The following is a 144,179-nucleotide window of genomic DNA, read 5'->3' as shown; positions in this document are numbered from 1 at the left end:
TCTGTTAACATGTCTCCGTGTGTCGAACTGATTGTGTTAACATGTCTCCGAGTGTCACACTGATTGTGTTAACATGTCTCCGAGTGTCACACTGATTGTGTTATCATGTCTCCGTGTGTCGGTCTGATTGTGTTAACATGTCTCCGAGTGTCACACTCATCCTGTTAACATGTCTTCGTATTGCGCACACCTTGTATTGCACTCAGTGTGTTAACATGTCTGTGCGTATCGCACGCATTCTGTTAACATGTCTCCGTGTGTCGGACTGATTGTGTTAACATGTCTCCGTGTGTCGTACTCATGGTGTTAACGTGTCTCCGTGTGTCACAGTCATTGTGTTAACATGTTTCCATGTGTCACACTCATTCTGTTTACGTGTTTGTATGTGTCGGACTCATTGTGTTAATGTTCACTGTCGCACACTGCGCATTTCCTCATAACACAATCTACTCCTGACAACCTTCTCCGTAACAACGTTTAACGATGACTCATTGTTCACCAATTGTGTGACCTTAAAATTTAATATGATGAAACACTTCACTAGAGAAATGTAAATTACATATAAATCCTTAATACAGTCATTCCGTTAATGTAAAATATCTATTCACAATTTAAAAATAAACTTTCTGAAAACAGGATCCGTTGTACAGTAGTCTGGTTGTGTACAGAGTGTGATTGTGGTTAAATGTAAGATTCGTATCATATTATATTGAAGTGTAAAACAAATACCTGTTGTTACGAAATAAGTATTTACCCAATACTGCTCGTCCTTATAATGTAAATAAGACCTTGTAAGTATTTTACAGTCATAGCAGCAAAGTACAATCACAACTGTTGCTATTCACTAAAACCATGTATTCAAGGTGTAACACTGCAGTTGTGTTGAGTTATGTCCCTTGTAAACACTTTTATGTACGCTTCATGAATTTATGTTTACTGTTCAGAACAGGAGGCTAAAGTTATTGCATTGTATTTGTACTTTTAGCTATTGTGTCCTACAACTGAATAAACATGCCTGTGTGTTTGTCTGTTTGTCTATCTGACTGTCTTTACGTCGTATGTACAAACAGGACATATTTCTTCTTGAGATTAGCACGTGAACAATCACATGGTGCGAGTATGACTTTGAGAGTAAACTTGCCCTTTGGTGTAGGTCACAGGTACGAGCGCGTGTTTATTATCAGTTAGCTCCCTCGACAAGCATGTGATACTTAGGGCATTTAGTTGAAGTAGAGATCATAGATATAAGTACTCCCTTAGGCCAAGAATTATTCGTCAGTCTTGCAAAGTGAGAAGTGAAAAAACGGAAGAATTGCAGTATTGAGAACTAAAAAATTCAAATGATATTTGGCAATATATTTTGATTAGAAAACGTGATGAAAATGCAGATTTTAAATTTTAGGAGCAAGAGAGAATGTACAGTCATCATTTGCATCACAATGGGGAGGAGACCCTGTTATCGTGGATTGCTGTGATGAACTAAACCATGTGTTGTTTTAATAAGGGCGACCACTTCTTACATCTAATATATGTGAATACAGTACAAGGAAAGTGCAGTGTTTAAGTATATGCTGCTACATACTTAGATCAGCAATGATAGGACTGTATTCCACATCAGGTAAGTTGAGATAACCTGGTGCTCTTTGCACCCGGGACATGGTAACACTGACTGTGTAATGATAACCCAATATGTGTATACATGTACTTGTACCTCACGCCAGCCAGTTAGTAGTAGAACACGTCGTGTCATACCCAGAGGTACACGCACACATCACGCTAACGGACAAGGACATCTCAGGGGATATTGTACATTCTGAGAATGGCCGAGTTGAAATGTCTTTCCTGGTTGCTGACATGTACCTACCTGATCTGTGTTTGTAACTGCCAGGACAGTATTGTGTCTGTCATACAAAAAATGGACCAGTTTGAGGAAGATCTGTTTCATAACAAGGAGGACATGATCCGTATGGAGAAAAGGATACGAAATATCATAGATGTCGCTGAGACATCATTGAGAGCTGAATTGAAGGAAAACATACGGGATCAGGTGAGAGAAGCAATGGCCGAAATTCTACGAGGAGAGTCTCTTCAGGACATGGTGAAAAGTCAGGTTGTCTCAGATTTGCGGCATCTGAAACAGGGCTACCATCAGATGAAGAGGCAGTTGCGTCATGTCTCTAGATCCCTCAAAGACTTTCAGGACGAGACGGATGAATTTCATGAATCTGTGCTGAAGAAAGCAGATGTGTGGAATCGAGAAAACTCAAGTGATACCTGTGTCAGAGATAAACACAGACTGGAAATAGAACTACGCATGAGTGATATTTTTGCTGCTGATCTCCAGAAAAATATTGAACGATTCATGGTATTGAACGAGACATGCCAGTCCCAAATATCAAAACTCAAAACAGCTCTTGCTGTGCCTGCTTCAACCACCGCCCCTGTAAATGTCACCTCAATCCCCAAATCACCAGTGTCAACCACGTCAGTGACGACACCCAGGCCGGAGGAACGAAAAGTAGGATCCTGATTGCTCCACTCTGGTCAGGCACCCAGCACCAGTTCCGTCAACTCAACATTCACAATAACTCACTTAGTGTCTATAAGTATCACACCATGAAGCTGGTGACATGTGTTGCATTCGTAGCAAAGGCAAAGAAACTTTTGATAGGACTAGCCAACCCTGATAAAATAGTGTCATCTACACTGGATACAAGTCACGTGACGGTGCTAAGAGAAGGTGTAGAGACATATGGCATGGCAGTGGATGAAGATCGGGACATTGTATTCATAGCCACATTTCAACCACGATACTCAATCAGCCGCATGTCTACACAGGGCAAGGACTTTACTGCCATCATTTACTTATCCAAGTACGGAAGCTATCCAAGGCAAATAACTCTTGACACAAGGAGAAAGAGGATATATGGGTGTTAACGGGAAACTTTTCACAGTGACATATGATGGTCAAGGTCTGACAACATTAGCCACAGGAAGGAGCATGTATGCTGTAACCCTAGACCAAGCAGCTGGTGTGTTGCATTATAGCATTGACAAGAAACTGATGAAGATGACAGTGTCCACTAATGTGAGTACAGAGGTGACCACACTGAGCGCCGTCCCCTGGAACATGAGACTGTATAGAGGCACCATCTACTTCAGTTGCTGGAGTTCTCCTATTGTAGGTGCAGTGGATGTGACATACAACACTGTTGCATACACTCTCCAGTCTATATCCATGAAGGGGACTGGTGCTTTACTTATGTGTTTGATTCCCTGAATTCTATGATGTATATTCTACTATGAATTTGGAAAATACTCAACTCAGTAGTTTCGAATCACAAAAAACAACTCTGATTTAAACAACCAATTTGGCGGCCACATCACCACGGAAACTGATATTTATAGAATAACCTTTTTTTTTAGTCATTGTTGGTAGACATTTTGAAATAATGCTATGTACAAATATACGTTACAATGTGCAGAGGTGCGGTCATTCAAAGCACGAGTGGAAATAGATATTCTGAAGGAAAACATGATGCAAACCGACTGAGTGAGAGTATTTCCAGTTTTGGGGACAACAGTGAGCTTGAAATTAGGCGCCTTTTTATATCCGACTGTGACGTCACATCATTTGCTTCACAATGAGCGATGTGACGTCATAATAATGATGCGCTGTGTTGATTAGAACACAGTACGTTTATCAAGCTCCTTCCCAGCGCGAGACACCTTCGTTACACACTCGGTTACATACCGATAGTTTAGAGAGCTCCTCGAATGGGCTATCGCTGTGAGGAGCATGTACGTTTATCACTTATTCTATTATGAACTTGGAAATTACTCGATTCTGATTGGTCAATCAGAGGTTGTCAAATCACAATAAACCCCCTCTGATTGAAACAGACGATTTGACGGCCGCATCACCGCGAGAGATAATATTAATAGAATAGTATTGTTTTATGTCATTGACGGTAGGCATATTTCGGTAGGCTGCACGTTCGGTTACAAATTCAATTTAGCGCGGTTAAATCTACAGGTAACCGAGCTCTACAGTTTTATTTATCTTCTACATTTTCCAACACACGAATATTTGGACTTCCATACTCGTATGTCCATTATATATCAGTAGATTATTGGACTCAAGTCGGCAAAATAGTTGATGTAACTGTACAGCATCGTGTTCCTGATATAGTGATTTGAGGATTATAGGATTGATATAAAATTCAGTTTAGGTTGTAAAGTCAGTGATATGTACTGTAAGATTTTATCAATAAATACATTTTCATAGTTCCATTTTTATTACTCCTTTTTCCAACTTACACAAAACAATGCAAGCTTCTGTACGAATTATCTCTGCTGACACTAAGGCACCCGCCGTCTTTATATTGGGGGGGGGGGAAGGGGGGGGAAGGGGGGGGGGGACTTGGGTTGTTTTATTTAGTTTTGTGGGTTAATTTGTTTCAGAAGACAATGGAAGTTATTAATTTGACCTCAGGTTTTCCCCAAAAGCCTATTGTCCGTGGAGCTTTCTGGGTTTCTTGAAAATATTCTAATGTGAAAAACCTTCATTCTTCGGCTCTCCATTTCACAGAAATACATTGCATGCTTTGAAGCAGAGGCTGAAGACATAGCCCCAGAAACTTAAAATGAGTGAGTGATGAAAATGCAGATTTTAAATTTTAGGGGCAAGAGAGAATGTGCAGTCATATTTTGATTCACAATGGGGAGGAGACGTCGATATCATAGATTGCTGTGATGAACTAAACCATGCGTTATTTTAATAAGGATAACCACTGTTTACATCTAATATATGTGAATACAGTCCATGTAAAGTGCAGTGTTTAAGTATATGCTGCTACATACTTAGATCACCAATGATAGGACTGTATGTCACATCAGGTAAGTTGAGATAACCTAGTGTTCTTTGCACCCGGGACATGGTGACACTGACTGCGTAACGATAACCCAATATGTGTATACATGTACTGGTACCTCACGCCAGCCAGTTAGTAGCAGAACACGTCGTGTCGTACCAAGAGGTACACGCACACATCACGCTAACGGACAAGGACATCTCAGGGGACATTGTATATTCTGAGAATGGCCGAGTTTAAATGTCTTTCCTGGTTGCTGACATGTACCTACCTGATCTGTGTTTGTAACTGCCAGGACAGTATTGTGTCTATCATACAGAGACTAGATCAGTTTCAAGAGGAACTGCTTGATAACAAGGTGGACATGATCCGTATGGAGAAAAGGATACTTAATATCATAGACGTCGCTAAGACATCATTGAGAGCTGAATTGAAGGAAAACATACGGGATCAGGTGAGAGAAGCCATGGCCGAGATTCTACAAGGGGAGTCTCTTCAAGACATGGTGAAAAGTCAGGTCGTTTCTGAAGTGCGGCATCTGAAACAGGGCTACCATCAGATGAAGAGGCAATTGCGTCATGTCTCTAGATCCCTTAAAGACTTTCAGGACAAGACGGGTGAATTTCACGAATCTGTGCTGAAGAAAGCAGATGTGTGGAATCGAGAAAACTCAAGTGATACCTGTGTCAGAGATAAAAACAGACTGGAAATGGAACTACGGAAGAGTGATATTTGTGCTGCTGATCTACAGAAAAATATGGAACGATTCATCGTATTGAACGAGACATGCCAGTCCCAAATATCACAACTTAAAACAGCTCTTGCTATGCCTACTTCAGCCCCCGCCCCTGTAAACGTCACCTCAATCCCCAAATCACCAGTGTCAACCACGTCAGTGACGACACCCAGGCCAGAGGGGGAGAAAAGTAGGATCCTGATTGCTCCAGGCTGGTCAGACACCCAGCACCAGTTCCGTCAACTCAACATTCACAGTAACTCACTTAGTGTCTATCAGTATCACACCATGAAGCTGGTGACATATGTTGCATACATAGCTAGGACAAAGAAACTTCTGATAGGATTACGGAGCCCTGATAAAATAGTGTCATCTACACTGGATACAAGTCACGTGACGGTGCTAAGAGAAGGTGTAGAGACATATGGCATGGCAGTGGATGAAGATCGGGACATTGTATTCATAGCCACATTTCAACCACGATACTCAATCAGCCGCATGTCTACACAGGGGAAAGACTTTTCTGCCATCATTGACTTATCCAAGTACGGAAGCAATCCAAGGCAAATAACACTTGACACAAGGAGAAAGAGGGTATATGGGTGTAATGGCGGGAAACTGTTCACAGTGACATATGATGGTCAAGGTCTGGCAACATTAGCCACAGGGAGGAACATGTTTGCTGTAACCCTAGATCAGACAGCTGGTGTGTTGTATTATAACAATGAGAAGAAACTGATGAATATGACAGTGTCCACTAATGTGAGTACAGAGGTGACCACACTGAGCGCCGTCCCAAGGAACATGAGACTGTATAGAGGCACCATCTACTTCAGTTGCTGGAATTCTCCTATTGTAGGTGCAGTGGATGTGACATACAACACTGTTGCATACACTCTCCAGTCAATATCCATGAAGGGGGCTGGTGCTTTACTTATGTGTTTGATTCCCTGAATTCTATGATGTATATTCTACTATGAATTTGGAAAATACTCAACTCTGTAGTTTCGAATCACAAAAAAACAACTCTGATTAAAACAGCTGATTTGGCGGCCACATCACCACGGAAACTGATATTTATAGAAGTACTTTTTTCTCAGTCATTGTTGGTAGACATTTTGAAATAATGATATGTACAAATATACGTTACAATGTGCACAGGTGCGGTCATTCAAAGCACGAGTGTCAATAGATATTCTGAAGGGAAACACGATGGGAACCGACTGAGTGAGTTTATTTCAAGTTTTGGGGACAACAGTGAGCTTGAAATTAGGCGCCTTTCTATATCCGACTGTGACGTCACATTATTTGCGTCACAATGAGCGATGTGACGTCATAATAGTGACAGTACGTTTATCAAGCTCCTTCCCAGCGCGAGACACCTTCGTTACACACTCGGTAACATCGCCATAGTTTAGAGAGCTGCTCGAATGGGCTATCGCTGTGAGGGGCATGTATACGTTTATCTCTTATTCTATTATGAATTTGGAAATTACTCGATTCTGATTGGTCAATCAGAGGTTGTCAAATCACAATAAACCCCCTCTGATTGAAACAGCCGATTTGACGGCCGCATCACCGCGGGAGATAATTTTAATAGAATAATACTGTTTTCTGTCATTGACGGTAGGCATATTTCGGTAGGCTGCACGTTCGGTTCCAAATTCAATTAAGCGCGGTTAAATCTACAGGTAACCCAGCTCTACAGTTTGTTTATCTTCTACATTTTCCAACACACGAATATTTGAACTTCCATACTCGTATGTCCATCATATATCAGTAGATTATTGGACTCAAGTCGGCAAAAGAGTTGACGTAACTGAACAGCATCGTGTTCCTGATATAGTGATTTGAGGATTATAGGTTTGATATAAAATTCAGTTTAGGTTGTTAACCAAGTGATATGTACTGTAAGATTTTATCAATAAATACATTTTCATGGTTTCATTGTTATTACTCCTTTTTCCAACTTACACAAAACAATGCAAGCTTCTGTACGAATTATCTCTGCTGACACTAAGGCACCCGCCGTCTTTATATTCTGGGACGGGGGGGGGGGGGGGGGGGGGGGGGGGGGGGGGGAGGACTTGGGTTGTTTTGTTTTGTTTTGTGGGTTAATTTGTTTCAGAAGAAAATGGAAGATATTAATTTGACCTCAGGTTTTCCCCAAAAGCCAATTGTCCGTGGAGCTTGCTGGGTTTCTTGAAAATACTTTAATGTAAAAAACCTTCATTGTTCGGCTCTTCGTTTCACAGAAATACATTGCATGGTTTGAAGTAGAGGCTGAAGACACAGCCCCAGAACATTATACAAATAATTACTCTTGACGAAGGGGTCGGGTCCTCGGGTACAATGACCTCGTCAAGAGTAATCATTCATTTCGGTATACCGAAATTCACTTTAAAGTGCAAATTTCTTTTGCATATCACACGTGACCAGAATTTTCCCTTGTTTGTGCACACTCAGGCGCAGTGGTGACTTAGCATAAACCACTGCCACATGCTAATTCGCATATCACGTGACCGGACTTTTCTCTTTCTTGCGAACAAAAACGCTTATTCTGAAGTCAGAACAGACTGGCCTATTGCAAGTATTTTGAGGCGCTTTTCATATTGTTTTCCATTATTATATTGACCCTACTACAACTGTGACCGTGAGGTGCATGACAATATATATGTATACATCAAAGTGACCGTATTTCTAGCTCTCCATATGGCTTCGATGACAGCACGTTGGGTCTTCAGCCAATGTGGAAAACTACGCAAATGGAAATAGTTTTTCACGTTTTAGGATATTTTCTTAATAAAAGTTAACCATTCTATGATATATGTTTATCTAGATGTGTACATTGACAATGAGTGTCACCCTCATTCTGTAAACATGTCTCCGTGTGTCACACTCCTGTGTGTTAACATGTCTATGTGGCCATACCCATTGTGTTAACACGACTGTGTTTCACACTCATTCTATTAACATGTATATGTTTGTCCCACTCATTCATTTAACGTGTATCCATTTGTCACACTTATTCCGTTAACATGTCTCTGTGTGCCCCACTCATTCCGTTAACGTGTATCCATGTGTCGCACTCAGTGTGATAACATGTCTCCATGTGTCGCACTCAGTGTGATAACATGTCACCGTATGTCACACTCATTGGCTTAATAACATGTCTCCATGTGTCGCAGTCAGAGTGTTAACATGTCTCCATGTGTTCCAGTCAGAGTGTTAACATGTCTCCGTGTGTCGCACTCAGAGTGTTAACATGTCACCGAATGTCATACTCATTGGCTTAATAACATGTCTCCATGTGTCGCAGTCAGAGCGTAAACATGTCTCCGTGTGTTGCCGTCAGAGTGTTAACATGTCACCATGTGTCGCAGTCAGAATGTTAACATGTCTCCGTGTGTTGCAGTCAGAGTGTTAACAAGTCTCCATGTGTTGCAGTCAGAGTGTTAACATGTCTCCATGTGTCGCATTCAGTGTGTTAACATGTCTCCATGTGTCGCATTCAGAGTGTTAACATGTCTCCATGTGTTGCAGTCAGTGTGTAACATGTCTCTGTGTGTCGCACTCAGAGTTTTAACATGTCTCCGTGTGTCGCAGTCAGAGTGTTAACATGTCTCCGTGTGTTGCAGTCAGAGTGTTAGCATGTCTCCGTGTGTTGCAGTCAGAGTGTTAACATGTCTCCGTGTGTTGCAGTCAGAGTGTTAGCATGTCTCCATGTGTAGCAGTCAGAGTGTGAACATGTCTCCGTGTGTCGCATTCAGTGTGTTAAGATGTCTCCGTGTGTCGCAAGCAGTGTGTTAACATGTTTCCGTATGTTGCAGTCAGAGTGTTAACATGTCTCCATGTGTAGCAGTCAGAGTGTGAACATGTCTCCGTGTGTCGCACTTCGTGTGTTAAGATGTCTCCGTGTGTCGCAAGCAGTGTGTTAACATGTTTCCGTATGTTGCAGTCAGAGTGTTAACATGTCTCCATGTGTCGCAGTCAGAGTGTTAAACACGCTCCGTTTGTCACAGTCGGAGTGTTAACATGTCTCCGTGTGTCGCGGTCAGAGTGTTAACATGTCTCCGTGTGTCGCAGTCAGATAGTTAGCATGTCTCCATGTGTTGCAGTCAGAGTGTGAAACACGCTCCGCGTATCACAGTCGGAGTGTTAACATGTCTCCAAGTGTCGCAGTCAGAGTGTGAACTTGTCTCTGTGTGTCGCAGTCAGAGTGCTAACATGTCTCTGTGTGTCGCAGTCAGAGTGTTACCATGTCTCTGTGTGTCGCAGTCAGAGTGCTAACATGTCTCCAAGTGTCGCAGTCAGAGTGTTACCATGTCTCCGTGTGTCGCAGTCAGAGTGCTAACATGTCTCTGTGTGTCGCAGTCAGAGTGTTACCATGTCTCTGTGTGTCGCACTCATAGTGATGAGCATGTCCCTGTATGTCACACTTATTGGCTTAATAACATGTCTCTGTGTGTGTCACACTCATTGTGTTAACGTTTCTTCGTGTTTGGCACTCAGTGTGACAACATCTTTCCTTGTGTCTGATTCATTTTGTCAACATGTCTCCGAGTGTCACACCCATTCTGTTTATATGTCTCCGTATTGCGCACACCGTGTGTTGCACTCAGTGTGTTAACATGTCTCCGTGTGTCGGACTGATTGTGTTAACGTGTCTCCGTGTGGCACACTCATTGTGTTAACATGTCTCCATGTGTCACACTCATTGTGTTAATACGGTCATTCCGTAAATGTAAAATATCTTTGAACAATTCAAAAATAAACTTTCTGACAAAATGATCCATTGAACAGGAGTCTCGTGTGTACAGAATGTGAATGAGTGTGGCACATATAGACATGTTAACACAATGAGTGTGACACAGAGTCATGTTAACAGAATGAGTGTGGCACACGCACACATGTTAACACAATGAGTGTGACATACGGGCTCAAGTTAACACGATTGGTGTGACACACATATACATGTTAACACAATGTGGATGGCACACATAGACATGTTAATACAATGAGTGTAACACATCGTCAATTTCACACAGGAGTGTGGCACACAGACATGCTAACACAATGAGTGTGACAAACATTCTGTCAATATCACATCCATGTGTCGCACTCATTGTGTTAACATGTCCCCGTGTGTCACACTCATTGTGTTAACATGTGTCTGTGTGTCACACTCATTCTGTTAACGTGTGTCCGTGTCACACACTCATTGTGTTAACATGTGTCTGTGTGTCACACTCAGTATGTTAACATGTCTATGTGTGCCATACCCATTGTGTTAACACGACTGTGTTTCACACTCATTCTATTAACATGTATATGTGTGTCCCACTCATTCATTTAATGTGTATCCATTTGTCACACTTATTCCGTTAACATGTCTATGTGTGTCCCACTCATTCCGTTAACGTGTATCCATGTGTCGCATTTCGTGTGTTAAGATGTATCAATGTGTCGCACTCAGAGTGTCAGCATGTCTCAATGTGTCGCATTCAGTGTGTTAACATGTCACCGTATGTCACACTCATTGGCTTAATAACATGTCTCCATGTGTCGCATTCAGTGTGTTAACATGTCTCCATGTGTCGCATTCATAGTGTTAACATGTCTCCATGTGTCGCAGTCAGTATGTTAACATGTCTCCGTGTGTTGCAGTCAGAGTGTTAACATGTCTCCGTGTGTCGCAGTCAGAGTGTTAACATGTCTCCATGTGTCGCATTCAGAGTGTTAACATGTCTCCATGTGTTCCACTCAGAGTGCTAACATGTCTCCGTGTGTTGCAGTCAGAGTGTTAACATGTCTCCGTGTGTTGCAGTCAGAGTGTTAACATGTCTCTGTGTGTCGCACTCAGAGTGTTAGCACGTCTCCATGTGTCGCACTCAGAGTGTTAACATGTCTCCATGTGTTGCAGTCAGAGTGTTAACATGTCTCTGTGTGTCGCACTCAGAGAGTTAGCATTACTCCATGTGTTGCAGTCAGAGTGTTAACATGTCTCAATGTGTTGCACTCAGAGTGTTGACATGTCTCTGTGTGTCGCACTCAGAGTGTTAGCATGTCTCCATGTGTTGCAGTCAGAGTGTTAACATGTCTCAATGTGTTGCAGTCAGAGTGTTAGCATGTCTCCATGTGTTCCACTCAGAGTGTTAACATGTCTCTGTGTGTCGCACTCAGAGTGTTAGCATGTCTCCGTGTGTTGCAGTCAGAGTGTTAACATGTCTCCATGTGTTGCAGTCGGAGTGTTAACATGCCTCTGTGTGTCGCACTCAGAGTGTTAACATGTCTCTGTGTGTCGCACTCAGTGTGTAACATGTCTCCGTGTGTTGCACTCAGAGTGTTAACATGTCTCTGTGTGTCGCACTCAGTGTGTAACATGTCTCTGTGTGTTGCAGTCAGAGTGTAAACATCTCTCCATGTGTTGCAGTCAGAGTGTTAGCATGTCTCCGTGTGTTGCAGTCAGAGTTTTTAACATGTCTCTGTGTGTCGCACTCAGTGTGTTAGCATGTCTCCATGTGTTGCAGTCAGAGTGTAAACATCTCTCCATGTGTTGCAGTCAGAGTGTTAACATGTCTCAGTGTGTCGCACTCAGAGTGTTAACATGTCTCTGTGTGTCGCACTCAGTGTGTAACATGTATCTGTTTTGCACTCAGAGTGTTAACATGTCTCCATGTGTGTCGCACTCAGTGTGTAACATGTCTCTGTGTGTTGCACTCAGAGTGTTAACATGTCTCTGTGTGTCGCATTCAGAGTGTTAACATGTCTCAATGTGTTGCAGTCAGAGTGATAGCATGTCTCCATGTGTCGCACTAAGAGTGTTAACATGTCTCTGTGTGTCGCACTCAGAGTGTTAAGATGTCTCCGTGTGTTGCAGTCAGATTGTTAACATGTCTCCATGTGTGTCGCACTCAGAGTGTTAACATGTCTCCATGTGTTGCAGTCAGAGTGTTAACATGTCTCCATGTGTTGCAGTCAGAGTGTTAACATGTCTCTGTTTGTCGCACTCAGAGTGTTAGCATGTCTCTGTGTGTCGCAGTCAGTGTGTAACATGTCTCCGTGTGTCGCACTCTGTGTGTGACATGTCTCTGTGTGTCGCACTCTGTGTGTAACATGTCTCTGTGTGTCGCACTCAGTGTGTAACATGTCTCTGTGTGTCGCACTCAGTGTATAACATGTCTCTGTGTGTCGCAGACAGAGTGTTAACATGTCACCGTATGTCACGCTCATTGGCTTAAAAACATGTCTCTGTGTGTGTCACACTCATTGTGTTAACGTTTCTTCGTTTCTTTACTCGGTGTATTAACATGTTTCCGTGTGTCTGATTCATTTTGTTAACGTGTCTCCGAGTGTTACACTCATTCTGTTAACATGTCTTCGTATTGTGCACACTGTGTGTTGCACTCAGTGTGTTAACATGTCTCTTCGTATCGACTGATTGTGTTAACATGTCTCCGAGTGTCGGACTGATTGTGTTAACATGTCTCCGAGTGTCCCACTCTTTCTGTTAACATGTCTCCCTGTGTCGGACTGATTGTGTTAACATGTCTCTGAGTGTCACACTCATTCTGTTTACATGTCTCCGTGTGTCCGACTGATTGTGAAAACATGTCTCCGTGTGTCGGACTGATTGTGTTAACATGTCTCCGAGTGTCACACTCTTTCTGTTAACATGTCTCTGTGCGTCGGACTGATTGTGTTAACATGTCTCCGAGTGTCACTCTCATTCTGTTGACATTTCTCCGTGTGTCGGACTGATTGTGTTAACATGTCTCCGAGTGTCACAATCATTGTGTTAACATGTCTCCGTGTGTCGGACTGATTGTGTTAACATGTCTCCGAGTGTCACACTCATTCTGTTAACATGTCTTCGTATTGCGCACACCTTGTATTGCACTCATTGTGTTAACATGTCTGTGCGTATCGACTGATTGTGTTAACATGTCTCCGTGTGGCACACTCTTTGTTTTCGTGTCTCAGTGTTAATGTTCACAGTCGCACACAGAACATTTCCTCAAAACACAATCTACTCCTGACAACCGTCTCCGGAACAACGATGACTCATTGTTCACCAATTGTGTGACCTTAAAATTTAATATGATGAAACACTTCATTAGAGAAACGAAATTACATATAAATCCTTAATACGGTCATTCCGTAAATGTAAAATATCTATTCACAATTTAAAAATAAACTTTCTGAAAACAGGATCCGTTGTACAGGAGTCTGATTGTGTACAGATTGTGATTGTGGTTAAATGTAAGACGTTTATCATATTATATTTAAGTGTAAAACAAATACCTGTTGTTACGAAATAAGTATTTACCAAATACTGTTCGTCCTCATTATGTAAATAAGTCATAGCAGCAAAGTACAATCACAGCTGTTGCTATTTACTAAAACCATGTATTCAAGGTGTGACACTGCAGTTGTATTGAGTTATGTCCCTTGTAAACACTTTTATGTACGCTTCATGAATTTATGTTTACTGTTCAGAACAGGAGGCTAAAGTTATTGCATTGTATTTGTACTTTTAGCTCTTGTGTCCTACATACGAATAAACTTGCCTGTATCTTTATCTGTTTGTCTATCTGACTGTCTTTACGACGTATGTACAAACAGGAAACAATTCTTCTTGAGATAAGCACGTGAACAATCACTTGGTGCGAGTATGACTTTGAGAGTAAACTTGCCCTTTGGTGTAGGTCACAGGTACAAGCGCGTGTTTATTATCAGTTAGCTCCCTCGACAAGCATGTGATACATCGGGCATTTAGTTCAAGGTGAGATCATAGATCAAAGTACTCCCTTAGGCCAAGAATTATTCGTCAGTCTTGCAAAGTGAGAAGTGAGGAAACGGAAGAATTGCAGAAATGAGAACTACAAAATTCAAATGATATTTGGCAATATATTCTGATTAGAAAAGGTGATGAAAATGCAGATTTTAAATTTTAGGGGCAAGAGAGAATGTGCAGTCATCTTTTGCGTCACAATGGGGAGGAGACGTCGATATCATGGATTGCTGTGATGAACTAAACCATGCGTTATTTTAATAAGGATAACCACTGTTTACATCTAATATATGTGAATACAGTACATGTAAAGTGCAATGTTTAAGTATATGCTGCTACATACTTAGATCACCAATGATAGGACTGTATTCCACATCAGGTAAGTTGAGATAACCTAGTGTTCTTTGCACCCGGGACACGGTGACACGGATTGCATAACGATAACCCAATATGTGTATACATGTACTGGTACCTCACGCCAGCCAGTCAGTAGTAGAACACGTCGTGTCGTACCCAGAGGTACACGCACACATCACGCTAACAGACAAGGACATCTCAGGGGATATTGTACATTCTGAGAATGGCCGAGTTTAAATATCTTTTCTGGCTGCTGACATGTACCTACCTGATCTGTGTTTGTAACTGCCAGGACAGTATTGTGTCTGTCATACAAAAAATGGACCAGTTTGAGGAAGATCTGTTTCATAACAAGGAGGACATGATCCGTATGGAGAAAAGGATACGAAATATCATAGATGTCGCTGAGACATCATTGAGAGCTGAATTGAAGGAAAACATACGAGATCAGGTGAGAGAAGCCATGGCCGAGATTCTACAAGGGGAGTCTCTTCAAGACATGGTGAAAAGTCAGGTCGTCTCTGAAGTGCGGCATCTGAAACAGGGCTACCATCAGATGAAGAGACAATTGCGCCATGTTTCTAGATCACTCAAAGACTTTCAGGACGAGACGGGTGAATTTCATGAATCTGTGCTGAAGAAAGCAGATGTGTGGAATCGAGAAAACTCAAGTGATACCTGTGTCAGAGATAAACACAGACTGGAAATAGAACTACGCATGAGTGATATTTTTGCTGCTGATCTCCAGAAAAATATTGAACGATTCATGATTTTGAACGAGACATGCCAGTCCCAAATATCACAACTTAAAACAGCTCTTGCTGTGCCTGCTTCAACCCCCGCCCCTGTAAATGTCACCTCAATCCCCAAATCTCCAGTGTCAACCACGTCAGTGATGACTCCCAGACCAGAAGAGGAGAAAAGTAGGATCCTGATTGCTCCAGGCTGGTCAGACACCCAGCACCAGTTCCGTCAAATCAACATTCACAGTAACTCACTTAGTGTCTATCAGTATCACACCATGAAGCTGGTGACATATCTTGCATACATAGCTAGGACAAAGAAACTTCTGATAGGATTACAGAACCCTAATAAAATAGTGTCATCTACACTGGATACAAGTCACGTGACGGTGCTAAGAGAAGGTGTAGTGACACATGACATGGCAGTGGATGAAGATCGGGACATTGTATTCATAGCCACAGATCAACCACGATACTCAATCAGCCGCATGTCTACACAGGGGAAAGACTTTACTGCCATCATTGACTTATCCAAGTACGGAAGCTATCCAAGGCAAATAACTCTTGACACAAGGAGAAAGAGGATATATGGGTGTAATGGCGGGAAACTTTTCACAGTGACCTATGATGGTCAAGGTCTGGCAACATTAGCCACAGGAAGTAGGATGTATGCTGTAACCCTAGATCAGACAGCTGGTGTGTTGTATTATAACATAGAGAAGAAACTGATGAAGATGACAGTGTCCACTAATGTGAGTACAGAGGTGACCACACTGAGCGCCGTCCCCTGGAACATGAGACTGTATAGAGGCACCATCTACTTCAGTGGCTGGGGTTCTCCTATTGTAGGTGCAGTGGATGTGACATACAACACTGTTGCATACACTCTCCAGTCTATATCCATGAAGGGGTTTTCTGTTTTACTTATGTGTTTGATTACCTGAATTCTACAATGGATATTCTACTATGAATTTCGAAAATACTCAACTCTGTAGTTTCGAATCACAAAAACCAACTCTAATTAAAACAGCTGATTTGGCAGCGACATCACGACGGAAACTGATATTAATAGAAGTACAGACTTTTTTCTCAGTCATTGTTGGTAGACATTTTGAAATAATTAAAAAGTACAGTACAAATATACATTACAATGTGCAGAGGTGCGGTCATCCAATAGTTATTGGAAGGAAAACACGATGGAAAGCGACTGAGTGAGTGTATTTCAAGTTTTGGGGACAACAGTGAGCTTGAAATTAGGCGCCTTTCTTTATCCGACTGTGACGTCACATCATTTGCTTCACAATGAGCGATGTGACGTCATAATAGTGACGTGCTGTGTAGATTAACATACAGTACGTTTATCAAGCTCCTTCCCAGCGTGTGACACCTTCGTTACACACTCGGTAACATCGCGATAGTTTAGAGAGCTCCTCGAATGGGCTATCGCTGTGAGGAGCATGTACGTTTATCTCTTATTCGATTATGAATTTGGAAATTACTCGATTCTGATTGGTCAATCAGAGGTTGTCAAATCACAATAAACCCCCTCTGATTGAAACAGCCGATTTGAGATGGAGATAATATTAATAGAATAGTATTGTTTTCTGTCATTGACGGTAGGCATATTTCGGTAGGCTGCTTGTTCGGTTCTAAATTCAATTTAGCGCGGTTAAATCTACAGGTAACCTAGCTCTACAGTTTTGTTTATCTTCTACATTTTCCAACACACGAATATTTGAACTTCCATATATGTCCATCATATATCAGTAGATTATTGGACTCATTTCGTTTATTTGAAGTCGGCAAAAGAGTTGATATAACTGTACAGCATCGTGTTCCTGATAAAGTGATTTTGTGATTATAGGTTTGATATAAATAAGTTTAGGTTGTAAAGTCAGTGATATGTACTGTAAGATTTTATCAATAAATACAGTTTCATAGTTCCATTGCTGTTATCCGTTTTTCCAACTTACACAAAAGCTTCTGTACGAATTATCTCTGCTGACACTAAGGCACCCACCGTCTTTATATTCTGTGTGTGTGTGTGTGTGTGTGACCTCAGGTTTTCCCCAAAAGCCTATTGTCCGTGGAGCTTGCTGGGTTTCTTGAAAATACTCTAATGTAAAAAACCTTCATTGTTCGGCTCTTCGTTTCACAGAAATACATTGCGTGGTTTGAAGTAGAGGCTGGAGACATAGCCCCAGAATATCATACAAATAATTACTCTTGACGAAGGGGTCGGGTCCTCGGGTACAATGACCTCGTCAAGAGTAATCATTCATTTCGGTATACCGACATTCACTTTAAAGTGCAAATTTCTTTTGCATATCACACGTGACCAGAATTTTACCTTGTTTGTGCACACTCAGGCGCAGTGGTGCCTTAGCATAAATCACTGCCACAGGCTAATTCGCATATCACGTGACTGTACTTTTCTCTTTCTTGTGAACAAAAACGCTTATTCTGAAATCAGAACAGACTGGCCTATTGCAAGTATTTTGAGGCGCTTTTCATATTGTTTTCCATTATTATATAGATACGCTACTACTACTGCGACAGTGAGGTGCATGACAATATATATATATGCATCAAAGTGACCGTATTTCTAGCTCTCCATATGGCTTCGATGACAGCACGTGGGGTCTTCAGCCAATGTGGAAAACTACGCAAATGGAAATAGTTTTTCACGTTTTAGGATATTTTCTTAATAAAAGTTAACCATTCTTTGATATATGTGTATCTAGATGTGTACATTGACAATGAGTGTCACCCTCATTCTGTAAACAGTAAACATGTCTCCGTGTGTCACACTCCTGTGTGTTAACATGTCTATGTGTACACTACCCATTGTGTTAACACGATTGTGTTTTATACTCATTCTATTAACATGTATATGTTTGTCCCACTCATTCATTTAACGTGTATCCATTTGTCACACTCATTCCGTTAACATGTCTCTGTGTGTCGCACTCATTTCGTTAACGTGTATTTATGTGTCGCACTCAGTGTGATAACATGTCTCCATGTGTCGCAGTCAGAGCGTTAACATGTCTCCATGTGTCGTCAGTGTGTTAACATGTCTCCATGTGTCGCACTCAGTGTGTTAGCATGTCTCCATGTGTCGCACTCAGTGTGTTAACATGTCTCCATGTGTCGCACTCAGTGTGTTAACATGTCTCCATGTGTTGCAGTCAGAGTGTTAGCATGTCTCCATGTTTCGCATTCAGTGTGTTTACATGTCTCCATGTGTCGCATTCAGTGTGTTAACATGTCTCCATGTGTCGCACTCAGTGTGTTAGCATGTCTCCATGTGTCGCACTCAGTGTGTTAACATGTCTCCATGTGTCGCACTCAGTGTGTTAACATGTCTCCATGTGTTGCAGTCAGAGTGTTAGCATGTCTCCGTGTGTCGCATTCAGTGTGTTATCATGTCTCCATGTGTCGCATTCAGAGTGTTAACATGTCTCCATGTGTTGCAGTAAGAGTGTTAACATGTCTCCATGTGTTGCACTCAGAGCGTTAACATGTCTCCATGTATCGCAGTAAGAGTGTTAACATATCTCAATGTGTTGCACTCAGGGTGTTAACATGTCTCGATGTGTCGCATTCAGAGTGTTAACATGTCTCCATGTGTCGCGCTCAGAGTGTTAACATGTCTCCATGTGTTGCAGTAAGAGTGTTAACATGTCTCCATGTGTTGTAGTAAGAGTGTTAACATATCTCAATGTGTTGCACTCAGGGTGTTAACATGTCTCCATGTGTCGCATTCAGAGTGTTAACATGTCTCCATGAGTTGCAGTCAGAGTGTTAACATGTCTCTCTGTGTCGCACTCTCCATGTGTTGCAGTCAGAGTGTTAACATGTCTCCATGTGTAGCAGTCAGAATGTTAACATGTCTCTGTGTGTTGCACTCAGAGTGATAACATGTCTCTGTGTGTCGCAGTCAGAGTGTTAACATGTCTCCATGTGTCGCAGTCAGAGTGTAAACATGTCTCCATGTGTCGCAGTCAGAGTGTTAACATGTCTCCATGTGTCGCACTCAGAGTGTTAACATGTCTCCATGTGTCGCACTCAGAGTGTTAAGATGTCTTTGTGTGTCGCACTCAGAGTGTTAACATGTCTCCATGTGTCGCAGTCAGAGTGTTAACATGTCTCCATGTGTCGCAGTCAGAGTGTTAACATGTCTCCATGTGTTGCAGTAAGAGTGTTAACATGTCTCCATGTGTCGCAGTCAGAGTGTTAACATGTCTCCATGTGTCGCAGTCAGATTGTTAACATGTCTCTGTGTGTCGCACTCAGAGTGTTAGCATGTCTCCATGTGTCGCAGTCAGAGTGTTAACATGTCTCCGTGAGTCGCAGTCAGTTTGTTTACCTGTCTCCATGTGTTGCAGTCTGAGTGTTAACATGTCTCCGTGTGTCGCACTCAGAGTGTTAACATGTCTCCATGTGTTGCACTCAGGGTGTTAACATGTCTCCATGTGTCGCATTCAGAGTGTTAACATGTCTCCATGTGTCGCGCTCAGAGTGTTAACATGTCTCCATGTGTTGCAGTAAGAGTGTTAACATGTCTCCATGTGTTGTAGTAAGAGTGTTAACATATCTCAATGTGTTGCACTCAGGGTGTTTACATGTCTCCATGTGTCGCATTCAGAGTGTTAACATGTCTCCATGAGTTGCAGTCAGAGTGTTAACATGTCTCTCTGTGTCGCACTCTCCATGTGTTGCAGTCAGAGTGTTAACATGTCTCCATGTGTAGCAGTCAGAGTGTTAACATGTCTCTGTGTGTTGCACTCAGAGTGATAACATGTCTCTGTGTGTCGCAGTTAGAGTGTTAACATGTCTCCATGTGTCGCAGTCAGAGTGTAAACATGTCTCCATGTGTCGCAGTCAGAGTGTTAACATGTCTCCATGTGTCGCACTCAGAGTGTTAACATGTCTCCATGTGTCGCACTCAGAGTGTTAAGATGTCTTTGTGTGTCGCACTCAGAGTGTTAACATGTCTCCATGTGTCGCAGTCAGAGTGTTAACATGTCTCCATGTGTCGCAGTCAGAGTGTTAACATGTCTCCATGTGTTGCAGTAAGAGTGTTAACATGTCTCCATGTGTCGCAGTCAGAGTGTTAACATGTCTCCATGTGTCGCAGTCAGATTGTTAACATGTCTCTGTGTGTCGCACTCAGAGTGTTAGCATGTCTCCATGTGTCGCAGTCAGAGTGTTAGCAGGTCTCCATGTGTCGCATTCAGTGTGTTATCATGTCTCCATGTGTCGCATTCCGTGTGTTAGCATGTCTCCATGTGTCGCATTCAGTGTGTTAGCATGCCTCCATGTGTCGCATTCAGTGTGTTAGCATGTCTCCATGTGTCGCAGTCAGAGTGTTAACATGTCTCCATGTGTTGCAGTCAGAGTGTTAACATGTCTCCATGTGTCGCAGTCAGAGTGTTAACATGTCTCCATGTGTCGCAGTCAGAGTGTTAACATGTCTCCATGTGTCGCAGTCAGAGTGTTAACATGTCTCCATGTGTCGCACTCAGAGTGTTACCATGTCTCCATGTGCCGCATTCAGTGTGTTAACATGTCACCGTATGTCACACTCATTGGCTTAAAAACATGTCTATGTTTGTGTCACACTCATTGGGTTAACGTTTCTTCATTTCTTCACTCAGTGTGTTAACATCTTTCCGTGTGTCTGATTGATTTTGTTAACGTGTCTCCGAGTGTTACACTGATTCTGTTAACATGTCTTTGTATTGTGCACACTGTGTGTTGCATTCAGTGTGTTAACATGTCTGAGCGTATCGCACGCATTCTGTTAACATGTCTCCATGTGTCGCACTGATTATGTTAACATGTCTCCGTGTGTCGGACTGATTGTGTTACCATGTCTCTGTGTGTCGGACTGATTGTGTTAACATGTCTCCGAGTGTCACACTCATTCTGTTAACATGTCTCCGTGTGTCGGACTGATTGTGTTAACATTTGTCCGTGTGTCGGACTGATTTTGTTAACATTTGTCCGTGTGTCGGACTGATTGTGTTAACATGTCTCCGAGTGTCACACTCATTCTGTTAACATGTCTTCGTATTGCGCAAACCTTATATTGCACTCAGTGTGTTAATATGTCTGTGCGTATCGCACGCATTCTGTTAACATGTCTCCGTGTGTCGGAATGATTGTGTTAACATGTCTTCGAGTGTCACACTCATTCTGTTAACATGTCTCCGTGTGTCGGACTGATTTTGTTAACATGTCTCCGAGTGTCACACTGATTGTGTTAACATGTCTCCGAGTGTCACACTGATTGTGTTATCATGTCTCCGTGTGTCGGTCTGATTGTGTTAACATGTCTCCGAGTGTCACACTCATCCTGTTAACATGTCTTCGTATTGCGCACACCTTGTATTGCACTCAGTGTGTTAACATGTCTGTGCGTATCGCACGCATTCTGTTAACATGTCTCCGTGTGTCGGACTGATTGTGTTAACATGTCTCCGTGTGTCGTACTCATGGTGTTAACGTGTCTCCGTGTGTCACACTCATTGTGTTAACATGTTTCCATGTGTCACACTCATTCTGTTTACGTGTTTGTATGTGTCGGACTCATTGTGTTAATGTTCACTGTCGCACACTGCGCATTTCCTCATAACACAATCTACTCCTGACAACCTTCTCCGTAACAACGTTTAACGATGACTCATTGTTCACCAATTGTGTGACCTTAAAATTTAATATGATGAAACACTTCATTAGAGAAATGTAAATTACATATAAATCCTTAATACGGTCATTCCGTAAATGTAAAATATCTATTCACAATTTAAAAATAAACTTTCTGAAAACAGGATCCGTTGTACAGGAGTCTGGTTGTGTACAGAATGTGATTGTGGTTAAATGTAAGATTCGTATCATATCATATTGAAGTGTAAAACCAATACCTGTTGTTACGAAATAAGTACTTACCCAATACTGTTCGTCCTTATAATGTAAATAAGACCTTGTAAGTATTTTACAGTCATAGCAGCAAAGTACAATCACAGATGTTGCTATATACTAAAACCATGTATTCAAGGTGTAACACTGCAGTTGTATTGAGTTATGTCCCTTGTAAACACTTTTATGTACGCTTCATGAATTTATGTTTACTGTTCAGAACAGGAGGCTAAAGTTATTGCATTGTATTTGTACTTTTAGCTATTGTGTCCTACAACTGAATAAACATGCCTGTGTGTTTGTCTGTTTGTCTTTCTGACTGTCTTTACGTCGTATGTACAAACAGGAAATATTTCTTCTTGAGATTAGCACGTGAACAATCACATGGTGCGAGTATGACTTTGAGAGTAAACTTGCCCCTTGGTGTAGGTCACAGGTACGAGCGCGTGTTTATTATCAGTTAGCTCCCTCGACAAGCATGTGATACTGGGGGCATTTAGTTGAAGTAGAGATCATAGATATAAGTTCTCCCTTAGGCCAATAATTATTCGTCAGTCTTGCAAAGTGAGAAGTGAAAAAACGGAAGGATTGCAGTATTGAGAACTAAAAAATTCAAATTATATTTGGCAATATATTTTGATTAGAAAACGTGATGAAAATGCAGATTTTAAATTTAAGGGCAAGAGAGAATGTGCAGTCATCTTTTGCGTCTCAATGGGGAGGAGACGTCGATGTCATGGATTGCTGTGATGAACTAAAACATGCGTTATTTTAATAAGGATGGCCACTTTTTACATCTAATATACGTGAATACAGTACATGTAAAGTGCAGTGGTTAAGTATATGCTGCTACATACTTAGATCACCAATGATAGGACTGTATGCCACATCAGGTAAGTTGAGATAACCTGGTGTTCTTTGCACCCGGGACATGGTGACACTGATTGCGTAATGATAACCCAATATGTGTAAACATGAACGTCGTGTCGTACCAAGAGGTACACGCACACATCACGCTAACGGACAAGGACATCTCAGGGGATAGTGTAAATTCTGAAAATGGCCGAGTTTAAATGTCTTTCCTGGTTGCTGACATGTACCTACCTGATCTGTGTTTGTAACTGCCAGGACAGTATTGTGTCTGTCATACAAAAAATGGACCAGTTTGAGGAAGATCTGTTTCACAACAAGGAGGACATGATCCGTATGGAGAAAAGGATACGAAATATCATAGATGTCGCTGAGACATCATTGAGGGCTGAGTTAAAGGAAAACAAACGGGATCAGGTGAGAGAAGCCATGGCCGAGATTCTACAAGGGGAGTCTCTTCATGACATGGTGAAAAGTCAGGTCGTCTCTGAATTGCGGCATCTGAAACAGGGCCACCATCAGATGAAGAGACAATTGCGTCATGTCTCAAGATCCCTCAAAGACTTCCAGGACGAGACGGGTGAATTTCATGAATCTGTGCTGAAGAAAGCAGATGTGTGGAATCGAGAAAACTCAAGTGATACCTGTGTCAGAGATAAACACAGACTGGAAATAGAACTAGGTATGAGTGATATTTTTGCTGCTGATCTCCAGAAAAATATTGAACGATTCATGGATTTGAACGAGACATGCCAGTCCCAAATATCACAACTTAAAACAGCTCTTGCTGTGCCTACTTCAACCCCCGCCCCTGTAAATGCCACCTTAATCCCCAAATCACCAGTGTCAACCACGTCAGTGACGACACCCAGGCCAGAGGAGGAGAAAAGGAGGATCCTGATTGCTCCAGGCTGGTCAGACACCCAGCACCAGTTCCGTCAACTCAACATTCACAGTAACTCACTTAGTGTCTATCAGTATCACACCATGAAGCAGGTGACATGTGTTGCCTATGTTGCAAAGACAAAGAAACTTCTGATAGGACTAGCCAACCCTGATAAAATAGTGTCATCTACACTGGATACAAGTCACGTGACGGTGCTGAGAGAAGGTGTAGAGACATATGGCATGGCAGTGGATAAAGATCGGGACATTGTATTCATAGCCACGTATCAACCACGATACTCAATCAGCCGCATGTCTACACAGGGGAAAGACTTTTCTGCCATCATTGACTTATCCAAGTACGGAGACGTTCTAAAGCAAATAACACTTGACACAAGGAGAAAGAGGATATATGGGTGTAATGGCGGGAAACTTTTCACAGTGACATATGATGGTCAAGGTCTGGCAACATTAGCCACAGGAAGTAGGATGTATGCTGTAACCCTAGATCAGACAGCTGGTGTGTTGTATTATAACAATGTGAAGAAACTGATGAAGATGACAGTGTCCACTAATGTGAGTACAGAGATGACCACACTGAGCGCCGTCCCCTGGAACATGAGACTGTATAGAGGCACCATCTACTTCAGTTGCTATAATTCTCCTATTGTAGGTGCAGTGGATGTGACATACAACACTGTTGCATACACTCTCCAGTCAATATCCATGAAGGGGGTCGATAGGTTATTTATGTGTTTGATTCCCTGAATTCTATCATGGATATTCTACTATGAATTTGAAAAATACTCAACTCTGTAGTTTCGAATCACAAAAAAACAACTCTGATTAAAACAGCTGATTTGGCGGCCACATCACCACGGAAACTGATATTGATAGAAGTACCTTTTTCTCAGTCATTGTTGGCAGACATTTTGAAATAATTATATGAACAAATATACATTACAATGTGTAGAGGTGCGGTCATGCAAAGCACGAGTGACAATAGATATTCTGAAGGACAACACGATGGATACCGTCTGAATGAGTGTATTTCAAGTTTTGGGGACAACAGTGAGCTTGAAATTAGGCGCCTTTCTATATCCGACTGTGACGTCACATCATTAGCTTCACAATGAGCGATGTGACGTCATAATAGTGATGCGCTGTGTAGATTAGAACACAGTACGTTTATCAAGCTCCTTCCCAGTGCGTGACACCTTCGTCACTCTCTCGGCAACATCGCGATAGTTTAGAAAGCTCCTCGAATGGGCTATCGCTGTGAGGAGCATGTACATGTACGTTTATCTCTTATTCGATTATGAATTTGGAAATTACTCGTTTCTGATTGGTCAATCAGAGGTTGTAAAAACACAATAAACCCAATCTGATTGAAATAGCCGATTTGACGGCCGCATTACCGCGGGAGATAATATTAATGGAATAGTACTGTTTTCTGTCATTGACGCCAAGCATATTTCGGTAGGCTGCGCGTTCGATTCCGAATTCAATTTAGCGCGGTTAAATCTACAGGTAACCCAGCTCTACGGTTTGTTTATCTTCTACATTTTCCAACACACGAATATTTGAACCTCCATTTGAACCGCTGTGTTGCTTGAAGATACTCTAATGTGAAAAACCTTCATTGTTCGGCTCTTCATTTCACAGAAATACATTGTATGGTTTGAAGCAGAGGCTGAAGACATAGCCCCAGAATATTTTACAAATAATTACTCTTGACGAAGGGGCCCTCGGGTCCTCGCGTCCAATGACCTCGTCAAGAGTAATCATTCCTTTCGGTATACCGAAATTCACTTTAAAGTGCAAATTTAATTTGCATATCACACGTGACCAGAATTTTACCTTGTTTGTGCACACTCAGGCGCAGTGGTGACTTAGCATAAACCACTGCCACAGGCTAAGTTGCATATCACGTGACTGTACTTTTTATCTTTCTTGCGAACAAACGCGCTTATTCTGAAATCAGAACAGACTGGCCTATTGCAAGTATTTGGGGGCGCTTTTCATATTGTTTTCCATTATTATATTGATACGCTACTACTACTGCGACCGTGAGGTGCATGACAATATATATGTATGCATCAAAGTGACCGTATTGCTAGCTCTCCATAGGGCTTCGATGACAGCACGTGTAGCCGTACCACCAATGTGGATAAAGGATAACTACGCAAATGGAAATAGCTTTTCACGTTTTAGGATATTTTCTTAATGAAAGTTAACCATTCTATGATATATGTTTATCTAGATGTGTACATTGACAATGAGTGTCACCCTTATTGTGTTAACATGTCTGTGTGTGTCGCACTCCTGTGTTAAACACAATTAGTGGGACACACATAAAAATGTTAAAACAATGATGGGGACATACAGTCATGTTAACACAATGGGTGTGGCACACATAGACATGCTAACACACTGAAAGTGACAAACGTATACGTGTTAACACAATAAGTGGTACATACAGTCATGTTAACACAATGGGTGTGGCACACATAGACATTATAACATACTGACTGTGACACACATATACATGTTAACACAATGAGTGTGACATACGGGCACAAGTTAACACAATTGGTGTGACACACATATACATGTTAACACACTGACTGTGACACACATATACATGTTAACACAATGAGTGTGACATACAGCCACAAGTCAACACAATTGTCGTGACACTCATATACATGTTAACACAATGAGTGTAACAAACCATCAATTTAACACAGGAGTGGGTCACACAGTCATGTTAACACAATGAGTGTAACACACCATCAATTTAACACAGGAGTGGGTCACACAGTCATGTAAACACAATGGGTGTAACACGGTCATTTTAACACAGGAGTGGGTAACACAGTCATGTTAACACAATGGGTGTAACACGGTCATTTTAACACAGGAGTAGGTCACACAGTCATGTTAACACAATGGGTGTAACACGCTCATTTTAACACAGGAATGGGTCGCACAGTCATGTTAACACAATGGGTGTAACAAACCATCAATTTAACACAGGAGTGGGTCACACAGTCATGTTAACACAATGGGTGTAACACCATCAATTTAACACAGGAGTGGGACACACAGTCATGTTAACACAATGGGTGTAACACGGTCATTTTAACACAGGAGTGGGTCAAACAGTCATGTTAACACAATGGGTGTAACACGGTCATTTTATCACAGGAGTGTGACGAAAAGGACATGTTAACACAATGAGTGTGCCAAACATTATGTCAACATGTATCCAAATCATTGTGTTAACATGTCCCCGTGAGTCACACTCATTGTGTCAACATGTGTCTGTGTGTCACGCTCAGTATGTTAACATGTCTATGTTTGCCATACCCATTGTGTTAACACGACTGTGTGTCACACTCATTCTATTAACATGTATATGTGTGTCCCACTCATTCATTTAACGTGTATCCATTTGTCACACTTATTCCGTTAACATGTCTATGTGTGTCCCACTCAGTGTGTTAACGTGTATCCATGTGTCGCACTTCGTGTGTTAAGAAGTATCCTTGTATCGCACTCAGTGTGTAACATGTCTCCATGTGTCGCACTTCGTGTGTTAAGATGTATCCTTGTGTCGCAGTCAGTGTGTGAACATGTCTCCATGTGTCGCAGTCAGAGTGTTAGCATGTCTCCATGTGTCGCATTCAGTGTGTTAACGTGTCACCCTATGCCACACTCATTGGCTTAATAACATGTCTCTGTGTGTCGCAGTCGAAGTGTTCACATGTATCTGTGTGTCGCACTCAGTGTGTTAACATGTCTCCATGTGTCGCACTCAGAGTGTTAGCATGTCTTCATGTGTCGCAATCAGAGTGTTAACATGTCTCCGTGTGTCGCAGTCAGAGTGTTAACATGTCTCCATGTGTCGCAGTCAGAGTGTTAACATGTCTCCGTGTGTCGCAGTCAGAGAGTTAACATGTCTCCATGTGTCGCACTCAGAGTGTTAGCATGTCTCCATGTGTCGCATTCAGTGTGTTAACATGCCTACGTGTGTCGCAGTCAGAGTGTTAACATGTCTCTGAGTGTCGCACTCAGAGTGTTAGCATGTCTCCATGTGTCGCAGTCAGAGTGTTAACATGCCTCTGTGTGTCGCACTCAGAGTGTTAACATGTCTCCATGTGTCGCAGTCAGAGTGTTAACATGTCTCCGTGTGTCGCAGTCAGAGAGTTAACATGTCTCCATGTGTCGCACTCAGAGTGTTAGCATGTCTCCATGTGTCGCATTCAGTGTGTTAAAATGTCTCCGTGTGTCGCAGTCAGAGTGTTAACATGTCTCTGAGTGTCGCACTCAGAGTGTTAGCATGTCTCCATGTGTCGCAGTCAGAGTGTTAACATGCCTCTGTGTGTCGCACTCAGAGTGTTAGCATGTCTCCATGTGTCGCAGTCAGAGTGTTAACATGTCTCCGTGTGTCGCAGTCAGAGAGTTAACATGTCTCCATGTGTCGCACTCAGAGTGTTAGCATGTCTCCATGTGTCGCATTCAGTGTGTTAAAATGTCTCCGTGTGTCGCAGTCAAAGTGTTAGCATGTCTCCATGTGTCGCATTCAGTGTGTTAACGTGTCACCCTATGCCACACTCATTGGCTTAATAACATGTCTCTGTGTGTCGCAGTCGAAGTGTTAACATGTATCTGTGTGTCGCACTCAGTGTGTTAACATGTCTCCATGTGTCGCACTCAGAGTGTTAGCATGTCTTCATGTGTCGCAATCAGAGTGTTAACATGTCTCCGAGTGTCGCAGTCAGAGTGTTAACATGTCTCCATGTGTCGCAGTCAGAGTGTTAACATGTCTCCGTGTGTCGCAGTCAGAGAGTTAACATGTCTCCATGTGTCGCACTCAGAGTGTTAGCATGTCTCCATGTGTCGCATTCAGTGTGTTAACATGTCTCCGTGTGTCGCAGTCAGAGTGTTAACATGTCTCTGAGTGTCGCACTCAGAGTGTTAGCATGTCTTCATGTGTCGCAATCAGAGTGTTAACATGTCTCCGAGTGTCGCAGTCAGAGTGTTAACATGTCTCCATGTGTCGCAGTCAGAGTGTTAACATGTCTCCGTGTGTCGCAGTCAGAGAGTTAACATGTCTCCATGTGTCGCACTCAGAGTGTTAGCATGTCTCCATGTGTCGCATTCAGTGTGTTAACATGTCTCCGTGTGTCGCAGTCAGAGTGTTAACATGTCTCTGAGTGTCACAGTCAGAGTGTTAGCATGTCTCCATGTGTCGCAGTCAGAGTGTTAACATGTCTCCGTGTGTCGCAGTCAGAGAGTTAACATGTCTCCATGTGTCGCACTCAGAGTGTTAACATGTCTCCATGTGTTGCATTCAGTGTGTTAAAATGTCTCCGTGTGTCGCAGTCAGAGTGTTAACATGTCTCCATGTGTCGCATTCAGTGTGTTAAAATGTCTCCGTGTGTCGCAGTCAGAGTGTTAACATGTCTCTGAGTGTCGCACTCAGAGTGTTAGCATGTCTCCATGTGTCGCAGTCAGAGTGTTAACTTGCCTCTGTGTGTCGCACTCAGAGTGTTAGCATGTCTCCATGTGTCGCAGTCAGAGTGTTAACATGTCTCCGTGTGTCGCACTCAGAGAGTTAACATGTCTCCATGTGTCGCACTCAGAGTGTTAGCATGTCTCCATGTGTCGCATTCAGTGTGTTAACATGTCACCGTATGTCACACTCATTGGCTTAATAACATGTTTCTGTGTGTGTCACACTCATTGTGTAAACGTTTCTTCGTTTCTTCACTCAGTGTGTTAACATCTTTCCGTGTGTCTGATTCATTTTGTTAACGTGTCTCCGGGTGTTACACTCATTCTGTTAACATGTCTTTGTATTGTGCACACTGTGTGTTGCACTCAGTGTGTTAACATGTCTATGCGTATCGCACGCATTCTGTTAACATGTCTCCGTGTGTCGGACTGATTGCGTTAACATGTCTCCGTGTGGCACACTCATTGCGTTAACGTGTCTCCGTGTGTCACACTCATTGTGTTAACATGTTTCCGTGTGTCACACTCATTCTGTTAACGTGTTTTTATGTGTCGGACGCATTGTGTTAATGTTCACAGTCGCACACTGAGCATTTCCTTATAACACAATCTACTCCTGACAACCTTCTCCGTAACAACGATGACTCATTGTTCACCAATTGTGTGACCTTAAAGTTTAATATGATGAAACAATTCATGAGAGAAATGTAAAGTACATATAAATCCTTAATAAGGTCATTCCGTGAATTTAAAATATCTTTCCACAATTGAAAAATAAACTTTCTGAAAACAGGATCCGCTGAACAGGAGTCTGGTTGTGTACAGAATGTGATTGTGGTTAAATGTAAGATTCGTATCATATCATATTGAAGTGTAAAACAAATACCTGTTGTTACGAAATAAGTATTTACCCAATACTGTTCGTCCTTATAATGTAAATAAGACCTTGTAAGTATTTTGCAGTCATAGCAGCAAAGTACAATCACAGCTGTTGCTATTTACTAAAACCATGTATTTAACATGTAAATTTGTAGTTGTGTTGAGTTATGTCCCTTGTAAACACTTTTATGTTCGCTTCATACATTTATGTTTACTGTTGAGAACTGGAAGCTAAAGTTATTGCATTGTGTTTGTACTTTTAGCTATTGTGCCCTACAACTGAATAAACATGCCTGTGTGTTTATCTGTTTGTCTATCTGACTGTCTTTACGTCGTTTGTACAAACAGGAAATATTTCTTCTTGAGATTAGCACGTGAACAATCACATTGTCCGAGTATGACTTTGAGAGTAAACTTGCCCCTTGGTGTAAGTCACAGGTACGTGCTTAGATACTGTTTACATCTTATATATGTGAATACAGTACATGGAAAGTGCAGTGGTTAAGTATATGCTGCTACATACTTAGATCACCAATGATAGGACTGTATGCCACATCAGGTAAGTTGAGATAACCTAGTGTTCTTTGCACCCGGGACACGGTGACACTGACTGCGTAATGATAACCCAATATGTGTATACTTGTACTCGTACCTCACGCCAGCCAGTCAGTAGTAGAAAGCGTCGTGTCGTACCAAGAGGTACACGCACACATCACGCTAACGGACAAGGACATCTCAGGGGATATTGTACATTCTGAGAATGGCCGAGTTTAAATGTCTTTCCTGGTTGCTGACATGTACCTACCTGATCTGTGTTTGTAACTGCCAGGACAGTATTGTGTCTGTCATACAAAAAATGGACCAGTTTGAGGAAGATCTGTTTCATAACAAGGAGGACATGATCCGTATGGAGAAAAGGATACGAAATATCATAGATGTCGCTGAGACATCATTGAGAGCTGAATTGAAGGAAAACATACGGGATCAAGTGAGAGAAGCCATGGCCGAGATTCTACAAGGGGAGTCTCTTCAAGACATGGTGAAAAGTCAGGTCGTTTCTGAAGTGCGGCATCTGAAACAGGGCTACCATCAGATGAAGAGGCAATTGCGTCATGTCTCTAGATCCCTTAAAGACTTTCAGGACAAGACGGGTGAATTTCACGAATCTGTGCTGAAGAAAGCAGATGTGTGGAATCGAGAAAACTCAAGTGATACCTGTGTCAGAGATAAAAACAGACTGGAAATGGAACTACGGAAGAGGGATATTTGTGCTGCTGATCTACAGAAAAATATGGAACGATTCATCGTATTGAACGAGACATGCCAGTCCCAAATATCACAACTTAAAACAGCTCTTGCTATGCCTACTTCAGCCCCCGCCCCTGTAAACGTCACCTCAATCCCCAAATCACCAGTGTCAACCACGTCAGTGACGACACCCAGGCCAGAGGAGGAGAAAAGTAGGATCCTGATTGCTCCAGGCTGGTCAGACACCCAGCACCAGTTCCGTCAAATCAACATTCACAGTAACTCACTTAGTGTCTATCAGTATCACACCATGAAGCTGGTGACATATGTTGCATACATAGCTAGGACAAAGAAACTTCTGATAGGATTACAGAGCCCTGATAAAATAGTGTCATCTACACTGGATACAAGTCACGTGACGGTGCTAAGAGAAGGTGTAGAGACATATGGCATGGCAGTGGATGAAGATCGGGACATTGTATTCATAGCCACATTTCAGCCGCGATACTCAATCAGCCGCATGTCTACACAGGGGAAAGACTTTTCTGCCATCATTGACTTATCCAAGTACGGAAGCAATCCAAGGCAAATAACACTTGACACAAGGAGAAAGAGGGTATATGGGTGTAATGGCGGGAAACTGTTCACAGTGACATATGATGGTCAAGGTCTGGCAACATTAGCCACAGGAAGTAGGATGTATGCTGTAACCCTAGATCAGACAGCTGGTGTGTTGTATTATAACAATGAGAAGAAACTGATGAAGATGACAGTGTCCACTAATGTGAGTACAGAGGTGACCACACTGAGCGCCGTCCCCAGGAACATGAGACTGTATAGAGGCACCATCTACTTCAGTGGCTGGAGTTCTCCTATTGTAGGTGCAGTGGATGTGACATACAACACTGTTGCATACACTCTCCAGTCAATATCCATGAAGGGGGCTGGTGCTTTACTTATGTGTTTGATTCCCTGAATTCTATGATGTATATTCTACTATGAATTTGGAAAATACTCAACTCTGTAGTTTCGAATCACAAAAAAACAACTCTGATTAAAAGAGCTGATTTGGCGGCCACATCACCACGGAAACTGATATTTATAGAAGTACTTTTTTCTCAGTCATTGTTGGTAGACATTTTGAAATAATGATATGTACAAATATACGTTACAATGTGCACAGGTGCGGTCATTCAAAGCACGAGTGGCAATAGATATTCTGAAGGGAAACACGATGGGAACCGACTGAGTGAGTTTATTTCAAGTTTTGGGGACAACAGTGAGCTTGAAATTAGGCGCCTTTCTATATCCGACTGTGACGTCACATTATTTGCGTCACAATGAGCGATGTGACGTCATAATAGTGACAGTACGTTTATCAAGCTCCTTCCCAGCGCGAGACACCTTCGTTACACACTCGGTAACATCGCCATAGTTTAGAGAGCTGCTCGAATGGGCTATCGCTGTGAGGAGCATGTATACGTTTATCTCTTATTCATCATGTGGATGGGGCCTTGCACCTCAAAGTTTACAATCACGTCACAATACCCGATGACGTAATTTGTTGAATTTTGTTGCAAGATCCATCGGCGAAACAATGCCATGTGACGTCAGCCTAGCAACAAGGTTGCTGGGGTCATCGAGTGTGCATAAGCTCCTCCCAGTGATCTATCATCTCCACACACAATGTCGTTGAATAAGCCAAGGGATGTTGAGAGCTTTCAATATTTGTTCGTGAAACGTGTTCCGAGAGTACATAAGCACGCGTTTTGGTATTACACAATGTGTAATAAAGCTGTATGTTTATTAAACGGGTGATCTCTTCACGGGCAAGTAATAAAACACAGTACGTTTATCAAGCTCCTTCCCAGCGCGAGACACCTTCGTTACACACTCGGTAACATACCGATAGTTTAGAGAGCTCCTCGAATGGGCTATCGTTGTGTGGAGCATGTACGTTTATCACTTATTCTATTATAAATTTGGAAATTACTCGATTCTGAATGGTCAATCAGAGGTTGCCAAATCACAATAAACCCCCTCTGATTGAAACAGACGATTTGACGGCCGCATCACCGCGAGAGATAATATTAATAGAATAGTATTGTTTTCAGTCATTGACGGTAGGCATATTTCGGTAGGCTGCACGTTCGGTTCCAAATTCAATTTAGCGCGGTTAAATCTACAGGTAACCCAGCTCTACAGTTTTATTTATCTTCTACATTTTCCAACACACGAATATTTGAACTTCCATACTCGTATGTCCATTATATATCAGTAGATTATTGGACTCAAGTCGGCAAAAGAGTTGACGTAACTGTACAGCATCGTGTTCCTGATATAGTGATTTGAGGATTATAGGTTTGATATAAAATTCAGTTTAGGTTGTAAAGTCATTGATATGTACTGTAAGATTTTATCAATAAATACGTTTTCATAGTTCCATTGTAATTACTCGTTTTTCCAACTTACACAAAACAATGCAAGCTTCTGTACGAATTATCTCTGCTGACACTAAGGCACCGCCGTCTTTATATTCTGGGAGGGGACTTGGGTTGTTTTTTAACTAATAATTTGTTCTAGGAAAAATGGAAGATATTAATTTGACCTCAGTCTGTCCCAAAAAACAATTGTCTGTGGAGCGTGCTGGGTTTCTTGGAGATACTCTAATGTGAAAAACTGTCATTGTTCGGCTCTTCATTTCACAAAAATACATTGTATGGTTTAAAGCATAATCCATAATAAAAAAAAAGGTAGGAATAAAGTGGTCACGGATTCCAGGGATATGACTCTACTAAAAGCAGCTGATGTGAGTATAAATATGTTTTTTATGTCTATGCCTAGGTCCTTTAGGTCTGGTTAGACATCACCGCCATTCAGATGAAACACACAGTTGATGCTTTCTGACCAGTCTTGTCATTGACGCCTTAGTAGGCGTAGGTCTTCATGGTGTTATTGTTGTTGTTAAACGCCGCACTCCAATATTCCAGCTATATGACGGCGGTATGTCAATAATCGAGTCTGGACAAGACAATCCAGTGATTGACATCATGAGCATCGATCCACGCAATTAGGATACGATGACATGCATCAACCAAGTCAGGGAGCCTGAACACCCGATCCCGTTAGTCGCCTTTTACAAGCGTAGTCGCCTTTTACGACAAGCGTGGGTTGCTGAAGGCTTATTCTATCTGGTCTTTGTACCCCTCTTTGCTTGCTCCGTAGGGTGCCAGTCTTTGTCACAACGTAGAAATCTTTAGCCGATTGTTTTAGTATCTTAAATGTCAAGTCACATGTTCGGAATAAATATTGTATATGCGAGTCCTTTGCAGTGTATGAAATCCCTGCAAATCTTCAACCAGACCACAAGGCAGGAAACTCCTGAAACTCGCTACTTGAAATAGAATCACAAAATATGTCGACTATTAATTATTAAAGAGGATAGCTGGTCATAACGTGAAAACAATACAATTGAACGATAAGGAATATTACTTACAGTAATGATAAAAAAGCAAAGTGCGCTTTATAAGAACTATCCCTCTTGCTAGCAATAAACATCATTGAGTTGATCAAGATCATGACACAGATTTGTTTTGTTTGCAAACTAAAAATGCTCATTTTTTAACATTATCCGGGGACCGGTAATTTAAAATAGGGAAGTGTGTGTGTGTGTGTGTGTGTGGGGGGGGGGGGGGGGTGTAGGGGTGTGTGTGTAGGGGCGTGTGTGTGTGTGTGTGTGTGTGTGTCTCATGGAAACACATTACGTGTGTCTGTCTGTGTGTTTAGGGGGGGGGGGCGTGGTCAGCAAGATATGATACAGTCCTAAGACCAATCTTAACCAAAATACACGGAAAGAATGAGTAGTCATATCTTAAGATGATGAGTGAGCAATAATTACAAAAGAATCAGAAAATAATAAACACTTATTTATATGAACACTCTACTGCTTACAACACTTTTACAACACCTTACGTCAACCCGGCCACACACAGAGCCGCCTAAATTGTGCATCGCGATAATCTGTACATTTATATTGTTAATAATGAATCACTGCCAACGCCAAATTGACGCTGGGGAGTCGTCATACATAATTATATGTATTAAGTCTCAGTGTGAATAGAGCCTTTATTCAAAGGCCAATAGCTAGAAGGCATCGTCCAAGAGTGTGACTGGGGGTACCAGGGCCCCGTTCCTCAAAGCTATATCAGCACTAAGGTGATCGTAAGTCCCATACTTTAACAAAGGCTTACGATCAGCTTAGCGCTAAGATCGCTTTGAGGAACGGGGCCCAGGGCCGTGTGTCCCGAGTCCCGTGAGACGATTGCCACTCCGGTCGTGTCTCTTTGTAAATGACTTTCACACATGGTAATTAAGTGATATAACAGCAGTACGATACCATTGGTTATCGTGGGAATGTAAAATGTACCATTCTGATTGGACAAAATATGCAATTAATGACATAACATTTAATTGGCATGAACATGAATTCATTGATTTGATGTAGAAGTTATACTTATTTAAGGCAGGTGGTATGTCGCTTGGGGCGTCATTCAGCAATCTTTAATGACAAATGACGGATACCGACACAATGGACGGAAGGGTCAAGCTGTGACACTTAAGTCTGTAATAGTACTTTTAGTGTCTGGCGTCAGTGCTAGACGATAAGGTTTCGCTTTGATGATTATAATGTTAGCTTTTATTTCTTTATGCAAGTCTGTGGGTCTACTTTACACTTATATTTTTAACAAGAATTTGTTACGAAATAGGTACAGTAAACTACGGTTATAACGAACACGCTTATAACAAACTGACCGATATAACGAACTTATTTTTTATTCCCGGCCATGTGTTGTATGTATGCTGTATATATGCTTATAACGAACTACTGTTATAACGAACTAAAATTAGTGGTCCCTTTGAATTCGTTGTAACCGTAGTTTAGCCTACTGTAATATAACTCTGTGGTCTATTGACACTTGTCAAGTCCATTTGGATTCAGAGAAATGTTGTACTTGATTGGGATGATGTTCTAACAATCACAAGTGCACGTTATTGCTCCCTCTAGTACACGTAAATAAGTTACTCTAATATATAAATATCATTAGCACTATCAAATAGTGATGGTACCAGGTATTCGCGAAAAGTTGAGCGCACGTGCCCAAAGGTGGCACCCGTCACAAATACTTTAAAAGGCAAGGCAATTGTTCACCTGAAAAAAAACACGGGAACATAATTATTGTACAAGTCAAAAATAGGGAATTGCGACGGACATCATTTGTGTCACTGATGCGTTAAATTTGGAAATTTCCTCCACGCGGCGACGAAGTCGAGTGTGCAAATATTAACACATGTGTTAATATATCCCTGCCAATACGATACTATCATGTATTCAACAGAGGTATTTATCAACTAGATTGTTTACAGTGTGTATCACACATACGTAACCCGATCGAACAATGTTAGGTTTGTATTGTTTTGTGCTCCATCCATGCCCTTTGCACCTCTGGACCGCCTCCGTGGTCTAGTGGTAGAGCGTCCGCCCGGAGAGCGGGAGGTCCGGGGTTCGATCCCCGGCCGCGTCATACCAAAAGACGTTTAAAGTTGGTACTTGTTGTTACCCTGTCTGGCGCTCGGCATTAAGGGGCTAAAACAAGGACTGGTCGGCTCGGAGTCAGTATACTGTGTCTGAGTGGTGTATTCATGTTAAACTGCGGCATGGTATCTCAGTGGGCTAGCACTATAAATCGGCATCAGTCCGGACTAGTACAAGCAGCCACGCAAACACACACACGTACATGCACGTCGCTATATAAGTGCAATAATCTTGGACGCGACGTTAAACCCCATTTCACTTCACCTCACCTTGGCACCTCTGTTGAACTATGGTTAGCTCCGCAACAGAACTATCGCTGCGAGGAGCTTAGGCGCCCCGACTTAACAGACAAATCGGACCAGTACCAAAACTGACAAAGTGATATGGTCAAAACGGTAAAACTAAATTTATCTCGCGTGGCACAGACCGAAAAAACCAATATGTGTAAACGGACATTTTTATCAATAATTATTTTTATAGCATCATAAATTAAGAGAATTCTGAAGGGCTTATGTTTAGTCGTCTTTAATAATAAAACATGAATTTTAACCAAATTTAACCTCATTGATCTGCGAGAGCAAAGTGTGAACATATATGGTCATTTTATTACATGAACAATGGTAACATACTTATGTCAATTCAAAGGAGGACATTATAGCTTATGAAACCACCTCATCAATTCAATGGATGTTTTTAGGGGCTAAAATATCACAATGGAAAAGAGAGGATAACTCAGTGAGTCGGTGAGTGGGTTGGGTTTGACGCCGCTTTGAACAGTGTGCCAGTTATATCACGTCGTGTCAGACTGATGTGGGAGGAAAGCCCGAAGTGATGCAGATAGCCCAAGTGGGCTTACATCATTTATGTAAGAGGCGAAGATAATCGGTAAGTCGTGGTCACTAGTGGCTTGTTCTCTTCGTAATTAATGGACATTATACTCGCTGACTTGGATGATGCAAGTCATCGTATCACAATTGCGTGGATTGATGCTCATGATGTCAGTCACTGGATTGCCTGGCCCACACTCGATTATTTACAGACCACAGTTATATGCTGAAATATTGCTGAGTGCACAACATACAAACAAACAAAAACAAACAAACTGACATTTTTGAAAATCATATCATATCTCACACGACGCCAACAGCCAATGATTATTCATGGACTGAGATCAGATAAAAGCGAACTAAAATTTGGAGTGCCACAGGGGTCTGTTCTTGACCCAATACTGCTCACTATATACACCCAATATCCCACCAGTGCTGATCCAGCATTTTTAAAAGGGGGAGGTCCAAAATATTAAAATCCTCTCTCAGATAATTATACTGCCTACAGTATACTACATTTGGTTTTCAAAAGGCTGGACCTCTGGATCCTCAAATGTACCAGTTGGAAGAAGTGCAACATCTCATGATATCAGTTTTCATCCCAATTCACTCTAGAATGATCTCATCCTAGACCCAAGTCACTCTAGAGTGATCTCATCCTAGACCCAATTCACTCTAACATGATCTCATCCTAGACCCAAGCCACTCTAGAGTGATCTCATCCTAGACCCAAGTCACTGAAGAGTGATCTCATCCTAGACCCAAGTGATGTCATTGGTTACCATGACGTCACAATCAAATGACATCACTAATGGCTCTGCTACTGAAGCTGTTAGCTGTACTTTTTACACTTAAGACACTGCTTAATTACTGTCTACACACTGATTGGAAGAATGATGTTGGATGATAAATAAAATCTCACCCGAGTCTCTTTTGATATCAAATATATCAACACTCGTTGATTAAAGTAGAAAAACTCCTCGGCAAGCCTCGGAGTTTCGCCATTTTTATCAACGAGTGTTGATATATTTGATATCAAAAGACACGAGGGTGAGATTCTCTATATAGATAAAAACATCTATAATTATTCACTCCTCCGCTTTAAAGACTGCTTATTTTGACAAGAAAATTGGTCCGTTTTCACCTATAATCCTTATGTCCGTTTTGACCAAAATACCCCGGTCCGTTTTAACCTATTATCAACGGGTCCGTTTTGACCTACAGCGCTTAGACGTCAGTCGCACTCCATCGACCAGTGTGACCACAAAGACGGAAGAAGATGCATGCAGTATTGTCGTTGGCCTTTGTTATGATTAATGAAATGAGGCTTTGTTGACTAAAATGTCGACTGGACATTTAAAAGCCTGTGGGGCCGTTCAGAGATCAAGTGCTATTTGTAACTGTGGAGGATTTTATAAGGACAGAAAACGCCTTGTGCTTTTCACAATATTCACTGAAACCAGCTGATGTGAGTATAAATAGTGTCTTTGTTTATGTTTGGAGCTAGATCCATCAAGTGCGGGAGGGATAGCACCTCGGGGTATGATAACCATGAAACTGTTGAACAGTTGGTGTGGTGTATCACCCGCTTGGTGGGACGGGACCATATGGTCCCTTACTTTTCGCATCTTCTTAGTGCCACGGGACCATATATGGTTAGTTAGTGTTAGTGTTGAGCTCGTGTAGGCCTTTAATGCAGTCAACCCGTGAAGATTCTGGGGTAGAATAGGTCTTCAGCAACCCATGCTTGCCGAAAAAGGTGACTATGCTTGTCGTAAAAGGCGACTAACGGGATCGGGTGGTCAGGCTCGCTGACTTGGTTGATGCATGTCATCGATCCCAGTTGCGTGGATCGATGATCATGATATTAATCACTGGATTGTCTGGTCCAGACTCGATTATTTACAGACCGCCGTCATATAGCTGGAATATTGCTGAGTGCGGCGTTAAACAACAACCAACCAACGCAAAGAGCAAAGACACTGTGTTGGGTGGCGTCTGTCTGGACTTACAGGTGTGATCAGTGATGACATGAGTGAGTAGAACGCTTGTCTTGACCCCAGCAGTGACAATTCACATGATGTAATTATTGTGTGAATGACATTGTTTATATACTTCTAACAAGTGTTGCTCAATAAACAGTGATGTGGAATACATAGTTGTTTGTTTTCAGCGTATGTCTAAGTTGGTATTTCTGCTATCCAAAATATCTTATTGTTGATATAAATGCGATGTTTAATAATGCGAGCAAAGACCACTCGCATTTTTTGCATTTAATTTACGCTCGCGTTAATTTCAAGATTTACAGTATATATGTTGTTGTGTGTTTGTTGTTGATTAGCATGAGCATCGCAATTGGGATATGATGACATGTATCAACCAAGTCAGCAAGCCTGACCGCCCGATCCTGCAGTTGCCTCTAAGACAAGCATGGGTTGTTGAAGACCTATTCTAATCCCGATTTTCGTGTGTGATTTACATATTCATTTGTCCAGTGTGTCAGCAACAGGGGTCACGCTAAGAATTTTCTGACATGGGCCCTTTATGTGAAAATTTAAATATTCCAGAGGTACGCACATATACACAATGTTAAAATGCCCTATTGTATTTGAAAATATATTTTTCAAATTTAGGGGCTAAAATTAAAAGCACAAGGCCCAACCTAGAAAAATCCCTGCAGTAATATCACTATCAGAATTTTAGTCCTACTTCATGGGCCTGTGTTCGATATATATGATAAAAGTGATTCAAGGATAATAATCTTCTTTATCATGTTATGTCATTCTCAGCATTCGCTCGTCATGACTAAGATCCAGGTTCGATTCCCGACATGGGTACAATGTGTGAAGCCCATTTCTGGTGTTCCCCGCCGTGATATTGCTGGAATAGTGCTGAAAGCGTCGTAAAACCATACGCACTCACTCACTAACATAAGCCTCACACATTGCAAGACAGCTAAGCCTATCTAATCATTACTTAGGTAGTTACTGCATATTTACCAGATGGCGATACAAGTTTTGGGGATTGTTTATCACAGTGTTTGAAACAATTTTAAACCCAACAAGACAGTCGGGCAGGTGACCCATAAGTGTTGCCTGCCAATCTACAAAGTTACCTGCCCTCATTCAGACATTATAAATATTGAAAAATCACAAAAAAACAAAGCGACAAATCACGTCTTGATTCAGTTGAAATAATGCAAACAATTACTTGAGAATCTACAAGGAGTTATAACAAAACTGAATGCATATGTAGTCTTAAAATGGCAGTTATTTCGGACACTTGTTTATCATGTCAATAACACCATCCATTATGATAAATAATAATATGTAGTTTGAGCAAACTGAGTCTTTGTGTACCTAGCTATAGGATTATCTTGAGATTAATACATAAAGGGCTGTATGATAAGATATGCATTTGCAGACAAAGAATATAAGCTGACTGGAGGCAAACTCATTTGGTGGGACTGCCAATTAACTTGAGGCTAGTCTCCCTTTAACAAAGGATAGATATGGAAGCTCTGAGGCACCACCTCTCACCATGCTCACTGTGAAGAGTCATGTAGGCCTATAACCAGAGTATTTTGGAATATGATTTAAGCACAAATGTGACCGAAATTCTATGAATTTCTTGGTTAAGATATGAAATAACAAAGGGTAACTGTATTTTGATGAGGTGAACACTTGTGAGATTAAAACTAATGATTAATCATTTAAGGATTGACTGTGTATTTTTTTCTGTTCATTGAGGTATGAATCGAAAAACCGATATGCAAACTGTATTTGCGTGACAATGGTGCCTAGTGTTGGACTCCAGAGGGCACCGTTAGTTTCTTCTGGCGCCTCCCAGTCCAGGATCGTATTGATTTTCTTTGTATTTACAATTGACCAATGAATATGGAAGCTTTGTCATGAAGGAAGATTTTGGTAACCATGGTAACTCTCATTGATTCTAGAAATTTGGGGCGGGGAAATAAGTTATTTGTCATAATGATATGGGCCTACAAGGATCTGGACACTCTGCTGACCAGGAAGGTTCTCTCCTTGTTTTGGGTGTTGGGATCAGGGAAAGTTGATAAGAAGTACTACCAGACTTTTCAACCCATCATCTAGATACGCATGTTTCGTTGAAATGTCAGGCAACAGAAACACATCTGAGGACCTAGAGGGCGTAAGTCAACAAATGGGCTTGATCAACAAAATCTGACTTATGATTTGAACAATCTACGTCATCCCCGTAACCAAGTTTAAGTATGGTGGAGATATGGGGTATACCGTATTTGACGTAATAAGCGCCCCGCTCTAGTAAGCGCCCACGGCGATATTTGCTAATATATTGGCTAGTGAACTATCCCAATGAGCACCCCTTCCGATTGATCAATGTACACAGGACTTATTTATTCGCGTATAATACGCACTCGTGTGTTATATGCACCTTTAATTATGGGCAATTAAATTCTTGAAAAATATATCTGTCGTACATAAACACTTCAGGCTGTCAGCATAAACCACGAAATTTATCTTTCAACTCTGTTTTTTTTCACCAAAATAATATTCTAACAACAATATTCTAACCCCCTATTTCTAATTTTGAGAGCGCCCTGGGCGCTTATTATGTCGAATACGGTATATAATATTTCTGATGAATGTTTATGAATAGCTGGAATCAGTAGGGGATACTCTATGACTATCAGGAACTTCATCGTGTTCATGTTTGATTTAGGGATGGTTCTTTGGATTCATCATTTTAACTATCTACATGGGTATTCTGTCAAGGAGGCTGGCACTTGTGGATAATCATCTTGAGAAAACATCATTGCAAGTTTTAAGCAATTGCTTGGCAGAGAATCTGGAATGCTTTTGAGATGGCTTCCAGCAAAAAGGGAACATGGTAATTGTTGAGACAAAGAGACAAAGAAAATTATGATGATAGTATTTTGTTAGTTGTCAGAGAACGGAGCCGGGGTAGGAGTCTCCCCACTGACCAGAGAGGTTTGCTCTCTGTATTTTTGGAGTTGGACTACTACACCATAGAAGTTAAGAGCTGATATGAACTATTATTTGGCTCTTCAGGGGGGCACGGGTGGCCCAGTCGTCTAAGGCGTCGTGATTCGCTGTGCAGAGTTGCGTCCCTTGGGGCATGCCAGAAACTGATGATTGTGGGTTCGAATCCTGGTTCGCCCCGATTATGTTTCTAGGTTTGTCAGCACAATACCCGTGCTCGTGGGTTTCAGCAAATTGGTAAACGTCTGAGACCTGCATCACTTCGGGCTTTCCTCCCACATTAAGCTGACAGGCCGCGATATAACTGAAATAATGTTAAAATTGGCGTTAAACCCCAACTCACTCACTTGGCTCTTCAGTGTATTATAACCAGGGTATTTTAGAAAAAGGGTTTTTAATGTTTACTTAAAATGTAGTTTACTAAATCCAGCTTTAGGTTAAAATATAGATGGATATGAGAGAAGTGACTGTACAGGGTGAGGGCATCACCCCCAGGGCAGATGATTATTGATTTTGCTTCTCTTAGTGATCATGGTGATAGAGATAACTTTTCATTAGCACAATGTTATTAGTAGAATCCGGGCTTGCAATATCAGTGTCAGAGGGGAAATGATTGGATGGAACAAAATTGTTTGTCTTGATGTGATCAAATATTTGTGGGTACTACTGCTTAATTGGAATGTCTGACTAACATGATTAAGTATCTTTATGGTGCCTTCCAGTCTGACAGAGTATTGGGTTTTTGTCATAAAGTGGTTGAATTATGAGTATGTTCGGTTGACCAATAACATCATTGAGTGGGTTAATTGGGAAGAGATGGAATGGAAATTGGGGTTCGTAAGGAGGTGAGCTATGGGACTCATTTCACATGATGTCAAAACATAATTTCGGTGGGAGGAGCTAAAATTATCATCGGTAGTATTTTGTTAGTTGTCCGAGAGTGGTGCGGGGATTCGGGAGCGCACGGCTGAACAGAGAGGTTTTCTCTGTAGATTGGAATTCCGGGTCAGAAAAGAAGTAGAGTTAAACGTTGATCAGAAAAGCTATCAGGCTCTTCAACGCATCATCTACGCATGTGTTGTACTTAAGTAATACAGGCAACAAGAACTTATCTGAGGACCTTGTGTGTATATTTACAACTACCATCATCAATAAATGGACTTGAGCAAACCAGCTGACTTGTGATTTTGAGAGCTACATCATCCCCAGAACCAAGGAGTGGTTGATAAGTACAAGTGACCAAAGGTAGAAAGGTAAAGTACCCGACACCTAAGGTTACCATGGTTACAGTATAATTTAGATATGTGTTCTGGCAGCTCCCAGTCCAATACCGTATTGATTCTTTGAATATGGGAGCTTTGTCATGAAGGAAGATTGTGGTAACCATGGTAACGCGGGTCAGGCTTGCTGACTTTGTTGATGCATGTCATCGTATCCCAATTGTGAAGATCAATGTTCATGATGTTAATCACCGGATTGTCTGGTCCAGACTCAATTAATTACAAACCGCCATCATATAACTGGAATATTGCTGAGTGCGGCATTAAACAAAACAAACAAACAAATGTGAATAGTTCAGTCAGGCAACAGAAATACATCTGAGGACCTATTGTGTGTGGTGCTCATCCCACATCCTACAATAAATGGAATAGAACAACCACCCTGACTTCAGATTTGAACAAGCTACCCTGGACCAAGGTGTAGAGTGAGTGAGTTGGGTTTAACGCCGCTTTTAACAAATTTCCAGTTATGTCGCGGCCTGTCAGCTTAATGTGGGAGGAAAGCCCGAAGTGATGCAGGTCTCAGACGTTTACCACTTCGGTGAAACTCACGAGCGCAGGGGTGGTGCTGACAAACCTAAAAGATAATCGGGGCGAACCGGGATTCGAACCCACAATCATCAGTTTCTGGCATGCCCAAGGGACGCAACTCTGCACAGCGAATCACGGCTCCTTAGACGACTGGGCCTCCCGTGTCCCTGAACCAAGATGTAAGAATCAGTTGCCGTGATGGAAGGGTAACACAACATGGTAACATTACACTGGCCTGATTCCTGTTAGTCCAATGTATAGGTTACAAGTATATCACGTTGGGGGACACCAGAAATCGGCTTCACACATTATACCCATGTCGGAAATCGGACACGGTCTTCAGCGTGACGAACTGTCCAACCGTTGACATTTTATGTATAATAATATCATCAAATGTGTAATATTGATTTGTTTTGTGTCTACAGGGATGTAAATTGTGTATGTGTGTATATCTGTATATATGACTAATAATGTTTCATCTTACAAATTGCATCTGTCCCGTAATGGAATGTTTCTGCAATAAATATTATCTTATCTATCTCATCTTATCTATGTTCTGCAGATTAAAAAGATATCGGTCCACTTATAGCTGAACCATTTGGATTTTCGTTCATTGGGCGTAACACAATTGCCTTTCAAATGCTTTTCAAAGCAGGAAACACATATTACAAAGTATAATTCTTTTTTCATGAAACGTTTATCAACATGATCAAGTCAATTTTGTACGAAAATATCAAAGGTACCACAGTAGACATTGATGAATAAGATAAACAAATGTTTTTTTAATTAACAAATCAAGTAGGTTTGGTTTTTTTGGTGTGTTTTGAGGTCTTTTTTGTTGTTGTTGTTTTTGTTTTTACATGAAGTGGAAGCAATAAACTGAATTCAACATTTGACATAATTAGAAAGAGAGTCCCACAACCCTGTTCATACCCCTGCAGGTGCCATGGACATCACGTTTCTGCCCCGTGCTACTATTGATGCTCGTGGTCTTCTGGTGATATTTATGTAAAGGCGAGAAGTTCAGTTAACACGAACTATATAGGAATATTTTTATTTTAGTTTTCCTTACATGTAAATACCATAATGCTACTAAATTACTAGTCTGCCTCACAGAACCTGAACCTTATTTTTCTTCCGCCTAGCACTTACTGTAAAAATGAAGCAAGTCTACAATTTTCCAAAGCTGAATCTCTCATTCTCAGGATCTTTTTCAATGTATTGGAGTTATTGGTTTCTATCAAAATTATATGGGTTTCTTTCTTTTTTTTGACTAAGGGTTTCTTGTACTAACATACCTCAGTGTGCGCCTACCCCATAACTGCCATCATTAATAATGATTAATGAATTGCCTAAATGGGCTGAAGCCCGATATGTATATAGATGGTTACCAACTGTTTTTAATGAATAGACACTGGCCCACACCATCAGTGCTATACTCTAAACAACTCAGACCAGCTCCCCCTGCCTGTTTGACTGGGGCAGGGTCACAGCTGATAAGATCATGGTTCAAGAGTATCAGGTTCAGTGAGAAAATGGGGGTAGGGGGGGGGGGGGGGGGGGTTGCTGGCCGGGAGAGGTTAAGCTTGTGCAACAAAGTGTGCTGTGAGTAACCCTGCATTGGAGTGTAGTATACCACCTCCCTTACACGTGTATGGTCGCCCGTTCTGTATGGAGTTTGTTAGTTTGGTTTTGGGGTGTTTTTTTTTTTGGGGGGGGGGGGGGGGGGGGGGAGGAAAACTTTCCGCTCTATTTGTAAAATTTCCCTGTTGGGTGAAACGGCCACCACTGCCATTGTGGTTTTCCCTGATTTATGACTGTTATTCCGAGGACAGTAAAATGTTGACTGTGTATGTGTGTCTCTAGGGCTCAAGGTAGAAGTGTGTGTCTTGTGGTGTGTGGGCACGAAGGTACTGGCTCAAATTAACAACATTTACTGGCTGGAGTGAAGATTGTCGTGAATTAGTGGGCTAGTCCACCTGTTCACTCAGTAAGTGAATTGCATGCTTACTTTTGACTCAAACTGAGGGGACCCAGCGGTGTAAACTGTGTTCTAAATAACTTTAGCAAGTGTAGACTATCGTCTAGTAATCACAAATATTTTTACATTCTGAGATGCATTTCCAAGAACAAGATCCCTGATAAAATCATCCTTGTTTCGACCAATTATAGCCGTTGGATGCCTGACCACTTGTAAGAAGTCAGTAAATGGCTCAAACGTTTGTTGTTTCATGTCCATAAGGTCATTGGCACTATTTAGCGCAATGATTGAGTTCAGGGAATTTCATTGGGAAGTCTTTTCTTCAAGATTTGCTAGGAGCAATTATCTCTCAATTACCTCGCCATTCACCGAGGCCGGTGATGCTCCCATTCACCGAGGCTGGTGATGCTCCCATTCACTGAGGGCCTGAAATGTGTACTGGCACCATGAGACTGGTATGCTACTGGTGTGCTTATTATTGGTGCTGGGCTCACTAGGTCAGATGGAACGACCTTACTACTTGTGAGTGGAATTGATAATAAAGCCAACTCACGCCTACACTGTTGAACGACAGCGGTACTGTTATTGTTTGAGTCTGGTGTATTATATTCAAGGATCTCGTTCTTTTACAATACAATGCATCAAAATATTGCTTACATAACCAGGCCCGGTCCAATGAAATTTGGCACCACACAAAATGTTAAAATGTCACAATTGTTAGTTCTGTCCATCACTTCCTGGCACGTCACTCCACCACTGGGTCCAGGTGTATCCGTCCGCTCGTCTCTCCCAACGCCCCTCCATAGCAAGCCTGGAGTGGTCCGTGGATGTGCAACCGCCTGCACCGTTTTGGATGTGCAAATGTCTGCACCGTTCCAGTTTTGCAAACGTCTGCACCGTTCCTCCCAACGACTGTAATCTCCGTCACAGTGGACGTTCTCATGCAACCGCTGCACAGCCAACTCTCACTAGTTTGCTCTGACTTGGCCTGGCGTATTCTCCGTGTCGGCACTGGCCAGGGATTCTGTGCAACCGCTACACACCGCCACTTCGCTTGTGCAACCGCTGCACAACGTCACTTCACTTGTGCAACCTCTGCACAACGTCACTTCACTTGTGCAACCGCTGCACACTGTCACCTGACAATGCTTTTTGGCAGTCGTCAGGAAAGATCGTACCCCGCATCAGTCCATCACGTGTCCAAGGTAATTTTAGCTCCTTAATGATCGGGGGTAATTGTTGTTAATTACCAGGGTATAGCCAGTCGCGTACCTCTTCTGAACTACGGCAATCCACTCGTTCTTGGTGCTGACAGTCTGGGATGTGCGAGAGGTACAATGTCAGTACCAGAAGGCCTTGGACCTTTTACCGTAGTTCTTCCAACCAGCACCAAGAGTGATCTTCGTTGAACAGCTTTTATTCCCACTTTGTGTTGCCAGTCAACCCACTCTAATTGTCACTTAAATACGAGACTTCGGCCGCAAAGCTTCAGTCTCAGTCAAAATGCTAGTGCTTAAGTTTGGTTTCTGGTTCGAAAGATCTTGACAACAAGCCGAGAACGGAGCACCAGTCCAGATGTCGTCTCCCCAGCCGCTCTCCCGATCTGGAGGCTTTTTGGCCAAGAGCGGAGCACCAGTCCAGATGTAGTCTCCCCAGCTTCTCTCTAGCCGTCCTCTACCCATTTTCTAGCCGTTGTCTCGATTTGGGGCTTTTGCCCCTTTTTAAACCAGTACCTACGTCACATCTCGACTCATTTTTCCATCTATCATTGGTCAACCACCTTTCCCCCCTACACTAGATCATTCTAACCCACTCTTACCTAATAACCAGCACCTTATTCGGACTTGTTATGATGTAGCTTCTCACCCTTTTGGAATTCGAAATATTTTCCCCCCCAATACCATATATGTCTCAGGTCCCTAACGTTTCCGTCCCTCTCACCTCCGTTCCACTTTTATCTACTTCCCATCTGGTTAATTGTTTTTCATTAATGTATAACCCTCGACCTACTACCCTCACCCCTGGTTATTTGTGGCCAAGTATGTTCCCCGTAGTCTTCAACTATCAGAGTTGCCCGTCTCCTATATATTTATATCAATGTGCTAAGTTCATATCTTACAGGTTTCAACTCCTCTTGACCTTTTTATACAATCACGTAGGTGTCTTAATGAATTTTTAATTACTTTAATTAGTTGTTAATTACTGTACTTTTATGCCTATAATACAAGTACTACACCAGCACAAAGCACAACGATCTCCCTTAATTTCGAACACTGGTTGCATGTCCCATTCATAAATGACACTTTGGAATTTCAGTGGTTTGATCCACTGGCCAATCACTGTTTGATTCCAAACATTACAGCATTGGAAATTGGCACTTGTCCTGTAGTCCTTGGTATCATAAGAACTAGAAGAAATTTGCCATTTTTAAGGGTTTTGCTATATGTTATCATAAAAGGACTTGCATCTTCCCGAGGCAAGAGAGTTAACTGACTATAAAAGTCCAGTTTCCACCCTTGCCAAACTAGGCTGGTATTATGGAGTTACATTTTGGCTGGACTCACGAATCTATGCATAGTCCAATCAAAATTGCGCACCAAAATCGAAATCCGGTTCATAAACTTGATTTGCAAAGCATGTGCTGATTATCGATCAGATCATCCTGACTTGGGCGCCACCATTTTGTGTGAAGCAAACGCAAGTGATACGAGAGGTGGAATCTAATTGGTCCATAGGCATGATAGGAGAGGCTTAGAAAATCAACATGTACAGACAGGTACACAGTTGGATGAAGATCTCTATTAATGTGAAATCATGCTTGTTGTAAAAGGGGACTAACGGGATCAGGTGGTCAGGCTCCCTGACTTGGTTGATGCATGTCATCGATCCCAATTGCGTGGATCGATGATCATGATATTAATCACTGGATTATCTGGTCCAGACTCGATTATTTAGAGACCGCCGTCATATAGCTGGAATATTGCTGAGTGCGGCGTAAACAACAAACCAACCAACCAACCATGTGAAATAATCTTACATGCAACGTAAAATTCCATTTCACCTGTAAATGTTGATCAACATCTTAAACATATGTTACCTTGCTATCTTTCAGACTGCTTGGACAGACAGTGTGTAGCATTATGCCAGGTCGAGGTAGAAGATTGCTACTACCTGGTCAGGGTATGCCACAGGATATGCCGCTGGGTGTACCACCAGGTTGGCCACTGGGTATACCACAGGATATTCAACAGGGTATGCCACAGGATATTCAACAGGATATTCAACAGGGTATGCCACAGGATATTCAACAGGGTATGCCACAGAATATTCAACCGGGTAGGCCACAGAATATTCAACCGGGTATGCAACAGAATATTCAACCGGGTATGCCACAGAATATTCAACCGGGTAGGCCACAGGGTATGCCACGAGGTATACCACCCGGTAGGCCACAGAATATTCAACAGGGTATGCAAGGAGGCGTACCACCAGCTAGGCCACAAGGCATACCGCCCGGTGGGCCACTGGGTATGCCACAGAATATTCAACAGGGTATGCGACTGGGTAGGCCACCGGCACTTCAGGGTATGAGACCGCTGGGCATGGGAAGAGGTCGTGCTGGCCGTGGTGTACGGGTGCTGGATAACTTGCAGGCAAGAAGACCTGGGCAGCGAGCTCGCGCTCGACCACCACGCCAGGTAAATGACAGTTTTCAGTTAACAATAGTACCAGGACCTAAAACAACCTGTTTTGTTGTGCCATGTATGCATGTGTGCTTGTATGCATGCACAGGGGCAGAACAAGGTCATCACTAGGTCAAACTACATCTATGCATGCACAGGGGCAGAACAAGGTCATCACTAGGTCAAACTATGTCTATGCCTGCACAGGGGCACAACAAGGTCATCACTAGGTCAAACTACATCTATGCATGCACAGGGGCAGAACAAGGTCATCACTAGGTCAAACTACATCTATGCATGCACAGGCGCACAACAAGGTCATCAGTAGGTCAAACTTCATCTATGCATGCACAGGGGCACAACAAGGTCATCACTAAGTCAAACTATGTGTATGCTTGGACAGGGGCACAACAAGGTCATCACGAGGTCAAACTATGTCTATGCATGCACAGGGGCACAACAAGGTCATCACTAAGTCAAACTATGTGTATGCATGCACAGGGGCACAATAAGATCATCACTAAGTCAAACTATGTGTATGCATGCACAGGGGCACAAAAAGGTCATCACTAGGTCAAACTATGTCTATGCATGCACATGGGCACAACAAGGTCATCTCTAGGTCAAACTACATCTATGCATCCACATGGGCACATCAAGGTCATCACTAGGTCCAGGGGCACAACAAAGTCATCTCTAGGTCAAACTACATCTATGCATCCACATGGGCACATCAAGGTCATCACTAGGTCCAGGGGCACAACAAAGTCATCTCTAGGTCAAACTACATCTATGCATCCACATGGGTACATCAAGGTCATCACTTGGTCAAACTATGTCTATGCATGCACAGGGGCACAACAAGGTCATCACTAGGTCAAACTATGTCTATGCATGCACAGGGGCACAACAAGGTCATCACTAGGTCAAACTACATGTATGCATGCACATCAAGGTCATCACTAGGTCAAACTATGTCTATGCATGCACAGGGGCACAACAAGGTCATCACTAGGTCAAACTACATCTATGCATGCACAGGGGCACAACAAGGTCATCACTAGGTCAAACTACGTGTATGCACGCACAGGGGCACAACAAGGTCATCACTATAGGCACAAGGTCACAATTTGTGATGCCTTCACATTCGAAACATAGTAGTGACAAAAATTAGAGCTAGTCTGCTAGCCAAACAAATTTTCAATTTTTAAAGTTCCAGACAATTGAGTACAAAAGTAACGGGCAAGCCTGAGGACCTATGCTAAACAATCAGATACCTTTATGTAATACATTGATGTTGTCAGGAGTTTTCCATTGATTTTCCATTGTCCATCTGTCATCTCAACATGCTCAACAAATCCTCTTAATTATAAGACCAGGGTAAGAATTGGTCTACAGCATCTTCAGCAACCCCTGCTTGCCATAAAAGGCGACTATGCAAGTGGTCAGACTCACTGACTTGGTTGATGCATGTCATATCCCAATTGCATAGAACGATGCTCATGATATCAATCGCTTGATTGTCTGGGCCAGACTTGATTATTTACAGACGGCCGTCATGTGGCTGGAGTAAATCTTTAAAAGTCCAGTTTCCACCCTTGCCGAACTAGGCTGGAATTACTGGGTTCGTTCTCAGCGCCACTAGTGCACGTGGCTATTACGAGTTATGTCTGTTCTAAGCCTCTCCTATGGACCAATCAGATTTCACCTCTCGTATCACTTGCGTTTGCTTCACACAAAATGGTGGCGCCCGGTCAGGACAATCTGATCGAAAATCAAGATCTATATTGTGATAAAGACGGGTTTTACATCGCGAAATGCATCAAATCACGTGAGCACCTTGATTAAAAACATAAAAAGATTTGCAAAATACCTGCTGACGAGTTGGCGGTGCACATGCTTTGCAAATCCTGCAATCGATCGAAATCTGCACGACAGTTAACGAACCGGATTTCGATTTCGGTGCGCAAGTTTGATTGGTTTATGCATAGACTTGTTAGTCCAGCCAAAATGTAACTCCATAATACCAGCCTAGTTCGGCAAGGGTGGAAACTGGACTTTTATAGTTAGTTAACTCTCTTGCCTCGGGAAGATGGCTGGAATATTCCTTAGTGCGGCATTAAACAACAAAGAAAGAAAGACATAGGCATGATAGGTTTCTGAACTGAAGAACATCATGCAGGGAAACGTCCTGAAATACTTGCAACAGTATTTTATACGAGTCATAACTTCAGATTGAGTAATTGGAATATTTTTTTTAAGATACTAACTGCTAGCCTGCTAGTTTTAAATAAAACAAACAATCGTAAATATTTTTCATAAAATGGAAACCTGGAATTTCCACTGTCACGTGATAGAAAGCTATCGTAATGCATTACACCAGCCAATCAGCTGTGAGTATTTCTGTCTGGTACTCACATTCGTGACCACTCGCCCCTTTCCATAACCTGCCAGAAGACTCGTCCCCCTATCGATGAATGTCATGTGCGAAAATACGACAAAACAATCAGAATGCGCGTATGATTTCAAGTTCTTCGTCAAAGAATCCCTCAGAAATATTTTTGATTTTACATGTCTTGCATCTAAAAATATACCCAAAACACAGTTAAATGTGTTCAATCATACTGTATGGATTTGCATGTCCAGATCATCTGAAATATATATAACATAGGAGAAATATATGAGAACCAGTACGCAATGAGTTGACAATTGTTCTAGGTATGCCCGTTTGCGCTAAGACGGAACCTGGACACTAAAAATGGCTATGAGAGGGGCACGAGTCGCTATTCGGCTTTTCCCGGAATAACACGAGTTGGTCACGAATGTGGTACTTGCTGCTGACATGGTATATTTGACAGCAAACAAGCATGATTGGCCAGGGTTGTAAAAAAACAGAGGGGTCTCGATTAGTTATAAATCACGGCTTCCAAATTTATAAAATGACTCCCCAGTCCCCCCAAATGTGTTGAGTCATCATGACTCCCATTTTTAGCAAACCCTGATCATGTCATACAATAGGGAGATTTGCACAACCCTGTAATCATGGTAATACTTGATTTATTTCAGGTGCACAATGTTCCTCCTGTCCTGGAGATGGCAGCTGTGGAATTAGGACCCGAGGGAGGGGAGGATGTTGTTTATATGCGTGAAGAGCCAAATGGGGCAGGGGTGGAGCCAAGTGGGGCAAGTGTGGAGCCAAGTGGGGCGGGGGTGGAGCCAAATGGGGCAGGGCTGGAGCCAGGATTTGAAGGCGGACCACAGGCCAGGGCACCATTTCAAGGTGGAGCTTGGGCACTGCCTCCTGGTGGACATCAGGAAGGGGCCCAGTCTCAAGGAGGAGCTAGGGTGGGCATCCCTGAAGGTCCTCTTCAACCCTTGGCAGTTGGAGGAGAGGATGGCCCAGGTCCACCCTCCGGGATGGGACAGGATGGCGCTGGTCAGGGTGGAGGAGAGGGCGGGGCTGAGGGCGGGGCTGTGGGCGGGGCTGTGGGTGGACAGAGAGGGGATCAGGAACAAGAGCAAAGACCAAGAAGAAATCGCTACTTTGAACCCTTTACAAGACCTGACAACATTATTGACACGAAGGGTAAGTCACAACAGAATATATCGTCCTGTTTGTAACTAAACTTAGTGAGACACATTTGCAATATAAGATTCTGTGAATTGATACAATACTGGGTGGGGTTTTACAGTACTATCTCATCCGAGCACTTATCACATTCACTCTCAATATCCCCAGGGCTCGCATTTCACTAAACCTACACCAACCCCTGGATCCTGGATTCTCGTGATCTCAAATTACCCGCCCCTGATCCCCCTAAGCCAATTGACTTGCTATGCTACTCAGTCTAATGGACCAATCACTATGTGAGTAACAAGCCAGCCTGAATGTTGGATTGAGGATTTCAACAACATGATGACCAATACCATTGATTTTACTTTGCAAGAAATTCACAACTAACTGACGTGAAAGAAAGCCCTAAAAAATCTTTTCGATGTAAGAGGATGTCTTCATGTCCATTAAAACTGCCGGTGGCAAGTCCTCGCTTAACCATTTCCTTTTTCCTTGTCTCAACGTTTGGACCCGTGAAGATTCCGGGGTAGAATAGGTCTTCAGCAACCCATGCTTGCCGTAAAAGGTGACTATGCTTGTCGTAAAAGGCTACTAACGGGATCAGGTGGTCAGACTCGCTGACTTGGTTGATGCATGTTAGCGATCCCAATTGCGTGGATCGATGCTCATGGTATTAATCACTGGATTGTCTGGTCCAGACTCGATTATTTACAGACCGCCTTCATATAGCTGGAATATTGCTGAGTGCGGCATTAAACAACAAACCAACCAACCAACCAACCAATCTCAACGTTTGATTGGCAGGTGTTGGATTCTGAGAGCAACGTGGTAGTGATTTCGCCATTGATTTATAGGCTATTCAAGTTACCTCCCTTACCCATTTCCTTTTCCCCTGTCTCGACACTTGATTGGTCGGTTAAAAGTTAATGAAAATCAACGGCGGATAATTGTAGATTGCAAGAACCACAGGTTTTCTGAATGCAAGCTCAGGAAATATGAGAATGCTGTTACATGATGTAGATAAATACTGTCTAGGAAATGACAAGAAGTCTGGTATCTATACCAGCATTAGAAATTGGCACCAGTCCTAAACTCCTTGCCAAACTGCCCAATTGTTAAGGTATCCTATGGACTAGTCAAAATTTGCCATTTTTCAGGGTTTTCCTGTGTTTTCATTATAAGGACTAGTTCGTTAAACTGTTAGTTTCTATTGCTGTAAGTGAAAGCTCTGTATGCAATGATATACCATATTCGACGTAATAAGCGCCTGCTCTAATAAGCGCCCACGGCGATATTTGCTAATATATTGGCTAGTGAACAACCCCAATTAGCACCCCTTCCAATTGATCAATGTACACAAGACTTATTTATTCGTGTAAAATACGCACTGGTGTGTTATATGCACCTTTGATTATGGGCAATTAAATTCTGGAAAAATATATTTGTCGTATATAAACATATCAGGCTGTCGGCATAAACCACGAAATATATTTTTCAACTTTTATTCACCAAAATAATATTCTAATAAGACCCCCCTGTCTAATTTCGAGAGCCCTGGCGCTTATTACGTCGAATACGGTATATGAAATTTCCATAAATCTTCAGGAAAACTGTGTGAACATGACAAGCGTGTGACCCTGATGACCAACTACTTCAGCTTGAACTTCCCCCGCAACCTGGTCCTGTACCAGTATCACGTCGACTACAACCCCCCCTGCGAGTCCAAGAGGATCAGAACTGCGCTGTTGTATGTTCATGAAGAGCTTATTGGTAGAGTGCATGCTTTCGATGGCGCCATGCTATTCCTACCAATTCGTTTGCCAAATGAGGTAAGGAATACATTCTAGTTTGATGGAAAACATGCCAAATACCCTGTTTGTTAAGGAAATTCAGACAAGTAGCTTTATTTTAGGAAGATTTTGACAGTTTATCAGTCTGGGATAAAGAACAATTTTTAGTTTTTCACATCCCTGGCCAAAGATGGTTTGTCATTATTTTTAATGCTTGTAAGGATGTCACGATTGTTTTTGTTTAGTGTATTATGCCAAGTAATATTTGTCATGCGTTTTTCTTATCTTACATAAAATATATTGGTTAAGGAACTGGCAGGGTACAAATTTCATGTAGCCGCTGAGAAACCAAGTACTCAGCTTATCCAGTACTCAAACGTGTTCATCTTAATTATGTCCATTTATGTCCCTGGGTCGTGGTTCACAAGGCAAACATTGCGCTATGACTGTCCTAAGTCTGTGGGGAACAAGGGTGGCCCAGTCGTCTAAGGCGCCGCGATTCGCTGTGCAGAGTTGCGTCCCTTGGGCACGCCACAAACCTATGATTGTGGGTTCGAATCCCGGTTCGCCCCGATTATGTTTCTAGGTTTGTCAGCACCATACCTTGCTCGTGGGTTTCACCGAAGTGGTAAACGTCCTTGACCTGCATCACTTCGGGCTTTCCTCCCACATTAAGCTGACACGCTGTGATATAACTGGAATAATGTTAAAAGCGGCGCTAAACCCAACTCACTTACTCACTCACTCACTAATTATGTCCATTTATGTCCCTGGGTCGTGGTTCACAAAGCAAACATTGCGCTTTGACTGTCCTAAGTCTGTTTTAAAGTGTAGGAGATAGTCAGAGCACTAGGACTGCTTTGTGAAAGAGGCCATGTAAGGTTTCTACTTTTCTAAGTGATTTATCTAAAATGCTTTATCTGCCCAGAGTCTGATATTCAGCCCCATGGCTGCAGCAACTGACAGTAAAAATTCCCAATTTGAAAATAAAAATCCCAATTTTTCAGAATTTTACCAAAGTAATAACCTTTAAAACAATTCAATTTGAAACATTATCAAGATTTCGTCCCACTTTGCAGGTCAAAGGCTCTTAGTTTGGAAACCTACATAAATCCCTGTTTGCAGGATAACATTCACATTCCTTTATATGTTCAAGACTTTGGTTGGGCGGTTGGGTAGCCTAGTGGTTAAGGCATTTGTCCGTCACGCCGAAGACTCAGGTTCAATTCCCGACATGGGTACAATGTGTGAAGCCCATTTCTGGTGTCCCCCGCCGTGATATTGCTGGAATATTGCTACAAGCGGTGTAAAACCTCACTCACTCACACTCCGACTTTGGTCTCATGGATAGTGTGTCTACCCAGAGGGCATGAGTTCACTGGTTCAATCCCCTGGCCGCGTCATAACAAAAGAGGTTAACAGCAGTAGAAACTAACATTTTTGGTCCACTAGTCCTTATAATGATAATATATAGCAAAACCCTTAAAAATGGCAAATATCTACTTGTCCTCATGATACCTTAACTATTGGGCAGTTTGGCAAGGACTATGGGACTAGTGCCAATTTCTAACCCTGGGTTAAGAGATGATACTTGTTGTTACCCTGCCTGGCACTCAGCATTAAGGAGCTAAAACAAGGACAGGTCGGCTGGGAGTGAGTATCCTGTCTGGCTGGGGTAGGGGGCACGGGTGGCCCAGTCGTCTTAGGCGCCGCGATTCGCTGTGCAGAGTTGCGTCCCTTGAACATGCCAGAAACCTCTGATTGTGGGTTCGAATCCCGGTTCGCCCCGATTATGTTTCTAGGTTTGTCAGCACCATACCCGTGCTCATGAAGTGGTAAACGTCTGAGACCTGCATCACTTGGGGCTTTCCTCCCACATTAAGTTGACACGCCGCGATATAACTGTAATACTGTTAAAAGCGGCGTTAAACCCAACTCACTCACTCACTCACTGTATGGGTTATGATATCCATGTTAGTCTGTACCATGGTATCTCAGGGGGCTAGAAATAGAAAACTGGCATTATTTTGGACGAACGCATGCTCGCACAAGCTCACACAAGCATACGTGCCTGCAGATCAATATAAACTTTTTTTTATAACCTAGTAAATAACTTTCTGGTTGGTGTAGGTGACGGAGGTATATTCAACGCGACAGTATGACTCGGCTCGGATCAGGGTCACCATCACGTTGAGGACAGAGCTGCCCCCCGATGTTCCACAGGCCATTCAAGTGTTCAATATTATCTTCAGAAGGTAAGGCACAGCTAACTTATCCTTCCAATACATTTATAAATCAATTGCCTCTGGTATTGTAGGTATCTTGCTATCTCATTGTCACCTTGTGAGAGGGACTACTTTCAAGTGAGACCTGCTTAGAGGCTTTTACAGAGGAATTGTTAGACTTAGATTTTACAGTTGAGTTATATCAATAGCTTTTAATATGCATCTAATGTTGATTTTTGACTCCAATTCAGAGCTCCAGACAACTTTTTGAGCAATTGAGTTTTTACTCTAGGGATTCTATTTTAATTGGGTATTTTACTCATACAGTCGTGCCTCGTTTATACGGACACTTGCAACATTTAACAATTCGTCCGTATAAACGAATTTCCGTATAACTGAAACCAGCTTCTTACTGGAAGAGTTACTTCCCTTCAATTATGCAACTCATGACAGATGACAGAGCAAACAGATACATCCACTCAATCTTTATTCATACACGTTTCAAAAAGTCTGTCATGGAAGTTTGAACTGTCACCAATTGTCGATTTTCCCATGGTATGTCCAAATTCAGTGCCATAATGCTTACTGATGGTGTCTAAACTTGCTGACGGGTGTTTTTCTTCAAACAGACAAATTTCCCTTTTTTCGCATGCTGTAACTGCGTGTCGCTTACGTTTCGCTGGTTGACAGGCCATTCTCACACAACTTTGACCTCTGACCTCCACAGACGCCATATTTATCGAAGGGGATTACATGTACAATAAACAAGCTCGTCTCAAACGTAACTCAGTGTGACTTGGTTAATTGACTTCTCACGAATCAAAGGATTACCACCAGCGGAAGGATGACCACCAGCGGAAGTGTATTGTCCGGATAAGTGAGACAATTTTGTGTGCATTTCAGTGTTTTGTGTATGAAAATGACCGTCCGGTTCCGGATATCTGAAGTCCGTATAAGCGGGACATGACTGTATACACAGCTTATCTGTAGCTCTTGCAATTTCTATGACTTGAATCGAACCTGCAACCTCACATATCATGTTTAGTATTGTTACCCACTGTGTTCCCACAGAGCCACCAGGGCAGGGATGAAGGGTGTTCAATCTTACATGTCATGACTTCAGTTGTCTGCATGCTGCATGTGGTTTTTCTTTCGCCTGCCGTCATCGTTTTGATTTATACCGCAACAACTGTATTGTTTCACTGTAAGGTATCCCAATGTTTTTTTACTCTTTTTGCTTTTAGACGGTTCATAACTTAGTTCAAACTCTCCTCTGGGCCATTTTGTAAACATAATTGATTTATCTTTTGTATCCCAGGGATTTATCTGGAACTGATCAATATTTGGCCCCTTGTCTGCATAAAATTTTTAAAAAATTCCCAAATCGAACTACAAATAGGTCTTCAGCAACCCATCCTTGCCGTAAAAAGCGATTGTGCTTGTCGTAAGAGGCGACTAACGGGATCAGGTGGTCAGGCTCGCTGACTTCGTTGATGCATGTCATCGTATCCCCATTGCATGGATCGATGCTTATGATATCAACATGATCAATGACTCGATTGTCTGGTCCAGACTTGATTATTTACAGACCGCTGTCATATAGCTGGAATAATGCTGAGTGCGGCGTTAAACAACAAACAAACTATAAATTTACCACTTTATGTTCATATACTGAACTAAAAATGTTAGGGAACATGAATATTTTTTTAATACCGTATATCGCTGTGTATAAGGCGAGTTTTTCGTACCTAAAATGAGGGGGCTAAGAAGGGGGCTCGTGTTATACACGGAGTCGAAGATCTCACATTTTTTTCCACTCGCGATGTCAACCGGCATCCGATAGCCAGCCCAGCATTTGACAATAAAACTTCGCATTTTGTCCTAAATAACTGTTCAAATAACTATTTCCATACATAAACATGATTTGTATCTCTTTTCCTTGAATAAAGTTTAATAATTTCTGCAAATAAAGTTGAAATGACCCTCTCCTCGATGCAGATTGTCAAACCAGCTGACACGGTAAAACAATCAACATCCGTGAGTAGAGAGCCGGAAGTACCAGTAATCATTTGCATATTGCACATGTGACCTAACATGTGATAACCGGTGAAGCTGAAATCAATTCCCGCTGTTTTTACAGTTGTATTAACAAGTGTTGGAGACGGTGTGTACAAGTGATTGTGGAATAAACACGCTGAATGTGAAGCGAACATAAGCCTAGTTAGTTACAACATAGTTAATTGGCGATTAAATTACTCACCATTGTCTCTTATATGTTATTACTTCAGAAATGAATTTTATTTTACGGGCACCAATTTGGTGTCGTACCGTGTAAACACAAAATGGCGACGTGTGCTGGAGTTACACACGCGACCTATCATTGTAGAAAAAAAACAACGCAAGATAAACATATTTTTATTGCATATATAAGGTTTGTGTGCGCACTTGTGATGTGTGCGAAATACGCATCAGTCGGAAAGCGCACATTAAATCTCCCAAGTAACTAACTTACTAATTTGTGATGTCCGTGTGCGAAATACGCTACAGTCGGCAAGAGCACGTTAAATCTTCTACCGGTACATCAGTCAGACTTGTGATGTGTTTCATTCCAGGTCGCCTTATACACGGAGTATAGGATTTTGGGTTGATTTTTAAGGCGTGTACAGGGGGGTCGTCTTATACGTGGGGTCGCCTTATACACAGCGATATATTTTTGTAGTGAAGACTGAGCACACAATTTCATAAAAATATCCAAAAAATATTTATGATCCCTTTTCGTGTTCAGCACAGTTACAACAAATGTTATTGCTAAGATGTTATTCACTGACAACAGGACCAATATAGAGGAAGACTGACTGATATAGGAGATTTAACGTGCGCTTTCCGACTGTAGCGTATTTCGCGCACGGATAGAGGAAGAGGATTAAACACTTTTATATACCTGATATTGTACATCAATTGGGAAATGTTTAATTCTAATGTAAGCCTTCTTACTGCCATTAGCTGCAGAATTTCAGCATATGACAACCGCTAATCAGGTCCAGCTAAATCCCTGTTGGAATATCAGGGCCAGTCATCTGTTGGATTTCTTTGTTAGCTTCTACCCTTCTACCTGTTATCTTATTAATTTTGTTGTCCTTAGATGTCCTTAGATGTACATATATATATGATCTCTGCCTCATGGCATTCATTCACCTGATGAAGGAGTAAGTGTATACTCTGAAAGGTGTTCCTCATAATAAAGAAGTTGACATCCATATATTCTCTTCCTTATGTGTATCACTTCTAAATGCCTTGCAAAGACCTAATAATATTACCGTATTCGACGTAATAAGCGCCCAGGGCGCTCTCAAAATAAGAAATAGGGGGCTCTTATTGGAATATAATTTTGGTAAGAAAAAAACAGAGTTGAAAGATCGTATATTTTTAGATTTATGTACCTGAAATGATACAAAAGAAAAGTCTGTGCTTATTATACACGACAAATATATTTTTCCAGAATTTAATTGCCCATAATTAAGGGTGCATGTAACACACGAGTGCCTATTATACGCGAATAAATAAGTCTTGTGTACATTGATCAATCGGAAGAGGTGCTCATTGGGATTGATCACTAGCCAATATATTGGCAAATATCACCGTGGACGCTTATTAGAACGGGGCGCTTATTACATCGAATACGGTAATAATTTTATTCTCATGTCTGAACAATGAGCTACACATCTGTTCTCTCTGTTGCAGGTTGTTGGCACAGCTAGGCATGAAACAGGTTCAGAGACACTACTATGACTTTGATAGCAGAATCAACATCCCTAGGCATAGGTGAGTCCTGTGCATGCTTAGTGAATGAGTGTGTGAGTATGGTTTTACGCCGCTTTTAGCAATATTTCAGCAATATCACGGCGGGGGGCACCAGAAATGGGCTTCACAGATTGTACCCTTGTCTGGAATCGAACCCGGTCTTCGGCGTGATGAGTCAACGCTTTAACCACTAATTCGTCTTTTCATATTAATATTATCATGATTATATACAATAATAATGTTAATGATGTTTATCTCATAATTTACTTCCTGCTTTCAGCCTGCAGGTAATCCCTGGTGTGGCAGCGTCGATCCTGCCGTACGAGGACCAGGTGCTGCTGAACGTGGATGTGGCACACAAGATGATACGGATGGACACATGTCTGGATGTCATGTCCCTGGAATACGCGAGGCGAGAGAACATGGATGATGTCCGTCGGAGAGTAATAGGCTGCATCATCCTCACCAGGTAGACTGCATCCTTTATATCTATAGCTGCATCCTTTATATCTATAGGATGCATCCTTTATATCTATAGGCTGCATCCTTTATATCTATAGATTGCATCCTGTATATCTATAGGCTGCATCCTTTATATCTATAGGCTGCATCCTTTATATCTATAGATTGCATCCTTTATATCTATAGACTGCATCATTTATATCTATAGGCAGCATCATTTATGTCTTAAGACTGCATCCTTTATATCTATAGGCTGCATGGTCCTCACCAGGTCGACTGCATCCTTTATGTCTATAGACTGCATCCTTTAATTCTAAAGACTGCATCCTTTATATCTATGGACTGCATCCTTTATATCTATAGGCTGCATTGTCCTCACCAGGTAGACTGCATCCTTTATATCTATAGAGAGCATTGTCCTCACCAGGTAGACTGCATCCTTTATGTCTAAAGACTGCATCCTTTATATCTATAGGCTGCATTGTCCTCACCAGGTAGACTGCATCCTTTATGTCTAAAGACTGCATCCTTTATATCTATAGGCTGCATTGTCCTCACCAGGTAGACTGCATCCTTTACATTCCAAGGCTAGATCCATTCCCATGATTCTTTTGATCACAAATTACCCATCCTGGATTTTTATGAGCCAATTGACCTGCTAACCTACCCAGCCTAACGTACCAAACAATGTGGGAGTTACAAGCCAGCTTCAGTGTTGAGATGGCATTCTGAATAACAGACGCTCTATCCACTGGACCACAGCCGCAGCCCCAGTGATTAAGGTAATACATATGGTCTGATCCTATGAACACAGCTCTACTTCTTACCTTCTTCAACAGGTACAACAACCGAACCTACCGAGTGGATGACATAGACTTCGACCTCACCCCGAAAGACAGCTTCAAGCTCTCCAATGGTACCGACATCACCTATCAGGAGTACTTCCAGCAGGTATGCTGTTACCATGGCACCCAAGCCATCCTTTTAGAACTAGAAAGTAGACTTATACAATAAGATGAAGCACTGTGTTTTTCAATTTGTTGGTGTTATTGTGTATCTGATGCCTGGAAATGTTTCCATGGCAACTGAACCTGCCTGGGTAGCAGACTCTAACTAGTTCAATCTTAAGTTAAAATTAATGTGGTTTCAATATTCCTATCAATGAATAGTTCAATTCAAATTCTTTATCCATATATTTCAAATTTGGGATTGATAAAAAATGGAGTGCTTATCAAGAAAAGTATTTATGCTCAGCTAAGAGTAAAGCGACCCGTGAAGATTCCGGGGTAGGATAGGTCTTCAGCAACCCATGCTTGCCGTAAAAGGTGACTATGCTTGTCGTAAAAGGTGACTATGCTTGTCGTAAAAGGTGACTATGCTTGTCGTAAAAGGCGCCTAACGGGATCGGGTGGTTCCAACCAGAAATGAGACGAGATAAGATATAAGTATGAGTCAGGATAAGTATAAATGGCATTTTAACCATAAAAAATACATTTAAGGCTTAAAAAATAAAAGAATTAGTTCTCAGGCAATGTTTTTTGAAAATATTTTGCGTGTGGACGGTTCTAGTTGTTCAAACTAGTATGTAACCAATAAACAGTTCTGTAATTAATAAACAGTTGTGTACAATCAACCTGGGAAAGGGCCTCCCTACAATGTATTCCTTGATGAGTAAAATACTGGAATACAGTATTTGACACTTGTTGGACTTGGAATATATCAGGATTTTTAATATATTTTTTTTAAATGGAGAGAAAAATGAAGTGTGTGTCGAACTTTACAATGATGCGGGTGGTGCCTGAGAACCAAGACTTTTTTTTTTCAAATTGTTTTATTCATTGCAAAATTGTTAGTTAGAAGAAACACCCATACCTTGTAAATACATTGAACTATGGGCCTATGGCCTTTCAGTTTGCAGTGAATAAAACAATTTGAGACAAAAAAAATTTAGCCTAATAAAACATGACATTTAGTTCCTATTCCTAGTTAAAATCGAGAAAATCTGAAAAAAATCAGTGTGACCTATGAAGATGGCTATTTCACTCTTGATTATTCTGTTGTTGATCCAGCACTACCAAGTAAACATAAGAGATCCCGACCAACCACTCCTGGTCTCCAGGCCAACAGTCCGGGACCGGAACCGTGGCCAGACTGCACCCATCTACCTGGTGCCAGAGCTCTGCATCATCACAGGTATGGGACTGACCATTGACATTCCTGGGGGTAGGGGTGGGGCGGGGCGATGCATTTTGCAATGTAAGACCCGTTTTATCACAATACAGAACTTGATTATTGATCAGATCATCCTGACTGGGCACCACCATTTGTTTTGAAGCAAACGCAAGTGATCAAGAGGTGGAATCTGATTGGTCCATAGGAGAGGCTTAGAAGGGACATAACTGGTAATAGCCACTGGTGGCACTACGATCGAGCCCAGTAATTCCAGCCTTGGTAGTTCGGTAACTGGACTTTTAAAGTCAGTTAACTCTCTTGCCAGGGGAAGATGGTTATTTTGGTACCATGTGTATAAGGGCAGTGGTATAAAGGAGCATGTGGTTTGTTCCAGGGCTCCCCGATGAGATGCGTGCCGACTTCCAAGTGATGAAAGATGTGGCAGTTCACACCAGGATTCCCCCGGATGACCGGGTTGCCAGACTGCTGAGTTTCAGGAACAGGCTTGAGAGGTGAGTTCTGTGACGCCTTGACACTGGAGCTTCCAGTGAAGATCCGGGGTAGAATAGGTCTACAATGCTTGTCGTAAAAGGCGACTAACAGGTTCGGGTGGTCAGGCTCGTTGGCTTGGTTGATGCATGTCATCCTGTCCCAATTGCATAGATCGATGCTCGTGATGTCAATCACTGGATTGTCTGGTCCGGACTCGATTATTTAGAGACCGCCGTCATATACCTGGGATATTGCTGAGTGCGAGTGTCATGAGTATCTGGTATCGATTTGCGCAATTGGGATACGATGACATGCATTAGTCTGTCAGCGAGTCCAACCATCTGATCCCATTTGTCGCTTCTTACGACAAACATAGTCATCTATTACGACAAGAGGTGTGGTCAGGTAGCCTAGTGGTTAAAGCGTTCGCTCGTCATGCTGAAGGCAGGGGTTTGATTCCTGACATTGGTCGTTGTATGAAGCTCATTTCCGGTGTCCCCCACGGGGATAAAAATATACTCGCTCCCTCCCTCCCTCCCTCCCCCACTCACTCACTCACTCACTCACTCACTCACTCACTCACTCACTTGCATCATGAACTGCATTCAACTTCAGCTATTGTAGATGATGTTGCAAAACCTTGTTCAGTTTTTTTACATTGTTTCTTCATTAAACAATGAGAACAATCAATTTAATTTTGTTTTATATCTTTCCACTACTGATCACAGGCACTGTCAATTCTTCTGTCCTGTCGTCCCTACAGAATTTGTCTGTTTTGTTTGTTTTTTAACTCTCCACTCAGCAATATGACAGCTATAAGAAAGTAAATAACCAAGCCTGGACCTGACAAACCAGTGATTAATATTATCATGCGATTATGTTTACAAATCAATGTCTTCTGCTTTTCAGAAATGAACAAGCTCGACAAGAAGTTGAAAACTGGGACTTTCACTTCTCGGAAACACTGGTGGAAGTGGCTGGGCGTCTCCTTCGACCTGAACCCATCATCCATGGTGGAAACACCAAGGTGAGTGGATATTTGTTTGGAAGAAAATTGTTTTTACAGAATATGTAGTTCCTTGCATCTAGTTTGCATGACCTGACTGTCTGAGGTCATCGTACCCCACTGATGTGGTTTGTAGTGTTGGCAGGGTTTCGCCTTACCTTTCAACACTGGGGGTCCATGGGACATCTGATGACTCTTGTTTACTGTATCGATACAAGACGATACACTTGCTGTAATAAATTATTATACCCCCAACATTTTCTTATATAGTTATACCAAGGTTCCGTCCGTCCATCTGTCTGAAAACTTTGTCCGTGCGATTTTTCTTAAACTATTCAGTGGATTCATCTCAAACTTAGTACATATGATCTGTGTCATATGGAGGGGTGCAGTCAAAAGTAAAAAATTGTTTTTATAAATTTCAATTTTTTTATGAATTTTTCAAACCCTAACGTCTGTCTGAAAACTTTGTCCGCGTCATTTCTCTTAAACTATTCAGTGGATTCATCTCAAACCTAGTACATATAATCTGTGTCATATGAAGGGGTGCAGTCAAAAGAAAAAAAATGTTTTTTTTAATTTTTCATTGTTTTATGAATTTTTCAAACCCTAACGTCCGTCTGAAAACTTTGTCTGTGTGATTTCTCTTAAACTATTCTGTGGATTCATCTCAAACTTAGTACATATAATCTGTATTATATGGAGGGGTGTAGTCAAAAGAAAAACATTGTTTTTATTAATTTTCCATTTTTTTATGAATTTTTCAAACCCTAACGTCCGTCTGAAAACTTTGTCCGCGTGAATTCTCTTAAACTATTCAGTGGATTCATTTCAAACTTAGTACATATAATCTATGTTATATGGAGGGGTGCAGTCAAAAGAAAAAATTGTTTTTATTAATTTTCCATTTTTTAATGATTTTTTCAAACCCTAACCCTATCCTAGCTATTCAATTTGAAACTACTGACACACTAGGCGGGTCGGGGGTATTAGTGAGCCACGCTCACTTTTGCACTTGTTTACTACTCTTTCCCCACTCCCCCCCCCACACCACCCATTTTACAAGCAAATTTACTTTCCGATTCAAGCCAATATTTATATACATCTAAAACATTATTTCATATTTTCTTAAACGTCAAATGTTCACTCATTTTGGGAAAAAACCAATAGAATGATGAATAGGTGAGTGTGAACAAATATTGGTGAAAAGCCCTTCATCCATTACCCAGGGTACAATACAGCTTGAGTATTTTTTAATTCAGATTAAAACCTTGCCATGCTATGTGCTTGTAACATGTATATGTTGGTTCAGTTCATGTTTTTGACATCCATGCAATGCCTTGCAGTTCTTTTACAACCCTCAAAATGCGGAGTGGTCCAGTAGCGTGCGGGGCAAGAAACTCCTGGTGACTGTTGCTCTTAGCAACTGGATCGTCCTCTCTCCCAGCAGATACAAACATTTGGCCATCGACTTTGTGCAGACTCTCAAAATGGTGGGGCCACCGATGGACATGAGGTTCTCACCGCCGGAATAGTAAGCGGAACCTGCCTCAACACAGTACAGGGCTTAGAATTAGTCTTGAACAACCCATGCATTCGTAACATATCTATCAACGCTCACGCATCTCGCGTGAGTCTCACACATTTATCACCTATGTCACACTCGCACAAGGTTGGAATTCTCACGTATTCATATAAAATGTAGATAAAAATATAATTTTTCAGAATACATGCTCTCTAAGGCCATTAAAATGGTCTTAAAATCATTCATTTGTGGGTGTGGCTATCCCCAGCCCCACCACCCACCCCCCCGCCAGCGGGGCTTGGAGGCCCTGCACCTTGGCTTCTCACGCATTTAGACATCCAGGGGTTGACAGCTATGTCATAACAGGCGACTAACGGGATCGGGTGGTTAGACTAGCTGACTTGGTTGATGCATGTCATCATACATCTCGATTGTGAAGATCAGTGCTCATCATGTCAAGCACTGGATTGTCTGGTCCAGATTTGATTATTTACAGACGGCCGTCATATCGCTGGAATATTGCTGAGTGCCTGCGATAAACAAACAAATTATGGGTGTCATGACTTGTAATGTTATGTATTGTTATTTGTTTTGTGGGTCACGTGATACATGTTGCGATACTTAATTTGCACTGAAATCAGTTAATACATGCATAAATTTGACAATGATTGCCAACATCCTAAGGGATAATGTAAATCCGGCTAGGGTCGATGCAGGTAGCAATGGTACTGTAAGTCCCCATGGACCCAATAGCATTGTTAGGGGTGGTCAGGTAGCCTAGTGGTTGAAGCTTTTGCTCGTCACGCCAATGACCCCGGTTCAATTCCCGACAAGGGTACAATGTGTGAAGCCAATTTCTGGTGTCCCCCGCCTTGATATTGCCAGAATATTGCTAAAAGCAGTGTAAAACCATACTCACTCACTCACTATGGTGATCTACCTTTAGCTGCTGGCGATCTGTAGCCCTTTTTTATTAAGTATTGTTACATATAGTGATATCTTTTTATGGTTGTACACTAGTTTTAAATATTAATCTGTGATATTCTAGTTATTTTAATGTCCATCGATGACAGGTTTTTATTTAATCTAAATATATGTATTCTTAATGTATAACTTCTCATCACGATATGGCTGAAATATTGCCGATGTGACGTTAAATATTAACTCACTCATCCATGTTGCCTTGTCGAATGCCTTGCATAACACACATGCTTACTCCCAATGTGGTGTGTGTTTTGTTCAGTATTTTCATTGATGATGACCGGAATGAAACGTATGTGAGGGCTCTGAGGAACTGTGTGACCCCTGACATCCAGCTGGTGGTGTGCATCGCCAGCAACAACAGGAAGGACCGATACGATGCCATCAAGAAGTTCTGTACATGCGAGAGGCCAGGTCAGTTGGATAGCATTGCAGAATTCTTGGAAACCATAGAGGGGGAAGTTAAAAATTTATTTAAAAAAATGATAATAAAATAGTGAAGAAATATATGATTATAAAACTGTTTAAAGACATTCTTTACAGGAGCCACCGAACCAACGTTGGTGGGAGAGTTTTTCCCATTTGTCCGGGGCCCTGTTCCACAAAGATATCTTAAGTCTACGACGATCATAAACCTGTCATAGTATGGGAGTTACAATCATCTTAGCGCTAAGATCGCTTTGTGGATTGTACAAAGGGATTGTAGCGTTAAGACGATAATAACTCCCATACTGTAATACTATACCCAACATCCCCATATTTTTGACTGACATGAATGTTCCACATTGAATCAAACAATGACATATGAAATATTATTACCGTATTCGACGTAATAAGCGCCCCGCTCTAATAAGCGTCCACGTCGAGATTTGCTAATATATTGGCTTGTGAACAATCCCAATTAGCACCCCTTCCGACCCCTATTCGCATATAATACGCACCGCTTCCTTCCCCTATTCGCATATAATACGCACCGCTTCCTTCCCCTATTCGCGTATAATACGCACCGCTTCCTTCCCCTATTCGCGTATAATACACACTGCTTCCGACCCCTATTCGCGTATAATACGCACCGCTTCCTTCCCCTATTCGCGTATAATACGCACCGCTTCCTTCCCCTATTCGCGTATAATACGCACCGCTTCCTTCCCCTATTCGCGTATAATACGCACCGCTTCCTTCCCCTATTCGCGTATAATACGCACCGCTTCCTTCCCCTATTCGCGTATAATACACACTGCTTCCGACCCCTATTCGCCTATAATACGCACCGCTTCCTTCCCCTTTTCGCATATAATACGCACCGCTTCCTTCCCCTATTCGCGTATAATCGAACCCGTGTGTTATATGCACCCTTTATTATTGGCAATTTAATTCTGGAAAAATATATCTGTCATACATAAGCATTTCAGGCTGCTAGCATAAACCACAAAATTTATCTTTCACTCTGATTTTTTCACCAAAGTAATATTCTAATAAGAGCCCCCTATTTCTAATTTTGACACACCCTGCGCGTTTATTATGTTGAATAAGGTACTGTCTTTTTTTTAAATCAAATGGCCCAGCTATGTGGATAGCGTCACCCTGGGGAGTGGAAGTTTGGTGGTTTCATCCCCCGGCCGCATCATACGATAAAACGATAAAAGATGATACTTGATATTACCCTGCCTGGCGCTTGGCATAAAGGGGCTAAAACAAGGACTGGAAGGCTCGGAGTCAGTATTCTGTGTCTGAGGGGGGTATTCATGTTAACTGCTGCATGGTATCTCATTGGGCTAGCACTATCAAATTGGCATTAGTCCGGACTAGTGGAAGCGCGCGCACGCACGCCCCATTTCACCTCACTTCACACTGACTGGTGCTGGGTACTATGGGGATAAAACAAGAACTAGTAGGCTCAGAGTCATAATGAATAGGTAAACTGTATGTGACATCAAGATGGGTCACTTATGAGAAGTAGATTTGATGGAATACATGAATTGGAATATGCCTATATCATATGTTACTTGCAGGAAAACCCCGTGAAGATCCGGGGTAGAATAGGTCTTCAGCACCCCATGTTTGCCGTAAATGGCAACTATGCTTGTAGTAAAAGGCAACTAACGGGATCGGGTGGTCAGACTCGCTGACTTGGTTGATGCATGTCATCGATCCCAACTGCGTGGATCGATGCTCATGATGTCAATCACTGGATTGTCTGGTCCAGACTTGATTATTTACAGACCGCCGTCATATAGCGGGAATATTCCTGAGTGCGGCGATGAACAACAAACCAACCAACTTGCAGGAAATGTTCTTAAGTAAAGTGCCATGTGTCTGGGAGCTGAGTGGAGATATCAGCCATGTCAGTTGTGGTCTTTCCTCTTGCAGTTCCAAGTCAAGTCGTGTTACAGAGGACGCTGTGTAAGAGGCAGATGATGATGTCGGTGGCTACGAAGATAGCAATACAGCTCAACTGTAAACTGGGAGGAGAAGCGTGGGCGGTGGAGATTCCTGTAAGTGCAGACACTAGTGTTACAACCCGTGAAGATCCGGGTTAGAATTGGTCTTCAGCAGCCCATGCTTGTAAGAGGCGACTAATGGGATTAGGAGTTCAGGCTCGCTGACATGTTTGATGAATGTCATCATGTCCAACTGTGTAGATTGATGCTCATGATGTTAATCACTGGATTGTCTGATCCAGACTTGATTATTTACAGTCCACCGGACCGCCTCCGTGGTTTAGTGGTAGAGTGTCCACTCGGAGAGCGGAAGGTCAGGGGTTCGATCCCTGGCCATGTCATACCAAAAGACGTTAAAAGATGGTGCTTGTTGTTACCCTGTCTGGCTCTCGGCATTAAAGGGCTAAAACAAGGACTGGTCGGCTCGGCGTCAGTATACTGTGTCTGAGTGGGGTATTCATGTTAAACTGCGGCATGGTATCTCAGTGTGCTAGCACTATAAATTGCATCAGTCCAGACTAGTACAAGCAGCCACACACATACATACACGTGCATGCACGTCGCTATATAAGTGCAATAATCTTGGACGCGACGTTAAACCCAATTTCACCTCACCTACAGACTGGAATATTGCGGAGTGTGGTGTACAGTAAACAATAAACAAACAAACAAACATGAGAAGTGGAGATAGCTGTGAGAACTGCATGCTGTCAGGGGGGCCTGGGATTATGTTGAGTGAGTGAGTGAGTTGAGCAATATTCTAGCTATATGACAGTGGTGGACACCAGGGCTTTTCACATTGTGCCCGAGTGGGGAATCGAACCCGGGTCTTTGGCGTGACAAGCAAACTGTTTAACCACTAGGCTATGCCACTGCCTCTAATTATGATACTGAGTGAGTGAGTGGGGTTTTACTCTGCTCTAAGCAATATTCCAGCAATATCAGGACGAGGGACACCTATATGGGGAATCAAACTTTGGTCAAGTGGTACAAGTGAACACTTTAACCACAAGGCTACCCCTCTGCTCATAAGATGATAAACTATCGAAGGCGTATAGAGTGTCCAACAGTACAGGTTTACTCCCTAGAAGAGGAGACGTTGGCAGCAGGCAACAGAATTTTCTGAGGGATTGTTATCTATTATTGTACTAAATGGTAGGGCAGGGACGGGTAATTTGGGTACTCGGGTCGGATGGGTACTGAGTAGGACCTGGCTACCCACAGGACTACCCGGACCCAATGTGAGTTACATGATATATTGTTAATGACATGTATATTATCTTGAACTCCATTGTAAAACTTCAAGTCATTAGTGTTCACTTTCTTTCCGTCAATGAATGCATACCTTCAGACTTTAATATGTTTGAGTAAAGATAAGGCTTCAGTCAACTTAAGTGTATGCATGACCAGATCTGTCTGTACGTGTATCTAGATACATTTTGCCAGGGCTACGGTCAAACTATTCATAATCAGACATTTTGTACCCATCTCTTGAGAACCACGTCAGGTACCCGAGTAGGATAGGCTAATAGGGATTGGGTATTGAGGGGGTTGGGATTCTTGCTTTTTCAGTTATTATTACAGTATCTGTACTTAAATAATCAGGACATACCTTGGGAAATATTCTGAAAGTCATTTCACGAAATCTGTGTGACACCCACTCTGATTTGATATTTTCTACTTACTTATGACTTAACTGGTTGAGGGGCGCAGCAATTAAGTGTGCAATCAATCAATCAATCAATCAATCATTCAATCATTCAATCAATCAATCAACCAATCAAACTCACTCACTCACTCACTCACTCACTCACTCACTCACTCACTCACTCACTCACTCACTCACTCACTCACTCACACAAATGGTTGTAGACCTTGTCACAGAAAGCTTGTATAACAACAACACCCTCATTTCTTCAGTTCACTACACCTTTCATGGTGATTGGTATCGACACATACCACGACTCGTCTGTGAGGAACCGGTCCGTGGGGGGCGTGGTGTGCAGCATCAACAACACCTGCACCCGCTACTACAGCAGAGTCTGTTTCCAGGACAGTCACGTCGAGCTGGTCAACGGGCTGACCACGATCTGTACAGGTAACACATTGTCCAATATGAGTGTATGGACAGGTAACACCCTGGCAGTGTCTGGTAGATATGAGTGTATGGACAGGTAACACCCTGGCAGTGTCTGGTAGATATGAGTGTATGGACAGGTAACACCCTGGCAGTGTCTGGTAGATATGAGTGTATGGACAGGTAACACCCTGGCAGTGTCTGGTAGATATGATTGAATGTATGGACAGATAACAACCTTGCAGTGTCTGGTAGATATGATTGAGTGTATGGACATGTAACACCCTGGCAGTGTCTGGTAGATATGATTGAGTGTATGGACATGTAACTCCCTGGCAGTGTCTGGTAGATATGATTGAGTGTATGGACATGTAACTCCCTGGCAGTGTCTGGTAGATATGATTGAGTGTATGGACATGTAACTCCCTGGCAGTGTCTGGTAGATATGATTGAGTGTATGGACATGTAACTCCCTGGCAGTGTCTGGTAGATATGATTGAATGTATGGACAGGTAACATCCTGGCAGTGTCTGGTAGATATGATTGAGTGTATGGACAGGTAACATCCTGGCAGTGTCTGGTAGATATGATTGAATGTATGGACAGGTAACATCCTGGCATTACCTGGTAGATATGATTGAGTGTATGGACAGATAACAACCTTGCAGTGTCTGGTAGATATGAGTGTATGGACAAGTAACACCCTGGCAGTGTCTGGTAGATATGATTGAGTGTATGGACAAGTAACACCCTGGCAGTGTCTGGTAGATATGAATGTATGGACAGGTAACACCCTGGCAGTGTCTGGTAGATATGATTGAGTGTATGGACAAGTAACACCCTGGCAGTGTCTGGTAGATATGAGTGTATGGACAAGTAACACCCTGGCAGTGTCTGGTAGATATGAATGTATGGACAGGTAACAGCCTGACATTGTCTGGTAGATATGATTGAGTGTATGGACATGTAACTCCCTGGCAGTGTCTGGTAGATATGATTGAATGTATGGACAGGTAACATCCTGGCAGTGTCTGGTAGATATGATTGAGTGTATGGACAGATAACAACCTTGCAGTGTCAGGTAGATATGATTGAGTGTATGGACAAGTAACACCCTGGCAGTGTCTGGTAGATATGAGTGTATGGACAAGTAACACCCTGGCAGTGTCTGGTAGATATGAATGTATGGACAGGTAACAGCCTGACATTGTCTGGTAGATATGATTGAGTGTATGGACAGGTAACATCCTGGCAGTGTCTGGTAGATATGAGTGTATGGACAAGTAACACCCTGGCAGTGTCTGGTAGATATGAATGTATGGACAGGTAACAGCCTGACATTGTCTGGTAGATATGATTGAGTGTATGGACAGGTAACATCCTGACAGTGTCTGGTAGATATGATTGAATGTATGGACAGGTAACTCCCTTGCAGTGTCTGGTAGATATGAATGTATGGACAGGTAACACCCTGGCAGTGTCTGGTAGATATGATTGAGTGTATGGACAGGTAACACCCTGGCATTGTCTGGTAGATATGAGTGTATGGACAGGTAACACCCTGGCAGTGTCTGGTAGATATGAATGTATGGACAGGTAACACCCTGGCAGTGTCTGGGAGATATGAATGTATGGACAGGTAACACCCTGGCAGTGTCTGGTAGATATGAATGTATGGACATGTAACACCCTGGCAGTGTCTGGTAGATATGATTGAGTGTATGGACAGGTAACACCCTGGCAGTGTCAGGTAGATATGATTGAGTGTATGGACAGGTAACACCCTGGCAGTGTCTGGGAGATATGAATGTATGGACAGGTAACACCCTGGCAGTGTCTGGTAGATATGAGTGTATGGACAGGTAACACCCTGGCAGTGTCTGGGAGATGTGATTGAGTGTATTGACAGGTAACTCCCTGGCAGTGTCTGGTAGATGAGTGTATGGACATGTAACTCCCTGGCAGTGTCTTGTAGATGAGTGTATGGACAGGTAACATCCTGGCAGTGTCTGGTAGATATGAATGTATGGACAGGTAACACCCTGGCAGTGTCTGGGAGATATGAATGTATGGACAGGTAACACCCTGGCAGTGTCTGGTAGATATGAGTGTATGGACAGATAACACCCTGGCAGTGTCTGGGAGATGTGATTGAGTGTATTGACAGGTAACTCCCTGGCAGTGTCTGGTAGATATGAATGTATGGACAGGTAACATCCTGACAGTGTCTGATAGATATGACTTAGTGTATGGACAGGTAAAACCCTGGCAGTGTCTGGGAGATGTGATTGAGTTTTTGGACAGGTAACAGCCTGGCATTGTCTGGTAGATATGATTGATCGTATGGACAGGTAACACCCTTGCAGTGTATGGTAGATATGAATGTAATGACAGGTAACACCCTGGCAGTGTCTGGTAGATATGATTGAGTGTATGGACAGGTAACACCCTGGCATTGTCTGGTAGATATGAGATTATTGATAAATAACTGTCTGGTAATGTTCAATAGATTGTTGTGACATTTACAAGTAGCACAGTGTTATACTGTATGTCTAACAGTGTCTCAATCTATTTCAGCTGCTCTGAGAAAGTACCAAGAAGTAAATGGCGTTCTCCCTCAGAGGATCTTCATCTATCGTGATGGTGTTGGAGACGGCCAGCTGGAGGCCGTCGTCAGTCATGAGCTGCCCCAGGTCATGGAGAGCTTTCAACGCAGTGGACAGGAATGGTAAAGCTACAACACTTGCATCTCTCTGTTGGATGCCACACAAACCAAGAATATGTTGTCAGGGGAGTACTACATGTAGAGCTACAACACTTGCATCTCCCTGTTGGATGCCACACAAACCCAGGATATGTTGTCAGGGGAGTACTACATGTAGAGCTACAACACTTGCATCTCTCTGTTGGATGCCACACAAACCCAGGATATGTTGTCAGGGGAGTACTACATGTAGAGCTACAACACTTGCATCTCTCTGTTGGATGCCACACAAACCCAGGATATGTTGTCAGGGGAGTACTACATGTAGAGCTACAACACTTGCATCTCCCTGTTGGATGCCACACAAACCCAGGATATGTTGTCAGGGGAGTACTACATGTAGAGCTACAACACTTGCATCTCTCTGTTGGATGCCACACAAACCCAGGATATGTTGTCAGGGGAGTACTACATGTAGAGCTACAACACTTGCATCTCTCTGTTGGATGCCACACAAACCCAGGATATGTTGGCAGGGGAGTACTACATGTAGAGCTACATCATGTAAATCATCATGTCTTGTGATGTTTCATATCAAATTTCAAACTTTTATTGACCAAGTTTGTTATGCCTGTTTATTCACCTGAATTCGCTGAAGAATGCGATAACGCTCATCAATTATTTGGACCCCGTTTGATTTTTAAGATGTCTGGACAGAAAATTTAAATGTGCGGCAAGCAATATTTTAAACCAGACATTTAAGATTCCCAATCTGACATGTCCGGCGCATATGACCGTTTCCGGACCCCTGCTTGTATATCTGTTAAATGTTCACATTGACCCAGTCCTTCGAGGAGTGAGTGAGGGACTTGGGTTTAATGCCGCTGTGAACAGTATTTCACTTATATAACTGAGTGCAGCTTAATGTGGGAGGAAAGCCCGAAGTGATGCAAATCTCATATGTTTAGCACTTTGGTGAAACTCACAAGCATGGGTATGGTGCTGACAAACCTAGAAACATAATCAGGGTTGAACCGGGATTCGAACCCACTATCACAGGTTCCTGGCGTGGCCAAGGGACACAACTCTCCCAGCAACTTTGACAACTGTGTCTCCCATTGAGAAATGACAAGGGAAAAAGAAGTATGATTTTGAAATTATTTTTTTTCAAATCTTTACTTCAAAGGTTATTTTGAGCTTTTTATTTCAGTCCACGTGTGTCGTTCATTGTGGTGAAGAAGCGAATTGGCACAAGACTGTTCTCCAAGACCAACCGTGTGAGCAACCCCCCTCCTGGCACACTAGTGGACTCAGTCATCACCAAGAAGGAATGGTGAGCTCAGAGCTGGGAGGAGATCTAGCATCTAGTACTCATTCCCCACCTTTAATTTTGAAGCTGCTGACAATGAAAAACAGATGTTTAGGCTTAAAAAAATAAAAGAATTGGTTCTCAGGCAATGACTTTTGAAACTATAGAGCGGTCAGGCGGTGTTTTTGGGTTTGTTTTGGTTTGTTGAAACTAGTATGTAACCAAGTAACCATCATCCAGGGAAAGGGCCACCCTACATAAAGAAGCATACAAACTCCTATTGCTGATGGGCGGTGCCTGAGAACCAAGACTATTATATTTGGAGGAGTGGGGGATCCGGGTTAGAACAGGTCTTCAGCAGCCTATGCTTGTTCCTAATGAAGATCCGGGTTAGAATTGGTCTTCAGCAGCCTATGCTTGTTCCCCATGAAGATCCGGGTTAGAATTGGTCTTCAGCAGCCTATGCTTGTTCCCCATGAAGATCCGGGTAGAATTGGTCTTCAGCAGCCTATGCTTGTTCCCTGTGAAGATCCGGGTTAGAATTGGTCTTCAGCAGCCTATGCTTGTTCCCCCTGAAGATCCGGGTAGAATTGGTCTTCAGCAGCCTATGCTTGTTCCCTGTGAAGAACAACACACTTGAATAAGATCGGTGCTAATGATATCCATCATTGGGTTGTCACGTCCCGACTTGATTATTTACAAACAAAGGTCATAAAAGCTCCTATTGCTGCCATGACCATAACATTAGGTGTGTGCGCACTGCTTTTTTGTGCATTTAAGGGGATGTAAGCACATGCTATATTGAATCGTATTCTTCTTAACATGCTTAAGTATTAGGTTTTTTATATATTTTTTGAAAATGGAAATAAAAGCAATACATGTGGGAGACTTTATGATTTTGGGATGGTGCTTATTTTTTTACCCTTACAAAACTCATTTTTCGCATTACAAAACTTTGGAGCCACTCATTGATATTGGTTGGGATCTCATCACAGGTATTGTCACCACTTCTGATATTAAGAGAATGACTTAAGAAATTCACTAGAAGTCACTAAGATGTAAGTTGTGGAATGTTATTACGCTCACTGTTTCAACCCTGACAGTAATGTTCTGCGTTGTTTCACAGTACCAAAAGACCTAAAAGATGGCACTTGTTGTTACCCTGCCTGGCGATCGTCATTTAGGTGATTAACAAGGACTGGTTGGCTATAACACTGGAATTAGTCCAGAATAGTAAAGGCAACCACACACACATCTGTATGCATTGTGCTGAATAAGAGCAGTAACCTTGAACAAGATGTTAAATCCCATTTCACCTCACCTTACCCGTCTCACCTCAACTTACCCCACCTCAACTCATCTCACCTCACCCCACTTCATCTCACCTCAACTCACCCACATATCTCCTCACCTTACTGCATCTCACCTCACCTCATCCCACTTCACCTCACCCATCTCACCTCAATTCACCCCATATCTGCTCACCACATCTCACCTCATCCCATATCTCCTCACCCTACCCCATCTCACCTCATCCCACTTCACCACACTCATCTCACTTCAACTCACCCCATATCTCCTTACTCACCTCACCCCATCTTACTTCAACTCACCCTATTTCACCTTACCCATCTCTTCTCGCCCCATCTCAACTCACCACATCTCAACTCGACCCATATCTCCTCACCCTACCCAAGCTCACCTCACCTCAACTCACCCCCATATCTCCTCACCTTACTGCATCTCACCTCACCTCATCCCACTTCACCTCACCCATCTCACCTCAACTCGACCCATATCTCCTCACCCTACCCAAGCTCACCTCACCTGATCTCACCCTATCTGTCATCACCTTACTCATCTCACCTTACCCCATCTCAACTCACCACAACTCAACTCACCACATCTGATCTCATCCCATATCTCCTCACCCTACCCCATCTCACCTCACCTGATCCCACCCTATCTGCCATCACCTCACCCCATCTCACCTCACCTCATCTCACCACATCTCAACACAACACATCTCACCTCACCCAATATCTCCTCATCCCCACCCCATATCTCCTCACCTCACCTCACCCCATCTCACCTCACCTCACCTCACTTTGTTCCATAATAGGTACGACTTCTTCCTGGTGAGCCAGTCAGTGAGACAGGGCACGGTGTCCCCCACCCACTACAACGTCATCTGGGACGACTCCAATCTTCTTCCGGACCGCATGCAGAGACTGGCCTACAAGATGACCCACCTGTACTACAATTGGCCGGTCAGTATCACAGCTAGAACTATCTCGTGTCTCACTCTGGCAGTGTGGGTTGGAATCTCGGATGGGACTCGGCCCCAAAAAGTACTAGAATCTGTACTGTACTAAGAAAGTGTTATCCCAAATATAACATTTGTTACATATGACCACTTTCTAAATGGCATTGTGCATTCATAGCTTTCCGCCATGTGAGCCATGCCAATTTCACTTGTCAGAGGGGTACAAAAAGTATGTGATCTAGAATACCAGTTGATGGACTTTTATTTTGGTGGAAGCCACAGTGGCTGTGGGTTAGATCACTGACTTTGTGTGCTGGCGATTAGGTGCCTCACTCTTGGAGTGTGGGTTCCAATTCCATATGGGATTCAACCCCAAAGAGTACTAGAATCTTTGCTTTACCTAGAAAGTGTTATCCCAAATATTATGTTTGTTAAACCTTATGTTCTACCAATTCCCACTCACCCATGATGATCCGGGGTAGAATAGGTCTTCAACCCATTCTTGCTGTAAAAGGCGACTAGGCTTGTCATAAGGGGCGACTAACAGGATCGGGTGGTCAGGCTCGCTGACTTGGTTGATGCATGTCATCGTATCCCAATTGCGTGGATTGATGCTCATGATGTCAATCACTGGATTGTCTGGTCCAGACTGGATTATTTTCAGACCGCCGTCATATAGCTGGAATATTGCTGCGTGCAGCGTTAAACAACAAACAAACAAACAAACAAACAAAATAAACCAGTTACACTCCATAGGCATTCAGGCTTAGAATAAGCTGGTAATCTGGTCTTCAGCAACATATGTTTGTCATAAGAGATCAAAATTGATTGCATCGTACCCAGATGGTGTTGGATATTACTCACAGTATCAGTCACTGGATTACGATAAAGTCAAAATGTATGGACAACAAGTTCTGGTCTAATGCATGCAGTGGCATTTCGATGTAGATTCTAGTACCGTTATGACTAGTCACTGGATTGTCTGGTTCCGACTTGATCATTTACAGGCCAGTGTCATATAGCTGAAACTTTGGGGAGTGCAGGGTTAAGCAACAGAAACTTCTAATTATGATTTGATTCCATCACAGTAGCGAGGAATAGATCCCCAATGCTCTAAGAAGACTAAAGAGGAGCATCTTCCTGAGGCAAGGGAGTTAACTGACTTTAAAAGTCCAATTTCCACCCTTGCCGAACTAGGCTGGAATTTTGGGGTTATATTTTGGCTGGACTAACAAGTCGATGCATAAAAGGAAATTGATAAACTCATTGTTGTTGATTAATAATTAATCATATGGAACTGCATTCAGGATATGTGGATAATTTGATCCATCTTCTTTGTCTATCAACGAGTTATCCTCTCTGTTTCAGGGGACCATTCGGGTACCTGCCCCATGCCAGTATGCTCACAAACTGGCGTTCCTCGTCGGTCAGAGCCTACACCGGGAGCCATCTCCACACCTGGCTGACAGACTCTACTACCTGTAGACAAGCTGTCTCCAAGTGTGTTGGATTCTAGTTGATGTTAGCTGATGCATCTTTCAGATGTTTGAAGGTGCCCTTGTATTGATTTCGCCTCTCGGATTGGCCTGGCCCCTTATATTGGCCTGGCCCCTTGTATTGGCCTGGCCCCTTGTATTGGTGTGGTCTGGCCCCTCGTATTGGCCTGGCCCCTTGTATTGATTTGGCCCCTTGTATTGATTTGGCCTCTTGGATTTGCCTGGCCTCTTGTATTGATGTGACCCCTTTTATTGGTGTTGCCCCTTGTATTGATATGGCCCCTCGTATTGACCTGCTCCCTTGTATTGGTGGAGTCCCTTGTATTGATGTGACCCCTTTTATTGGTCTGGCCCCTTGTATTGGCCTGGCCCCTTGTATTGATGTGGCCCCTTGTATTGGCCTGGCCCCTTGTATTGATGTGGCCCCTTGTATTGGCCTGGCCCCTTGTATTGGTCTGGACCCTTGTATTGGCCTGAACCCTTGTATTGGTGTGACCCCTTGTATTGGCCTGGCCCCTTGTATTGGTCTGGACCCTTGTATTGGTCTGGCCCCTTGTACTGGCCTGGCCCCTTGTATTGACCTGGCCCCTTGTATTGGCCTGAACCCTTGTATTGGCCTGGCCCCTTGTATTGGTCTGGACCCTTGTATTGGCCTGAACCCTTGTATTGGTCTGGACCCTTGTATTGGCCTGAACCCTTGTATTGGTGTGACCCCTTGTATTGGCCTGGCCTCTTCTTTGGTGTGGCCCCTTGAACTGGTGTTGCCCCTTGTATTGGCCTGTCCATTTCTATTGGTGTGGTCTGGCCCCTTGTATTGACCTGGTCCCTTGTATTGGTGGAGTCCCTTGTATTGATGTGACCCCTTTTATTGGTGTGGCCCCTTGTATTGGTGTTGCCCCTTGTATTGATGTGGCCTCTTGTATTGGTCTGGCCCCTTGTATTGGCCTGGCCCCTTGTATTGATGTGGCCCCTTGTATTGGCCTGGCCCCTTGTATTGGTCTGGACCGTTGTATTGGCCTGAACCCTTGTATTGGTGTGACCCCTTGTATTGGCCTGGCCCCATGTATTGATGTGGCCTCTTGTATTGGCCTGAACCCTTGTATTGGTGTGACCCCTTGTATTGGCCTCGCCCCTTGTATTGGTCTGGCCCCTTGTATTGGCCTGGCCCTTGTATTGGTCTGGCCTCTTGTATTGGCCTGAACCCTTGTATTGGTGTGACCCCTTGTATTGGCCTGGCCCCTTGTATTGGTCTGGCCCCTTGTATTGACCTGGTCCCTTGTATTGGCGGAGTCCCTTGTATTGATGTGACCCCTTTTATTGGTGTGGCCCCTTGTATTGGTGTTGCCCCTTGTATTGATGTGGCCTCTTGTATTGGTCTGGCCCCTTGTATTGATGTGGCCCCTTGTATTGGCCTGTCTCCTTGTATTGGCCTGAACCCTTGTATTGGCCTGTCCCTTTCTATTGGTGTGGTCTGACCCCTTGTATTGACCTGGTCCCTTGTATTGGTGGAGTCCCTTGTATTGATGTGACCCCTTTTATTGGTGTGGCCCCCTTGTATTGGCCTGGCCCATTGTATTGGTGTGGCCCCTTGTACTGGTGTTGCCCCTTGTAGTACCTGGCCCCTTGTACTGGTTTTGCTCCTTGTATTTGCTGAACCACAGCACAGGAACAGTTGAACTTCTATTAACCTTGGTACTATTTTACTTCACAATGTGTTATACAATGTACCATGTCATATGTTAGTCCTAGCTGTGCATGGTTTACATGTTGTGCTTTATACAAATTAATTGGACTGTCAATGACCTTATGTTTATTGTAGCTTATATATTTGTCATTCATAGACTAATAAATGACATACTTAATAATAATGGTATTGTGCATATTTACAATGAGCCAAATCCACACCCTAAAGCATGTTCAAAGCACCACATGATTACCAGTCAATGGATCAGTGCTCTCTCCATTATGTTTCTCAGCTCCCTAGGGAGTATACAACCCAAGCAGCCTGTGAGGAAATAGAAGGTTGAGGGGTTACAGTTTTCCCTTCAGCAAATCCAACGTCTGGCAGGAGGAGCGACAGGTGGAGGCCGTCATTTGGGCACTGGAGTTTACTTTTACTGAACCTTTGAGCTACAGGTGTTACTCAAAGGGACTATTCACCCCAGAAATAGTCACCTGAAATCGTGGTATGAACTTTGTACTCCATACAAAAGATATATATTATTTAGGGGTGAAAACATCAGCTGTACTTTGCTAACTGTCTCAAATCGTTTGCCTCCACTCTGAAGCTGGCCAATTTACGTGCAGCATAACATCATGTGCGTACATGACTATGTTTATCATCACCTGATCATTCGGATGCAGCGTGGGTAGCACACAACAACATGTACTCTGCTTATGGACAGATAATCGAATTCAGATAGAATATCAATTTTCACGAAACTCCAGAGAGATCATATGCATGCATCTGAAAACTCTTTGTCTTATTGACATATTTTGTTTGAATTTGTGATTCTTTTGCAGTTTACAAGGATCTATTGCACACTTTGTAAACAAATACGTTTGAAATCAAGTAGAAGGACATCCATTTTTGTATCGCAGTATTGGAAGCATTGTGGCATAATTGGTTCAGAACATCCCCAATAAACAAAACATGACGTTGAAACTTCACAGCATTCATCCCCGTAACTACTTACGACCTTAGACTTTATTTTGCTAATGAGTAGCTAAGTTCAAGTGTTTCATACAAGAAAGAACAACACTCGTCCATGAGATACTGTTTTAGTACAGTTGGTGTATTTTAAAACATGTTTCAAATGCGCTCGTAATACAAACATTTTCTAATGGGACTCCTTTAGTGATCTACGTTTCTTTCTATTATGGAACCTGATTAAGCACCATATTCTCATAATGTAAAAAAGCTGAAATGAAGAGGTGAAATTTGCAGCAACGCAATTGTGTTGCCGTTAAATCATACCATGCATATCAAGAAGGTGTTTGTGATAATATTACATTGAGCCCCTGAAAAATTGTGTTTATAACGATGTATACGTTTCTTTTGACCACCATGTCAAGCATCTGGGAATTGTTGACGGTGAAGCGAAAATGCAGCAGAAAAGGTACTGATACATTTGTGCTTCACATAAATGCATGCGTGTTAGTGTTACGGTCATCTTATAGTTTTACAGAATGTGTCTTTGAGATCATATTTCCTCCTACGTCAAGCTGACACGCTTATTACTAGAATACTTTTCAAAGCGAAATTGAACCCAAACACGGATCAGGTGGTCAGGCTCGCTGACTTGGTTCATGCATGTCATCATATCACAAATTGGGTGAATCGAGGCTCATGATATCAATCACTGGATTGTCTGGTCCAGACACGATTATTTACAGACCGCAGTAATATACCTGGAATATTGCCATGCAGCGTTAAACAACAAACACTCTTACATCAAATAAGCCGCCTCCGTGGTCTAGTGGTAGAGCGTCCGCCCGGGTTCGATCCCCGACCGCGTCATACCAAAAGACGTTAAAAGATGGTACTTGTTGTTACCCTGTCTGGCGCTCGGCATTAAGGGGCTAAAACAAGGACTGGTCGGCCTCAGAGTCAGTAGGGTGTGTCTGAGTGAGGTATTCATGTTAAACTGCGGCATGGTATCTCAGTGAGCTAGCACTATAAATCGGTATCAGTCCGGACTAGTACAAGCAGCCACACACACACACACGTGCATGCACGTCGCTATATAAGTGCAATAATCTTGGACGCGACTTTAAACCCCATTTCACCTCACCTTACATCAAATAGCCAACATTCTAACTTGATAACGGGACTCGATTTTGGACCAGATTCTCCATTGAGTGATATTGTGAGCCGCGACACACAACCGTTAGGGTTTGACGACACAGAATCAACCAAGGTACCGAGCATGACGAATGGACCCATCAAATATCCAATTAGGACCAGAACATGCTGCAGGTTATCTATTTCTAACCTGAAATCCCCATGGGGTTGTAAAAAACTACAATAATTTATTGGTCTTCATTAACCCATGCTTGTCGTAAGAAGCGAACGAGATTTCGGTGGTCAGGCTCGCTTGACTGTCTCAATCACTGGACTGTCTGGTACAAACTTGATAATTTACAGACCGGCGTCATATATACTAGCCACATAAAGAAACTGTGCACGGAGAAAATATATTCTGGATTGAAATACAACACAGCAAGAACAAAATGATGCAGACGCTGTAGCAGCTGAATGATCGGACCATAAGAAAATGTCAACGGGACCTGAACAACATCTGTTACGATGACGTCAGAAAATCAAAATGGAGTAGGGGGTCAAACGACAAAGTCACAAAGTCAATAACGGGTATGACCACCCTGTGCGTGAATCACAGCAGTGCATCGGCGACGCATGGAGTCCACCAAATGGGCATGGAAGGCCTGGGCAATGGCCTGCCATATCCTCCTCAAATCCTGTGCCAAGTCACGGACGTTATCTAGAGGATGTGGAAGACGACGCAGACGGCGCTCCATTTCATCCCACACATGCTCTATTGGGGAGAGATCTGGAGAATGTGCAGGCCATGGCAGTAACATGACATTGTTATGGTGAAGGAAATCCATTGCGACCCTAGCCATGTGAGGACGAGCGTTGTCCTGTTGAAATGTCAATCCCGGGCCATGACGTTGCAGGAAAGGAATGACCACAGGCCTCAGAATCTGATCTCTGTAGCCAACACCAGTGAGATTGCCCTGAACAACCCCCAAAAGGGTTCGGTGCCGTGCTGTTATCCCACCCCAAATCATCACAGAGCCACCTCCAAAACGATACCTTTCCACAATACAGTTGCGTGCATAACGTTCTCCCAAACGCCGGTAGACACGTTGGCGCCCGTCACTGTTGGAAATGTTGAACCTCGATTCATCTGTAAAGACAACATTTCTCCACCATGTTCGAGGTTGGCGAACATGATTTCGACACCATCTTAGACGGTTGACTCGATGACGGTGTGTCAGGATGGGACGTATGGCAGGGCGTCGTGGTCGAATCCCGTACTGTCGTAAACGATTCCTGACAGTGTTGGGATGGATACGGCGCAGTCCAGGAATTGTCTGGGACGTCGTTACTGCCGTTTGGAACCTGTGTCGGATATGTGTAACTCGAATCCATCTGTCCTGTATTGGCGTCGTTACTCGGGGACGTCCTGAACGTGGGTGGTCGGCAACGTCATTTGTGTTCTGATAACGCCTCACCAATGCCGATATCGTGTTACGATGGCATTGGAAATGTGTTGCCACCTGTTGTTGCCTCATTCCCGCTCGGATCATTCCAATGGCTTCATGACGCTGTGCAGCTGTCAATCTTGGCATGATTTGCTTGTGATATGCTTGTGTCTGCGCCTGAGAAGTTTTGAATTTTTGAATGACCACAGATCATGCTTTCCAAAGTGACAGCGAATTTTGAGTTGCACATGCTGTGTACTGCTGCACAGGATGCACGTGCAGTAACACATTGCACGTCCATAGGCCCCCATCAATGACGTCATATCGCACGGCACATGCATTAGCGTTTGAATGTCTCCAATAATTGCTGTGTTCAAACCTATATTTCATATATGGACGGTGTGCCCTTATATCTATATTTTCTCCGTTCACAGTTTCTTTATGTGGCTAGTATAGCTGGAATATTGCCGATGGCGACGTTAAACGAAACAAGTAAATAATCAAGTCTGGACAAGACAATACAGTGACTGACATTTTGAGCAAACAAACCCTGCCATCGTGGTACCATGGCACAGAACCAACCGATTCGCAGAACCTTACCAAAGATCCATTATCTTATGTTCATCAGGGGTTGTTGCATGGCGACCACGGGGTTTCAAGATAAGCTTTGGGCAGTATTGCCATGTCATAGCAACATTGAATAAAGAACTTTAGCCGCATGGGTCGCTGTCATTTTTATCACCTTGTCTTGAAGTTAAAAATCTTCAAGGTTACCATCTTACGGCATCACACCTCAAATCGAGCGGCATAGTACACAACTCACTCACTCACTCAACATGGCTTGGACTAATACCTAACTGCACAGCTGATTTTGAACATTGCATTAAACATGAAGCAGCGTGCTAGAAGCACATAAATTAAATGAGTATCACTGACGGCATGTGGACCTTCAACGAAGTCGTTGTGTCCGGGGCACGGGTGGCCCAGTCGCCTAAGGCGCCGCGATTCGCTGTGCAGAGTTGCGTCCCTTGTGCACGCCAGAAACCTATGATTGTGGGTTCGAATCCCGGTTCCCGATTACGTTACTAGGTTTGTCAGCACCATACCCGTGCTCTTTGGTTTCACCGAAGTGGTAAACGTCTAAGACCTGCATCACTTAGGGCTTTCCTCCCACATTAAGCTGACACGTCGTGATATAACTGAATACTGTTAAAAGTGGCGTTAAACCAAACTCACTCACTCACCCCCAAATGCGGGATCGATGCTCATGATGTCAATCACTGGATTGTCTGGTCCAGAGATGATTATTCATAGACCCCATCATGACTAAATGGATCGAATGTTCGGGGCGGTATGTTTGATCACGTATCACTGGTTTTATCTTGCCAGAATTATTTATCTGCTGACCGTTATCATGTTGCTGGTGTATCACCCCCCTGGCGTCCCGTGAAGATCCGGGATGGAATAGGTCTACATAAACCCATGCTTGTAAAAGGCGACTAACGGGATCGGGTGGTCAGGCTCTAATGTATTATGCTATATGCGCTATCATCGAGTTCCAGTGTGAGACGACTGCCACTGAACGATACCTTACCTTCAGAAAAGATCTTTCCAAAGTCCGGTTAGTTGTAGTCGTCTTTAGCAACCCATACCAGTTAGAACAACAAACAGGATCGGGCGGTCACGCTAGCTGATTTAGTTGATGCATGTCACTCACTCTCTCACTCGTGTCCATCTTGCAATATTGCCGTGATGCATGCCTTAATCATTTGAGGCATTGCAATGCTAAGGCAATTGAAAGCGTAACAGCAACAAACACAGTTGAACACACATGGGGCGACTTGACGGGAAGATCAGAAACAATGCCGTGATTTACCCAGAGCTATGTGTCGATTAGAATGTCAAACGTTAAGACGTACCTGGTATTTAGCATACTCTTCCTTTGACAAAGTAGTATCATGTTGCTGGTAAGAAACCAACGGTAAGTCATATTGCTATTTTAATACCTGGCAGTCAAGTAATGGTTTCGCTTTTGAAATGTCAATGATGTTTCGTTTTTAAAACAAAACAAAATTGCCATTGCTGTTATATTACTCCAAGTATACCTTCACGTAAAACGCAAGTGATCAATTTTGTCACATTTTATAAGAGTACATATATGTACAAGATCTACGAGGGGTGTTCATTAAAGATTTCCCCTGACCCACTTCCGATGGACCTAGAACTTGAACTGGCGATGCCAGTGTTTAACAACGTCATATGATGGGGCATCTTCCCCATAAGTTGCCTTCATTTCATCGAAAGTTTCTTTTGGTGTGCGACGTTTCAAATATAAAAACCTAATCACTGCTTGGTATTCTACTGGCTCCATTGTCACACCCTACTCGATCATAACACCTGTAAAAGTGGTAAGATTAATAGTTCGGTGCTGCAAATTCAGACATAACCCATAGATACATGTATCATTACACATGTGAAATTTCAACCAAATATGATAACCCTAAGTGGTTTAGGGGAAATCTTTAATTATCACCCCTCGTATATTCCCTGATCCACAATTCGTTAGAGTGTTGAACCAGTGGGCAGAATAGGTCTTCAGGAACCCATGCTTGCCGTATAAAAGGCGACTAACGGGATCGGACGATGAGGCTCGCTGACTTGGTTGATGCATGTCATTGTATCCCAATTGCGTGGGTCGATGCCCATGATGTCAATTACTAGCTGGAATATTGCTGAGTGCGGGGCGTTAAACAACAAACAAAACAAAACAAAAAACAGTAATTGAAGTTGAATGATATGCTGATATACTTGAAGGAATACGTGCACTGTGTAACGTTAGTTGAATTGAGGATGAATATCCCTAAAGTTTGGATAGGTAACACACACGAACACACACATAGACATAGGCAGGCGATTGCTATCTTTGTGCAAGTATGCATCAGAGCAGAACAATTTTCGCCATTACGACCATTCTGCTTTATGGGACACATCAATGAGAAGCACGTATGCCCATAGGACAACGGCCGATACTATTTCAGGAAGTAATTTTCACATACAATATACTTCATACAGCCATTTGTCATCGGCCATTGGAAGGGGCATGTTCAGTTGGGGAAATATTTCAAACATTCATGAATTAGTAGCACTGGCATTGCAATGGAGACACGACCTACCAGGATCAGTGTTAACATAATGTATGACGACGACTGCGACCTTGGAAAATCGTTGGCGTCAAAGGTAAAGGATCGGCTGTCCAAGTCTGGAATAATGTGCTTGGACTACCACCAACAGGGTGGTGAGGGAGGTTTTGAAATCTCCCAAAGAGACCAATTGATTTCAGAGTCGACGTGGTCATTGATAGTAGCGACAAACCCTCAAAGCAAAGCGTATATATATGGACATAATGTGGCAACTTCCAATGCTGTGCACCGACGAGTTCTCAATGTAATTTACTTACAAACTCAACATTTTCAACTTTCTCTGCGCGGGGTTTTTCCTACCATTGAAGTGACAGGAGAGAATTTTAAATGGCTGGATGACTTGAGAGAAAGACTGCTTAGACCACCGATGGTAATGAAAGAGAACGTATATGTTAACATCAGTAAGGAACTTCCAAGATGTTTGTCTGATACACATGTCAACCCTAATCAAGAAAATGCAATACCCCGACATGCAGTGCAACGGGTGTATGCTCATCATATTCGCAGAAACATAAACAGCTATATACCACCCGAAATTAATGGAAGTAAGAACAAGTCAAAAGGAAATGGTTTGCCAAACCATTCGCCAACAATTTCTGTAAATGCTGGTACGCGTCCCAGGAGGAATTCAAGTGGTCACCCCTTTCGTTCTCCATCAGTACGTGACAGCGAGGCACAAACTGATTCACCGACTCAAAGACGTCTCGTTCGAAGATCTCCGGTATGTGTGGTACTCTCTATCACTGCCACCATCGTTGTTCTCTGTTTTGTTGGTTACGCCATCTTCTACATTGTACAACATCGCATGTATCAGCAACCGTTTGCAACCGATTCCAGAAAGTTAGCCGTTGCACCAAATGTTACCCTGACGTGACTATAGAGTGCTTTGCACATACCGCATGGATCAAAGACATGACACACGTTATATGCTGCATAGGATGAACAGTGGTGTTGCCTGTGTCTGCGCTACTCGGGTGCATAGGCCTCAAGGGCCAACTAACGACTAACGGGGATGGTCAGTAATTTATTATTCTATTTCAAAATTCACAAATGTTTGTGAACGATTTATGGTCTTCACAGAATGTTTTAACATTGACTTTGAAATTGATGTTTGTTAACCGGTGCTATTTACATCTTACACATATAAATCAATCGCAGGTCTTTCTGTGGCATTTAATAGGCTAACAAAGAACATTGTTTTGAATAAACGTAAAATATTTAAGCCACGCCCACTAACGAACTACTGTTACTTGAGTCGTTCAGAATATACCGGGTTGGACTTGTGTTGCATAATTGCGCCAAACAATGTCGCCGATTTCGTATTGTTGTCTACAGTTTTTTGTGTTAATGATTCAATAGGCTACGGAAGCCTTTTAGGGCCATTTGGCTTTTTATTTATTTGTTGAAATTTCAAGATGATGTCAGAACCTAAGTCCATCTTGTTGCCATGGAAACGTAAAAAATAAAAAATTCTAAAAATTTATAAATAGCAAAAGGCACCAGCTCAGCATGTACTTGACAGACCTGCAAAGTTTGGTGAAAAAATATTGAACGGTTTCTGAGTTATGTTCCGGAAACGAAACGTGACGGACGGACGGACGGACGGACGGACGGAGCCCGTTTCTATATCCCCCGCCAACTTTGTTGGGCGGGGGATAATTATTAGATTCTATCCATCACCTAGGCCTGAGGCTTTGCCTGGGAGCCTCAAGTACTTCACCGATTCATGGTCGGAATCTGGAGGCTGAGGAGCCGTCCGATAAACAACGTCTCATTAAATTATCTTTATAGTATATTTCCAAATTACGTTCTACTAAATCCAATCCAGCTAATGATAGGTTTTCAATCACCTTTATGAAGAACTATACATTAAAAATCATCCCTTATTCCTCCACTTAGAATAAGAGTTCAATCTGACATTTCTCCTGCTAAAATATATCCTGAAAATATAGAGCCCACCCAAATTTTCTCATCTCCACCATGGCAATTGGTAAAGCCACAGGTGGATCTATCATTAACTGAACAAAATAAATAAGTTTTGCATCGTCAATTAAGAATCACATATGATAATTACAAGTCTATATTTATAGAAGGATCCAAGGATGGTGACGCAGTTGCCAGCGCCACCGTCATTGGATCCAAAACTATATCAAGATTCCATTTTTACGGCCGAATCGAAGGCCATCTTCACATCGCCTGAGTATAAAAATAAACAATAACATAAACAATTCATTATATTTTCTGACTCTTTGTTGTCTTTATGCAATTAAAATTCAGTCATGCAAACATCCACTTTTATTTGAAATCATTGAATTACATGATGATCTTGCTGCTGGCCACTACGACATCGTCTTTATTTCGCTACCTAGCCATGTTGGAATCGTTGGTAACGCAATGGCGACCGCTGCTGTACAATCAGCACTCTACAAATATGTGACAGCACTTCTGATCCCTCACAGCGATCACAAGCCCGCGATATGATCCTATATCCGAGATCTAATGCAAAAGCAACGGGACACCCAAGTAGGTATAAACAAATTACATCAAATAAAACCAACAACCGGTAACACCTAATTGGGTTGTCAGTCCAGAGCTTATATTACGGCGATGTCATATTGGCCATTCGAGATATACACACGAATTACTTGTTATAGTCACGATATTACTGACATACTGCCGATGCGACTTAAATTTTAACTTGCTCAGGAACACGGCGATTGGTTACAGTGAAAATAAAATTGTAATTCTGGATTAGAAAAGGTCCCTGGTAACCTGGGCGTGTCGTAGGAAGCGACCAAGTGAAACGGGTGGTCGGGCCCATGGCGTGGTTGCTTGCGTGTCAGCCTATTCTGACGACGTGGAACTGAAATTATCTATTACGACATATGCCTATTATTATACCCCGTTCACATGCGCCTCTATACATATGTCGCTTCCTACAAGACGTCAAAACTTTGTGTACAAATTAGATGAAACACATGTTGCTTCACGCGAAAATTTTCGGTGAAGCAGCTCTCTTCGAATTCTCATTCAACTTTGATTGGAAAACAACCTGTTTTGTGTTGAAAGTCGTAAATAGACTGACCAATATGTTAGCCTTACACGACTTACATACTTTGTTTACACACCCAAGTTGATTTTCATGTGAACGCATAGTAAATTTACATATACACACGTATGTATAGTTACGTACAGTAAACTACGGTTATAACGAACACGCTTATAACGAACTGACGGATATAACGAACTTACTTTTAGGTCCCGACTATATGATGTAGTTATGCTGTATATATACTTATAACGAACTACGGTTATAACGAACTAAAATTAGTGGTCCCTTTGAGTTCGTTATAACCGTACTTTACTGTATGTGCAAAATTACTGACGTTAGTAAACGTTGTGCATGTGAACGGGGTATAAGACATACCGTTCAGTTTAGCCAAGTGTAGATGTGGTGTAAGGCCGATCAAAATGGAAACTGGGCGTTTTGGAAATATTTCAGATGAAACTAGAGAATGTTTTAATTAATTGGAAAATGAAGCCCACGTTCTTCTAATTTGCTACCTTCTACCATGATCTGAGAAACCAGCTTTTAGAAAAATGTTAGTATTATGACATAGATTCTAGTACTCTCAGCAATGATGATAAGTTATGTTTTATTCTGCATAATTGTGATGTAAGTTATTCCAGTGCCAAAACCAAATTTTACACTGTCATAGATATCTGGCGTCAATATTTTATATGGTTGGTTGGTTGTTTGATGTTTAACGCCGCACTCAGCAATATTCCAGCTATACGACGAGGGTCTGTAAATAATCGAGTCTGGACCAGACAATCCAGTGATTGACATCATGAGCATCGATCCTCGCAATTGGGACACGATGACATGCATCAACCAAGTCAGCGAGTCTGACCACCCGATCCAGTTAGTCGCCTTTTACGACAAACATAGTCGTCATTTACAGCAAGCATGGGTTGCTGAAGCCTTATTCTACCCCGTATCTTTACGGATCCTATTTTATATGGATTACATTTTGCTGTTTAATATGTGTATGTATCTGTATATTTTTTATTGTTTATATATTTAAACATTGTCTCTCATCTGTATATGTTGTACTATTTATGATGTAATCAAAAGTGAGACGTAAATAAACAATTGTCTGTTTGCCTGTCTGTATTTACAGGGGCGGTTGGGTAGCCAAGTGGTTAAAGCATTCGCTTGTCACGCCGAAGACCCGGGTTCGATTCCCGACATGGGTACAATGTGTGAAGCCCATTTCCGGTGTCCCCCGCCGTGATATTGCTGGAATATTGCTAAAAGCGGCGTAAAACCATACTCACTCACTCCCTCACTCACTGTATTTACAGGCCGCCGTGATAGACCTAGACTATTACTGATTGGCGCTGATTACAGCAAACAAACAAATTTAGTGAACGGTGCAGCGATGGTCTGATTAACACTGATTGACTCTAGAATGTTGAACATTTAGACGCAGAACCCTTATAGGCTACCAACAGGCCATGAATACAATTACTCCCCTAGCCTAAATCACACGAGATTGATAACTGTGATAACATGTTAGATTATTTTGTCATGGGACAATGACTATCACACGCTCGGACAGCGTGTGTGGTTGACACTTCCTGGTACGACTGAGGCCAGACATTTAGAAATTGTATCTGAATGAAAACTTCAGAGTGAGTGAGTGCTTTGGGTTTAACGCTGTTTTAACAATATTCAAGATATAGACCGCTTCTGTGGTCTAGTAGATAGAGCGTCTGCCCGTAGAGCGGAAGGTCGGGGGTTCGATCCCCGGTCGCGTCATACCTGTTGTTATCCTACCTGGCGCTCTGCACTAAGGGGCTAAAACAAAGACTGGTTGGCATTATAAAAAAACATGGGCATTTTGTCTGGACTAGCACAGCAGCCACACACACGTACATGCACGTCGCTATATAAGTGCAATAACCTATTCCAGTTATATCACGGCGTGTCAGCTTAATTTGGAAGGAAAGACCCAAGTGATGCAAGTCTCAGACGTTTATCACATTAGTGAAAACCACGAGCACGGGTATGGTGGTGACAAACCTTGAAACATAACAGGAGAGAAACCGGATTAGAACCCACAGTCATAGGTTTCCGTCCTGCCCAAGGGAGGCAACTCTGCATAGCGAATTGTATTTCAGAGGACATTCTTTTGGACCTGGACAATTAGAACTGGTATAAGTAGTCCTGTAGAATTCATATATGTGTTATGTTTGAATAATGGTTTGTTGGTATATACACATATTTCACAAACACATGATTAGTTCTTCTATAAGGATGAATAAAAGGGACAAAACGCTTTCCATAATCATGAGAAATCTCTGCTAAAAGCAAAGTCCATTGTACGATTTCGACTGTATCATAAGCATGTGCTTTTGAATCACTATCAAATAGTGATGATACCAGGTGAGCGTTTCCTTCCCCTCCGTAGGCACCAGTCACACATGCAAAGGGTGGAAACACGGTAACATACGGTAAGTCAAATCAGGGATATTGCAGCAGGGATAGTGTCTGTCAGTGACATGCACCAACCAAATCAGTTAGCGTGACCGCCCGATCCTGTTGGTCGCTCCAACTGGTAGGGGTTGCTAAAGACGACTACAACTAACCGAACTTTGGAAAGAGCTTTTCTGAAAGTAAGGCATCGTTCAGTGGCACACGTCTCACACTGGAACTCGATGATAGCGCATATAGCATAATACATTAGAGCCTGACCACCCGATCCCGTTAGTCGCCTTTTACAAGCATGGGTTTATGTAGACCTATTCCTACCCGGATCTTCACGGGACGCCAGGGGGGTGATACACCAGCAACATGATAACGGTCAGCAGATAAATAATTCTGGCAAGATAAAACCAGTGATACGTGATCAAACATACCGCCCCGAACATTCGATCCATTTAGTCACGATGGGGTCTATGAATAATCATGTCTGGACCAGACAATCCAGTGATTGACATCATGAGCATCGATCCAGCATTTGGGGGTGAGTGAGTGAGTTTGGTTTCAAGCCACTTTTAACAGTATTCCAGTTACATCACGACGTGTCAGCTTAATGTGGGAGGAAAGCTCGAAGTGATGCAGGTCTCACGTCGGTGAAACCCAAGAGCACGGGTATGGTGCTGACAAACCTAGAAACATAATCAGGGCGAACCGGGATTCGAACCCACAATCATAGGTTTCTGGCTTGCCCAAGGGACGCAACTCTGCATAGTGAATCGCGGCGCCTTAGACGACTTGGCCACCCGTGCCGCCTCCAGCATTTGGGATACAATGACTTGCATCAATCACGTCAGCGAGCCTGACCACCCGATCTCCTTAGTCGCCTCTTAGGACATGCATAATCACCTCAACAGGGCTTTGAACAGTAATCAATTTATATCTTGACCTGTCAGCTTAATGAAGGAGAAAACCTAGTGTAATGGAGGTCTCAGACGTTTACCACTTCAGTGAAATCCATGAGTATGGGTATGGTGCTGACAAACCTAGAAACATAATCAGGGCAAACCTGAATTCGATCTCACTTTCATAGGTTTCTGGCCTTTCAAGGGACGCAACTCTGCACAGCGAATTGCAGCGCCTCAGACGACTGGACCATCCATGTCCTTCAGTTCAGGTTGTCGTATAAACATACAACAACACATGGGTAGCTAACAACAATAAGTTTATTTGTGACTGAAACATTTTCCATAAAATGAAAAAAAACATGTATCTTAATTCAAGGTATCTAAAGGTATTCAAAATGTAAACACATTTTTAAATTACTGTCAAGCTTGTCAAATCGGGAGTAAACTCAGCCTACTCCTCTCGCAGTGCTACAACGGGCATCAATGTTCAACTGGAGACGTTGGCAAGGGTAGGAACACAACGGTTATTTGTTCTTTTGAATCACCGCACACAATTGGATTTAGGTAGGATTTTATCATCATGAGATTAATTACCTGTTTAGTTAAAAGAAATTAACAACATGTATTAGTACTATCAGATACGACAGCAACGTCTGTGAACAGAGAATATCAACATCCTCAGTTCTTCGAACATACCTATGTCATGTGAACAGAAATAAGCTAACAATAAATAACACAATCCGTTTATTGTGGCCTAGCCTCTATCACAAGGCCACAACAAATACTGATACAGTAAGAAGCAGGGTATTTCAATCTCTTCTTTCTTGTATTTCCCCTAGGATGCTGGTCTGGCCATGCTGTGGAGCTCTGATGACTGGTGAGTTCCAGTCCTGCGGCGCCTCCTTCCTGTATTCCCACACCATTACCATTCTAATTGTACATGTTCTGCATCAGAATCGCACTGTAGATGGTGATTTCAATGTTAGACTGAGGAAAACCAACCACTGACATCCTGAACTTTTGAGTTTAATTCTTTGCAAGATGGACATGTAAGTGTGGCAAGCAATTTACAATTTTGACTCATCTCATAAACAGTCATAGTATTTTGCATCCCCAAAGGCTCACAATGACAGTTCTTAGTTCTTAAGGAAACAGATCTTTTCATAAACTCGTTCATTGGCATTTAGAGGGACACGCATAGTCTCGCAAATTGATGCACAGAGTTGCCCGCCTCAGGTATGCCAGAAATCTACGATTGTGGGTTTGATGCCAGATTCGTACTGATATGTTTGTTTGTCAGCAACATCCTAGTTATACAAAGGTTGGCCTGAACTACCAACATGCTGCGCCATCTCTTCTCTTTTTGGATGGACTGTATCTTCATCTACACATTCACAACCCATGGAAGTCAACACATATGTACAGAGAAGACTATTGTGTTTCTCATACCCTATCCAACCAATGATACCCCACTCAATGATAAAAAGCTCTCAATCTCCGCACATTTGCTACTTTGATAAATATCATCCCGTCCTGGAAAACAATTAACTCTATTCCAAGGTGTATTTTATTGCCAGACATTTGAGGAAATACCTCTCCCTATTACCTTTTCAGTCTTTTAAGCCAGCAACTGTTCTGTCTGCCAGTGCTGACAGTTCAACTGTTGTACCAGTATTTTGAAAAAAGTTCCATTCATTAACCCACTCATCATTATTCCAGGATGGTCTATAAATTCGAGTCTGGACCAGATAATCCAGTCATTGGCCTCAAGAGCAATGATCCATGCAGTTGGGATACAATGACATGCATCAACTAAGTCACCAAGCCTGACCACCCGATCCACTTAGCCGCCTCTTACAAGCCTGGGTTGCTGGGGACCTATCCATCGGTGATGAAACTGAACCAATATTAGCACATATCTTAAACAACGGACAACATATAAGTTTTATTCTCCACCCAAAAATTATTTTATTTTTATTTTTTAATATACTTTTTTGGGGTTCGCGCTGGCTTTTGAAACTACCAGTCCTTATGAACTGGCAACTCTAAAAATGACCAGTCCCCCAAAAATTTTGTCAGTCCCAACTTACAACAAATAAACAAACGTATGAAAATTATTTGGTTTTAATTCTTTCAACATCATGTTCAGTGCAAAGATGTCAGGTCTGGAGTAACTTAGTTCTACATCATTCACACAAACTACAGTCACAATTTTCTCTTCTTTTTTTTTAATATTTCGAGACGAAGTCGCTACAAATGGATATTTAACCTAGAAAGAGATATGGGGAAACCCTGATGGTAGCAGACAAGCTGACTTTGTTCGAAAAATGAACGTATATGAACATCATTGGTGTTTTGTTCAACAACAACGATTTATAAGGGTCTTTATTTGCCGGTTCACATGGACTTTGCCAGGTCAAGCCTAATGTTACCGGTAAACGGTGACGCTGTTTTTTCTGTCTAACTTGATGTCTGTGAAGCTGGGCATGAAGATCAGCAACATAAAATGATAATATGGATGGCCTAACCGGGATGAGGGATCATCGCATCAGTTTAGGAACAGGCCTTGGCATTCCACAAAGTGATCTAAGAGCAATAACTGTCCATAGTCTATGCTAAACAATGGTCGGGTGGTCAGGCTCGCTGACTTGGTTGATGCATGTCATCGATCCCAATTGCGTGGATGGATGCTCATGATATTAATCACTGGATTGTCTGGTCCAGACTGGATTATTTACAGACCCCCGTCATATAGCTTGAATATTACTGAGTGCGGCATTAAACAACAAACCCACCAACCAACCAACTAAACAATGGGAGTTAAGATCATCTAAGCGCTAAGATGGCATTGTGGGACGGGGCCCAGGTTTGTATCTGTCAATCTCATTGGGGAGGAGTATGATGGGAAGAACTATTGTTGCCTTCGGTCAATTGCTCGGTGTACATTCTTGGCACTGATCAGATCACATACACATTGTTAAACGTTACACCAACAAGAAAAGTATTTCTCACACAAGAAAAGAACAATCAACAATACTTGAATGAAATTCACAATTTCATGTTCGTGTGGCTAAAAGTGTACTAGATATGGAAATATTGCCATGAAGTAGCAATCTGTAGTCCTCGCAACTTGAAACAGAATCATGAAATAACGTGATTATTAATTAACAAATATAACTGCTGTAATGCTTCTTGAAACTAGGTCAATAGAGCTGGACGTACGATACCAACACAAACTGAAAGAAAAAAACGTACAGATGTATTCAAAGCACTATTGACCAAGTTCACTGCTAAATATATACCAACCAAGATTGTAACCACTCGATCATAACTCAAAGATGCTGTTTATCGCTAGCAATATGGATATTCTTTGAAAAGCACACTTTCCAATTTTGTAATTACTGAAAGTGACATTCACCAGAATTGCTTGTTTTCACTTTATAAGTATAAGCACATATGCAGCTATCCTCGTTAATTAATAATCGCAATAATTTGTGATTCTATTCAAGTGGCGACAACTATAGTATATTCTCATCCAACCAAGGAACAGCTTCCAGGGACATTTGTAAAGATGAGCTAAAACTAAGGTCAGCAAAACGGGAATACAAACATGCTGCCTCAACTAGTCCACACCGCCACTAATATACCAACCAGTTCATCTTCCATAGTTCTGGGAGTTTCAGACAAGAGACCATTGGAACCGAAAAAAACAAAACTTGTTCATTTACTAAACCCCTAAAAAATCTTTTTAGATTAACAAGATTCTGGTAACATAATGTTTAACTGATTAATGTCCTTGTTTAATACAAATCAGTACTTGAATGAAAATCCCATCCACTTCCCTTCACAGCATTGTCCATACTTCACAGGTTTGTATACACTGCGTTCTTGAGTGAGTGAGTGAGTGAGTATGGTTTTATGCCACTTTTAGCAGTATTCCAGCAAATCACGGCAGGGGACACCAGAAATGGGCTTCACACATTGTACCCATGTCAGGAATCGAACCCGGGTCTTCTGCGTGACGAGCGAATGCTTTAACCACTAGGCTACCCGACCGCCCCCTGCATTCTTGAGAAGTATTGATTCTCAGGTTAAAAATTGGGGAGGTGGAATGGGGTTTGACATCGCATTCAAGATTATTACACTTATATAACGATGTGCATGTGTGTGGCTGCATGTACTAGTCTGGACTAGTACAAGTGCTAGCCCACTGAGATACCATGCCCCAGTTTAACATGAATACCCCACTCAGACACAGTATACTGACTCCAAGCCGACCAGTACCTGTTTTATCGCCTTAATGCTGAGCACCAGGGAGGGAAGCAACAAGTACATCTTTTAATGTCCTTTGTTATGACACGACCAGGGATCGAACCCCTGACCTTCCACTCTCCAGGCAGACACTGTACCACTAGACCAAGGAGGTGGTCGTTGAAACTAGTAATTGCATTGCAATGGAGTTGTAGGCGAGTGTGGGTTTAACGCCACTTTTAACAGTATTCCAGTTATATCGTGGCGTGTCAGCTTAATGTGGGAGTAAAGCCCGAAGTGATGCAGGTTTCAGACGTTTACCACTTCGGTGAAACCCACCAGCACGAGTATGGTGCTGACAAACCTAGAAACATAATCAGGGCGAACCGGGTTTCGAACCCACAATCATAGGTTTCTGGCGTGCCTAAGGGACGCAACTCTGCACCTTGAATCGCAGCGACTGGGCTACCCGTGCCCCACAGAGTTGTAAGCATTAACAGGGGGAACGTAGGGTATTCAAAATCTGAAAGTATTGACGATGCCCTCAAAGAGAAACTGGTCGGTTCCTAACAGAATAAATGCAGGACAAAAGCATATATATTTCGAATAATGATCATCACAAATACTCTGACCGTCAACCCTTCCCTATGCACCTCTGTGACTAAGTCAAACAAAATTGCCTATAACGTGAAGAATTATACCTAACCTTACCTTCCTCTAACCTTGACAACATATTGACATTAAATTCTTATTCAAACATAACTAAAACCATATGCAATGCTGTTAGGATGAAAATACAATGTTTCCTAGGCAACGAACAAAGATAAATATGTGCAGGGAAATGTCTTGATGTTGAAATGAACTGCTATCAATTGGGGGTTCTTTCACCGATGTTGATACAATGATAGGTCTGAGAACCTGAATGATATTGTAACTCTGTATATGTCTACATAAATGCAATGTTTGATCAGGCATATCTTTGATTATCTCAAATGAAAAACTCTGGCAGTTCTATGGAAACAGATGTATGGAAACCCATTAGGACCATATCTTTTTTTTTCAAGAAAATTAAACATTGTTAGTGCACTTGAAATTACAAGTTAAGTATTTTCAATTTTCAACATAGTATGAGGAAATTTCAACAAAGTATCTTGAATTTTCAAAATACAAGGAATATCAAGAATTTTTAATTTCAATTTTATCCTTAATTTTAAAGAGAAATTGAAAACAAACTGTTATGGCCCAAACAGGTTTCCATACATCCGTACAGATGTAATATATACCAAAGATGGAGAAACTATTTCAAATTCAGCTTCATATTCAATTCAACTACTATGATTCCTGACACTGCAGACATCAACAATTAATGTGACCACTAAAACAAGTATCAACAAGGCCTTTTATTTTGCATTTGTTGGTTTCAAATTTGTTTTGTCCCCTGTTCAATGAAGCAGGTCCACTTCCATCTTCCCTCATGCAAGCGTGTCCACCAGCCTTTATCAAATCCTAGTTTCTTCCCTTGCCACATCAAGGCCACTTTTCTGGGCTCGACCCAGGCACCGCCTTACGTATATCACGAGTTGTGCCCCTTGTAAAGAAACGCGACATCCAATCAGCTGTTCTTGTCTCATAAAGCGACTATCATAGGCGACGGCCTAGTCGGTCACATAACGAAAACATTCACGATTTTATCCCTGACACAAAAACATAGGCAATCGTTGAGGGGGGGTGGGGGGTTAAAAAATGAAAAGACAAATTTGTGTCAACACAGCCAGGCAGCGGCTAATCACTTTCATACGAAGGTGTACCAGTCGTGTATGTTGATTTGAGCACAGGAAAGTGGGCTTGGTGTGGCAACAAGACTTTGATACAAAAGGCTAGTGGATGCTGTTGCCTCGGGAAGATGGTCAACTTCCAAATGAACTTTCCAGCAATGAGTGAGTGAGTGAGTTGGGTTTAACGCCGCTTTTAACAGTATTCCAGTTATATCACGGCATGTCAGCTTAATGTGGGAGGAAAGCCCGAAGTGATGCAGTTTACCACTTTGGTGAAACCCACGAGCACGGGTATGGTGCTGACAAACCTAGAAACATAATCGGGGCGAACTGGGATTCGAACCGAACAATCATAGGTTTCTGGCGTGCCCAAGGGACGCAAATTCTGCACAGCGAATCGCGGTGCCTTAGACGACTGGGCCACCCGTGCTCCCTCCAGCAATGAATGATAAAGAAACAGGTTTTAACATGGCAGAATATTAGCTTAGCTTTGACAGGTGACACTACATTCAGCAGATTCTATGATCTTTAACTACAGCCACAAATATCTGCAGTGAAAATTTGGGGAGAATATTAATAAGTGTCTCTATCAGGATTTAAATTGCTGACTCTAATGCTGTGTCAGGGGTCTCCCATCTTCCCGAGGCAAGGGATTAAACTGACTGTAAAAGTCCAGTTTCCACCCTTGCCAAACTAAACTGGAACTATGGAGTTATATTTAGGCTGGACGAACAAGTTTATGCACAGTCCAACCAAAATCGCTCACCGAATAAAGACATCCGGTTCATAAACATGGATTTGCAAAGGATGGGTACCATCAACTAAGCGTCGACCCAATCTTTCATGTTTTTAATCATGGTGCTCAAAAGATTTGATCCACTTCGCGAGGTAAGACCCGTTCTGTTCTATTACACCATAGATCTTGATCACGGATCAGATCGTCTTGACTGTTTGTGATATGATAGGTGGAATCTGATTGGTCAATAGGAGGGATATAGAAGGGACATAACTCCTAATTGCCACAGGCGGCGCTACGATCGAGCCACAAAATTTCATCATAGATCAGCAAGGGCGGAAAGTGGACTTTTGTAGTCAGTAAACTCCCTTGCATCAGGAATAAGGGCCCCCACCAGTTGTAAGAGTTGAAAGAGGCTGTGTTGGGGGGTCGTGTAAACCAACAAACAAAAAATAAAAGGGCCTTGCAGATGTCAGATGTACAACAATAACATACTGTAAAACCAGCATGCATTTAACATGTTTAACCATTTGGTTCCTGAAGCTTATGGAAAAAGGTACCACACAATCTAATAAATGCAATCATACCAGCAACTGAGACAAACTAAACATCTACAAAACAGACACAGGCGAAGATAACCCAATAATTTACAAGTTTAAGTGTCTATTACTGGTTGAGCAGCTGAGATGTAAGTTCTAACAATATGCTGTTTTGATTTGCCATTTTATGCCTGTATGCTGCAGGGATGGAAATTAACCCTTGCCCATAGGCCCAAGGCTCTTAGAAATTACCTCGGGCTAACAGATTATGCTACAAGCCCTAAGTTTTTTTTACACATGTTTGACTCACATATCCTCTTGATTCCCCTTGTCAAATCATTGTGCTAGACATTTGGCACAACCTTTCAAGTCGGTAAAGACTGATATTTGGACTTAAAAAAATAAAAGAATTGGTTCTCAGGCAACGATTTTTTAAAATATAGTGAGGCGGGCGGTGTTTCTTTTGTGTGTGGCTTGTTCACACTGCTATGTAACCAAATAAACAGTAGTGTTCCATCAACCTGGGAAAGGGCCTTTGGGAAAACAATCATACAAACACCTATTGCCGCCATGACCATAACGCGAGATACGCAGTAAAGCACTGCACATGTAAAGTAAACATGGGAAGTAACTGCGTGCTATATTGGATCGTATTGTTATCAAGTATAAGGATTTTTATATTTTTTTGAAAATGGAAATAAAAACGAACCTGCGACGGACTTTATGTGTGGCGGTGCCTGAGAACCAAGACTGTTATTTATTTTAGCGTGAAACTCTTTTTAATTTTTATAAGCGCTAGTAATCTCTTGCAGGGCCAGCAGAACAAATCCCAATCTCATTAAAATCAGATCTTAGTTTTCGCTACCGCTAAACAAAGATCTGAGGACATCCCATTACGGGTCATGTCAGAACGACCTTTCGCGAACATTGACCGACATTAGCCATTCAGAAGGCAGCTTTCTCGAGCTTTACGGCACTAGTTTCAAACTGGCGACTTCGCTTCGAAACATATTTTTACGTATTCTTGATTACAAAAGTTAAAACTGACCAAAACAACATTCTGGAACGGCTTATGGATGGCTTAGATTGTATGGATATAATCATAAAACCCGTAATTGTCGTTCGGAATACCCTCTGTTAAATATTTCGAGGCTGCATGATTAGAAATCACATTCCGACTGTCACTTTCAGGATCTGGTAAGCGACGCTATGATTGGTTGGATGAAAGGTCGTTCTGACGTGACTCGTAATGGGATGTCCTCAGATCTTTGTTTAGCGGTAGCGAGAACAAAGATCTGATTTTAATAAGATTGAACAAATCCTAGCCCCGTGAGCTTGTTTGGTTTTTCAGTTAATTTCCATCCCTTTATGCAGGGATCACACACAGCACTAGCACTGGGAAAAGGACTAGCATTGAGCCTATGTTAACTGAAGTCGGTCTCTGACCATGTGCTCTCCATGTCACTGCCTTCAAAGTCAGCCTGCAAACAGAACACACAATTAGACAATAACCAATGAGATACAAGGAATCATGGAGTTCCTGTCCCGTCATAATGAATGATGTAACACCTGACTGTCTGGCGATGACTTACAGAATTCATTCACGAGCTACAGAAATTCTGTAATTCTGAGTTTCAAATCGGTTATTCTTTAGATACTACTAAAAAAAAGTGAAGGATCACCCGATTCTTTCATGCCATGACAGATTAGCTATACCGTATTCCACGTAATAAGCGCCCAGGGCGCTCTCAAAACTAGAAATAGGGGGCTCTTATTAGAATATTATTTTGGTGAGTGAGTGAGTGAGTATGGTTTTACGCCGCTTTTAGCAATATTCCAGCAATATCACGGCGGGGGACACCAGAAATGGGCTTCACACATTGTACCCATGTCGGGAATCGAACCCGGGTCTTCGGCGTGACGAGCGAACGCTTTAACCACTAGGCTACCCGACCGCCCCTATTATTTTGGTGAAAAAACCCACAAAAAAACAGAGTTGAAAGATAAATTTCGTGGTTTATGCTGACAGCCTGAAATGTTTATATTCGACAGATATATTTTTCCAGAGTTTAATTGCCCATAATAAAGGGTGCATATAACACACAAGTGCGTATTATATGCGAATAGGGGTCGCAAGGGGTGCTAATTGGGATTGTTCACTAGCCAATATATTAGCAAATCTCGCCGTGGGCGCTTATTAGAGAGGGGCGCTTATTACGTCGAATACGGTAGCAATATGAAAGAATCGGGTGATCCTTAAGTATTTTTGAGTAGTATATTACTCCTTGTGATTTTAAGAAGACGAAATACATAAAATGCAAGTGATTCTGTGACATTTGAATGGCTAACCAAGCAATTTTTATGCATTTGTTTCCATAAACACAAATAAATAAATAAATAAATGGACTGTGGTTTCCTGATAATAAAATGGGCAGGGCTTCTGTTACATTATCGCTCCAAATGATGTCACCGATTTCGTACAGTCTAGGAAGTTGATATTGTTGACATATTTATTCATAGGAATTGAATTTACTATTTTTTGTATTTATGGTGTCATAAATGTAAAACCAGTCTGCACACTTTGCATAAATCTGCACTTGAAATGAAGAAAATCGCATGAACCTTTCGCGGAAGTAAGTGGGGTTTGAAATTAGGAGGGGTTCTGGGGTTCTTGAGTTCTTGAGGTTTGCTCCAATAATACCGTATTCGAAGTAATAATCGCCCCGCTCTAATAAGCGCCCACGGTCATATTTGCGAATATATTGGCTAGTGAACAATCCCAATTAGCACCCCTTCCGATTGATCAATGTTCACAAGACTTATTTATTCGCGTATGATACGCACTCGTGTGTAATATGCAACCTTAATTATGGGCAATTAAATTCTGGAAAAATATATCTGTCGTACATGAACATGAAATTTAACTTTCAACTCTGATTTTTTTCACCAAAATAATATTTTAATAAGAGCCCCCTGTTTCTAATTTTGAGAGCGTCCTGGGCGCTTATTACATCGAATACGGTACTTGAATCCGAGGACCCACCAAATTTTTCAAAAATTGGGATATGGCAGGGATCCCTTGACTTTCATGCTTAATTTTGATCATTGAGTCTGCCTATCAATCAGATGAACAGATGTCATCTATTTGTGACGTCATGAACAATGTGACAACAATGAAGCAAAGCGAGGTCTTGTCACTTCAACTGATCAACATATGTTATGTAATGGGAAATTCATGAGAATCTGTTGATTCCTAGAAGGGATGAGTTCATTCCACATCCAAATTCAACAGATTCGAGTCAATTCTATGACATAAGCCATGTCATGGTATCACAATAATTTTGCATAATAATCTATAGTTTGTTCAGAATGGCCAGTGAATTCCTGGCTCAAAACAACAATAGCATGACGTCGTAACGGTCATAAAACGTTTTTACACTCCATCTTTCTGACATTATGTGCAATATTGGGGAGCTACCATACACTCTCTTGTATGTCTTCAGTGAGTGAGTTATTGAATGGGGTTTGATACCATAGTGTAAAATGTGAATGTGTGCTCAATCTGACTGGTTGAAAACAATGTTAAATGGGTCTAAAAGAACCCAACCCCATGTTTTCTCACAGCATATGAATGCTTCTTAATATTCTTCTCCATCCTGAATATGAATAAAACTTGGCATTTGGCACTGAAGACATTTACAAAGTTGATAAACATTATGTGATCGGCGACTAGCAGGTGTGACTAAATATTTGATCAATCAAGACATTAACATTAAGTTGAAACCCAAATATGGGGCATCTCCAATTTCTATTGGCATTGGAGGGTACTTGAATCTGATAGGTCAATGAAAGGTATCAAATCTACACCAACATACCTCCGACACAAGGAACCTAATAGAAATATATCTAAGTCAAGCCCTTTGTTCAAGATCCCAACGACAGACAGATGGCAAGAGGATGTGGTGACAATAAACTAGTATATGATGTTCACAGAACATACGTCTTCATTTGTTGGACCAATAACAATATATGACAGTCATCTGTGATACAATTATTAAGAGACATTATTTTAAAAGATGCACGGACAGACATAATGACTTAAATTACATTAACTGACAGTTCAATTCAGACAAGTGGATCATAACTAGCATACCCAAGATTACCAAATTTTTAGGTCAACAAGAACAATTTCCTATGACTAACACTGAGATGAAGTTCTCTATTGTGGCAAAAAGATTCCTTCATTGACATTTGCATAATATCTTTCTTAGAGTTGTACTGAGTATGTATTTACAAATAGAATGAATTCACTTGATGACCACTGACATTTATTCAGATGACATCGTCATCACTCACATCATTGTCACTTCCCCCCATCTCGACCTCCACATCGTAGCCTCCCTCAAGCCCCATGTCGTTGTCCTTCTCCAGCCGCTCGATTCCCTCGCGAGCCTTCACGTTAAGCGGCTCCATCCTGCAACAGACATCATTCAACCTGTTCATGGAGGCTTGAGACACAAGGATCTACAGGATCACAGAATTGCAAGCTTGTACATACACTTGACTACAAACTTTTTCTCTTTGCCTACAAATGTGTCAACCATCTAGCTCCAGCCTACTTGACAGAACTGATTCCACCTTACAAGAAGGTCCCAAAACCAGCTCCTTCTAACAGTGCCACCTGTCAAGACATTATCATTCGGCATGCGATCCTTCGCATACACAGCAAGCTCCAAGTGGAATGAACACCCTCTCTCCATAAAGACTTCCTCATCACTCTCCTACTTCAAAAAACCCATCAAGACCCACCTGTTCAAAAAACACTCCCACTGACTATAAGTTTCATTGCAGCGCACAGAGCACTTATGCACAGTGAATGCTGCGCTATACAAATGCATAAATTATAATTATTATTATCACACTCCAGCCACACTACTGGGGAGGTCGGGTAGCCTAGTGGTTAAAGCGTTCGCTCGTCACGCCGAAGACACGGGTTCGATTCCCGACATGGGTACAATGTGTGAAGCCCATTTCCGGTGTCCCCCGCCGTGATATTGCTGGAATATTGCTAAAAGCGGCGTAAGACCATACTCACTCACTCACCAGCCACACTACTGGGCCCCTGCTGCTGCACTTACGTGAGGGTGATGATGTACTGGTCCATGGCCTCCTGGATCCTGTTGGTCTGGGCCAGGAAGTCCCCCAGAAGTTGATGCAGTCGGCCTGTCGAGTGACTCTCTAGCTGCTTCTGGAGGCTGCAGGACGAGGACGAGATGGCGATCAGTACACGAGTGTTGAGTGTTTTCATCATAGTGTCAGGGATGCAGTAAACAAGTTTGATAAACACGGTAATAAAATCTGCAAAAAAAGGCCACCTAGCAGGAACTACTTTTAATAAGCAACCTACATTCATGTGATACCTTCTAGCTTAATTAACTATTTCTAACATTCTAAAAAAGTGTACATGGGGGTTTCACAATGTGTGGATGTTCCATTCCTCCTATTCATGGAGGCTTGCAACACATGATCATACATCATTCAACCGATTCACAGAGGCTTGCAACACATAATCAGACATCATTCAACTTATTCATGGAGGCTTGCAACACATAATCAGACATCATTCAACCTATTCATTGAGGCTCGCAACACATAATCAGACATCATTCAACCTATTCACTGAGGCTTGCAACACATAATCAGACATCATTCAACCTATTCACAGAGGCTTGCAACACATAATCAGACATCATTCAACCTATTCACAGAGGCTCGCAACACATAATCAGACACCATTCAACCTATTCACAGAGGCTCGCAACACATAATCAGACACCATTCAACCTATTCACAGAGGCTCGCAACACATAATCAGACATTATTCAACCTATTCATTGAGGCTCGCAAAACATAATCAGACATCATTCAACCTATTCACAGAGGCTCGCAACACATAATCAGACATCATTCAACCATATTATGGAGGTTCAACCACAACAGACACCATTCAACCTGTTGACGGTGGCTTGCAACATCTGAGAGACTCTCGAGGGTGAAACAAAAGTACTGTGTCTCCACTCACAGTTCTATGCCCCGGTCATGCTGCTGTTCCTGGGCCAGGATCTCACACATGTTGTACACAGGGTCCAGGGATGACGGATCCATCTTCATCGCCTTCTCAAGATAGGGCTTCGCCTGAATACAACCATACATTATCTTACATGTTATAATGTATCGTGTAAGAGCTATTGGTTCGAGACTATCTCATGCAGGCTCAGAGGTTTGAGAGTATAACTCTCGCTACTATATATAGAGATGCATGCCTGATCGCTTCTCTCGGCGGCCATGTTTGAAGTATGTGAACACTGACTCAATGTGAGAATTCAGGGGGAATAACCTATATGTTTAGTCAAGACATGTTTCTGTTCATTATGAAAGGTTGAGATACTACACATGTACAGACACATCACACTTCTACAACCTGTCAATCAAATTTCTCAACAATTGTTATTTGTAATCAGAAATCAGCCCTAGAACAATATTCAAAGAGTACCGTATTCGACGTAATAAGCGCCCCGCTCTAATAAGCGCCGACGTCGATATTTGCTGATATATTTGCTGGTGAACAATCCCAATTAGCACCCCTTCCGATTGATCAATGTACACAAGACTAATTTATTCGCTTATAATGCACACTCGTGTGTTATATGCACCCTTAATTATGGGCAATTAAATTCTGGGAAAATATATTTGTCGTACAGACACATTTCAGGCTGTCAACAGAAACCACGAAATTTATCTTTTTTCACCAAAATAATATTCTAATAAGAGCCCCCTATTTCTAATTTTGAGAGCACCCTGGGTGCTTATTACGTCGAATACGGTATATGCAGTTTGACCTTTAATCCTTATCCTTGGCTGGGGGATGAATATCCCCTGCATAACATGAGATTGAAGATACACGTGACATTCAAATCTTGTCAAAACTATCAACTGGTCCTCACAGGTACTGTGATTGTGGGGTGTTTTACAGTAAGAATTTGGACACAGTGTAATTACTTACTCTCTGAATCATCTGCTGCAAGCTATACATGAAAGCATGGGACATACATGGGCTATCAGTGAGTAGAGGAGAGTTACCTACCTTGGATATCATATTTGGATCTTTTGACAACACTGAAGCATACAACTGAAAAAAGAACAACTCTCAAATAATAAAACTAAATCACTTTACCTATTGGTATATTTTCAGATCTATTGTTAGCAACGATATACAAATTAGTATTGACTATGCAACAACACTCAGCAATATTTAGGCAGTATACTCCCCAACACTGTATTGAACATTTCCAGTGACCCTGTGGCAATTCCAGGTTAGAGTAGGTCACCAGCAATCTATATGCTTGTCGTACAAGGGATTTACTGGATGAGTAGTCAGGCTTAGTGGTTGGTTGGTTGGTTGGTTTGTTGTTTAACACCGCACTCAGCAATATTCCAGCTATATGACGGGGGTCTGTAAACAATCGAGTCTGGACCAGACAAACCAGTGATTAATATCATGAGCATCGATCCACGCAAATGCATCAACCAAGTCATCGAGCCTGACCACCTGATCCCGTTAGTCGCCTTTTACGACAAGCATAGTCACCTTTTACGGCAAGCATGGGTTGCTGTAGACCTATTCTACCCCGGAATCTTCAGGGGTCGTCAGGCTCAGTGACTTGGTTGGTTTCATGTCTGGTATCTGACAGCATGGAACGTTGTATCACTTATGGATGTCTTGTTCAGACTCGAATATTCACAAGTCACCATAATATAGCTGGAATATTGCTGAGACAATGTCCCTCAAGACATGGTGAATAGTCTAGTGAAATAAACCAAGTTTGGTCCAACAGAAGTGGTTCTCTACACAATTGTTCATGCAGATAATGGTTGGTTGGTTGGTTGGTTGGTTGTTTTACACTGCACTCAGCAATATTCCAGCTATATGACAGCGGTCTGTAAATAATCGAGTCCAGACAATCCAGTGATTGATGTTATGAGCATCGATCCACGCAATTGGGATCGATGACATGCACCAACCAAGTCAGCGAGCCTGACCACCCGATCCCGTTAGTCGCCTTTTACGACAAGCATAGTCACCTTCTACAACAAGCATGGGTTGCTGAAGACCTATTCTAACCCGGAATCTTCATGGGTCCATGCAGATAATGAACAGCAAACAATGTTTGTCTGTTTGTAGTTTAACTCCGCACTCAGCAATATTTCAGCTACTTGACCAAGCCTATAAATAAACGTGTCTGGATCAAACAGTCCAGAGATTGATATTGTGAGCTATGATTGAGGGTATGAGCACGAGCTATCAACTAAGTCACAGTGTCTGACCACCCGATCCTTTTGGTCAACTCATCTATAGGTTGCTGGGGACCTATTCTAACCCGGAATTCCAACTGCAGGGAATGACTGAGTGACAGAATTGTATTTAACATGTTTTAACTGTGTGAGCTTATGTGGGAGGAGTGAGTGAGTATAGTTTTACGCCACTTTTTGCAATATTCCAGCAACATGGGATTCACACATTGTACCAATGTGGGGAATCAAATCTGGGCCTTCGGTGTGAGGGCGAACACTTTAGTGAATAGGCTACCCTACCGGCCGTTTAACTTGGAGGAGAGCCCCAAGCAAGGGCCACTTATACCTTATACTGTCATGAGATGAAATGTGTGTAATTTGCCATAAAACAGTGACTTAGTTGTCACAAACACTGCACTACTGTCACCATAAACGTACAGTGAATGTTCTGGCACTGTTCCCGTGTGTTCGTATCATCCGGCCCGCCCAGGTGAGAGCATCTTTGATTTTGTTGTTGGAAAGGTAGCACTCGATCAGACCTGAAAAAGACACCGATTTTAAAAAGAGACTTGTATTCCTTGTAAGGACATCTTTATCCTGCATTACTATAAAAAAAAAGTCCCTTGTGTTTTATGTCACATTTAAATCATACAATGCCTACAGTGAGTGAGTGAGTGAGTATGATTTTAAACTGCTTTTAGCAATATTCCAGCAAAATCACGGCAAGGGACACCAGACATGATCCAATGTAGTGAATCGAACCAGGGCTATTGGCATGACGAGTGAACGCTTTAACCACAAGTCCACACCACCGACCCCTATGTCTTGAAACACACAATACCTATGTCTACAGACAAATTCATGTCATTTCCATATTTCACAGATATTATACCCACTCTCAAACTGCTGTGAAATTCAGACTTTAAAAAAAAAATTGATGATGGAATATTGCTTCTAATCTAAATGACCCATATCTTTGTCGCCACGGTAACATGTAGATGTTCACACTATCGTCCACCAGGTTCCAGGGCCAGGGCCTGCAGACACATTTCAAGCCACTGTAATAAATGAGTGTGTGTTTGTTGTTTTACGCCGTGTCTGGACCAGGCAATTCAGTGATTAATAGCAAGAGCATCTATCCACGCAAACTGAGATACGATGACATGCATCAATAAAGTCAGCGAGCCTGATCACCCAATCCCGTTAGTTGCCTCTTGCGACAAGCATGTTTGCCTCTTACGGCAAGCATGGGTTGCTGAAGACCTACTCTTAACCAGGATCTTCACGGGTCCTGTGATGTAGGATGGATGGCATACACAACAACACAGAGGCAGGATATGTTCCGTGTTTACCGTTGTAAGCTTCAAATCGATGTGGAGCGAGTCGAACAGCCTCCAGGAAGTGAAGCGTGGCATCCTGGATCTTCTTCAGCTCCAGTAGCGCTGTACCCTTGAGGATGAGGGCCTGTATAGACCGGGGATCTATCTGGTACGCCTGCAACAACAACAACACTGCAACATGGACCACAACATCGTCACAAAGGTGTGAGTGAGTGAGTTGGGTTTAACGCCGCTTTTAACAGTATTCCAGTTATATCATGCCGTGTCAGCTTAATGTGGGGGGAAAGCCCGAAGTGAGGCAGGTCTCAGACATTTACCACTTCGATGAACCCCACGAGCCCGGGTATGGTGCTGACAAACCTAGAAACATAATTGGGGCGAACCGGAATTCGAACCCACAATCATAGGTTTCTGTCATGCCCAAGGGATGCAACTCTGCACAGCGAATCGCGGCGCCTTAGATGACTGGGCCACCTGTGCCCCCCTCGTCACAAAGGAAACATAGGTAGTACTGAGTGAGAAGTTAAAATAGAAGCAGTGTTTCTGGTTTCATATCTACTGGTCTATAGGGCTGGAGGCATAAGAAAATTCTGGCTTGTACAGTGAGGGTGACCTCTTGTTTATACAGCTTTTTAAAGGGGTCGATTTTCATAACTCTGTGTTGGAATTCAATTAGAGCATTTCAGACCTGTTTATACACATTTTATGCCCTTTTTTATTTCAGGAAAATGCAAACTCACCTAAACAATTTCTTTGTTGTTTAACGCCACACTCAGCAATATTCCAGCTATATTACAGCGGTCTGTAAATAATTGAGTCTGGACCAGACAATCCAGTGATTGATGTCATGAGCATCATCGATCCTTACAATTGGGATCGATGACCTGCATCAACCAAGTCAGCGAGTCTGACAACCCGATCCCTTTAGTCGCCTCTTACGACAAGCATAGTCGCCTTTTACAGCAAACATGGGTTGCTGAAGACTTATTCTACCCCACATCTTCAAGTATGTGAAAAAAAAGGTTTTGTAGTTAGAATTAAAAATCCACATTTTCAAGAGGCCATCTGACTGTTACATATTGCCAGTCAGTTTCAGATTACAACAAGTTAGGTTGTGACCTTTGGCATCTTGTTCAAATAGTTTGATCGACAGCCACGACGATCATGGAACAGGTCACACGTGGCCCCATTGTATGTCAGCTGCTGTCACACTTTGTTAGTTGGTTTGTTGTTTTACGTCGCACTCAGCAATATTCCAGCTGTATGACGGTGGTCTGTAAATAATCGAGTCTGGACCAGACAATCCAGTGATTGACAACATGAGCATCGATCCACGCAATTGGGATCGATGACATGCATCAACCAAGTCAGCGAGTCCCGATCCTGTTAGTCGCCTCTTACGACAAGCATAGTCGCCTTTTACGGCAAGCATGGGTTGCTGAAGAGATATTCTACCCCAGATCTTCACGGGTCTACACTTTGTTAGACCTACCAGCAATAAGTACAGAGAGCATGGTTACCTTCTGAGCAAAGTAGACCGCTCTTGCAGCTCTCTCTTTGGGCTTTGTGATGCACATGAGAGAATAGTAACCCATGGCAACCCACGGTTCTGTGGCGCCATCGGAGATGCACATGAGCTGCTGAGCCAGCCTGTTGAATAATGCAATATCAAGAATATATAATTAGTCAAAATATTTCAAACAGTTGCTGTGATAGACAGGTTAAATATAAAACAATACAAAACACAAACCAGCTTCCAGACATCTGTAGGTGATATAAGTGAGTTGTGTTAAATGGTGCTTTGAACTGGACGTGATTTATTTGATCGGATGTATCAATATGCATGGGTGTTAGAGTGAGTGAGTGAGTGAGTTGGGTTAGACGCCGCTTTTAACAGTATTCCAGTTATATCACGGCATGTCAGCTTAAGGTGGGAGGAAAGCCTGAAGTGATGCAGGTCTCAGACATTTACCACTTTGGTGAAACCCACATGCACGGGTATGGTGCTGACAAACCTAGAAACATAATTGGATGAACTGGGATTCAAACCAACGATCATAGGTTTCTGGCATCTCCAAGGGACACAACTCTGTGGTAAATTGCAAAGCCTTAGGCAACTGGGCCACCCGTGCCCCGTAGGTAATACAAATTTACCGGAGTCAACACCATGTCTATTTGGGCGATTTCAATATTTTCATTACAAACAACAAGCTTTATCCATGGGGATTCCTTGTTAGAATAGGTCCCCAGGAATCTATCCTTGTCATATGAGGGAGCTGAATGGACAGATCGTCAGGATTGGTTGACTGCATGTCACCATACCCTGATTGTGTGGAATGGTGCTCATAATATCAGTCACTTGGCAGCTAATTATTGTCGTGTGCGGTGTTAGATTACAAACAAATAATGGCTGTGTTTGAACAATGACTTGGTCTCACCCTTGTAGTTCTTTGAATTTCTTTTCTCGTTTAAGCAGGAAGGCGTACAGGTCCATGTTTTTCAGGACAAGTGGATCTAATGCATGTACCTAAAACAGAACCAGAAATACTAACCTCATGCACGACCATATATACTACTCAAAAGAAGTTAAAGAACACCCTGTGAAGATCCGAGGTAGAATAGGTCTTCAACAACCCACGCTTGCCCTAACAGGAGACTATGCTTGTCGTAGGAGGCAACAAACAGGATCAGGTGGTCAGACTATCTGACTTGGTTGATGCATGTCATCGATCCCAATTACGTGGATCCATGCTCATGATATCAATCACTGGATTGTCTGGTGCAGACTCGATTATTTACAATATTGCTGAGTGCGGCAAGAAACAAACAAAATAAAGAACACCCTTTTGAGTAACTTCTTTTGAGTAGTATACATTCCATAAACAGACAAATAAATAGCAAGTGATTCCATGGCATTTGATCGGCAAACCAAGCTATTGTTTTCGCATTCCTGATTGGAGAGTTATTTTAAGTATCGTGCCATTCAAAATGGTCTCACAAACAAAACAATGGTAGTGAATGAGATATTTATCAAAACAGAGGAGACATAAGACTGTAGATAATCAAGAATTGACTTTCACTTTCAGTTCATTGGAGTATGAACGTTCATAGTGTGAGGGCCAAACTGTATGAACGTCGGAGCTTGCGATGGGTTGTAGCAAGCATATTCTTCAATGGTGAGATGAAATGGAGTTTAACGTCGTGTCCAAGATTATTGCACTTGTGTGTGTGGCTGCTTGTACTAGTCCGGACTGATGCTGATTTATAGTGCTAGGCTACTGAGATACCATGCCGCAGTTTAACATGAATACCCCACTCAGACACAGTATACTGACTCCGAGCCTACCAGTCCTTGTTTTAGCCCCATAATGCCTAGCACCAGACAGTATAACAACAAGTACCATCTTTTAACGTCTATTGGTATGACACGGCTGAATCCCGGACCTTCTGCTCTCCAGGCAGATGCTCTACCACAAGACCACAGAGGCATTTTATTCTTGAATGGGCATGCTGTCAAAATCTGACTTATCTCAATAGATGCGAAAATTCGAAGGATCGAAATGATCAGAAACAAGGTTTCTGTATTATTCGTGATGGGGAATTCCCAGGGGTTTCCCCAGGAATGTGGAAGTAGTTCGTAGGTGTTTACGTCATTTCAAGAATAGTATCTCGTGAAAAACGTAGTAAGTAAAAGTAAAGATGTGACGTTATGAATGTTAGTTTCACGGTCATGTGACAACCCCTCATTGTATATAGTGTAAACTTCCAGTGTTCGAAATACCTGCCTGCCCGACCGTCCGAGACGGGTTGATTTCAACTCGGGCTGCCAGATTTTCAAATCCCCCTGCCCGACGGTCGGGTTATATTTCATATGTGAAAATATTCAAAATATTTCCCGATGATAAGCATTAATTCACATGTAAAGATGAATGATAAAATGTAACCAAAAAGGAACCCGTTAGCTTATCCTGAGAAACATATGGTTATAGTGGGCAGGCAGGTTTTGGTCAGGGCTGGCAAGTATTTCAGCTAGCCAGTCCTGTGGTCTGGCTGAATTTTTGGGGAGTTTCATACCCTGAAACTTCACATTAAAAGTTGTGACTACTTACCCTCTGGAAGACTGCCATGGCTTGACTGTACTGGCCATCATAGAACCTGGCCTCCCCGACACAGTTCAACAGCTGCACATTGTCCTTCAAACAGGTCTGGAACAGGACACAAGGTAACTGAGATACCATGCCGCAGTTTAACATGAATATTCCCCCTCAGACACAGTATACTGACTCCGAGCTGACCAGTCTTTGTATCCCCTTAATGCTGAGTGCCAGGCAGGGTAACAACAAGTATTATCTCTTAACTTTTGGTATGACATGGTTGGGTAGCGAACCATGGACCTACTGCTGTCCAGGCAGATGCTCTATCCACTATATTTATCATACACCATTTGAATAATGAATGAATAATTTTACGCTGCTTTCAGCAATATTCCAGCAACATCATAGCGGGGAGACACCAGAAATGGGCTTCACACATTGTACCCATGTGGGGAATCAAACCCAGGTCTTCGGCATGACGAGCGAACGCTTTAACCACCGGACTACCCCACTGCCCTACTGTAATTAAGAAAAATCAAAAATTCTTTCATGTATTATAGGGGGCACGGGTGGCCCAGTCCGCAAAGGCGTCGTGAGTTGCGTCCCTTGGGCACACCAGAAACCTATGATTGTGGGTTCGAATCACGGTTCGCCCCGATTATGTTTCTAGGTTTGTCAGCACCATACCCGTGCTCGTGGATCTCACTGAAGTGGTAAACGTCTGAGACCTGCATAACTTCGGGCTTTCCTCCCACATTAAGCTGACACGTCGTGATATAACTGGAATACTGTTAAAAGCGGAGATAAACCCAACTCACTCACTCACATATTATATGTCAGTAGTACAGTAAACAATCAGTCCACCCACCTTGGTTTCCATGTGTCTGAATGTCTGAACTGCATTGGAATACTCCTTAGATGAGAGATATGCGTGACCTTTGATCCACGATGATAACCTGAAATAATTAGGACATATTCATATTTCCAAGAGAGCAGATCAAAAGTAACATAAAAAGTCAAAATAGTCATTCTGTCTGCTTGGTGATAGGGGTGACAGGTCTGCAAGTTTTCAATCCGACAATATCAAGTTAATAAACAAAAGCTCTAATTGTCATATTTTACTCTGAAAATAAGCAGTATCATCATCATCATCATCACAACTGCGATGAGTTTTTTAAATCTTGGTTTACGACTCCATACAAGAGCAATCAGAAGACGACAAATCCCCCGGCCCCCACAAATTTTAAAGAACAAAACATCTGAGAGTTACTTTAAGTCCAACTTGAGAATTTCTATCTTATCTGTCTGTCCGTATACAAGAGTAGTTATTGAGCTATCAAAACAATACCATGGAATTGGGAATCTAGCTTTGTATTTCTATGTCTATACACACCAATATGAACAAACTTGTTGCCATGGAAACAGAAAAAATAATAGCAACAGGCACCAGTTGACAACCTGGTCTTTGTGTGTGCACAGTTTCAAGAAAGAGTACCTATTAGTTTAAGAGATGTGGTAGGGACAAACACACCACTACGAACAGAGGCAAAGTCAAACTTGTTGCCATGAAAACAGGATTTAAAAAAAAAGTCCTAAATAGCAAAAGGCACCACTTCAGCCCCTGATAAATACATGTACCAAGGTGGATGAAAAATCTTGAAAAGTTTTTTATTTCTGCTCCGGAAAGTACACCTACCTCCTTTTCAGCTAAGTCTACTTGTTTCCATGGAAATGAAATTTTGAAAAATTCCTAAATAGCAAAAGGCACCACTTCAGCCCCTGGTTATTACATGTACCAGGTTTGGATGAAAAATCTTTCCAATTTTCAGATTTTCAGCAATATTCCAGCTATATGACGGCGGTCTGTAAATAATCGAGTCTGGACCATACAATCCAGTGATTAATATCATGAGCATTAATCTACGCAATTGGGATTGATGACATGCATCAACCAAGTCAGCGAGCCTGACCACACTCTCCTGTTAAGTCGCCTTTTACGACAAGCATAGTAGACCTATTCTACCCCGGATCTTCATGGGTCACCCGCATTAGAAGCCGGGGGGATAAAAATTGAAAGGCTTAAAATCTCTTGGTTCCTAGGTCATGTCCACATAAAGATTCATTTCTCAGATTGATAAGAAACTCATTACGTGTTCAGGTAAGATTACCATCAAGCAAGTTTAACCAGGTTGAATTGTCACCGCTGATTGTGTTGATTCACCACCGATTGCGTACAGCCAATGGTCAGTGACACTCGACACTGAATGAGATTTCTCAGTTCGCTATACACACACTAATTAGTGGTATTTGGGATTGTCGGTGATCATGTATCAGTTTGCTGTATACGTTAGTTCGCTGTCGAGAGTTTGTTGTGTACGTAAATTTTGTATGATAATATATAGGAGATAAATCAGGGATATGGCAACAGTTTGTTGTATCCGTTTGTTCGCTCTATCCGTGTCCATTTACCATAACATGCATAAGATGACATTTGTTGATGAAAACACAGTGGATGTGAGCTTCCCTACCATTCACAGCTGGTGCCGTGGGGAAGACTGTTCATGATGAGTGAGGCTACATCCGCTCCCTTCATTCCCAGCGTCAACAACCCCACTGCTGCCTCCAGAGCCAGGGGATGCTCCCTGTCAATACACAAATACCAGTGATTTCCTCACAAAGAGCTGCATATACGTCAATGACTTGGACCCAAGCAATGTAATAAGTCAATGGCAAAATTTCAATAAGTCAAATAAACATGATAAACAAAACAAACATTCTGTTTGGAGAGGCCTTTAATGACTTAACAATGCCTTGCCAATGAGTGAGTGAGTGAGTGAGTAAGTTGGGTTTAACGCCACTTTTAACAGTATTCCAGTTATATCGCGCAGTGTCAGCTTAACGTGAGAGGAAAGCCCAAAGTGATGCAAGTCTCAGACGTTTACCACTTCAGTGAAACCCACGAGCACGGGTATGGTGCTGACAAACCTAGAAACATAATCAGGGCAGAATCGGGATTCGATCCCCCAATCAATGGTTTCTGGCGTGCCCAAGGGAAGCAACTCTGCACTGCGAATCGTGGTGCCTTAGATGACTGGGCCAATGAACATCCAATAACAAAAGCACCTGACAAAGTCACTATAGCTCCTGACAGCATTTCCTATGACACAGAAAGTATGATACAAAGACACGCACTGCTCAGAACTTCAACTACTATTCTTATGGCTGTACATTGTTTTATTAAATCAAAACAGTAAGTAGAAATAATCCTTACTATTTACTTTTTAATTATGAAATTATGAAATGCATGATTGATTCCTTGCTCAGGTTTTTGATCAGTCAGAAATCTGACTACTTAAACAAACCATCTGTCAAATTGAAATTGACCAACGGCCATCTTAAACTCTACACATTATATACATACTCTCTGACTCTTATTAATTTATACTCTGTCATCTATGCACCCTGTAATACATGCACCCCATGATGTAAACAGCCTTTGATGTATATCCTCCGTGATCTATACGCTGTTATGTTTTGTTTGTTTGTTGTTTAACGCTGCACTCAACAATATGCTAGCTATATGACAGCGGTCTGTAAAAAGTTGAGTATGGACCAGACAATCCTGTGATTGACATTATGAGCATCAATCTACACAACTGGGATATGATAACATGCATCAACCAAGTCAGCGAGCCTGACCACCCGATCCCGTTATTTTCCTCTCAACAAGCATGGTCATCAGTTACAAGCATGGTGTGCTGAAGACCTATTCTACCCCGGATCTTCATGCGTCCACCCCATTATGCATGCATGACGTATGCTTCCTGTTATTCACCATTGCACCAAACAGGCACAGGGTAGCAACAATATTTCACCTGACGACCTCCTTGTAGCAAGTCATTGCTGATCTGTCTCGTCCATCGCGCAGGTACAGTTTGGCCAGCGCCAGGTTGATCTTGGCAGTGCGCTGCTTTGTGTTGATGCTCTCAAGCTTAAAACACATAAAACAGACATTAGCACAGCTAAGATACTTGAAAAACACTTCTGTAACTGTGTAACCTACCCCCACATATCATAACAGTGGCAGTCTTCTGGTAACCAATACAGTATGGTAGGACAAGTAGGAAGTAATAGTTGTCATTTAATTTAAGATTGGACTTATGCAAATAAATATCTTGTTTCTTATGACTATGATGACCTGCCTGCACCCCAAATTGCACTTCATTGTGGAATACATTAATATTACTATATGCCACTAGTGCAATACATCAATACTACTGTATGCAACTAGTGCAATACATCAATACTTCTGTACGCCACTAGTGCAATACATCAACACTTATGTATGCCACTAGTGCAATGCATCAACACTACTGTACGCTACAAGTGCAATGCATCAACACTACTGAACGCCATTAGTGCAATACATCAATACTACTGTACGCAACAAGTGTCATACATCAATACTACTGTATGCCACTAGTGCAATTCATCAACACTACTGTACGCCACTAGTGCAATACATCAGTACTACTGTACGCCACTAGTGCAATACATCAATACTACTGTACGCAACAAGTGTAATACATCAGTACTACTGTACGCCACTAGTGCAATACATCAATACTACTGTACGCAACAAGTGTAATACATCAATACAACTGTACGACAAAAGTGCAATAAATCATTACTACTGTCACCACTAGTGCAATACATCAATACTACTGTACGCCACTAGTGCAATACATCAATACTACTGTATGCCACTAGTGCAATGCATCAACACTACTGTAAGCCACTAGTGCAATACATCAGTACTACTGTACGCCACTAGTGCAATACATCAATACTACTGTACGCCACTAGTGCAATACATCAATACCACTGTATGCCACCAGTGCAATACATCAATACAACTGTATGCCACCAGTGCAATACATCAATATTACTGTACGCCACTAGTGCAATACATCAGTACTACTGTACGCCACTAATGCAATACATCAATACTAGTGTAAGCCACTAGTGCAATACATCAACACTACTGTACGCCACTAGTGCAATACATCAATACTACTGTACACCACTAGTGCAATACATCAATATAACTGTACGCCACTAGTGCAATACATCAATATTACTGTACGCCACTAGTGCAATACATCAATACTACTGTATGCTACTAGTGCAATACATCAATACTACTGTATGCCACTAGTGAAATACATCAATACAACTGTATGCCACTAGTGCAATACATCAATACTACTGTAAGCCACTAGTGCAATACATCAATATTACTGTACGCCACTAATGCAATACATCAATACTACTGTACGCCACTAGTGCAATACATCAATATAACTGTACGCCACTAGTGCAATACATCAATATTACTGTACGCCACTAGTGCAATACATCAATATTACTGTACGTGACTAGTGCAATACATCAATACCACTGTACGCCACTAGTGCAATACATCAATATTACTGTACGTGACTAGTGCAATACATCAATACCACTGTACGCTACTTGTGCAATACATCAATATTACTGTACGCCACAAACCATGCCTACAAGGAGGCCATTACGTTCCTGCTTAATTCCTCGTTCCAACATTCCTCAAGATACATGGAGGTTTAGTACACTATACACTCTCTGTGATGAAGAGTTGACCACTTACCACATTGAGGGCTTCTGTGTTTTGTTTTTGTTGGAATAGACACTGATATAGCTTGAACTTGACATCAACTTCCGAGATGACATCCTGAAAAGTAAACCATTCCAAGTAATATATATCATCGGATCATAGATTTTCGGACATCTTATGTTTTTGGACGGCCATGTTTATTGCGACTACTTGCACTACAAGAAGGGGTGTGGCATCACACAGACATTGTAAATACTCAAATGATGGCCTAATTTAAGATAAAGTTGTCTTTTATAAGTAAGTTAGATGTTTTACAGTTAGTACCTGTGATTAACGAGAAAATTAGTGAGTTGGATTTAACGTCGCTTTGAACAACATTCCAGTTATATCACAGAGTGTCAATTTCATGTGGGAGGAAAGCCTGTTGTGATGCAGGTCTCAGACGTTTACCATTTTGCTGAAACCCACGAGCATGGGTATGGTGCTGACAACCCTAGAAACATAATCGGGGCAAACCAAGATTTGAACCAACGATCATAGGTTTTTGACGTGCCCAAGGGACGCAACTCTGCCACCCATCATTTGATGAAGTATAATGATGAGTACACAGCATCATGAGCATTTCATAAAGAAGTTTTTAGGTTTGGTTTGTTGTTTTACGCCACACTCAGCAATATTCCAGCAACATGACGGCTGTCTGTAACATTGATCCATGCAATTGGGATCGATGACATGCATCAACCAAGTCAGCGAGCATGACCCCCCGATCCCGTTTGTCGCCTTTTGTGGCAAGCATGGGTTGCTGAAGACCTATTCTACCCCAGATCTTCACGAGTTTATTAAGAAGGAGTGTTTCTCTGAAACCATTAATAGGACTTAACCAGTCGTCATTCTAGTCCTGTTTGTCGGAACATTATTGTTCAACTCACAGCTGATCCTGAACATTTGCCTTTTGATTTGTTGATAGCCTTCTTCAGGAGCAGAGATTTCCTGAATATACTCTGAAACATATAATGAAATGTTAGCTTTAACATGTTAAACACATTTATTATCCAAAATTGGCTTCTACAGGAGATATATCGCTAGATTTGGTGTGGTTTGGTTTGGTTGTTGTTTTACGCCACACTCAGCAATATTCCAGCTATATGATGGCGGTCTGTAAAAAATTGAGTCTGGACCAGACAATCCAGTGATTGATAACATGATCATCGATCAACGCAATTGGGATCGATGACAAGCATCAACCAAGTCAGCGAGCCTGACCACCCGATCCCGTTAGTCGCCTTTTACGACAAGCATAGTCACCTTTTACGGCAAGCATGGGTTGCTGAAGACCTATTCTACCCCGGGTCTTCACGGGTCTATATCGCTAGAAGATATTGCTACAATGAAATGCATCAGAATGCTTTGTGGACCATTGTGACCTCATTGGTTACCATGACGTCACAATCAAATGGCATCACTAATCTCTCTGCCACTGAAGCTGGTTAGCTGTACTTTTTACACTGAAGACCCTGCCTATTACTGTTTACAAGCTGAAACTTTTGAAGAATGATGTGAAAGATAAACCTCAGACTTTTAAGCTTGTATTGATTTGTGTTGGTATATTTGAGATCAAAAGACACTTGGACGATTCTCAATGTATCCTATTCAATGTGACATGGACAGGGCTAACGGTGTAATTGTTTTTTTTCTTTGCAAATATTCCAGCTATATGACGGCGGTCTGTAAACAATCGAGTCTGGATCAGACAATCCAGTGATTGACATTATGAGCATTGATCCACGCAGTTGGGATATGATGACATGCATCAACCAAGTCAGCGAGTCTGACCACCCAATCAATATTCCAACTATATGATGGAGGTCTGTAAATAATCGAGTTTGGACAAGACAATCCAGTGATCGACATCATGAGCATCGATCCAGGCAATAGGGATCGATGGCATGCATCAAACAAGTCAGGGAGCCTGACCACCCGATCCCGTTAGTCACCTCTTACGACAAGCATAGTCGCCTTTAACACCAAGCATGGCTTGCTGAAGATCTATTCTACCCCGGATCTTCACGGGTCTGTTTGTTTCTGAATATGGGGCAGTAATCATGTGAAATACATACTGAAGGCTAATCAGCAATGATTAGTATGAAGACTAAATCAGTCATACTTGATTGTGCTACTTCATATTAGTTTACAATGATATACGAGTGAATCAGTGAGTGAGTGAGTGAGTGAGTGAGTGAGTGAGTGAGTGAGTGAGTGAGTGAGTGAGTGAGTGAGTTTATACAGAATTTCAGTTACTACTGTGGTGAAACCTATAAAATGACAAACCTAGGGCAAATCTGGGCAAATCAAGTATTGGGCAAGTCAAGTTAATTCAAATTCACATAGGTTTCTGATACATGTATATATCTAAGGGATGCAACTCTGCACAGTGAATTGCAATGCCTTAGACAAGCCCCTGTCCAGCATAAGACAAACTATAGCTAAAACAACGATCTGTTTAGTTTTGTTTATTAGTCACTAGTCATCCAAATGGACACTCGGCAGGGTCAGAGTTTATTGTGAACATCTGTCTACTTTCGCTGGATGCTAGTATTTAACGGTTAACTATGTTGTTAGAGTGTTGTAAATTGTAAGCATGTTGTTACAGTGTTGTAAATCGCAAGCATGATGTTACAGTGTTGCAAATTGTAAGCATGATGTTACAGTGTTGTAAATTGTAAACATGTTGTTACAGTTTGTAAATTGTGAGCATGTTGTTACAGTGTTGTAAATTATACGATTTTTGGCTTCCAGAGAGATGAGGCAGCGGGCCTACCTCGGCTTTCTTGAACTCCTCTGTGTGGTACAAGGCGTCACCAAAGTGTACAAGACACTGGTATTTCTGTGGAAGGGACAGTACCTCCACTTCTGCACTGTTGTCACATAAAGACAGCACAAAGGAGGACTGAAACAAACACTAGAACTCTAAACTCATTGAATAACCTGACTCTATTATATATTTTACCGTTTCAAAAAACAATATTTCATTCTTGATTATCCCATAGAAAAAAATTAACTCATTGGACAATCCAGAACCCATAACATAAAAAAACCTTCAATACTGCTACACTGACTGTAATCTGTTGAATAATGGAATGCATTTGTTTTTGTAAAACACTTTATTGCTATATGAGAAGGAAAAAATTAAACTCAAATCAATGCAATTCAAAATACAAAATAGGTCTAGACCAAAATTTATGAAAATGCTATTCATGAGAGAAATCCCTGACGTGAAAACAGATTATACGGAAAATGTTGCCAAAGCAAATGTAATTGGTGCGCGTGGGCATTTAAATACATCATTACCAAATGTTTTAAATCGCCATAAAGCTCTGCTTGATGCAGTTGTTTGATATGATCGTATAAGTTCATCTTCTTTCCTTCTCTCGTTCTCCCGCAAATCGTAACTAAACTCGCTTCTAATAATACATTTTATATTCTCTGTTTTCAGTGTAGAAATCGAGAGCGTTGATTGGCTGTACTGTAAATATCAACCAATGAAAACACGTTCTTTTGCAACCATTTTCAGTGTAAGAAAGAACAGGAAGTGCTCGCTATCAACATCCGCCGGCTTTATTATTATAGCTTTCAACACGTGAAGTAAAACTTGTGCGAGTTGATCAGCTTATTCTGTTACCAACTGATTAGTCCGTTAAACTGTAATCATTTATTCGCATGAACATGCTTTTGAGTACGTTCATAACTAGGTCAGACTGTAGTTCTCTTTGTAAAATCTATACATGTTAGAGCCAAGTTTACACATCCAGACTTCCAATACAATACACAATTATCACTGATTATACAGTTAGCACATCAGTGGACACAATTGCACAACGCTGGATCATACCATATCAGGACTAAGCGTTTTACTTCGCTTGAAGCAAGAAAAAGATGTTGTCAATTGATCAGAAACAGACAGCAACATTCGTGTTGGGCCTTGGAATTGGTATTGCAGTTGGCTGGATTTTCAAGGCAAGGTCTGCCAGGCGAATCAAGTTCACGTCAAATAATTCAGATGATGTAAGTTATACATACAAGTAACTAGTCCAAATTTACTACCTGGGTACTCGACACACCATTACCCAGCCCTACCCGGATACCCGCTATAGGTCTCAAGAGTTGGGTACAAAATGTCCGAATGGGAATTGTTTTACTGTAGCCCTTGCAAAAACTATTTAGATCAGGGTATGAAACTCCCAAAAATTTCAGCCAGACCACAGGAATGGCTAGCTGAAATACTTGCCAGCCCTGACCAAAACCTGCCTGCCCACTATAATCATATGTTTCTCAGGATAAGCTAACGGGGTTTCCTTTTTGGTTACATTTTATCATTCATCTTTACATGTGAATTAATGCTTATCATCGGGAAATATTTTGAATATTTTCACATATGAAATATAACCCGACCGTCGGGCAGGGGGATTTGAAAATCTGGCAGCCCGAGTTGAAATCAACCCGTCTCGGACGGTCGGGCAGGCAGGTATTTCGAACACTGTTTAGATACATGTATAAAACAATCTGATCATGCATACACTGCAGTTGATTGACGCTTTATCCTTACTCTGACATATAAAAGTCAGAACGAATGCTTGCACAGTGAGAAAGAGATGTGAACATTAGCTATACTTGTAGTGTAACCATTGAGTTTTATTGTTAATGTCATTACAGTATATCACGTGACCAACCATAGGTCTTAGTAGTCATGTGGGTACCCGGGTCCTACTCAGGACCCACCTGACCTGAGTACCAGAGTTACTGTAACTGAACCCAATACTTTTCTGTCAAGAAAATTATTGTTGTCTTTTAATCCTTATATTACCAGGTTAAGAGAATTAAGAGTTAAGAGAATTAAGACCCATGTGATTTTAGTCTTCTCTGACTTTACAATGTTTACAGTAGTTCTCTGACATGCATGACAATAGTGTGTAAATAATCGTTCCTACCAATTTTGTTTGTGTGTTTGTTGTTTAACGCCGCACTCAGCAATGTTCCAGCTATATGACGGCGGTCTGTAAATAATCCAGTCTGCACCAGAAAATCCAGTGATTTACAATTGGGATATGATGACCTGCATCAACCAAGTCTGGGAGCCTGACCACTCGATCCCGTCAGTCGCCTCTTACGACCAGCATAGTCGCCTTTTATGGCTAGCATGGGTTGCTGAAGACCTTTTCTACCCCGGATCTTCACAGGTCCTACCCATTTTAAAGTATGGTAATCAAATCGAAATTCAAAATTGGTTTGTTATTGATAGTTAAATTTAATGGATCTTTGTTGCAGGATAGTGTTATTAAAGTCTGCTGGACTGGCCAGATATGTTATGTTTTTTACAATATTCAATAATGCCCTGTCTCTATGAATTAAGGTTTTTGTAAATTGATGCCATAATGTATTGAACAAGACATGTTTTTCTATTGCAGTTATCCCGCCCTCTCTTGGCTTCTGACTCGGGAGAATACAAAATGGTGATCGTCGTCCGCACTGACCTCAAGATGGGGAAGGGGAAGATTGCAGCTCAGGTGAGAAATGACTCCTCTTAAAATCGTAAGGATGGTTTGGTTTTAAAGAAAGTTATGCATGCTTGACATGACATATTGGTGGGGTGCAGCATGTAAAATATATACAGTAGAACGAGGATATAACGAACACAGATATAGTGAACAAACGGATACAACGAACTGTTAAAAAAAACCCGATTTATCTCCTATATAATATCATATAAAATTTACGTATATGACGAACTCTCTACAGCGAACTAACGGAAACAGCAAACTGATATCTGATCACCGACAAGCCCATCTATCACTAATTAGTGACGTGTATAGCGAACTAAGAAATCTCACTCAGTGTCAAGTGTCACTGACAATTGGCTGTACGCAATCAGCGGCGAATCAACACAATGGCGGCGAATCAGTACAATCAGCGGTGACAGATCAACCGTGTTAAATTTGCATTGTGTTAATCTTACCTGTACATGTAATCTTGTCTGTAAAACAAACATTAAACATATAAATTTTACGAGCTGCCAATCACCAAGACGTAGAGGATACTGCAATTACGTGTATTTCGTTTTGTCTTATCCAAGATGGCGGACACGTCCTAGCGATAACATGTATAACGAACAACGGATATAACGAACTGATTTCTCTGGTCCCTTGTAGTTCATTATATCCGTGTTCTACTGTATATATATATATATACTGCTAAAAAAGCAATAAGAACTCAACCTATTTTTTCCTGTTACCGTAGTCATGCCATGACATATTAACTATAGTAATATGAAAGAATCGGGTGGTCCTTAAAGGGCAAGTTCACACGGAAATTAACCTATTTTTCTTGTACCTTTTCCACATTAAAAGTGTTAACCTAGAAGTGTCATAGACAAAAATATAAAAATATCACAATTAATTAACATATTTTTCGCATTAAAACGATTTATATTTTTCACATTTACCAAGTGTTCTATTTCCACAACAAAAACACCATGGCTTATGCCCCTTGCAATATGACGTCATTGGTGCCAATTGATAAACATTATGACGTCATCATGCTTTGTTAGAGCCGCTTCACGTGGTGTAGGTCTGGGTGTGTGATTCTAGCGTCTCAGATGCCAGCCAGCATAGTGTTATGCTGAGTCACCACTGCGCCGGAGTGTGTCGTAGGCCATGTTGTTTTACCGCAAACTGGTACTTGATATCTTTTGCGTTGAGAATAGACAGGGACCCAGTTGAATTGGCACCAATTACGTCATAATCTAAGGGGGATAACTCAGGCCTGTTTAGCTCGAAAAACGAAGGCCTCATAACGGCATATCATTTTCACACTATTGTGAGCTTCCTACTTTCACTGTGAAAAAAATGAGTGTATATTTTCAAACACAGATACTAATTAATTCTAAAATTGCGTTTTGTTTAGAAAAAGAAAGAAAGTAATTTTTGCGTGTACACTTCCCCTTTAAATTCTTTTGAGTAATTTGTTACAACTGGCTATGCTCCAATGACAATTTATCTTGAGTAATACTCAATTGACAGAGCTGTCCCCTTGCGTTTGATTCCCAAATGTAAAGTACCTCTCATGCTTGAAAATTCCTCAATATATTATTAAACCAATAATGATGCAGTGGTAAGGTTTCAAATGTTTCAGTCCAGTCTAGATTTTTTCAGTTTATTTAAGCACGATCAGTTTAGAAGGATAGGGTAGGGATGGCATAGACATGATAAAGGAAATTTTAGTATTGATAGTATCGACTAGAAGTACACAAAATATTGACTAATAATAAGTTTCATTATTCTCTATGTGTATAGATATAAATTACCAATATATAACTGCAGTGTAATGCTAAATATGAACTCGGCTGATCATTACATGTTCAAAATTAAATTTTCTGCATTCTGATAGTCCATCATACCCATGGTAATCCGAGTAAATGTAAATGTATCTGTGGCAGTGAATTATTCACTTCTCGTGTCAACCCGTGAAGATTCCGGGGTAGAATAGGTCTTCAGCAACCCTTGCTTGCTATAAAGGGTGACTATGCTTGTCGTAAAAGGCGACTAACGGGATGGGGTGGTCAGGCTCATTGATGCATGTCATCGATCCCAATTGCGTGGATGGATGCTCATAATAACAATCACTGGATTGTCTGGTCCAGACTTGATTATTTACAGACCGCCGTCATATAGCTGGAATATTGCTGAGTGCAGCGTTAAACAACAAACCAACAACCAACCATCACTTCGCGTGTCCTTGTATTTCAGTGTGCTCATGCTGCTGTAGCCGGGGCTGAGAAGGCATTTCGTAACAACCAGGACCATCTGTATAAGTGGCGGTCAAGCGGTCAGCCTAAAGTAGTGGTCAAGACAGATGATGAACCATCCTTGTAAGTCCAGGGTATCCATCAACTGATGGTGTGAACCAAACATTATGCTTTCATTCCAGATCACATTATGATGTGACCGCCTCTGTGGTCTTGTGGTAGAGTGTCTGCCCGGAGAGCGGCAGGTTGGGTTCAATCCCCTGTCCAGTCATAACAAACGATGCCAAAAGATGGTATTTGTTGTTACCCTGACTGACGTTTGGCATTACGGGGATAACATGAGGACTGGGTATTCATGTAGATTAAATCTTCAGCAACCCATTCTTGCCGTAAAAGGCGACTATGCTTGTCGTAAGAGGCAACTAACGGGATCAGGTAGTCAGGCTTGCTGACTTGGTTGATGCATGTCATGGATCCCAAGTGCGTGGACTCGATTATTTACAGACCGCCGTCAGCTGTAATATTGCTGAGTGCAGCGTTAAACAACAAACCAACCAAACAACCAATGGGCTAGCACTATAAAATTGGCATCAGTCCAGACTAGTACAAGCAGCCCCCCACACAAGTGCATACAAGTCGCTATATAAGTGCAGTAATCTTGGACACAACATTACACCCTATTTCCCCTCACCACAATATAATGCTTGGTTTATCATACACATGATCATTGGCTTCACCAAAGTGGCCGACATTGGACGACAGTGGGGATTCTAGGTCAACACAGGCACTCCATGCTTTTCTTAATGTGACCTGGCGGTGTGCATGGTGCGTGTGTCATTGATCAATGACATGAAATTTTGTTGGTAAGCGCTAATGCTATCAAGCACAACCACTGGGGTTCCTGGCTTGGGCTAGATTATAGTTTTGTCTATTTCAATCGGTTTTTGTCCCTAATTATTATTGTGCTGTTTCAGGTTAGCGCTGGCAAAGTCGGCCCAGTCAGCAGGTCTGACGACAAGCATCATCCAGGATGCAGGACGCACCCAGATAGCTCCAGGGTCAAGGACAGTGCTGGGGGTCGGACCAGGTCAGTGCTTGAGTTTATTTAACAAACAAAGTATATAGCCATTGATGGATTTGATGTAGTAGACTGTTCCATCCAGTATCCATTGCTTGTCATTATAACAGTGGTCAGCCTTGTTGACTTGGCCATCCTGCTCGAATGCCCCTGTGGTGATCTCGGTTTAGAGTAGGCCCCTTGCAACTGATGCTGGCCCTACAAGAGGCGATCAAATGGATCTGGTAGTCAGGCTCGGCGACTTGGTTGATAGCATATCCTCTTACCCCAGCGGTGTGGACTGTTGTTCACAATATGGGTCAGCAGATGTCTGGCCCAGGCTAGACTATTCACCATATTTACCGGCTGCCATGGTATAACGGGAATATTGCGGAGTGCCGCGTTAAACATACAAACAATAAATAATACATCCTGTTCGAATGGCATGGATCATGTCACCATGTCACCAGTCTGTCTGGCCCAGACTTGATTATTTACAAGCTGCCATGATTCAACTTGAATATTGCTGACTCAGCAGTAAAACTACATTCACAGAGTTCCCGCTGGCTTTCGAACCTGCCAGTCCTGGTGGACTGGCAACACTAAAAATTACCAGTCCCCCTAATTTTTTGTCAGTCCCAACTTTCAACAATTAAAAATATGTATAAAAACCTGGTTTTAATTCATTCACACTAATTTCAGTCGCTATTTTCTGTTTTTTTTATATTTCAAGACTTAAGTCGCTGCAAATATATATTCAACCTCGAACCAAGGCAAAATGTTATTTCCTTGCACTAAAAATAGACAAGCGGAAGCCCTGAGGGTAACAGACGAGCTGACTTCATTCGAAAAATATACTTGTATGAATATCGCTGATGTTTTGTTCAACAACAAAGATTTATAAGGTACTTTATTTGCCGGTCCACAGGGACTGGCAGCCACATGAATTACTGGTCCTTGTCAAATTCTACCGGTAAAAAACTGCTAATAGCCGGTAAACGGGAACACTGCATTCAGTCACTTTGTATTGTGCCTAGCTGTGCATGTCACAAAAACAGAACATGTTGACATTACTAAGCAGTTATCCAGAGATTTACCAGATGCGCCAATGTTCTAAAAATAGTACTTTCATTCTTGGAAATTTAGAAACATTGCATTAATTGAGTTAATTGTTGCATACTTGTTGCAATCAAGTCAGCGAGCCTGACCACCCGATCCTGTTAGTCACCTCTTATGACAAGCATAGTTGTCTCTTACGACAAGCAATGTTGTCTCTTACAACAAGCATGGGTTGCTGACCTATTCCTACCCGGATCATCACAGGTTTTGGCGACAGTATTGAGGTTTTTTGTTTCTTGGTTTGTCAGCTCTATTCCCATTGTCTGCATCAAAGACCTGCATTCTGGGCTTTAAGAAGACACGCTGTGATAAAACTGAAATAATTTACAAAGCTGATTTAAACCAAAGACACTCACTCACTCTGGGGTGTCAGATATGAATTTATGTCTTTGTGTTTTTTTTGTTTATTTTGTTGTTTAATGCATCACTCAGCAATATTCCAGCTATAAGACGGCAGTCTGTAAATAATTGAGTCTGGACCAGTCAGTCCAGTGATTGATATCATGAGCATTAATCCACTCAATTGGGATACTATGACATGCATCAATCAAGCCAGCGAGCCTGACCACCCGATTCTGTTAGTCACCTCTTATGACAAGCATAGTCGTCTCTTACGACAAGCATGGGTTGCTGAAGACCTATTCTTACCCGGATCGTCACGGGTTTTAAGATCTTGTGCGTTTCATCGTATGTTTTTGTGTGTTTCATCTCGACATTGGTATGTTTACATGATATGTTTCAGGCCCTTCCGAACTTGTGGACAGAGTGACTGGACATCTCAAGCTGTTGTGACCATCTCTTGTACATTATGCACATTTAACTGTAAATAATAAATTGTACTCTTGGATTTTTAATAAATCTTAACACAAAAACAGTAAAATAGTTACTTTTTATTTCATATTCAAATCGATATACAAAGCTATAAAACATGTCACTCAGCATTTATAGTAGTACTGGTAGCTCAAATTGGAGGGAATGTTCAAGTGTTATTACTAGTGTACCACTCCATTTTTGACAGGGATATATCCATCTTTCCATGGTTCACAAAACTGATTCACTCATGTCATGTGTATATTATCCCTATCAAATGTTGAGTAGTATATTATTATGAAATGCACTCAAAAAACACAATAGCATCATTGAAATAGACATAGGCCCGAGGCCGACAGATTTGTTCTCGGGCTGATAGTTATAAATTTCCGCAGGCCCTTGCATAACCCTGAGATTGCTTGGGGAAACAGGGTCCAGCTTCAAAGTACTCAGCCTGATAGCCCCGCAGACCGGTATACTGGCCAAATCATAGCCACATCAAAATAATATATACACAATACAGTTGCATGAACCTACCTGTCAAATCATTCATTTATTAAATCTATCACTCTTCACAATGTCCGAAAATACATATTTCATTTCAATTTGTCACATTTTATCAATAGATTTAAGTGGCAAAGTTGCAAAGATGTTTAACACACAGATCATTTCCTTGATAAATGCAGGCTTCATCTATAACTCGGGAACTCGGCTGTATTTCGTCATGTATACATAGTGTATGTCTCCCTGCTTCACCTACAGTTTTTACACTGGGCTTACAGTATTTTAAAATATGCTTGCCCTAAAGCTCTTAGTTTACTTGGGGGGGGGTCGAGTAGCCTAGTGGTTAAAGCCTTCGCTCATCATGCCGAAGACCTGGGTTTGATTCCCGACATGGGTACGAAGTTTGATGCCCATTTCTGGTGTTCCCCACTGTGATATTGCTGGAATATTACTACAAGCGGCGTAAAACCTCACTCACTCACTTGCTTAGTTTACTCTGCTGAGTTTCAGACACTGAAGAGCATCATCTTCTGAGCTCCACAAATGTATGTTCATGACCAGCCTGAGAGGAACTGATAAAGATAGCCATGTTAAATGAATTATTAGATTTTCAGCCTCGCCTCCTTATGTACCAAACTCCCTGCCTCAAGTATCTTATTGACTCAAGTATCTGCAGACGAAGAAAATCACTGCCTCCCCTCCCATATTTGATGAAATACCGTATATCATGAAATTAATGGGTCACAAAATTAATGCGGGTGTCGACCCTGCATCAATTCAATGAAATTTGTGAGAGTAGCCCTGCTATGGAACCATAAAAACTACTCGGCAAATGATAACAAGACAGTAGACTTAGAATTCTATGATATGGTGTAGCTGGTAGCAGTTCGATTAAATAATAGGGGGCACGGGTGGCCCAGTCGTCTAAGGCGCCGCGATTCGCTGTGCAGTTGCGTCTCTTGGGCACGCCAGAAACCTATGATTGTGGGTTCGAATCTCGGTTCGCCCTGAGACCTACATCACTTCGGCTTTCCTCCCACATTAAGCTGACATGCCGTGATATAACCGGAATACTGTTAAAAGCAGCGTTAAACCCAACTCACTCACTCACTCGATTAAATGATATCACTTGCTATCTTCACAAACAGATTAGCTGTAGTCGAATGAAAAAATCAGGTATTCCTTTACTTCTTTTGAGTAGAATATAAACATAGTCCAAAAAATATTCCTGCTTCATGTGAATCAAAACCATTGTCAGTTGGGTGGGTGTTATGAAGAAAAGTGAATTTGAACATTTTTTAGGTATGTGGGGACATGAAAATTTAGCGGGAGGGTAATTGGGAATGGTCAGCAAAATATGATTGCCTTGATCAATCCCACCGGCACACAAATCCCCATAACATCAAGTTATGACAGCCTCAAGGAACTTGTCTTCAGTACCAAACTTGTCCAAAATTTGGCAACATCTCTGATGGGTTTTTCTGTGCTGCCTCTTCGCTGTGGAATTCATACAGAATGATTTTCAACTTTCTGTGTTTGCCAATCTCCGCCAGTGTTTCTCGCCCCTCCGTGGATATCCTCACATCGTACATGTCCACCTGCTCTAGCCCGGGAAGACTTATTATAAAATCCAACACACATGCCTCTGTAAAATTCCTTACCATAGATATGTTAATATTTCGTAACTTCTTGGAGTGTTTTTTGATAGATTTGAGTGTAATGTCTGTTAAATGCTGACACCGGGCTAAATTCAGTGACGTCAGATCTGGCAGTTTCTGAAACAGATTGAAAAACCAGTTTAATAACATAAAGATCTCAAGACAAACTACTGTACTCAAAAAATAAGTGTGCTGGGTGCTCAGAAAATTATCACCAGAGTATGCATACTAAAGCCTAAGAACAAGTTTCAATTGTTTTCAGAGATAGAGTGGTAGTGAACAGACTAAGGAGGCGGCGCCTATACAGGTTACTTACAGACCGGTTTAGAATCAAGGGGTGCTTAATATGGCAAATACGGTACCCGTTGAAAAATAGGAACTAGTAGAATGCTTGTTATCTTGCTGAAGCATAGTTGACTTTTACTGCAAGCATGGGTTGCTGAAGACCCTGAATCTTCACGGGTCGATCTATCATGTACCTTGACTAGTTGAGACATGAGATTATCAGTCATGATATATCCACAGTTCATGAGACTGAGGGTCTTGATGTGGGGGCACTTGGTCCACACCATCTTCAGGATGTTGTTGGTGAGGTACAGCCCCTCCAGGTCCACGTGCTCCAGGGCGGGCACCAGCAGGGTCTGCAGGGCTTTGTTGTTCAGCTTCTTCTGACGCTTCAGACGATGAATCATTGTACTGGCAAAACACAAAGAGATTTTTTGATAATCAAGTCTTCAACCACATTTTGAAAAATCTACAAAAACTGACAGTTGTGGTCTTGGTGTTAGATATCAGGTTCTGAGCTGGTCTAGATGAATTTCTGTTGGCGCCTTTCATAGTCCCCAAAAATAAAAAAAATTCCTAAAAATTCTTGAAAGAAATAATTATGCTGCAGACAGTTAAAGGGGTGGTTAGGTAGCCTAGTGGTTAAAGAGTTCGCTCGTCATGCCGAGGACCCGGGTTCGATTCCTGACATGGGTACAATGTGTGAAGCCCATTTCTGGTGATATTGCTTGAATATTGCTAAAAGCGGTCACTCACTCACTCAGACTTTGAAAATAAAATTACCTGCATATTAAACAAATTAAATTCAAATTCAGGCTCATAGTTATAAATAAAAAAATCTGCTTTTGTAGCCGTAGCTGAAAAAAATATCTCCCGGCAATCTTAATACAAACTCCTAGGTTCCCCCTACCCTCCTCCAGAATATCAAATGATAGGTGTGGGTTCGAAGCCCGGTTCGCCCCAATTATGTTTCTAGGTTTGTCAGCACCATACCCGTGCTCGTGGGTTTCACCGAAGTAGTAAACGTCTGAGACCTGCATCACTTCAGGCTTTCCTCCCACATTAAGCTGACACGCCGCGATATAACTGGAATACTGCTAAAAGCGGCGTTAAACCCAACTCACTCACTCACTCACCCTGAGGATAAGGTAATATCTTGTATGAGGTATGTCTGTGTTGGTGGTCCATCAATGTTGTAGTCTCTACAGTAAATATCGGGGCTCGGGTGGCCCAGTCAACTGAGGCGCTGCAATTGGCTGTGCAGAGTTGTGTCCCTTGGACAGACCAGAAACCTATAATTGTGGGTTTGAATCCTGGTTCGCCCCATTTATGTTTCTCTGTCAGCCCCAAATCCGTGCTCATGGGTTTCACCAAAGTGGTAAATGTCTGAGACCTGCATCACTTCGGGCTTTCATCCCACATTAAGCTGACACGCCGTGATATAACTGGAATACTGTTAAAAGTCGCTCACTGCAAATAACATGAAGTTAGTAATTTGTACTGATGTTCTCACCTTATTATAAATTCATCAGGAAAATCGTCCAGATCATAATCTTCTATGTTGGTAATGACACTTTGTATGCAGTGCTCAAACAGAGTTGGCACCTTGCTGTCTTCGTGGCATGGATTCTGGAGAAGGAAACAGTTTATGATCACCTTATTGACAACTGTGCACTAAAAATGATCAATAGAATCTTACTGTGTGTAAACGTCTGAGACCTGCATCACTTCGGGCTTTCCTCCCACATTAAGCTGACATGCTGGGATATAACTGGAATACTGTTAAAAGCGGCGTTCAATCTAACTCACTCACTCACTCACCATTTTACTGTTATCCATTGTTGTACATTTCCAGTAACAAACTTCAATCTGAAATTCTGTGTTACAGAATTTCATAAGATATTTGCATTCCAAATGTACATACCGTATTCGACGTCATAAGCGCCCAAGGCGCTCTCAAAATTAGAAATAGGGGGCTCTTATTAGAAAATAATTTTGGTAAAAGAGTTGAAAGATCGTAAATTTTCGTGGTTTATGCTGACAGCCTGAAATGATACAAAAGAAAAGTCTGTGCGTATTATACATGACAGATATATTTTTCCAGAATTTAATTGCCCGTAATTTCGGTGCACATAACACACGAGTGTGTATTATACACGAATAAATAAGTCCTGTGTACATTGATCAATCAGAAGGGTGCTAATTGGGATTGTTCACTAACCCATATATTAGCAAATATCGACGTGGGCGCTTATTACGTCAAATATGGAATATATATATATATATCTCATTTTACAAATGTGACAATGATGCATTGAGAAAGATAAAAGAAAGTTATTTTATTAATATTTTCAAACCAAAATTAAATGGCCTGAAATAATTGAATTATTTTATACAATTACAATGTATTGTACATCTTACTGCCACTACAATACTTATTTCTGTATGTGTCTTACGCCTGCCCTATCGTCTTAACCCTTGTTATAGTTCACTGTAATTTGATAATGTCAAAGTCATGGAGTGATGTACAATACCTTCTCCAGGCGTCGAGCGTACTGTGCTCGCACATAGATCTTCCCATGTTCCTCCTTCCACTGGAACCGTTTCGTTTTCCGCCATGATGTCGATGTCTTGATTTCCTCCAACACCTCCTCCAGTCCGTGTTCTCGGAGGAGGTTCACAGAACGCAGCTCCTCGATGTCCACAAACCCTGCAAGGAGTATATCATCCTCTGTTTTATTTTGTGTGGTTTCTTTGTTGTTTAACGTGATACTCAGCAATATGTCAGCTTTATGATGCTATCTGTAAATAGTCTGGACCAGACAGTCCAGTGATTGACATCATGAACATTGATCTATGCAGTTGGGACACAATGATTCCAGTCTGTGAGTCTGACAGCCAGATGCTTTTATTGGCCTCTTCCGACAAGTATGGGTTGTTGAAGATCAATTCTAACCCAGATCTTCATTGGGGACAAGCATGAGTTGTTATATATGTCAATTCCAACATGGATCTTCATGAGGGAGCCCCATGAAGATCCGGTGTTAGAATTGGTCTTCATCAACACACACTTGTCGTAAGAGGCGACTACCGTATTCGACGTAATAAGCGCCCAGGGCGCTCTCAAAAGTAGAAATAGGGGGGCTCTTATTAAAATATTATTTTGGTGAAAAAAAACAAGAGTTGAAAGATAAATTTCATGGTTCATGCTGACAGCCTGAAATGTTTATGTACGGCAGATATATATTTTCCAGAATTTAATTGTCCATAATTGATGGTGCATATAACAAAGGAGTGTGTATTATATGCGAATGAATCAGTCTTGTTTACATTGATCAATCGGAAAGGGTGCTAATTGGTATTGTTCACGTGCCAATATATTAGCAAATATATTAGCCGTGGGATACACCAAACTTGCCTAAAATCCTACTCGCCTAAAAAGATTTTCACTCGCCAAAATTTTTTTTGATCGAACTACGGTCATTTTTTTGTATTTTAGAATAAGTTTGTAACTATCAGAAATGCATAGTAATGCATTTTATACACATAATGTAACTAAATGTTAGTGTTGTAGTCTCGGTCCCAATAGCGTAACCGACTGGGCTCTGACTCACTGACTCAACATGAAGTGCAGATGTAAATATGACAGAAGACAAGTTCTATGGATGATACGTTGTTGTTTTTTATATTATTTCCATACTTGTGTATGAATATACTAGTAATTGTGATCATTAGGCCTAACCTAAGTTATATTTGCCAAACGCATACCAAAATATCATATATATTTTTTAGGCGAGTCAGCTCAGATTTATTTAGGCGAGTCGGATTTTAGGCGAGTCGGGTGCAACTATTAGCCGTGGGCGCTTATTAGAGCGGGGCGCTTATTACGGCAAATACGGAAACTGGATTTGGTGGTCAGTGACAGGGATTCACGATGTGTTTTCTTTAACTTACCGTGATCATCAACGTGAAGGCCTTCTTTGAGAGCCCCATACCGGAGCAGATAGCACAGCCTCTTGGACAACCTGTTTTCAAGCCATTCCTTGGTCGGCGGTCCTACCCACCCATTTTTTTTTTTCGAATTGGTCGACTGAGATACATTGCCGTTGTCACTCATGATGAAAATTAGAATTTCCCGGTCACACAAACGTTAATAACAATATTCTTGAAAATGATCGAATGTCGACGGCGAGTACTGCTAGAATGAACGAGTCATCAGAAAATGTTGGCATTTATTCATGTCAGCGAATGTTGTTTGCGAACGGTTGTGCAACCTACTATGATAAGGCTGACAACACTCAACAGTGAATGATTAAACTGGCGCAGGGCCAAAACGACTGACATCATTAACAGCTCTTCAACTCAAATACAATACAAACCTTTTCGCAAAATTAATGACATAATATTAACTTGGCCCAATCAGCCATGCACAGAATTTTTTTCCCCGACAACTTTCTGTCAATTTCGTCATTTGTTTACGTTTGTTTGGGAAGGGAGGTCACTCTAAACCCTTGATATTTATTACAGCGTTCAATGTAATAGTGAAAAAGTAATCGAAGCGCCTGTAAAATATCATTTTAAACCCTTGGATAACCTTCGACGGATTGATTTTATAAAGACTGAGTTCCGAACCTAGGTGATCTGCAAGTCGTTTATTTTTAAATCATGCATTCTGTGAGATTACGTTGGTTTCCTGATCTCAAGTTGAGATAGGCCAGTTGGCCTATTGTTGTAACGACGTCACACACAATCTTTTAATTATTTACGACAATGCTTTCTTTCGACGTCACGTTTCTGTGACCTCTGTGAAAACAATGAAAACAAACAGAACCACTGGACAAAACCAGACAATCAGCATGAAGCAAACATTATAACGCCCAGTGAGAATATTACTGGAAAATAATTTCGCCGATGGGTAATATGACCAGTAGTCGCCATTTTCAAAGAACATCGAATAAATAGGAGGTAACCCATTAGTTTTCATAGAGTATCATAATGACGAAGATGTATTTGATCAGAGACCATAAAATAAATTTTATTTTATGGTCTCTGATTCGACCTTGTCTCGGAAACATTAACGAGGAACACATTTTCAAAAGATCGCTTATTTACCTTCTGGACGCTCACACTGTGTATCGAGAAGAACAAATTTAACATATTCTCCGTGGCTTTTACAAATATCCTCGATCAATATTTGAGCTTGCAAGTTCAACACTAGCGATATTTATCTAATATAATGTATCTATGATTCCTATTCATCATACCTCAAGGGGATTCCGGGTTAGAATCGACCCCAGTAACATATATACAGTAAACTACGGTTATATCGAACACGCTTATAACGAACTGACGGATATAACGAACTTACTTTTTTGTCCCTAAAATTTGCTGTAGTTATGCTGTATATATGCTTATAACGAACAACGGCTATAACGAACTAAAATTAGTGGTCCCTTTGGGTTCGTTTTAACCGTAGTTTACTGTGTGTCGTTAGAGGCGTCACATTGGAACGGGAACACATGCTACACGATTGATGGCGTGTCAACGTACCCGATGGCGTGGGACGTTGTTTGGGCTATCAATCACTGGTTTGTCTGGTCCAGACGCCATTATTTACTTGAATGTTTCTCATAGCAGCGATAAGCAGCAAACACACTAAACAGGAAACAAACTTACCATTGTGTTTTTTCTGCTTAGGATTTAATAATTAATTAATATTAATCACTCTGTATAGTATTAGCCTATATGCTATGCTAATCCTAGGTATATGTCGTTACCGAATGTCAGTATAATGAAAGCTATACCCTTAACATCTGAGTACATATAGGCAATGTTTTGATAACTGAAATATGCTACTCAAAATAAGTTAAAGAACTCCCGAGTTTTTCGTATGGCTATGGCTAATCCGTTATGTCATGACATATCACCTATAGTTCTATGAACAAAAATCAAACCTATATATGATTTTGTAATGTAAATATTTTCAACAAACGACTGTATTACTGGGTCTTCGATCTTTTGTGGACTAAATGGAAAGATTGTCATTCTCCTGCAACCAATATGTCTTCAGCAAACCAAGCTTGCCGTAAGTTGGTTGGTTGGTTGGTTTGTTGTTTAACGCCGCACTCAGCAATGTTCCAGCTATATGACGACGGTCTGTAAATAATCGAGTCTGGACCAGACAATCCAGTGATTAATATCATGAGCATCGATCCACGCAATTGGGATCGATGACATGCATCAACCAAGTCAGCGAGCCTGACCACCCGATCCCGTTGGTCGCCTTTTACGGCAAGCATGGGTTGCTGAAGACCTATTCCACCCCGGATCTTCACGGGTCAGCTTGCCGTAAGAGGCGTGAGAGGTTACTATGTTTGTCGTAAGAGGCGATTATATTTGTCGTAAGAGGCGACTATGCTTGTCGTAAGATGCGATTATGTTGTTCGTAAGAGGCGACTAACGGGATCGGGTGATCAGGCTCGCTGACTCAGATGAATGTCATCGTATCCCAATTGCGTAGATCGATGCTGATGATGTCAATCACTGGATTGTCTGTTCCAGACTCGATTATTTACAGACCGCCGTCATATAGCTGGAATATTGCCTTGTGCGGCGATAAACAACAAAAAATCAAAATCCTGCAACCAATGATGGCACACATGGAGGATATTTTGTATTTTATTGACAAATAATGTCTCACCTTATATCGCCTCGAGTGAACTAAAAGTTGATATTTTGAGTGTCACAAACGTTCTCTAACGTGTTGCTTTAGTTATCGTAATCACACTTTGTAAACCAGCCACCAGACTGCAAGTTGTTCCGGCCTAACTGTAAATTTCACTCAAGTAAAAAAGAATGTTATTACACTCGATTGAGATATCAGTTATGTATTTTCAGATAAACACATTATGTCATCACTAACACACGATGCATGTGCACACACCATGATATTTTACTTCAAAGTGCTCTGTAAAGCCCTTGTCTGGGCCACCAGTGGCTATTAGGAGTTATGTCTCTTCTGTGTCCCTCCTATTGACCAATCAGATTCCACCTCTCATATCGATTGCATTTGCTTCATACAAGATGGCGGCACCCAGTCAAAACAATCACACTCGGTCGCAGTGGTGACTCAGCATAACACCACTGCCACAGGCTAATTTGCATATCACGTGACTGGACTTTTCTCTTGTTTGTAAACAAACGCGCTTTTTCAGAAATCAGTATAGAACGGACTAATGCAAGTATTTGGGGGCGCTTTACATATTGTTTTGCATAACTATATAGATATGCTACTACAACTGCGACAGTGAGTTGCATGACAATATATATTTATGCATCAAAGTGACCGTGTCGCTAACTCTCCGTTGGGCTTCGATGACAGCACGTGGAGCCGTACAACCAATGTAAACATAGGATAACTACGCAAAAACAAGTAGATTTTTACGTATTTGCATACTTTCTCAATGAAAGTTAACCATTCTTTGACATTTGTTTATGAAAATGTGTAGACATGAAACGGATGAAAAGCATATGCAATATCTTGAATGGACTGTGAAAGATGTGACGAATCGTCACATGGCGCTGGCCTGTGGCAGAGGTAATATGCTAGCTGGCTGCCGGCCGCATGGAACTCTGGGTAGGAGAGTGTCAAGACAATCTGATCGATAATCAACATGATCAAGATGTATATTGTGACTAAACGGGTCTTACCCGCGAAGTGCATCAAATCACTTCAGCAACTTCATTATAAACATGGAACGATTTGCAAAATATCTGTCGACGCCCAGTTGGTGGTAAATATGCTTTGCAAACCCTGCAGTCGACCGAAATCTGCACTTTGAATTCAATGTCGTTTGTGAACCGGATGTCTAGTTCGCAACGCGATCTTGATTGGCCTATGCATCGACTCGTTTGTCCAGCCAAAATGTAACTCCGTAATTCCAGGCTAGTTCGGTAAGGGTGAAAACTAGACTTTTATAGTCCGTTAACGCCCTTAGCTCGGGAAGATGACTGCCGCTTTGCAGTGCAGTCATTAGACAACATTTATGTTAATTTCAAAATGTAAAGTTATTTGCTGAATGTTTGGTTAGGTTTAAGTTGCGATATTGCAATATTGGAAAATTACAATTATGGCATTGGTCATCGTCAATACTTAATGGGGTTGAATACACTACTTTCGTCACTGACCCGTGAATGCATGCGGCCGCTTTGCAGTCAGTCGTTAGTTATAAACAAAAAATCACCTTTCTTCGGGCGAGAGGGAAAGCAGCTAGTGCGCAAATTACAGCACACAAACGGCAACATTTATCGTGATGTGCTACATCCTTGAGA

General features: G+C 41.9%; 6 protein-coding genes across 8 annotated transcripts; 3 read left to right on the top strand and 3 right to left on the bottom strand.

Annotated features, from left to right (window-relative positions):
- The first annotated feature begins 39,304 nt into the window (after positions 1-39,304).
- On the top strand, positions 39,305-54,355 carry LOC124128380 (basic salivary proline-rich protein 1-like). Its single transcript, XM_048401347.1, has 3 exons — positions 39,305-39,724; positions 50,164-50,749; positions 53,801-54,355. The coding sequence occupies exons 2-3, from the start codon at positions 50,192-50,194 to the stop codon at positions 54,353-54,355; spliced, it is 1,113 nt and encodes a 370-aa protein (XP_048257304.1). The 5' UTR covers positions 39,305-39,724; positions 50,164-50,191.
- LOC124117352 (piwi-like protein 1) lies at positions 54,219-82,920 on the top strand. 3 transcript variants are annotated; one of them, XM_048401261.1, is made up of 17 exons: positions 54,219-54,320; positions 55,914-56,137; positions 58,229-58,353; positions 62,065-62,145; positions 62,405-62,593; positions 63,426-63,537; positions 64,656-64,779; positions 65,153-65,270; positions 66,160-66,277; positions 67,603-67,790; positions 69,025-69,176; positions 71,133-71,257; positions 73,124-73,301; positions 75,858-76,008; positions 77,195-77,317; positions 79,416-79,563; positions 80,928-82,920. In XM_048401261.1, the coding sequence occupies exons 2-17, from the start codon at positions 55,949-55,951 to the stop codon at positions 81,042-81,044; spliced, it is 2,238 nt and encodes a 745-aa protein (XP_048257218.1). In that variant the 5' UTR covers positions 54,219-54,320; positions 55,914-55,948; the 3' UTR covers positions 81,045-82,920. The 3 variants fall into 3 exon arrangements, with proteins under 3 accessions (XP_048257218.1, XP_048257220.1, XP_048257219.1); XM_048401263.1 differs by lacking the exons at positions 54,219-54,320; positions 55,914-56,137 and adding an exon at positions 59,395-59,527 and having other exon boundaries at positions 58,228-58,353; XM_048401262.1 differs by lacking the exons at positions 54,219-54,320; positions 55,914-56,137 and adding an exon at positions 59,395-59,532 and having other exon boundaries at positions 58,228-58,353.
- On the bottom strand, positions 81,395-81,841 carry LOC125382960 (uncharacterized protein Mb2118c-like). The gene has a single exon (XM_048401346.1). The coding sequence runs from the start codon at positions 81,839-81,841 to the stop codon at positions 81,395-81,397; it is 447 nt and encodes a 148-aa protein (XP_048257303.1).
- A 21,460-nt stretch (positions 82,921-104,380) lies between the features above and the next one.
- On the bottom strand, positions 104,381-126,066 carry LOC124117351 (anaphase-promoting complex subunit 7-like). The gene is made up of 17 exons (XM_046479174.2): positions 125,966-126,066; positions 125,436-125,564; positions 123,547-123,618; positions 122,651-122,734; positions 120,840-120,955; positions 119,493-119,606; positions 117,833-117,920; positions 116,980-117,075; positions 115,309-115,397; positions 114,391-114,520; positions 112,883-113,024; positions 111,969-112,069; positions 110,323-110,367; positions 109,261-109,373; positions 108,317-108,433; positions 107,535-107,652; positions 104,381-104,659 (listed from the first exon to the last, which is right to left on the bottom strand). The coding sequence occupies exons 1-17, from the start codon at positions 126,029-126,031 to the stop codon at positions 104,603-104,605; spliced, it is 1,677 nt and encodes a 558-aa protein (XP_046335130.1). The 5' UTR covers positions 126,032-126,066; the 3' UTR covers positions 104,381-104,602.
- A 155-nt stretch (positions 126,067-126,221) lies between these two features.
- On the top strand, positions 126,222-133,463 carry LOC124117350 (peptidyl-tRNA hydrolase 2, mitochondrial-like). Its single transcript, XM_046479173.2, has 5 exons — positions 126,222-126,679; positions 128,080-128,178; positions 130,417-130,538; positions 131,390-131,502; positions 133,334-133,463. The coding sequence occupies exons 1-5, from the start codon at positions 126,551-126,553 to the stop codon at positions 133,381-133,383; spliced, it is 513 nt and encodes a 170-aa protein (XP_046335129.2). The 5' UTR covers positions 126,222-126,550; the 3' UTR covers positions 133,384-133,463.
- Positions 133,464-133,466: 3 nt separating this feature from the next.
- LOC124117349 lies at positions 133,467-140,468 on the bottom strand. The gene is made up of 5 exons (XM_046479172.2): positions 139,803-140,468; positions 138,383-138,558; positions 137,362-137,477; positions 136,043-136,259; positions 133,467-135,680 (listed from the first exon to the last, which is right to left on the bottom strand). Exons 1-5 carry the CDS (start codon positions 139,963-139,965, stop codon positions 135,339-135,341), a joined length of 1,014 nt encoding a protein of 337 aa, XP_046335128.2. The 5' UTR covers positions 139,966-140,468; the 3' UTR covers positions 133,467-135,338.
- Positions 140,469-144,179: the final 3,711 nt, after the last annotated feature.

The sequence above is a fragment of the Haliotis rufescens genome, unplaced genomic scaffold (assembly GCF_023055435.1).
Source record: "Haliotis rufescens isolate VD_foot unplaced genomic scaffold, xgHalRufe1.0.p SCAF_21, whole genome shotgun sequence".
NCBI classification, from domain to species: Eukaryota; Metazoa; Mollusca; class Gastropoda; order Lepetellida; family Haliotidae; genus Haliotis; species Haliotis rufescens.
The sequence above is the reverse complement of the archived record's forward strand: the minus strand, read 5'-3'. Positions and strand labels throughout refer to the sequence as shown.

Excerpts from the sequence above, each read along its gene's own strand:
- LOC124128380 (XM_048401347.1), top strand. The coding sequence starts at position 50,192 with ATGCCAGGTCGAGGTAGAAGATTGCTACTACCTGGTCAGGGTATGCCA. Across the intron at positions 50,750-53,800 it reads GCGCTCGACCACCACGCCAG|GTGCACAATGTTCCTCCTGT; the intron begins GTAAATGACAGT and ends GATTTATTTCAG.
- LOC124117352 (XM_048401261.1), top strand. The coding sequence starts at position 55,949 with ATGACCAACTACTTCAGCTTGAACTTCCCCCGCAACCTGGTCCTGTAC. Across the intron at positions 65,271-66,159 it reads TTCAGGAACAGGCTTGAGAG|AAATGAACAAGCTCGACAAG; the intron begins GTGAGTTCTGTG and ends TCTGCTTTTCAG. Across the intron at positions 77,318-79,415 it reads GTCATCACCAAGAAGGAATG|GTACGACTTCTTCCTGGTGA; the intron begins GTGAGCTCAGAG and ends GTTCCATAATAG.
- LOC125382960 (XM_048401346.1), bottom strand. The coding sequence starts at position 81,841 with ATGGACAGGCCAATACAAGGGGCAACACCAGTTCAAGGGGCCACACCA.
- LOC124117351 (XM_046479174.2), bottom strand. The coding sequence starts at position 126,031 with ATGAACTTATACGATCATATCAAACAACTGCATCAAGCAGAGCTTTAT. Across the intron at positions 122,735-123,546 it reads GCAAATGTTCAGGATCAGCT|GATGTCATCTCGGAAGTTGA; the intron begins GTGAGTTGAACA and ends TTTACTTTTCAG. Across the intron at positions 120,956-122,650 it reads ACACAGAAGCCCTCAATGTG|CTTGAGAGCATCAACACAAA; the intron begins GTAAGTGGTCAA and ends ATGTGTTTTAAG.
- LOC124117350 (XM_046479173.2), top strand. The coding sequence starts at position 126,551 with ATGTTGTCAATTGATCAGAAACAGACAGCAACATTCGTGTTGGGCCTT. Across the intron at positions 126,680-128,079 it reads CGTCAAATAATTCAGATGAT|TTATCCCGCCCTCTCTTGGC; the intron begins GTAAGTTATACA and ends TTTCTATTGCAG. Across the intron at positions 131,503-133,333 it reads AGTGCTGGGGGTCGGACCAG|GCCCTTCCGAACTTGTGGAC; the intron begins GTCAGTGCTTGA and ends GATATGTTTCAG.
- LOC124117349 (XM_046479172.2), bottom strand. The coding sequence starts at position 139,965 with ATGAGTGACAACGGCAATGTATCTCAGTCGACCAATTCGAAAAAAAAA. Across the intron at positions 138,559-139,802 it reads CCTTCACGTTGATGATCACG|GGTTTGTGGACATCGAGGAG; the intron begins GTAAGTTAAAGA and ends TACTCCTTGCAG. Across the intron at positions 137,478-138,382 it reads ACGCTCGACGCCTGGAGAAG|AATCCATGCCACGAAGACAG; the intron begins GTATTGTACATC and ends TTCCTTCTCCAG.